The sequence below is a fragment of the Toxotes jaculatrix genome, chromosome 18, assembly GCF_017976425.1.
Source record: "Toxotes jaculatrix isolate fToxJac2 chromosome 18, fToxJac2.pri, whole genome shotgun sequence".
Taxonomy (NCBI): domain Eukaryota; kingdom Metazoa; phylum Chordata; class Actinopteri; family Toxotidae; genus Toxotes; species Toxotes jaculatrix.
Genome location: NC_054411.1, coordinates 5,848,199 through 5,988,025, shown reverse-complemented (window position 1 = coordinate 5,988,025; position 139,827 = coordinate 5,848,199). Strand labels below are relative to the sequence as shown.

The 139,827-nt window shown below is 41.8% G+C and overlaps 10 protein-coding genes and 4 non-coding genes across 31 annotated transcripts; 5 read left to right on the top strand and 9 right to left on the bottom strand.

Moving 5' to 3' along the window:
* Positions 1-1,620: 1,620 nt before the first annotated feature.
* On the bottom strand, positions 1,621-5,578 carry mrm2 (mitochondrial rRNA methyltransferase 2). The gene is made up of 2 exons (XM_041062923.1): positions 5,288-5,578; positions 1,621-4,380 (listed from the first exon to the last, which is right to left on the bottom strand). The coding sequence occupies exons 1-2, from the start codon at positions 5,574-5,576 to the stop codon at positions 3,950-3,952; spliced, it is 720 nt and encodes a 239-aa protein (XP_040918857.1). The 5' UTR covers positions 5,577-5,578; the 3' UTR covers positions 1,621-3,949.
* A 1,656-nt stretch (positions 5,579-7,234) lies between these two features.
* On the top strand, positions 7,235-11,030 carry nudt1 (nudix (nucleoside diphosphate linked moiety X)-type motif 1). The gene is made up of 4 exons (XM_041063267.1): positions 7,235-7,383; positions 7,502-7,662; positions 8,509-8,654; positions 10,561-11,030. Exons 2-4 carry the CDS (start codon positions 7,511-7,513, stop codon positions 10,731-10,733), a joined length of 471 nt encoding a protein of 156 aa, XP_040919201.1. The 5' UTR covers positions 7,235-7,383; positions 7,502-7,510; the 3' UTR covers positions 10,734-11,030.
* Positions 11,031-11,571: 541 nt separating this feature from the next.
* On the bottom strand, positions 11,572-20,099 carry snx8a (sorting nexin 8a). 3 transcript variants are annotated; one of them, XM_041063263.1, is made up of 13 exons: positions 19,756-20,099; positions 18,867-18,994; positions 17,985-18,114; positions 17,009-17,199; positions 16,502-16,622; positions 15,700-15,836; positions 15,464-15,544; positions 15,213-15,373; positions 14,890-15,019; positions 14,726-14,794; positions 14,060-14,209; positions 13,006-13,155; positions 11,572-12,507 (listed from the first exon to the last, which is right to left on the bottom strand). In XM_041063263.1, the coding sequence occupies exons 1-13, from the start codon at positions 19,790-19,792 to the stop codon at positions 12,427-12,429; spliced, it is 1,566 nt and encodes a 521-aa protein (XP_040919197.1). In that variant the 5' UTR covers positions 19,793-20,099; the 3' UTR covers positions 11,572-12,426. The 3 variants fall into 3 exon arrangements, with proteins under 3 accessions (XP_040919197.1, XP_040919198.1, XP_040919199.1); XM_041063264.1 differs by lacking the exon at positions 18,867-18,994 and having other exon boundaries at positions 19,756-20,098; XM_041063265.1 differs by lacking the exon at positions 18,867-18,994 and having other exon boundaries at positions 17,985-18,139; positions 19,756-20,095.
* A 1,041-nt stretch (positions 20,100-21,140) lies between these two features.
* Positions 21,141-46,628, top strand: ttyh3a (tweety family member 3a). Of its 5 annotated transcripts, none has more exons than XM_041062205.1 (18): positions 21,141-21,476; positions 21,913-22,132; positions 25,117-25,286; positions 27,389-27,500; positions 27,666-27,886; positions 28,768-28,863; positions 29,317-29,389; positions 30,192-30,267; positions 33,226-33,281; positions 33,977-34,069; positions 34,890-34,982; positions 35,672-35,808; positions 37,165-37,338; positions 37,800-37,875; positions 40,895-43,368; positions 44,035-44,133; positions 45,588-45,609; positions 45,743-46,628. In XM_041062205.1, the coding sequence occupies exons 2-15, from the start codon at positions 22,007-22,009 to the stop codon at positions 40,964-40,966; spliced, it is 1,575 nt and encodes a 524-aa protein (XP_040918139.1). In that variant the 5' UTR covers positions 21,141-21,476; positions 21,913-22,006; the 3' UTR covers positions 40,967-43,368; positions 44,035-44,133; positions 45,588-45,609; positions 45,743-46,628. The 5 variants fall into 5 exon arrangements, with proteins under 5 accessions (XP_040918139.1, XP_040918138.1, XP_040918137.1 ...); XM_041062204.1 differs by having other exon boundaries at positions 45,692-46,628; XM_041062203.1 differs by having other exon boundaries at positions 45,593-46,628.
* A 2,911-nt stretch (positions 46,629-49,539) lies between these two features.
* Positions 49,540-57,321, bottom strand: lfng (LFNG O-fucosylpeptide 3-beta-N-acetylglucosaminyltransferase). Its single transcript, XM_041063288.1, has 8 exons — positions 56,786-57,321; positions 52,553-52,601; positions 52,237-52,339; positions 51,997-52,150; positions 51,810-51,895; positions 51,442-51,607; positions 51,259-51,344; positions 49,540-51,156 (listed from the first exon to the last, which is right to left on the bottom strand). Exons 1-8 carry the CDS (start codon positions 57,200-57,202, stop codon positions 51,090-51,092), a joined length of 1,128 nt encoding a protein of 375 aa, XP_040919222.1. The 5' UTR covers positions 57,203-57,321; the 3' UTR covers positions 49,540-51,089.
* A 4,496-nt stretch (positions 57,322-61,817) lies between these two features.
* trnac-gca lies at positions 61,818-61,889 on the top strand. The gene has a single exon. It is a non-coding gene; the product is annotated as a tRNA-Cys (tRNA).
* A 19,414-nt stretch (positions 61,890-81,303) lies between these two features.
* On the bottom strand, positions 81,304-83,471 carry rps11 (ribosomal protein S11). Its single transcript, XM_041063530.1, has 5 exons — positions 83,327-83,471; positions 82,696-82,836; positions 82,382-82,457; positions 81,848-81,977; positions 81,304-81,503 (listed from the first exon to the last, which is right to left on the bottom strand). The coding sequence occupies exons 1-5, from the start codon at positions 83,339-83,341 to the stop codon at positions 81,380-81,382; spliced, it is 486 nt and encodes a 161-aa protein (XP_040919464.1). The 5' UTR covers positions 83,342-83,471; the 3' UTR covers positions 81,304-81,379.
* On the bottom strand, positions 81,606-81,690 carry LOC121199152. The gene has a single exon (XR_005896408.1). It is a non-coding gene; the product is annotated as a small nucleolar RNA SNORD35 (small nucleolar RNA).
* On the bottom strand, positions 82,107-82,191 carry LOC121199166. The gene has a single exon (XR_005896421.1). It is a non-coding gene; the product is annotated as a small nucleolar RNA SNORD35 (small nucleolar RNA).
* Positions 82,544-82,628, bottom strand: LOC121199167. Its single transcript, XR_005896422.1, has one exon. It is a non-coding gene; the product is annotated as a small nucleolar RNA SNORD35 (small nucleolar RNA).
* A 237-nt stretch (positions 83,472-83,708) lies between the features above and the next one.
* On the top strand, positions 83,709-86,926 carry LOC121199027 (apoptosis regulator BAX-like). Its single transcript, XM_041063468.1, has 6 exons — positions 83,709-83,873; positions 84,567-84,615; positions 84,710-84,868; positions 85,036-85,171; positions 85,289-85,393; positions 85,511-86,926. Exons 1-6 carry the CDS (start codon positions 83,843-83,845, stop codon positions 85,607-85,609), a joined length of 579 nt encoding a protein of 192 aa, XP_040919402.1. The 5' UTR covers positions 83,709-83,842; the 3' UTR covers positions 85,610-86,926.
* Positions 86,927-87,562: 636 nt separating this feature from the next.
* map3k14a (mitogen-activated protein kinase kinase kinase 14a) lies at positions 87,563-99,650 on the bottom strand. Of its 5 annotated transcripts, none has more exons than XM_041063184.1 (16): positions 99,616-99,650; positions 94,218-94,472; positions 94,048-94,129; positions 93,697-93,919; positions 93,046-93,432; positions 92,819-92,953; positions 92,593-92,722; positions 92,028-92,156; positions 90,546-90,650; positions 90,289-90,446; positions 90,019-90,169; positions 88,937-89,251; positions 88,742-88,851; positions 88,326-88,464; positions 88,135-88,235; positions 87,563-88,020 (listed from the first exon to the last, which is right to left on the bottom strand). In XM_041063184.1, the coding sequence occupies exons 2-16, from the start codon at positions 94,456-94,458 to the stop codon at positions 87,859-87,861; spliced, it is 2,568 nt and encodes an 855-aa protein (XP_040919118.1). In that variant the 5' UTR covers positions 94,459-94,472; positions 99,616-99,650; the 3' UTR covers positions 87,563-87,858. The 5 variants fall into 5 exon arrangements, with proteins under 5 accessions (XP_040919118.1, XP_040919115.1, XP_040919117.1 ...); XM_041063181.1 differs by lacking the exon at positions 99,616-99,650 and adding an exon at positions 95,678-95,816 and having other exon boundaries at positions 94,218-94,494; XM_041063183.1 differs by lacking the exon at positions 99,616-99,650 and adding an exon at positions 95,678-95,816.
* Positions 99,651-102,071: 2,421 nt separating this feature from the next.
* On the top strand, positions 102,072-130,035 carry gpatch8 (G patch domain containing 8). 8 transcript variants are annotated; one of them, XM_041062038.1, is made up of 9 exons: positions 107,599-107,676; positions 112,322-112,340; positions 115,489-115,561; positions 120,124-120,165; positions 122,618-122,685; positions 123,807-123,893; positions 124,070-124,213; positions 124,343-124,473; positions 124,933-130,035. In XM_041062038.1, the coding sequence occupies exons 5-9, from the start codon at positions 122,659-122,661 to the stop codon at positions 128,774-128,776; spliced, it is 4,233 nt and encodes a 1,410-aa protein (XP_040917972.1). In that variant the 5' UTR covers positions 107,599-107,676; positions 112,322-112,340; positions 115,489-115,561; positions 120,124-120,165; positions 122,618-122,658; the 3' UTR covers positions 128,777-130,035. The 8 variants fall into 8 exon arrangements, with proteins under 8 accessions (XP_040917965.1, XP_040917972.1, XP_040917968.1 ...); XM_041062034.1 differs by lacking the exon at positions 120,124-120,165 and adding an exon at positions 108,587-108,622; XM_041062031.1 differs by lacking the exons at positions 112,322-112,340; positions 120,124-120,165 and adding an exon at positions 102,072-102,201.
* Positions 130,036-130,389: 354 nt separating this feature from the next.
* On the bottom strand, positions 130,390-135,241 carry gosr2 (golgi SNAP receptor complex member 2). Its single transcript, XM_041062039.1, has 6 exons — positions 135,078-135,241; positions 134,770-134,834; positions 133,489-133,597; positions 132,492-132,624; positions 132,149-132,289; positions 130,390-131,642 (listed from the first exon to the last, which is right to left on the bottom strand). The coding sequence occupies exons 1-6, from the start codon at positions 135,104-135,106 to the stop codon at positions 131,481-131,483; spliced, it is 639 nt and encodes a 212-aa protein (XP_040917973.1). The 5' UTR covers positions 135,107-135,241; the 3' UTR covers positions 130,390-131,480.
* Positions 135,242-139,827: the final 4,586 nt, after the last annotated feature.

Sequence of the window (139,827 nt, the reverse complement as noted above, 5' to 3'; positions counted from 1 at the left end):
AATCTTGTAAAGTGCAAGTCTGACAAATGCAGACTTTACCTGGCAGAAATCCACATGAGCAATTACAATGTTAGCATTAAGTTATGAGCTCTCAGTTTCCATAGGCAGCCATTTTCCATTCCTCCCAGTAAATGTCAGTAGATATGGGGATGCAAAATGCTTTGTTTGTTCTCAGTAGCCCGTGTTTTGTTTTTGCCTTGTCTCTTTAACCCTCCTCCCACAACCATCCTTCACCCTGTTTGCAATAATGTTCCTGACATTTTTCTGCAGGACTGCCGCAACCTCGAAAAAGCAAAGATCAAGAGGAGATTGCTTGATTATTCACTGACATGTGTCTTTTTGTATCATAACGCCAGAGAGGCAGAAACAAAAATACCTGAAAGTTTTTAGCAGACTTGAATATGTCATAGTGTGAGGTGCATTAGAACACTGTGGCTGTAATATCATGTTTGAACAGGCATGAATATTTTAATTGCATGCTTCATTTTAGACTCCTGCATTTTCGGAGAAACTCAGTTGTTTACAGGGAAATGTCCCAGTGTCATTATGTTAAATTGCTTGCCAAAACATCGACATCATAAACTGAAAGTGGCACCAATAAAAAAAAGAGTTGCAGTCGTCATACTGCCCTGAGATTTCAGATTCATTTATCTGTGAAGATGGTATGAAATTATCATCATAATAGCAGTCATTACTTTGTGTCAGTGAATGCCTGCTTGGCTCAGTCTGCTAACATTCAGGGACAGGCTCGGGGAATGATGAATGTTGTCAGACGAGCAATTCATTTTGGCAACTCAGGTCAGCCAAAGGAATGAATGGCACGATGGTTAGAAATGATATTACCATTTCTTTAATTTCCTGTCAATTTAAGACTTCCACTGTGTTAATATTAGAGGGATTGTTTGTTTTCATTATGGAGATGGAGCAAAATCTAAAAAGGAAACACTCCTTTTCCAAAATGCTCCAAAAGTTTTAGAGTTTTGTTGCATCTCATAAACCTGCTAGTTTGTATCTGAATATAATGACATTTTTTAAATCACTCCCAGGTCCAGCGGACATGCAGCCATTTTTATGAAAGCATGTGGTGGTTAAAAAAATAAAAAAATCAGATTGAAGGGCTTTTCTAATTTTAAGTTTTCTGCTGGTCTTTTGACACCAGAGTGAATAACGTCAGAGCACGCAGGAGGAGGCAGATGTGTATCTATTAAGGACTCTCTCTAGTTAACACAAAATTATTCATGATTTTAAAAAAAAGAAATCCCTTCCTCCCAAAGACCATGTGTTTATGCGCAGAAATTTCCAGGTAACACTTTATTAAGGTGAAACGAAGTGGCAGCTGATTATATTCATCTTCATCCTCTTAAGTTGATCACACACTACATCTTGTACATAATCTGACAGAAAACCGAGAAGGAACCTACTGATATCTGAACTTCACCATCTAATCTTGAGTTATGTTGAAATAAGTGATATATATATATACTGTTAATCAGAAGTATATAAACTGTTATATGAGGGATATTAGCAGGTGTCACCTTTGAAATCCTGAATAGCAATGCACTATTGAAGCGCACACAAATATTCTCAACAAAAAACAAACCAAAGCAGTTCAATGAGGTTTTTGTGAGGCAGATTTGTTTTCGAAATCCAAGTGATAATAGAAGCGATTATAGGACTAAGCATCAGATCTGAATATAAAATTTGTGGCTCTCCCACTGTTTTTCTCTCTTAATTTACTAATATTTACATCTGAACCTGCAGCTGGCCAAAGAAGAATGAATTAACCTGTGAATGAATCATCACTCATCCTGAGCCCGAGTGCTCGGCTCCAATGGAATTTACATAAATCCCACAGTAATTTTGGAATAATTTAAATCTAAATAGCAAAGGGCTGAATAATCAACAAGTAATGAGAAGTAAAATTGGTCATCTGTTCACATATTTCACTATCAGCTTCATCAACAGGCATGGCTGCACCCATTCATTCCAAACAATCATCTTTAGAGGTCAGTCCCCCTCCTCTGCAGTTAATTTTACCGAGAGGAATGAATGTTTCAGTTCATACTGTATTACTCATCACTCTTGAGACAGAAAGGCCAAATAGCAACCTTATTAATTTATTCATGTGAGCCATCTCTTCCTTTGCGGCCATAAATGCAAATTTAGGCTTGATTGGGCTTCTAATTGTCATTCTGTGGAATGATAAGACTTTAAAAATCAATTTAGAAATAATCTGATTTTAATAACGCTCGTAATTTATCAGTAATTTGAAGGAGTTTATTTTCATGAGAAATTAATTTCGCTTTAAGGGAACGTGTCTGCGGCTGGAAAAGGTTTAAAAAATAAATAAATAAATAACAAAAAAACAAGCATCTGAAATATTTTTGCTACATTGGCGGCCCTGAAATTGAAATATTAAAATTTAAATTTTATCTAATCAGGTCTAATCTAATCAGGTTATTAATCTATGAATAGCAGGGGAATCATAGTGTGGGGGAATAGTAGAACTAACTGGGAGCTAAACACGCGGCGGTCCCTCAAGAAGCCTGAAATTAAATTGTTTTTTCTTGCAATTTTCTAATTATTACCCTCATTAAATCATGACTCCAGTGAAATCGCATTTTCTTGTCTTTGACTATTATCATTTCACAGTGTAGAGGCCAGAAAAAAAATAGCTTTTTTAAAAACGTTTTCTTGTGCCTACAGTATCAAGAACCAAGGTCAATATGTCCAGGTGAGCCTCTGTTCAACTCACTTCTGAATGAAATGAAGTGTGTTCCTAAGGTTTACTGTCTGCATTCTCACACACATTAGCATCACCTACAGCAGATGTTGTCAGAAATCAAAATGTCTATATCTATTAAACTCATCAAAGCTCTCTTTTAAAGTCTCTTTCTCAACTTTTAGGCTGTAATCTTTGCTGATGATAAAAGAGAAAGAGATACATAAGAGCTGATGTATTAAGAGGAAAAGGGGGCCCACTCAGACTGTTAAGGCACAGGGCCCAAATTTTGGGTTCTACACCCCTGGTGACTGGAGTCACTGAGCTGCATGTCAAAGAAGAACAATTATGTACATGAGGCTGCAGACATATCAGCAAGCTCTATTTTGTGACTCCCTATACAGCTTTCTGTAAGATCAAATATATGACTTGTGTCTCTTAAATATATAGCTCTGAGAGAAACATCCTTTTATTTCATTACCAATGGTTCCTAACTGAGAACAGAACAGAATCAGTGAAACAAAACAATCCTTTCCCAAGTGTTCAGCACAGTGATTTAAAGAAGGATCTCAAAAGAAAACCTGTCTACTGGCCTGAAAATACTTTCCCAGGAAATGGCCATCCCTCCACTGTCAGAGAGCAGAGCAGAGCCCAACAACACTTGCAGCGTGCCAAGCTTCAGTATCATCCCACTTCCCATTAGTCATGCTGTATGTGACTCTTATGTATTAGGTTTTCCCTTCATAAACTCTCAACGAGAGAATGATTACATATTTCTACATGGCTGGCAGTGCAAATTATTAGCATAAGCAGCACTGGTAAATGACTTTCTGTAACAAAGCAAATACCAAACTGAGTGTGTAGAACAAACACTGTGGGGCAAACAATAAGTTCAGAGAAATGCGGCATTGGGCTCTTGAGGAATATCACACTGGTGATTCTTGAATAGGTTTACATATTACTGATTCACTGATGCTACGGTGTTAAGTTTGCTGGGATAAAAATCAGCACCAACAGCATGTGACGTGTCTGTGCCTGCAGCTGTGAGCCTCACTGATGCCTCAACAGTGCCACCTTTTGATCAAGGTTATTAAATGAGACTCTTCTTCATGTTCAGGCTGATCACAAACAACACAGTGGGCACTTCTGTGAATCTCGACAAAACATATTCATTGACCATATATTTCATTTTAGTTTACACATTAGAAAAATAAAAGGCAACTACCATCATTTCACTGGCTTTCTGTATATTCTAGCGAGGAAATATCTCTCAGCCGAATCTTTTCTGCTGGCGTTTGGCTTTAAAGTCCGCACGCTACCGAACACACTCGAGAGCTTCTCCTGGAGTTTCTGAACGAGAATCCCGTCCCAGTATTTGCAAACCAGAGAGCCCCCCGGCTGTAAAATCTTCTCAGCCAAGTCTATCAAAGACAAACACATCATGATGAGTTTCTCGTGGTCCATCTCTCGGAAACCGCTGGCATTTGGCGCCATGTCGCTCAGGATGACGTGAGCCTGGCCGCTGGGGAGCAGCGTCAGCAGCTGGGCATGTGTAGCAGGGTCGGTGACATCATGACTGGACAGGAAGTGGGCCCCGTCCAGAGGAGGTATGTTCAGCAGATCAATACCAACGACTGTACCACGTGGTAACTCTGGATCTAGGATGAAAGAAAAGACTTCCACTGTAATTTACAGGCAGATTTTTCTTTGTTATTTGAAAATGTTTATGTTTTACTTCCAGACGAGCAAAGGCCTGGAAAAGTCTGAATGTTACTGTATAACACCAAACTGTCAGCTGACTGTGAAAGACAGTCCATTCACATCATGTACCTCAATGTGCACCACCCTAGTCTATTCACACACACACACACACACACACACACACACATTTAAAGCATCAAAAAACATCCATTATGCTGTGGTCTGCTGGGGAGCGGACAGCACAGACCGGGACAGGAAGAGACTGAACAAGCTGGTCAGGAGGGCCAGCTCTGTCCTGGGCTGCCCACTGGACACTGTGGAGGAGGTGGGCGAGAGGAGGACGTTAGCTAAGCTGACGTCCATTATGGATAACACCTCTCACCCTCTGCACCAGACTGTGGAGGCACTGAGCAGCTCCTTCAGCGGCAGACTTCTACATCCACAGTGTAGGAAGCAGCGCTACCACAGGTCCTTCATTCCTACTGCTGTCAGACTGTACAACTCGACTGTTTAGTTGTACTCTGGTCTGGTTTAATTTTTCATCTGTTTATGCTGGGACTGTGCAATATTTTTCTCACAGTATCTTACTCATCACACCTCCATTAGCCTATTGTGTAAATATGTATTAAGGTAGTTTTTACTATTTTGTATTTTAACTTTTTTTGGGCAGACAGTGATGGAAATAAACAAAAGACGTATGAAGGGAAGAAAGAAGAAGGCAGCCAATATCCACAGTGTTTTTTCCCTTAATTAATAAATAAACGCACTGCAAAATGTGACCTCAAAGGTTGCCAGAGTTGAATCATAGCCTTTCTGACTCGGTCTCATTTAATTAACCGTCTGGTGTCCCGTCTCTCCTCTCACCTGTCCCGGCTGAGTTGACCCTCTGGACGGCCACCTGGCTCCAGGCTCCAGGTGCAGCTCCGCAGTCCACCACGCTGTCTCCAGGCTTTAACACCCTGAACTTGTCATCTATCTCCAGCAGCTTGAAGGCGCTTCTGCACCGGAAGTTTTGGGCGTGAGATGCTTTGACATACGGGTCTCTGAGCTGCCGAGCCAACCAGCGCTGCTCCGCTGGAGTTTTACCTTTCAGCTTCTTCATTAAACATAAAGACGAGTGTAAACATCTCCTCTGCAACGACACACACCACATTGTTTTTACAGTGCAGGGTCATGTGTACCGTATTATCAACCGCGCCTGCGTGGAATCACAACTTGTCATTGGTCAAAGACACACTCTGTGTGTAATGCCTATTCATTTCACCGTACTGCAACACACTGATAGCAATAGTTCCTACCTGGGATGAACGTGTCTTTAAGCTCAGTCTCAGAATACGCTGCATGTCCTTTACTATTAAAGCCCCTACACTTTGGGAAATCATACCAGAGGAAATCGGCTCCTTTTAAAGCTTTTGGAAAATGCATTTTTCATGTAATTTGTACGCCTTTTTAGAATTTTGATTTTAATCTTATCCAAGAACGTTTTTGTTTTGTTTATGTAGTACATGTAATAATAAATAACATATAATACAATCGTTGTTTATATGTTTCCTACTTCTTTAAGCAGCTTATTGTACCACTTGTGAATTTCATGTCCAGTAGCGGAAAGAAAGAGTACACCCTGACTCAAGGTGGTGGTTAGGTTGGAAGAGTGTGGGAGTCGTCCCTAGTGATGATTCTCTAACACTCGAGGCTCCGACACATGCGCGGTAGCTCATGAGGCAGTAGTATTACGCCACTGTACCGAGGTGTGGCTTGATCACTGAATTTTGAAAGGTTTGAAGATTATGTAGGGTGCCAAATTACAAACATGGTCTGAATTAGACATTTGGAATGAGATCACATTTGCCATCTGGGGAGTGAACACCCAGTATTCAGCATCTTTTAAGCTATGGACTGTTTAGACTTGTTTTAGGATAGCTTACGATTCATAACACAAAATATCAGGCCAAGTATATCGCTGTTTCCTACAACAACCAGACGTGTCAAATAATATAGCCTATGCATTTAATATATATATATTTAATATATGTATTTTATTGTGTCAGCTTGAAACCATACAAACATGTAGTGTAGTCGAACAAGAATGTGCATAGCAGATCAAATCCCAAACAATCCATGAACCAATAAATGACACACCTTCATTGCACTTCATTTTATTGACCACTAGATGTCCTACTCGAGCACTGTGTCATTGAAGCCTCGGGTAATGAACCATTTTTTTGAATCAGGTGTCGAAGCTTCAACAAAGCCTCGATCAGCCAAAACTAGATATATTGCTGTATTGTTTTCACAAAGCATTCACAGAACCTTTTAACTCTCTGAAACCAACTGGTAAATGCACTTTGTTACTGGCCCCCACAAACAACCAAATATGACTATAAATTAAGCCTTGTTAAGAGTTAAGACACAACGAGCTCGATCTTATTGATGACCTGCTCAGTCCAAAAAAAAATAGGCGCTCCCACACTCCCCCAACCGCGCCACCCTTCTGAGTCAGGGTGCTTACTTTTATACATGCATGCTTGTGGTGCATGCTGGGAGATATGGGCAGCTCCCACACGGTGCTGTATGCAACTGCTTAGCGGCGCAGATGATTTTCTTTTTTTTTTCACGTGGCTGCCCGGTTCACCCTTGCCAGAAACCGCCACTGTTTGAAGAGAGTCACAAAGCGGTACATTAAACCTCTGCAGTTTCTAGTCGAACACATTTTAGAGTAACACATTTCGCTGATCTTCAAAACAAGTGATAACACTTGTGATTCAAGTCTGACGTTGATCAGACCAATCCACGCTCTTACGTATCGGCGCATCATGTACCGACGTCAGAAGAGCTGCACGCGGGAGTCATTCAGCGTGAACTGTGTTTATACAGTAACCAACTATTTGCCCTAATTCGCTGTTCTTTATTTATTGTTTGTGATTCGCTTTTCGTCAGTTTGCAGGGTAGAAATCATTAAGGTAAGCACTGTAACGCAGAGGCGACTGTTAAATAGCTGTGGAGCTGGGAGCTAATGTTGGTTAAGGTAGTATTTACATTGTGTTTATGTGACGTTTTATTTCCCAACGTCCCCCTCAGACAGGTGAGATGTTGAGCTCCAAGCTGCTGACCCTGGTGCTGGTGGTCCAGCCCGGCAGGGTGCTGCTGGGCATGAAGAAGAGAGGATTTGGGGTTGGGAAGTGGAACGGGTTTGGGGGCAAAGTTCAGCCTGGAGAAACCATTGAAAATGCTGCAAGGAGGTAAAAAGCAGTTTTATTCATGTTAAGGAATTGACTTGCTGGTTAAGACCATTCCTGCAATTTTAAAGAACAGAGCAGGTTCAAGTGGTTCTGTGAGTCAATAAGGATGATTGTCTTGCAAAGTACTGAGGTATTTCCGTTTGATCCAGATTAATTAGGCTGGAGGTAAAAAGCAGAAGAGGTGTGAAGATTAGAGCTGAAGCGATCAGTCGATTAATCGAGTAACTATTCTCAAAATAGATTAATGATTTCGGTCATTTTTCAAGCATAGAGAATTAGAGAATTTTTTTTATGTTTTGCAGACTGAATGATTAATATTAATAAAAACAAAGTATAGAGCTATGTCTTTGCATTTGAAATCAAATGGCAGAGGCTATGATAGCATTGTGTTAAGTCAAAATGCTGTTTTTTGAGTTCATGTTGTTTGTAAGCTTGATAAATTAAATGAATGTTGAGCCTGGACAATGTGTGATCAGTCATCAGCAGGAAGTTTGTTTCTAAGCTAAAGGAAGGAAGCCCTGGAGGCAATCAGGCCCACTCCTACACAACAAGGCAAAATAATCTTGATCCACTCCAGTAGAGTTTCTGGAGCTGCCAACCACATCTCACTGTCTTTATCCGTGAATGTAGTTAGAAAAAGATTTTGTGTCTTTTTGGATTTAGACACCCTGTCTGGGAAACACTGATATCATCATTTTACCCTCTCTGTTTGCTTGAATTGTGTGTGTGTGTGTGTGTGTGTGTGTGTGTGTGTGTGTGTGTGTGTGTGTGTGTGTATGAACTGTGCTGTGAGCTCATTTCTGAAACACACAAGATCAAAAAATGATTTGATGTTTTCATTTTTAGAGAACTGCAGGAAGAAAGCGGTCTCACGGTGGATACTCTTGAGAAGGTCGGAAATATCAAATTTGAGTTTGTCGGAGAAACACAGCTACTTGATGTCCACATTTTCAGAGCTGATGCTTTTAATGGAGACCCAACAGAGTCAGATGGTAGGATTTCCACTGCACCACACTGAATTGTGGGTAGTGAATTCCTGTATTTTATGTCCAAATTTAACCAATAAACCACAGTAGAATAACCAGACGACATCCGGAGAGCCAAGCTGAAGCAGGAGAGGGGCTCTTGCTCTCCAAAAAACTAAATTATATTCAGCTATTTTATGTTGTTTTAAATAGAGTTTATAACACAACTATACCTCAAATATAAACAGAAAAGGCTAGGCTTTATACAACTGGAATTAGAAAACGGCGGTCATCTTTTAATGAGAATAATTGTATTTAAAAAGTTACTTTAAAAACAGATGAGCCACTTGTTGACACGATAAAAAAAAAAATCTTGCCTTAGGAGGTAAAGAGGAACTCCTCTTTTTTGTTGTACATACTTCCAAATAACTGACGTATTTTAAAAAATACCCTGTAATCCTCCAAAAATTTTCTGTATTTACTTTTGGTTCCTCTTAATCTTGACTTCCTGTTATGATGTTCACAGCAAATGAAGTTCATCAACATCCTTAAAGGTTAGATGATGAGGCCTTTTGAGAATCAAAACAGATTTTGGTTCACGGTGTGTCTAGCTTATGTTTGTCAATATCATAACAAACGTCTGTGGATCTAAGTGGATCTAAAAGTTCTGTGGCAGGAATATGAAACACTCAAATAATGTACAAATACTTCTTAAGTATAGTACTTGCTGCGAGCGAGGAGAATATATGAAGGCGAAGAATATATCTCAGTAGTAAAGAAAAAATACAGTCAATACATAAAGAAAAGGGCCTTAGCAGAAGGAAGGCTGCAGAGACCCTGCACTGATCTGCGCTCCCTGAGAATTTAGTCAAGGTCATCTGGGTGACGTTTATAGACAAACAGAAATCCTCAGCTCGTGGAGGGGTCAGAAATCAGCAGTGAACCAAAGAGTCCGGAGGGAAAGAGAAGTCAAATAGCCAGTGGGTGAAGAGATAAGAGGAGGAAAAAGCTTGTTAGGAGTTTAATGAAGTGTAAAGTTTGTAGATTCAGAGGCAGTCTGGGCAAGTGACTTGTTGGCATTCTCACTAAAAGGGCGGATTCACAATTCACAAGAACTGTGTTTTAGAACAATTCTCATGGGGTCATACATACTGTGTGTGCATCAAATAATAGCAACAATAATGATTTGTCCTTGCCACACTGGCAGTGAAGAACTCCCCTCTTGGCATAGCTCCCATATAAAACAGATCATGGACAAAAATTCACGCCCTCGTTCTGCGCAACACTTTATTGTAAATTTAAGTTCAAATGAATCGAGTGGTGATCTTCTGTTTTTTTGCTCAGCTTAGCAGCAGAATGCACAGAGGAGTTTTTGTATTGACTAACTTCATAAGATACCCACTTGGATTTGTCTCACTCAGACTGCTGAGGCCTCGCATTAGCCTCAGATGAAAGCCACTCTTTGCACAGATTGGCAATGGTGGATTTTGTCCCCCACCTCTTGCATTGGTGCTAAAAAAAGGATGCACATAAGGATATGAGCATTGTTGAAGACAGACTTCAAAAAACACCAACTGTTTTTTTTCATTTTCAGTTTAAAAACACCTTCTTTTCCTGCATGGAGAACAGATAAGATGAAGCAGGAAAGGAGTCTGAAATTGCTTTTATGTGAACTGTCACTCTCTCAGCTACTAAGTACTTACTAATTTTTAAGTTCTAAGTCTTAATGCAACTTCATCAGATTCAATAATAATTTCCACTGTGTACTGGACACTGATAGAGTGGGGTCAGAAGTGGCACAGAAATAACTCAGCCAAGTGAACTCAGTGAATGTTGATTGTCCTGTAACATCACAAGGCAGATGATAAAAATTAGTTTCACTCTTGTGAGGTTGACTAATTATTTTCTCATTGCTTTTTTTTTTTTTTTTTAGAAATGAGGCCTCAGTGGTTTGGATGCGACCAGATTCCTTTCAGTGAAATGTGGGCTGATGATATTCTGTGGTTTCCTTTGATGCTCCAGAGGAAGAAATTTGTTGGATACTTTAAGTTCCAGGGTCACGACGTGATCCTCAGCCACAAACTGGAAGAGGTGGACGAGCTCTGAGTGTTGCTGATGCAGTTTATGAACAGGACCAAAAAATATCCGCCTTAGAAATTTTGACGTTACATACCGAAGATATTCCCACTGTAAAATGTTCCAGTTTCATTTCCGAGGACTTTAAAGAAGCATGTTAACTGTACGTGCAGGGTGTTTACATGTAAAATAACATCAGGATAAAACTTTTCCTTTGTATTCATTATAAATATTGCTAGCTAATAATATTTTGCATTCACCTTACATAATACATAATAATAAAAAAAAATTGAAGCAGCACTATACTGTAAAAATATTCAGTTCAGTCATTTTATTTTTCAGGGTAACTGATTTAACACCATTCAGCAAGGATTTTTTTCTTTTTTAATAAAATATTTACAATATCTACAGTAATACGTTCATTGGATTTCATATTTTGTGCAATCTAGCCTGATTCCCAATATGCTTTTGTTGGCAAAACCAATGAGTTTCATACTCCATTACAGTTTCTTCAATAAAATACCTACTTATAACTATGTGCACATTTTCTGATTTGCATATTGGCACCATTCGTTTCCACAGTCAATTAAGTGCATTTGAGATGAAATCAGCTGGTCACAATCTGTGAGGTAACTCCTGAAATATAAGCCCAGATGTTTGTCAACTTATCCCTTTGATTTTTTTAAAAAATATATAAAATGTTATGATAAATTATATGTGTACAGACACATGTGCATCATTGTTTTCTTGCCAAATATTTGAAAAACAAAGTTTGATTATTACAGTAATTTAAACTGATACCTGCAACTGCAAAGAACAGACCTTATGTATGAAGTGATATGGTTCTGCTGAAATTAAAAATAAAGGTGTTAATTATGGAAGTTTTAAATTATACCAGAACGGCTGTGTATTTATAATTATCTTTGGTAGTAAATCAGTAGCTTATAGTGTTATTACTGATATATTAAGCCACTAGTGTGAGAGGTCATTATTTTTTCAGTAAATCTCAAATATCTGCCCTTTGCAGAATCCTGGAATTTGAGCTCCAGCTTTTCAAAAAAAAAAAATAGCTTATAAAATAAAAGGGAGTCTTGCAAACATTTAAAGCAAAGATGTTGCTCTACATAAGAGTAAACAGTAAGAAATAGCACACTTCTCCATAAAAAAATACAAAATATGCTGCTACACAACTAAAATCTGTATCAAAAATACATTGGTCTAAAGTTATTCAGTAAGTAAAACCAAAGACTTCATGACTAGGGATTAAAAAAAAAAACATCCTAACTCTGTGTCCCTGTCAATGTTTCTCAGCTATCTTAGTGTCTAAAACTGTTAATAGCAGGTGCTTTATCAGATGAGTTGGAATGCATGAATATACTGTCATCCTCCTCGTATCCCTTGCAAAACAACACCTCAGATTATTTTGCTTCCTTGTTGGCAGTTATAAAAGTTGATTTGGAAATGAACATTATATCCAGATCAGGGAGAGCATAAAATAACTCATAAGCAACACTGGCCAGGTAAAGGTGATATGGTTGACACTCAAACCAAAACATTAAATCATCTTACTGAATGGAATGTATATTATGTCATAGAAGATGTAGGAGAAGAAAAAAAAATAGTTGTGCCTTAAAGTTTTTAGCTTTAGCTCACAGAGCAAGTTATTTTCCAGTTTGTAGTCCTCATCAGGGGCAGTGTTTCTCCTTTGCAGCTCACTTAGGTTTTAGATGGAGGTTTTCAATCCGTTATTACCACCAAAGAGACATCCAAGCTTTGGCTGGAGTTCATTCCACACCTCTCCCATCTGGAAAAAAAAGCAAAAAAAGTCAATTTTCTTCATCTAAATTTCCATAAACTCTGGAGTAGCTCTTAACACAAATATAATACACTGCATTTAAATATTACTTTTGTTTGTGGGTTTAAAACATTTTGAAAAGAGAAACAGCATAGCAAAATTATCTTCAAGAGCTCTGAGATTAACAGAAACCATTTTTTTAACAGAAAGTTTAAAAAAAAACTAATTTCAGGTCCAGGTATCTAACCAAAAGAAATATACCCTGTGTGCTTTATTTGATTTTATAATAGACAAAGGTACATGGGAGATTCACTTGTTCATGTGAAATGTAAGCCAACTCAAATCCTAGATGAGAAGATTATCCGTTCAGTGATACCATCCATCATTATTAGTTCTTTTGTTGGACTTTAAAAGCCAATTTAAAACTGATTTGACCCTCCTGGAGCGGTACTGTGATGACATAGAGGAGGGCCTGAAGAAAAATTATTTCCAGACGTGCAGTCTCACCTCTCTGTGTCCTTGGACCTGGGAGTTAACAAAAGCCCCGAGAATGTGGGATGTGATTGGAAGGTAGGTGAAGATAAGCTGTGTCTCTTGATGAAGGCAGAACAGGGAGAAGTAGTTACGCAGCTCCATGGTCTGAATGGCATTTTCTTGCTATTAGCAGAATGGAAAAATACAATGTGAAGTCATAACCACTTTTTAAATGATGATAGTAATCAGGAAAAAACAAAACATTTTCGTTGGGGAAAACCTTCCTAAAAATTGTTGGTTTGTCCAGAGTGAAATCTCAACAACTGCTGGAAGGACTGCCATGGAAATTTGACATTTATTGTCCCCAGATGAGGAAACCATAATGACTTTGGTAATCCCCTGATTTTTACTCCAGTGCCAGTATGAGGTTTACATTTGTGTTTTTTACACACAGACAAACCACACAGACTAAGAGGAACTACAGTCACAAGATGAAAACCAACAACAATACAACTGTAGGTGGTAAATTCTGCTACCTGTCAGAAAACTTCATGTGACTCAGCTTTGTACTAGTGTTTGAAATGCTGGTTTGGTTCAATTCAAAGTGAAGCTCTTAATCCTGACTTTATTTATGTCTTCTCCCCCTACACTTAATATTTCAGTATTTCAATACAACTAGATTGTTAGAAAAAAATTAGAAAGGTTTAATCCCATCAGATATTGATGGTAGGAAACACTGCAACAGGAAATATACTGCAAGTAAACACTGGCAGTATTTATCCTCCAAAATGTGACACGGTTTAATAGAATTTAAAGAGAAAAATATCTTGTTGATTTCACACCTCAAAACTGGAAAGCAGGAAATGGTGTAAGAATTTCTCACCTCTCAAGATATCTCACATCATTTTTATTTATTTTATTTCTTTTTACCCAATAGGAGTGGATTAGTCACAGATACACTCAAGCCAATGCAAATTGCATTTTATTTATCAAGTGCTAAATGAGTTAAAACTGAATGCAATCAGTAAGGAAGCAACCTGAGAGCCCCAAAAAATGTGGAAGTGAGTCACTGAAAGAGACTGATCACCTGAACAATTCGCGATTCAAGCTGCTCCACAGATGCCTGCTCTTTTGGCTGAACAGCGGCGCTCATCATCTGCCTCTTCATCACACTGTACTTGTGCAGAGCTCTCTGGTGCTCGTGGAGCACACCCTTCTCATGGCGCTCACAGAGATCCTAGAGAAAAACACAGTAACAGTCACATAACAGCACTTCTTATTTGCCTCAAAATGGCAATATACAGCGCAACAGTAATATATAACGGCCAAAAATGGTAGGAGAACTGTTTGTACAAATTATGAAATTACCATATAGATTACAGTTAATAGATTTAGTTGAAGAGCTATGAAAAATGCCACTTTATCTGCCCACCAGTTAAATTTAAAAAATCCACCCACTACTAAAAATTACACTCCCAAGTGAGATGGACTTGTTGTGTTAAAATTGACCATTACATAATATCCTGGATTTGGTTACTAACTGAACTTGGATTTATTGTCAATCATTACTCCTCTCCATCAGAAAACAGGAGATTGATATTATTGCCTTAATGGATAAAAACTGTTTTGCAGTGCTTCATACAGTAAATGTCACTGGTGATATCAAAATCACCTGTCATGAAAGGTTGTAGACCCCTGGAGATAAACTCAAATTAAATGAGCATAGCAAAAACTAAAAGCAAAACTAACTCACTCTGTACGACTGCAACAAATCCAGGAAAAGATTCAGTTTTTCCACAACATCATCCTCTTCCCGTCTGCCCTGAGGACATTAGCAAAACAACATTTATTACCCAGCGCCAGTTTTGGACAAGTACAGCAGAGCAGGTGGTGGGCATGAAGGACCGAGGGCTGTACCTGCTGAGCCGCTTTGTCAGAGAGCACAGCGAACTCCACAGACAGACTCTTCAGTGACTGACGCAGGGTCCCCCAGGTGCTTTGTGAAGAGGCCAAGGAGGGAAGAGACGAAGCATCTGAGCCCAATGTACTGGAGAAAACAGCATTATTACAGGGACAGAATGTAATATTGCAGTGTCTAAGCTGCCAAATGCGTTTCAAACTAACAACCATGAAGAGACACAACAATATGGAGGATTTTGAATCATATTATCATTTGTTTTTTCAGTCCAAAACCTCTGGATACTAGAGACTTTAACTTTATAACCATAATAATGAAATACCTGAGCTCTCTGCCAAACATGAGGAGATCAGTTGCGTTCTCCTTAGAGCGCTCTGCCATTTTCTCAGCTCTGTCCCGCAGTTTGTGGAAGCTGTTGTGGATATTTCTAATCAGCTCTCTGCTTGTTGAGAACTGAGCCTGAATGTCAGCAGGGAGATATTCCTGAAGAACAGATCCAACAAAATATTAGATGCAGGTTATTCTTTGGGGGAAACTGTGTAAAGATTTTTCCAACGTACATATGTGACAAACCTTTGCCTGGGTTGCAGTTCTGTTAGTCATGAACTCATCGCCCATTTTCTTGTAAGCATCACGCAGCTTAGTCTGAACATCCTGTTTGGGAAGAGGGGTGATGAGTGGGTGAGGGGGAAAAAGACACAGAGTAGCTGGAACAGGATGCATTGCAATGTCAGTCAGCAAGACAATCGTTCTTATTGTGCACCAGTCAGTACCACAGAACCAGGCAGCAAGTTAAAGAAAAGACATACAGAGCCACTGAAGGTGAGGAAGGTCTTAACCAGCTCGTCCTCTGAGAAGAAGGGATGTCGTGCCACCAAGTTAATGAATCTGCCAAGAGCACGTCTCCTCCCCTCGATGAACTCCCGCTCAGAGACGGAGGTCAGCACTGTGGACAGATACAAGAGGAAACAAAAACTTACAGAATTATTTAGGAAGGGAACAGAGCACGTTAAGCAGTTTGACCAGGAGTGTTCACGCTGATAAAAGTGGAGTGACGCTGAGATCAAACAGTGACTGATGGTATGCTCATTTTACACATCAGAGTGTATTTTTAAATATCGACAGTGTTACTGGAGTTCATTGCTAAATCGGTGGAGCACTCCGATTTCAAGCAAGTAAATTAACTGACAAACCAAGAGTCTCAAAATTCCTTTGCACTGATTTCTGAAAAAAAGACTTAATCATGTGTAATATATAAGCGCTGAAGTAGATCTTGAGCTACACGCATCAATCAGTAGGATAAGAGAAAAAGAGCACATCTGGCACTATGACATATTTACATGTGTGAACTGAAACAAGCTCATTTTATGCATCGCTGGTTTCCTTGTTTCTTTCAGGCAATAAGTTTGATGGATGGCATTGTCTGTGTTTGAAACAACACAATCTGCAGGAATAGAAGTGTGCATTGAAATTGACAGTGATGAACATTTATTCCTTATCCAAAAAAACTGTTCAGCTACCAGAACCCCCTGGATATTTACATGTTTGCAAATGACCTTTCATTAGATCAGTAACTGTCTAGATGTGGAAGCATTCAACAGAGTAACATACCTCCCTTTAACATCCTTTTTGGTGGCAGTGCTGGCACCACCCTGTAGGCAAATCTCTGAAGCAAAACCTCATGGAAGACGTCAAAATCACTATAGCGTCTGTAAACTGATATTTTATAACGCTGAAAAACAAGAAGCAAAGAAAGAAAATTATCAGAAAATGGAAAAGAGAATATAACATTACTGTAAGTGTTCTGTAAAATAGGTTACAGAGGAGCTAATGGAGGGGTCAGATCAATGATTTTCATCATGTAGATATTAACTTGACAACAACCACTTTTGTAACTGGAGCCCCAGAGTAAATGATGCAATGCCTTTCTACATGTATATTTACCATGTTGTTTCCTAAACTCAATTAAATTGAAATAAGAAGTAAAATAAGAAAATAACTGGTGAAAAAAAATCATTATCAGTGTCACTGATGTAAGAGTAAGACAAACATTTTCTTTCTTTAGACGTTATTCTAACACAATCATTTATGTGTAGTAGCTTTTATGGGATGCCTTACCTGGCTGGTAACCTGGTACTCAACATGTTTTAGGAACAGGCCCTTCTTCTCAGGTATGAGCTCCACCTGGACTGTGTCTCTGACCAGCAGCTTGTCCAGCGTCTGGGACATGATCAGTTCGTCGTCCTGAGCTGGCTGCATCCTCAAGGCGTTCAGATCCTTCGGCTCCCCGAGCTGAGGTTTCGGTAACTCTGTCAAGCACACAACCAGAACCAACATCTAATATTTGTTTTTCATGAGTAAATCAATACATTTAGGATGAAATGAATTTCCCAATTGGGAGGAATGCTGGTGTTAAAACCACTTTTCTCTGTTCAACAGATTACTACGTGTCTGACTCTATTTGTCTCTTGCTAGTACAGTATTGTGCTTGCGTTCTGTTATTTATCCCTTCCGGTACATTCCAAGGGGGCCATGAATTGAATGTAATGTACTGCGACAAAAGCGGAAAACTTGTTCTTGCACAGATGAGGAAGTGGCATGCAGCAAGCTGCCATACTGGCCACACCTGAAATAACAGAGGAGGCCTTAAATAATCACAGAAGGTTGGGAAGGGATCTTAGTCCAGCCAGCATAATGGCCACCTCTATGAAAACCATAAAAAAAATTCCCCCTATCATCTTCCCACTCTGGGACCAGTGAAAGAATGCAACACTTAAACATAGCTATGGGTTTTCTACCAAAATAAAATAAAACAAATGAAGGTGAATTAAATCAAAATTCTAGCTTTTCCTCTGTTGTGAAAGAGGCTAAAACTATGGGGTTGAAAACTGAATCTAAATTTTATGTAAATACTGCCAAAGGTCCTTCTGTTGCTTGTTAACTATCACCGTATTATGCAGTATATCTTATTAAACTCCATAGGCGGGTATGTCCCAACTGTCACAGAGCCAATAAAAGAGTGGCATTTGCCTTGTGCAGAAGGAATATCTTGACCATAGAGGGATAGCAGAGGTTCCCTAAGACTGTCACCTACCTTGTATGCAGTTCTCCAAGAGTTTGGGGCTTGGCTGCTTTCCTTGCTGAGCAAGAGCAATCAAGGCGAGTGCTTTATAGAGGGACAACTTGCTCAGGAATCCATCTGTGGCGTCAACATGCTCAGCAATCTGAGAAGGACAAAGACAATATGACCTGAAGGTCACCGTTTTTCAGTCTGAGATCTAAATTCAACTGTGGTTTGCATTCCTCTACGCAAAAACTGCTCACTAGACACAAAAGCCTATGATATGCTGAAAGGTCAGGAAAAGGGAAATTCTACTGAACCATGAGCTGTCTCTGGATGAGCATTGTCATGACATTAATGTATTCTAACATTAACCTACATCTCAGCATTAAAGAAAAAAAAACTTGGCAGATTTACAAATTATCTAAGCCTGTCTAATGTCTTTAACAGTTTGTCAGTCTACACAAAGCTTTTGCCAGCTTCCTACTGATAAGACATTACACCTGTATCTACTAGAGCTATATTGCCTAATAGTAACTCCCAAAGCACGCCTTATCAGAATCAAGCAAATATTTGAGCGGGGATGCCTTATACTCAAGTGTTTAATTTATCTATTTGATTAGAAAAACACAGACCTCAGCCTTTATACACACAAATGTCAGTAATTGTTTCATATTCATTCATGAATGATGGATGGATGGATGGATGGATGGATGGGATACACCTCCATTATGTAAATTCAAGGTATATTCTGTTATATAAATTGTAACAGGCAAATGCAAGGTAAAAAACACGAAGTGGAAAGTTGTTCATGCTGTGGGCTGTCTCTAAATCCATGCAGTTGTTTTTATCACAGTATTTTTATGAACTGTTGCTTGCTGCTGCATCTTAATGATTCAAGTGTGGACTCCTCACCTGGCCTAAAAAAGCCTTGGAGAGGTCAGCCCTTTGGAGTAACCGCTGAAAAACTTCAACCTGCACTCTCTCATCTGTTCTGCAGCAGATGGCTTCATATACTTCCCTGTAATAGGCAGGAACTGAGCCTAAAAGAGGAACAACACCTACATAGCATCACAACCACTCAAAATACAGTCACTTAAATGAAGCAACTTAGTTTACATCTATGGTACCCAGAGCTGAGATTATGATGATCATATCACCTTTTATAGATAGACTCGTTTTATTTTCTATCATATGACTCTATATTATCCCAGATGCAGTTTTGATCTGATTCCCAAATACTGAACATATTCAGAGACATAGAAAGCCTTCAGTGAAAGATTCAGTATATAAAAAGCCCTATCAGAGCTTTACAGTAGTGTGTGGTAGATAAGATAAAGATAGTAAATCTCAGGTCATTTCCCTACAGGCCTGGTTATGTGCTGCTGAAGTACCCTCAAGTGACCAGCTGACAGCTTTCACGTGGCAGTAAAAAAAAAAAAAAAGCATCAAAACTTTAGTAAACCTTTTGCACATCTGACATTATCTTTAACAGTAATATGCTCGGCAACAGTTGTTCATCGGTTGTGAAGAAAACATTAATAGGTGATTTGAAATACGATTAACCACTCATGAATGCTTTTAAGATGGAGCGACTTCATTCCGATCATCATGTACCCAAAAGTTCTCATTGGTTAGTTCACAACGCGACTTCAGCAAGCAGAAATATCCACATTTTTTACCCGTCTAATTAAATATTCCCAACTGTCCTGACACTGCAACGCCAGACAAAAGAGCGAAGTAACTAGGAAATGATAAAGCAAAAACTGCGTTAAGAAGACTGTAAGAAGTTTTCGTACTGTACCTTCATTGATCTCTCCTGCCATGGTTCGGAGTGTCATGTGAGCGCAAGAGCACCTCCATGTGATTTCCTGGAGAAAAGAAAAAACAAGTAACTTATTTCTTAAAGTTGTAGTTAGCGCTGGTTAAAGTCCAAGTCTGGAGAACAGCTATATAAACCTAAAGTTAGGTGCACTGTCGAATAATGACAGTGTCATAATAAATGCTGCAGAGAAAAAAAGAAGAACTGCTCATAACATCTTGACATCTAATAATCCAGTCTGTGGTTCACTTGATAAACTGGGGAATATTGTCTTATTTAGACCAGGTTATTTCCTGGTTTCACTCATGCAAGTTAATTTGGTTTAATTTTCTGTTCCTCATTCTTCCGTTTCAAAAGTATATATAATGCTGCCTTCAAGTACGCCTCGTAAGTTTTAGCTTTTCAGTTTCTGAATTTGCTTGCCCTAAATTTAAATACCAGGATCAGCGTAATTACAGAGCTGAAATCAAGAGACACAGCTACAGAATAGGCAAAAGCTTTTTAATTTACCCGTTTATGTTATAAACACATCGCTTTTGGCGTTTTTGTTGAGACAGCTTCTTGTTTTTAACCCGTATCAAATCTCAGAAATCCCCTGTTCACTGAGATTCACGAAAGAGGCTAGATTACCAACCGGGGAATGCCTGTAACTCCCCAGGGGGCACCCAGGTTTATCATTTGGATTCACATATTTGGATTAATAAAAAATTGTTTATATATATATTATCATCTATTTCAAGTCAACCAGGCCCTCGAGGGGCTCTATTAGTTTTAAGACCTTCTCTGTTTTAGTTTTTCTGGACCTTTTTTTCTGTCTGTCAAGTACAGACAGGAAACCTCAGGCAAGGTATAACGTACCAGAAAATTGTGAAAAAATTCCATCAGTAATCCCTGAAGCTCAAGTTAAAATATTCTAATTCTGTTGAGAGAAAAAAAAACTGGGAAAACAAGCAAATGTTCACATTTGAGAAGTGCCAGTGACTTGTTGGCATTTTTTGCTTTTGTGTTTGATCTAAAAAATTAATCCATCGTCTTATCAGAATCGTTGATAATTAATTTTCTGTCAATCAATTAATCACCTAACCACTTCAGCTCTGGGCTGCCTGTCGGTTTATTGGTGCCTGGAGAAATAATGAACTGCCATATATAGTGGGGGTCAACAAGGGCCCAGGGACATTTCTTTTTTTTTTGCCCCAGGGCCCCTTAGGAGGTTAATCCAGCCATGTTCACCCCCTGTGGTTCAACAATACAGGCGACAAGAAGTTCTAATATTTTAGACATCAGTTGAACCTCTCAGTGGCTCGACACTGGGGCGCCTCCGGGCGGCGCTGCTGGGTTGTTTTTGCCGGTGAGGTGGGCTGTGTACGGGCCGGGCCGGGCTGGCTGCCAGCTGGGCTAATGTCGTGAACAGTCGCCGTGTTGGCTCCCGTCTCCCCGCACTCCAACTGTAACTGTGGACGGAGGTTTTACACGGAGGGTCTTGTTTGAGGTGCTGCGGTGGAATAAGACTGCAAGACACGAACGGAGGAATTACCAGCCAAACAAACAAAACAAAAAAACAGGATGTAATGTTAACAAACCGCAAAGGAGAATGTCAAGAGGAACAAAAGAGACTTCTTGTTGTTGTTCGAGTCTCAGCGGACTGAACTAACCAGCGGCTAAACCGGCTAACGTTAGCTGAGTTAACGCTAGCTACATTACAGGTACACTTAACGATCTTTTTAAAAATGGATTATTTTACAGCAAAATGTAAACGGGCCACGACACTCGGAGGGGTTCACTGCTAACATTACAGCAGGATCCCCGTTAGCGACACAACTCTGCTTTAAGTTGACAGGTTAACAAGCTAACTAGCTCTGCTAAGCTTCAGGTCGCTGGTGTTAAAGCTAACTACTAGTTTTGGTCAGTGAGCAGTTGTGCTTCTAACAGCCAGTACTAAATCATATAATACAGTATGTGCAGCTTTTGAATTGTGAATCGATCGTCATTTAGTTGAATAATGAAATATTTTTAATTGGCACAATCTAAATGACACTTTCAACTTTATCAAGTATGTGTAATGCAAGCTAGCTTCTCATGCCTGATGAGCAATAATACATTTGTTTATTTTGTTTTTTATTGCTTTCATCCCGGATACAGACAGACTTTATGAAGTGGATTCCCCTGCCTATTTACAGTTTCAAGCAGTTTGCTTGTTTGTCTGCTGAGCGGATCTCACTGACATTTACTCGCCATGGCAGCAGTGGTTAGCTACTCTCCACCATGGTGGGTGAACCTGCTACACAGACTCCCCCATTTCAACCTCAAGTTCGAGCAAACCAGCAGTGATTTCCGACCGGAGGACTGGACATATCAACAGGTAAAATCCCCTCACTGACTCCTTTGCTTTGTCCCAGGTGACCTTAGATATCCATGCAGCCTACACACACCCACAGGAATGTTTATGACTAATGTTTGTTTCATTATCAGTTTGATTTGTGTTCACGTTCAGAAGCAGGATAATGAGGAGGGTATGGTGAGGTGGATAAAGTTGATCAGCTTTCTCAGTGACAGATGACCTGTTTCCACCTGTTCTCTCTCTTCACCTTTTCATCCATGTCACCATCTGTGTGTAGCTGTTATATCCATGTCTTGACCTTTTCCAGACACCAGCCAGCTGGCATTGTGTAGTGTGAGCCAAGCCATCTAAGTTGACCAAAGCAACCTCAAATATCGTTTTCCTTAAGATCAGCTCATAACCAGTGTTTGTTATACCACACGAGGAGCATTTTGACTCTGAAGTGCCTTTGGAGTAAAAACCTTTATGTTCTCAGATTAAAGAGGTTAAACTGGTAGCAAGGGTCCATAAGGATACTGCACAGCCTGGTGAGCAGCTAAGACTGGGGGAGGGGAGATCAGCACAACATTTGTTCACATGGTTAATATTAAAGAGAATCTCTGAATTTAGGTCAAGTGATACTTGGTTTTTTGTACTGAAGTGGTAGTTTTGCCAGGTTTGTTGCACTTACTCATTTATCCTGGTGCAGTTTGTCTCTGTGAACTGTGTGGCTGGTGAGCAGGTCATGCCTCTCCTTTCAGAGGCTGTGTGCGCATTCTGTTTAAAAATCAGAGAACCTGAATAGTCTTCTGTCTCAGATGGCTCAATATTAACTTCAGATGACATTGCCTTCTTTTTGGTTTTATGTTCCAACAAAGAAATCCTGTGGAAACAGCTGATTCATCTGTTCAGTTAACTTAATCCCTTGTCTGGTAGGATGGGAGGTTTTTTTTGTTTGTCATTGGCATAATAAAGAGCTAAATGTACCAATGTTATTTGATCCTAAAATGATAATGATCTCTTTAGTTTGTTTATTAATTGACTTTGTTTATGCTGTCTCTTTTTGAAAATGTGGTTTTTAAAAGGCACTGAGAGACTATTGAGGGAAGGGTGAATCACAATAGATAAGGGATAGCTTTTAACAGAAGTGAAAGCAGAAGTGAACCATGGTTCCTGAGAACAGGGAAGACATGTTCCAGACATGCATCGTAATCAGCTGCGTTCATCGTTGGTCATACACGAAAGCTTGTCCAGACATTCTTGTTTGAAAATGAAAGTATCTCAAGAGGAAAATATATGTACATCCTTTTTTCGCTTTGACTAACTGTGTGTAGGTAACTTGTTGTTTATCTGAGGTGCCACTGGAGTCCATCTGATGAGAAAAAGAAAAAAATCACTGTACCACCTCACTGTTGTCACTCTGTAGTTCTCTGAGGTATGATCAGGAGGCTTTTCCTGCTAGACTAGAGGAAGGGTTCATTGACTGGATAATGGTTGCAGCTGTGCGTGTGTGACGCCCAGCATGAACAGCGAGTAGTTGAACACAACATCACTGTTAAAATGAGGGTATTCAGAGGAAACTTAATAGGTTGGATTAAACTATAATGTACGTTTTATTGAAATGCATGGCTAATTCAGCACATTGTCTCACTTCCTTCGCCCATTTATCACGACAAGAACATCATGAAAGGGGTCATCATTAGGCTAGCTTGCTAAACCATGATTATTAACCTACTGTGATGACAGGCTGTTAATTATTGTCAATGACGTGCTCTCGCTCAGGCTTCAGGGGAAGTCTTGACGTGTCCAGATGGCTGAGCTGTCAGTGGTGCTCACTGTTGGACTGTGATTATATGGAAGTGATGCACCAAACCTTACATGCAGTAGGAGTGTAGTTTCTTACTCGTGGATTGGTGTTGCACTCGGTGAACCCCGTTTGGCTGAACTATGCAGAGCAACATGCAGGAGCTGAGTCATTCAGTTTCATTTGTGTCTGATTTGTGGCCAGTTTTCTTGTTTGTATCACAGTCAACACTAAATGGGATTGGTACACAAGAAGAGTCTCACCAAATTTTGCGTTGCCCAGACTTGAGCCTACAATTGTTCACTGACAAGATTGAGTTCACTCACTGGCAGGGACAGGTCAGCAACCCCTGCATTGGGGAGTTTCTGTCACTGTGGTGCTTCGTTGAGAAAACTGAACAAATAGAACAACACTGGATTTTTTTTTTTTTTTTGAAAACAAAAGTGGCTGAAAAGAGGATGAAAATCTGTGCTGTGCCATCAATCCTCAGGAGTATACATTGAACACGGTGGCCCTCTGTGACCTACGCAGGAAGTGCTGCTGTTGGCTGAGAGGTGTAAATATCACTGTATGTTGCTCTGCTATTAGCTTTGAAATTCTGCCAGCATAGAGTGATGATGACAATGGTAATGTGTAATAGATATTCACAGTCTTCTGGAGTTGTTCAGGGAGTGTTTATTTTTTTTTCACTCTGCATTTTGTAATTATCTCTCTCACTGAAAAGAACCTTTTCATTGTGGCTTTTTCAGTTGTCTCTAGGAGATCAAGTCCACAATTAGCTCTGTAATTTTTGTGGTTAAATGAACAGGCTGTTCTGTACTTCATCACAATTGAAAGCCGCTTTTTTTTTTTTAATCACAGGGAAAGATAAGATCTTGTTTTCTAGATGTTTTCTCCTGATTATAGTTGGTCTTCCAGTGCACTTGCACACTAAACTTACCTTCAGTTTCATTTTGGGCAGAGGGTAAGACAACTGTAAGCTCCTTCTGTTTCGCACTGATTTTTATCATTAAAGCCTGTGATGCTCACAAATCAACAAAAGTTCAATTAGAGGGGAAGATAAGTGTAAAGCATGTAAGGCAATGTATTTGGTGCTCAGTTCTTTAAGCACACAGTGTGATGTCTCTGTGGGAAACTTCCGGAGGCCATTATTCCCACTGTTATTGACATGAAAGTGGTATCAGCAGTGAGTTTTCCATAACCCACTTCTTCTGTCCATCAGTCCATCCTGTTATTGGGAGGTGTGGCGCTCGCCTGTCTGGCCCTGGACCTCCTGTTTCTGCTCTTCTACTCCATTTGGCTGTGCTGCCGGCGAAACAAAAATGTGGAGCAGCCCAACGCTGATTGCTGCTGCACGGCCTGGTGTGTCATCATAGCAACACTTGTCTGCAGGTGAGTACAAACGCAGGATCACAGTGGCGAGGACTCAGTGTATGTTCTTGGATCCCCAAGCACACTTACTTAAGCTGTTCATCTGACATAAAGTCGTGATTCCTTTTATCCTAAAACTGAAAAGTTATTTCAGTATTTCATCAGACAAAATTTGGTGCAGCTTTCAGAGAGTGTGTATTTGAAGTTGTCCTAATATGTTGAGTGTTTGACAACCTGCATCCAAATACAGGAGTGGCAGGGGAGGAGAGCTATACATAAGGATCTTGCTGTAGGTCACTTGCCATGTCCCTCTGCATATGTTATATAAATGTCAACATCAACAAAGTGAAGAGGGAAACCAGATCTCAGGAGTACTTCATCTTTAAGATGCATACTGTCTGCATTTTCTGCAAATGGCATTCACCAGTTGTATTGTTCACGCTAGCTACTTCACACTCACCACACCCAAAGACAAAGATACAGGAAGAAGCGTGACATCAGACAGCAACTAGCTGACTGTTTAAATTATGTGGTTTGCACTAAATGCAAGAACAGCCTGAAACCACCTGCCTCTCTGTATCCTAAGGACACAGAGAGAAAAAACAATATGTTTGAATGTTTCTGCATTTTTATTCAGTCTCCCCATTTCACATGAAATTGCCAAATAGGAAGAATATGAATCACATTTAATTGGAAGAATATGAATCACACTTCAGTGAAACAGCTTCTTATCAGAAACCCAGGGGACTTAATCATTATTTTAAACCGAGGATCTAAGACAGAACTAGCATCCAGACTGACAGCCCTACAATTTTATTGCAAAGATCAGCAAGAAAGTTTAAACTATCTCATAAACATATATATTGGCTTCAGTGTTGTGGTTTGTTATTTTTGTTTTTGAAGTAGTGTGAGAACTGTACCATCTGGACATACTTTCTATCCTAGAGCACAGCATTTGTTTCCTGTTTTCCTCCTCCTGTTGATGGGCCACTAGAGAGCCATCACGGTTGATTCAGGGTAGCACAAAGAGCTTGGGGACCTGATGAGTACAAGAACTGCATTACAATCACTGTATTAGTGTGTGTTTGTACCCACGCGCAAATGTGTTTCAGTGACAGCAAGTAAAACCAAGTTGGCGATATCAGACATTTCTGTGCCTTGTTTTGCTTTTGTCCTTTGACAATGACTCCGCGCTTCAGTGCACAAAGCACTTGACCCCTTTTAAGGATATTAGGATCTTCTTCTTTCTTTGCGTACTTGTTTTCTACAATATAGAACGAGCAGTGCAGAGTTTCCACAGGTGCACATCACAGCGGGGAGGTTGCTTTTATTTTTGCTGTGACACTGCTCCTGTTCACCTTTTTCACACTGCAGAGTGTGAGAGGAAGAGATTAGCAGCCCTTCAGGAAGAGGAAGACCCACTGATGCCTGGCTGAACACTGTTAGACTTAGCTTGGAGTGATTCGCTTATCATCTTCCCACTTGATAAAATCCACTCCGGCATCAGATGGAAGTTAGTAAAAAAGACCAACAGCTGCAAAACAGGAAGAGATATCAGCTCTGAGCCCTCCCTCTTCAAATTGCTTCTCAGAGCACAGAAAAGAAGTGTATTCTGTGTTGCTGAAATGTGGAGAACACACAAAGCTGTATTACTGTTACTCTACTACATTTCAATATAAAACATTTCCAATTGAAGGCAAATAGATTGTCTGAATATTTTATAATATTGTGAAAATACTTTTCCTGTTGATGCACCTATAGGAACTGTTGCCTGTGCAGCTGCCATAACTGTTTTTCAGCAACCTGAGGCCTGTCTGTGCAAATGAGAGCTGATCTCCTGCCTCAGTGCAGCCTTTGTCACCCGTAATGTGGGGTTTGGGGCATAGCTGGTCCATTCCTCTGTGTTTCCATGGCTCTGTATGGAGGCTTTCTGCAGGAGCTGAAAGGAGTCTGTTGACTGGGGTCGGAGCCGACAGGGTTAATGTAGAGTTCACACGCCTCTCTCACTGCCTCGCTGTCCCCCTCGCTCGCACTCTTCTCTGTCTCCTCTCTGTGTCTTTTTTAGCTAATCCCTCCTCCTCACCACCCTGTCTCTCCCCTGCCTTCCTTTTGTCTCCCCTCAGCGCTGGCATTGCTGTCGGTTTCTATGGGAACGGCGAGACTTGTGATGGAGTGAATCGGCTGACGTATTCCCTGCGCCATGCTAACCGCACTATCACTGGGGTGCAGAAGCTGGTAAGACTGAGAGCACAAATTATACCAACATGTTTAATAATTCATTGCCCTTCTGCCATGAGCAGTGCTGGTTTCCTCTGCCTCTACCATCTACAGTTGTGTAGTGAATTCCCTTTTCTTCTCTGAGCTTGATCATGACCTTGTTTGTCCCTGTGATGATTCCAGGTATATGACAGTACATCCTCATTGAACCAGACAGTAGATGACAATCTGCAACAGCTTGAGACCCAGTATGAGCAGCATGCGGACTACCTGTCCATCATCCAGAAGCTTCAAGGCCAGCTGGACGAGCTGGTCAGACAGATGGCGGAGATTCCCTTCTGGGACAACACCAACATCTCCCTGGAGGAGCTCGCCGTCAATATTGAGCTTTATGACTGGTACAGGTAAGTCTGAAATATTGGAGTCCAAGCATCATTGAAATAAAGAGTGCCATACAGAATAATACAACAAAAATAAAGCTTATATTCAGCTCCTGTCTGATGCAGTGTTGATTAACATCTGAGCACTGCATACAATAGACCATGATTCATGTACTGCATCTCTTTATTAAACTTTCTGTGCAAACTCACACACTCCTTCAGTAATTTACACCTCTGTAAAGACTCGGCTGTCGCTTATCTCTGACGTCATATATTGTTGTAAGGTTGAAAGTTAGCCGGCCTTTTCCCTAGAGAGACAGTCTTGTCTCACACTGTTCTGTGGGATATGAGTCTGCATTAAAATGTCTGGGTGAATCCAAAGTAGAAAGAAGAGATGAGCACAGACAGCTGACTTACCTAGAATCGCAAACAAGCATTGAGTTTCCCAGTTTGTTAGAAAATATTGAAGACAGTGTCGTGGCAGTCCCTCTGGGCTGTATTGAGTTTGCCTACATGTATGCCTAAAACTATTATATGCAAGTGGCTCACTATGTTTTTATTTGTGTCACAGACTGTCATTAATTCAAAGCAGGAATGACGTGAGATACACTTTATGAATGCAAATTGAGGTTGCTTATGTTGTCTGTGCATTTCCTCTTGTAAAGAAGTCTTAAATTAATGTTAATTGTTTAATCCACAACAGAAACCGTTTTTTGGCATCCTCTTGGACTTTGTTTTCAACAGTGTTAAAAGAAATTCTTGAAATGGTCTCTGTAGTGATTTATATGATGCAAAAGTTAACTTGTCTGAGTTAAGATCATTGTGATCTCTTTTTAGATGGAGCTCTAGTTGGAGATGGTGTGCTCTGTTGCTCCATTTGTTGTTAATGACATTTGTCTTCACAGGTGGCTGGGCTACATAGGCCTGCTACTGTTCGACGTCCTCATCTGCCTTCTGGTGCTGTTTGGCCTCATTCGCAACTCCAAGGGAACACTCGTAGGGTGAGTCTCATCACGAGATCATGGCGACAAGAGCACTTAAGGGAAAATGACTCTGCCCTGGGAAATTATTTTAGCTCTTGTCACAGAGTGAATGGCAATTTCTGTACACGAAGCCCCCGGCTCATCAGAGCCACCTTGTCATTACAGTTTAGCCAGGACGAATTCATGCTCTAAAAAATATCAGCCCAGTCACAATTCATTTAGCGCCAGCACAAGCATGATGTCTTCACTATTTTGATGATTACTAATAATACAGAAATGACATGTAACTCATCTTGTAACTTATTCTTGTGCATGGTCTAAAATGAAACATCACAAGGCTTGACACATGCTTAAAGACCAGCTTAATTAGCTTAAACATGTCTCCCACATTGTATTTGAGTGCAGATGAACATACGAGTGGCACTACAGGTTAAAGATACTTAAACTTCACACCTCCTCTTGTCTCCCCAGGGTGTGCTTGTTTGGTGTAGTGGCTTTGGTTATCAGCTGGGTCTCCCTGGGGCTGGAGCTAGCCGTCTCTGCGGTAAGTGTTTCCATCAGAGCATGAGGCTGTTTTCCAGGTAGAGCTGCACAGTTCATTGCATATAATTGGATAATGCGATTTTTGTGTGCACAGCCAATGACTACAGAATTTGGCCTCGGAGGGGAATTTGTTTCACTCAATCAGTTGAAGAATTTTAATATTTATAAAATGTGTACTGAAATACACAGTTTCACAGATTGTTGTATTGGGGAAGTTTATCTTTCTGGTCACTCAGCATTTTCCAAAAATCCTCAAGTCTAATGATGGTGATTAAGATCTGTGATCACAAGCAAAATAACTGGGATTAGCTGTAGCCATAATATTGCAGCTCTTGTTCTCAGAGGAAGGAAAGGAACTAATTTGGCTGCCACACAGAAGACAAAAACTCCTTAAATCCAGACTACAGAAGCATAAATCTAACGTGTTTACACATTGTTTATTTATGACTTAATTCAGTCATTTTTAAGTTAATTTTCCAGGAGGATGAAAACATATTGATGAATGTAAATCTTAATTTATGCAAATTAAATATTCATGTGGAGGATTTCCTCCCCTGCAGATGAATCAGACTTCACGCCTAAATGTGCTTAATTTAGTTTGTGTGATTGCTCTCAGCTGAGACACAGTCAGCCTGTCACATTGTTAAAGCGTCTTTAAAGCTGCGATCAGTTACTCGCATGTTACATCAAAGATGACGCTGCATTTTTTTCAATGGCTGTGACGCTGCTTCACTTCATTGTTGTTAACATGATGTGAAGAGTCCCTGTAACTGTGTCTTCTTCATTTTTCTTCGTCTTTCTAGACCTCCAGTGACTTCTGTGTCGCTCCTGACACGTATGTCACCAAAGTGGCAAACCAGTATGGAGTCATCAATCAAGGTATGAATCACACATACTAAGCATCATTCATGCATGTTGTGAAGAGATGGTTTTATATTCTCTGCCAGCTCTTTAAATCCATGAATATTAGTCATCTGCAGTGGTAGAGGACATGTTATTGTGGAGCAGTGAGACGACATCGTTCTGAAGAGCGGGGCTTGGTCTTGTTAATGGCCCATGAAAAGCCTGTAAATTTACTGCCACATCTGTGGTAGGGTCAAGAGGGCAATGGGGTGCCTTTTTAAACAGTACAGAAGCTTCTCTGACACATCTCATTTTAGTAATTGCCCAATCTGTCCCATGATGGGATGCGTGTAAGAGGGGAAAAAATTGTGCCTCGCCCTTGTGCGAGTGTGTGTGAAGCAGAGTGCATGAGGGAGATAAGAGCGGTGGAGGAGAGGATAAGAGACAATACATTTCCTGCATCCCTCTTCAGTTCTTGGAAAAAACCAAATGAGAAAATGGAGCTTAGAAATAAAAACACAGGAACTCTTTGCCTACACGGAGACCTTTTCCAGCAAGAGCTTCACAATTTGTCTTTTATTCCTCTGTTCTGCTATGTTGTGCTGTATGGTTCATCCGATCCGTGAGCATCAGCATATTCTATGCACTGGACTGTATTATTCTGCAGATATGAAGCCGTAGTTTGCCCTGGGGCTGATTCATGCAGTATGGGGGGTTTTCAGTTCTATTTTTTTCCCCATGAAACACATGTTAACTATTCAGCAGTTCAAAGAAATCTTTATTTATTTCAATGAATGAATTAAGTGTCTAATAATCCCTGGATATTATGTGCCATTAGATTTTGACTACTTTTACCCACAAATGTCGCCCTTGGAAAAATAACTTCTTACTGAGTTCTTGTATATTTTCCTTTTTTCAGCTCTTGCCTGTCTGAAATTGCACCAGACAAATCTCTTGATAGTACAAAGTGTGTTATTCCTACACTGGATTTATTGCTTTCCTCCCCCTGGATGCCTGTTATATTTTCTTGAACATGCATCATTTCAACAACCCCCATTGTTATTTTTCATTCCTCTGCTTTCTTCACATTGTGTAATTATATGAGACACATGGTCTTAATCCAAACGGAAAATGAGTTTCTTATTTCTTTGCTTCTACTGGTTTTGTTTGTGAAATACTTCACACATGCAGCAGCAGTGACAAACATGAGCTGCATCTCAAATCAAAATATACAAGCATTTATTCAGTCTCTCTGTAGAACATTTGCTTGTCCGGTTTGGTTGACCTCTGATAGCCAGCAGTTTCTCATGCCTGGAAAACCTATGATAACAAAATACTCAGAGAGCTTTTTCTCTGAAGCTCCAGGGACCGGAACCAGATTTGTTTTGACTCCCTAACCCTGCCAAAATTTTTAACCTGCTGGGATAATATGCTGCCAAATCTCTGTCCAATAAGCAAGCTTCCCATGTGACCGTAGCCGTGGCTCACTGATAATCAGTCTGATTGTAAAACAGAACAATACCCCGTCTTCTTCACTGCATCGCAGCTAAAGTTTTATTCTGAGGTTTCATCACTTAGTCATGAGCAGGTCAAATTCTTCATTTTCTGCTACATGGAAAAGTGGCGAAAGAAGTAATAGAAGTGACACCAAGCGGCACAAAAGCTAACCCCCGCCCTGTGATGATGCATCAGTATTTCCATCCATTACCAAAAGTCAGACTCCAGGAAATCTGCTCTTCCTGATATTAACATATGTGGGTGTATGTGTGAGAGCTGGATAGACAGAAGCTTGCTCGATATGCACTTTTCGGCGCCGGAAATTCTCCTCTCATGCTCAGCTGTGTGGGAAAGAGGCTCCTGACGCAGCAGTGTGTGGGGACGTCACTTGCGCCATGTGTTAGGTCGGTGGTGGTGTTCTCACAGCTTGTATTTGTGGCCACTGCTGCCGCTTTTTAGTCACAGAGAAAGGATTCCTCATCGACTCCCACTCACTGGCGCAGTTTTGAAGAAATAACAGAAGTGGGTAGTAATAGCATGTGAAAGTCCAAAACCCTTGCTTTGGTTTATGGTGTACTGTGAGCATTGTACAAGTTTGGTCTTGTCATGATTTAACAATACCTCCAGAGATGATGTAACCGTTTTTTGGCTCTGTGCGGTAAGAAGGGTTATACCTAAGCCTCTCACCGGCTGTGTGTTTTGTTGTTGCTGTGGGGCTTCTGCGTCAAGGGAAAAACACATTAATTCATTCATGCTATTACAGCACATGTGAACTTTATTCTCTTGGAACATTTCACCTCAGGGCTCGGGATTAGCTCAGCAGGTGCGCAGTTATGGCAGCAGTCGAGCTCTAACAGAGCAGCAGGGAACATGACAAGACAGAAGCAGAAAATAAAATAAAATTTCTCTTGGCCTCTTTCCTTGAACAAAACTGTAGTAGCTGAAGGAGTACAGTGCAGTGTGAAATAAGAGATACCAGAATGAATAGACATAACTGTGTTTTCTTAAAGCAGCTGTAATCGATCTACAGGGAGTTATCACCTGAATCTGTAGCTCCCTTCAGATTTACATAGCTTTATAGTGAGTTTCAGCTTGTTGTTTAGCTGTCGGGCCACAGGTTTACTGTTTTGGTGCACTCTCACTGCTCTCATGGTGTTGATTTCGACCCCAGCAGGCAGCTGTTTTCATAGCAAAAAAGTCTTAAAACCAACTGTACACTACCTGCCCAGCCCCAAACAGCAGACAGGCAATGTTAACAGCTAGCTGGTGAACATAGTGGTGCATTTAGCAGCCAAACAGCCAGATATTTCACAGGAATAGGGCTGAAATGATTGGGCTGTGATGATTGATTGATTGTGAAGGCATAAAAACAATGGAAAAAATACTGAGCAGATTATACGATAATGAAAATAATTGTTAGTTATAGCCCTGCATGTGAGTTTATGTGGCTTTGCTAACACATTGTGTCCTGTTTGTACTGTCCTTTTTTATTCACAGAAATCCTGCAGTACTACCTTAGCTGCAGTGTGGAACAAACCAACCCCTTCCAGCAGGTTTGTTGCTCATTTTGCCAAAATTGTTTTCGTCATTTTAAATCAAACCAATTTTCCATTTAACGCTATGAAGTTCTGTCTAACTTATAGCTTGAACATCATTGTGATACTACTTAAATGTCCCTAGACACGATATTATAGACATATTTACTTGATGATGTTTGACCTTGTAACTAGTAAGAATTCAAGTGGGCACAGTGAGTCACTCCCATTGCCTGAGAGCAGGACTCTTTTCCCATGTAGTAGTACAATACTTCCCATTCTGCCAGTGGGAAAACTGATGCAGAGCAGCTTTTCCTGTGCGTCTGTGCTGATAGCACACGCCTGCTTCAAAGCACGAGTTCGACGTTAGTGATTTTATATTGAAGTACAATGTCACTTTTACTGTGAATCCATACTTGTATCCATGCTTTAATGGACTACCTACATTTCATTTTTCGAGCCACATGAATAAATCAAAACGTCTGAGTGCTGCTGAGGTCCAGGCATCTATTGTTAGTACAACTGTATGGAAAAGCATATGTACAGCAAGTCTTTCAGTCTTTGAGCTCACATCTTTAAACTGTTAGCATGCTTTCACTGGACCTCTACATGGCTGCAAAGGGAGACAGCAACTGAGGGTTCTTGGTAATGATTAAAAATGAAAGTACTGTTGAGATGCGCTGTGCTGATACAGTATTTATACGTTATTTCAGAAGCTTTCCGGGAGCCACAAAGCATTAGTAGAGATGCAGGATGATGTGTCCGAGCTGCTGCGCTCTGCCACCAGAGAGTATAAACAAACTAAGGTATGTTTCCAGCCCCATCAATACACTCTTTACTAGAAATGGCACATTACAGGGTGTCTGTTACCCACCAGCACCTAGCCCACCCCATCCCCAGGCCACAAGCTGTCCTGTACTATTGTACCATTTGTGATGACAGAATATCCCAGTGAATGGGACCAAACGACTGACCTGCAGAGAAGTGAAGTGCACCTGTCCACATAAAGATCTGCTGACAGCCCACCTGGGACGTGCATTATGTCCATTTAGCTGCATTAGGCTTTCACTGGCCCTTGTCAATACAACACTGTGGTATTGTCCAACACTAGTCCTTACACTGTGTTGACAGAGGCACAAATGAGAGCTGACACTGGGCATAGAGAGAGGCATATTTCACTTCACATACCCACACAGAGAAATGTGCTGAGGTTGTGGAAATGTTTCTATCAGGTAATCAGACAAATTTTCTGCTGAAACGGTGATGAGAACAGGAGGAAGAAGAGAGACAGTCCGTTAAAATGTATCAGACACGAAAATCTGCTTTCTCAGCTGGAGCTGCTGTGCCCTGTTGTATACTGATGAAAGACGCATCCCTGATAAATGTGCGTAGAATGGATAATCAGTGAATGAATCGCTGTTAAAAATAATTTTCACCTGCTTCCATTTTGCAATTGTTCATGTTATTGTTGATTTTTGTAACGTGGACAGAGAGTTGTACACATTTATTTTGTTTTCCAGTGTCTTTGTTACGGTAAGTCGTGGCATACGGAGGAGCCAGAGTTGGATTTCAAGTTAAGCCTTTTTCAACAATGCAAATTTTGTTTTGTTCTTCATTCATTTCCAGGGAAGTTTGGAGGAGATCCAGGGGATTCTGAACACCACGGAGATCAGCCTACATCAGCTTACTGCACTGGTGGACTGTCGCAGCCTGCACATGGTGAGCAGGGAGGAGAAAACTTACAAGAAAAGACTGTAGGGTCGCTCCATGTCTGATGAAAAAGGTCCTGGCGATTGATCTGTTGTGACATCTTTGTAGAGTAGCTTAGTTGCATAAAGCAGCCCCTCTTTTGTGCTTGTGCAGCTGACTACACCTGTCACCATAAATAACATTTGCTTTCCTGTATGCGAGTTCTTGTCCAATTGATACTGGCAATGTACCCATTATGAAGCTGGCTGAATGATAAGTACTTGGCTATTGCTATTCTTTGGAGGATTTTCCCTCAGTGGTTTCCAAATTCCAAGTGCACACGTGCAAGTGGAGCTCTTTTCTTGTTGCTCTCTCCTCTGCCCCTTTATCGTGCCAAAGCTTATTATTTCATGAAAATTAGAATATCTTCAGCAGAATACGAAATGTGTTTCTGCTGTGCAGTGCATACAGAATGGAGATTCTCAGTCATGATAATGTGGAGCGTAGTGCTTCTTTCCAATACCTAGGTAAAACTTCCTTGTAGTTCACCAACTGTGAGCTCATTGGTTTGACCTAGTTTAAATGAGAAATCACAGCGGGTGCATTTTAAAGACCCTCGAATCCACATGCTGAAATTTAAAAAAACAGCAGCTCTGGCTTTTTGCTACTTGTTTGAATGTAGACACTGTTTATACAAGCCACAATAAAATCTGTTGCAGGACTACGTCCAGGCCATGACGGGTCTGTGTTATGATGGACTGGAAGGCCTCATCTACCTCGTGCTCTTCTCCTTCGTCACTGCTCTCATGTTCACCTCGATAGTTTGCAGTGTGCCTCACACCTGGCGGGGCAAGAGGTAAGACATCCACTGCAGCCCCTGTATACCCGCTTCAAGTCATAACCGCATAAAAGCTTTTAAGCTGACTGTGTGCGCAGGGCTGAGTGTACACTGAGAAATAATTTAAGAGCAGAAGCCTATCAATTAATTTTGGTTTGAGAGCAACTCTTCTGCTTTTACGCAGCCTGGGAATGAAGCAGCCAAAGTAATTCGGTGAAAACTCCACGCAGATAGGGAAACATGAATAATTTTGCGTAAGAGTTGTTTGTGTTTGTTTGCTGTTCAAAGACCGGCTGTGTTTACCGCCGGGACAAGTCCAGAAGGCTCCAGCTGCTTCCTCAAATAGATTACTTCCCGTTATCCCCCCTAATTGTGCCGAGTTGGCCTAAATCTATCATAACCAGCTTGTGTCGTTTTCAGCAGCAGAGGGGTGAAATCAGAATGATTCTTTGTCCTATCAGCACCAGATAAGGTTTTGCAGGATGGCTATGAGGAAAGCGGTTTCCCAGGCACAGCCGTCAGCTCAGCTGCACCACATAATTAACTGATCCCTTCTTGCCATTGGGGGGCATGTTGATCAGTTTGATCTCAGCTGGAGCTTCCAGTTATAAAGCAAAGGCTTACACGCTACCGGTCTGTTTTTCTCAGTGGTTGCAGCTAAGCTTGTTCTGCTGTTTCTGTTATAATGATGCATTCAAGCCAATTCCCTTTACCCCGTCTGGAATTACAGCTTCAAATGCCAAGTTATCATGAACATATATGTTTTATATTGAACATTAGCATTTCCAGGACTTTGTTAATATTATTAATTAATCAATCAGTTTGTCACTTTTTCTCTGATATGCATGTTTAATTGAAAATGTGTTGTAATCTGCACTAAATGTAATCCTATGATCTCATGGATTAGATTAGATTAGAGCCTGGCATACCATGAACACTAGAGGGAGACAGGCTCCACGATGGCATTGTTATTGTTATCTGACATAAACTACTGAGCCTCATTGTTCGAAAAGAAACAAGTGGAATCACATTATTTCTGCAGAAGTAGGCTACTGTCTTTGTTTAAGAGTAAGCAAATGCATTTATTGTGCTGATGCAAAATTAGGGCTTTTAATTCTCCTGTAGAAACTGAACCAATTACATGAGTCTATTTTTACAGTCTTTATTCAGTCCCATTAAGGTCAGTGGAAAACTGTCTCTTCTTTGCTTCAAACAGCAGAGAATTCATCTTGTTTCCTCTCCCCTCAGGCAGTGACGAAATTGAATCAAAATGTGACCACGTGGCATTTTTTTTATTCTCCTTTGTCAACCGTCAGTTAGGACAGGGGGTCCCCCTGGTGGTGGTGGTGTTACAGTGTTGTGTTGTGATTGCAGGAGCGAGGAGGACAGCGAGGACGAGTCTCTGAGCCATGGAGGGAGGCAAAACCATGATAACCTGTACCGGGTCCACATGCCCAGCCTGTACAGCTGTGGCAGCAGCTACGGCAGCGAGACTTCCATCCCTGCTGCTGCCCACACCGTCAGCAATGCACCGGTTACAGAGTACATGTAAGTCACCACCCCTTCAAACTACAGTGTATTTGAGTAGAAAGCAGCACTAAATGAAAGGCAGAAGTGGACGATTTATTTTCACAACACAGGCTGTGTTCTGCTCAGTGAGGCTGATACAAGATACTTGATGTACTCAGGAGTGAGCTTATACGTCCCCAGAGAGAGGCTCAGTTCTCCTATAGAAAGTCCTGCAGTGGTCAGCAGATGCAGCTGTTGCTCCCCAGTTGTGATGCCTTGTGAAACCCAAAGCTCTCTGCCTCATGAGAGCAGCCCAGTGTTAGGGAAAGCGAGGGAAGGGGATCCCCCAGTTTCTGGCTCTGTGCTGGTATGCTGAAAACTAACATGGAAAGTTTCACGTATGCAGTATACTGTTTCACATCTGGAAAGCAGCATGTAGGGATTTACGCTGTACATGTGTGCTTGTTGTGTTTGATCCCACTGCATGTTTAATTCAACAGGGCTCAGAACGCCAACTTCCAGAACTCTCGCTGTGAAAACACGCCCCTGATCGGACGAGAGTCTCCTCCCCCCTCGGTAAGCTTCGCATTCCCTGTAAAAACATGACACCTATAGGAGCACCTCTGGGTCATTTGGCAGCCTTTTGTGAGGGACTGTCTGTCTGCCCTTTTTGATTAACAAAATATTACAGGAATTGTGGAACCAGAAGTATTAAACTCAGGAACTGAACTTCAAGCTTTGCTTTTCCACCCAATCTGAAGAACGAAAGATTTGGCAAATTACCTGACAGTGGCGTCATCACTTGTTTTACACCTGGATTTCGTCTTGGGTTCCTCCAGTCTAAACCCAGGTTCAGTTCCTAAGTTGACAAACTTTTCCCAGGGAAAGTTCCAGCATTGGAAACGCCCATTTTAACAACATGGAACCCTTAAGAAAAGCATGCATATTAACTTACCAGCCACAGACGCATGCAAGTGGAAACATGGATAAACACGCTTTAAGCAGTATTTACCACTGTGATAGTAAGACAGAACACTAGTTTTATAATCAGGCATTTGGGTAATCAGGATATAGAGAGAAGCATATAGAGACCCTTTTTATGGAAGAGGGAGGTGAAACAAAAATTTATCTCCTTACATGGATCAGTAAAGTGTCACATGAAGTAATACATGTCTTGTATGGCAGTGTTTTCTGTCCCTTCAGTGACACAGTTGTAGATTTTTTTGGTCGTCAGACCTTCATCAGGCAAAGTTTGTATCGAGAAACAGCACCATTCATACATGTACAGGCAGCGAGCTTTCACCCAAGCAGAATTTCATATCAAGTTTGTTTTGATATTTGAAGTGTGTTTCTGACATCCTCTGAGTGGTAGCTTTTTCCCGGTTGCTGTTTGTCTGCATAAACTATGTCTGATATTCTTTGTTTTTCTTTCCGTGTTCAGAGTTTTTGATCCTGTGCAGCTGTCACTAAGATTTTATGGTGTGAAAGAACTTCTTTTTAACTAGTTGACACAGTTTGCAGATGTTGAAACAATTTTAGAGTAAGTATTACGAGCCAGCCTCAGTTACTCCCTCCTGTCCACCCCTTTGGCCTGAACCTCTACCAGACATCCTGCCCTCCCTGGTGTCTGTGTGTCTGCTTGGAGCTAGACGCTGCTTTGTGTATCTTCTCTATACTCTTCTTCTTCTTCTTGTCGTTTTTTTTTTTTTTTCCTGCGAATCCATACAGTTGTATTTGACTGCCGCGGACAGTAACAGCGGTCACTGCTGGCAGTTAAAGCCCTCGGACAGTTCAAGATCGTTTTGGTAACCTCATCTGCCATGCTAACAGGTACAAAACATGCCCGCCTCCTCCACCTGCTGGCCTGTTCCTCCTCTGTACCACCTCCCAAACTCCCAGCTCTACTCACCCTCTATTCAGGTCCCACCAGGGCTGCTGGACCACCCCCCCCTCCCTCCTTCCACTCCCACTCTCCCCCTGTCCTGACTCTTGTCCCACCTGGTGTCTCACCTGATGTTTGTTTCCTGTGGCCCTGGGCTGCATGTTCCCCTACACCCCCTACACCACAGATGGATTTGGAGGAACATGTGAAGCTATGCCCTGAGGCTCACTGTGATCTATGAGTCAATCACAAGTTAACGTCAAATTATGAAGCCGTTAAACTGTTTCACTGATCAGGTGGAACTGCTTTATCTTGGTTCTTGAATAAAATATTACACACTTTGACGCATTTTGAAAGAGTTCAGTTACTGGATGTCTGACTGTTCACAGGGTTTATTGTTCATTATCGTCATGTAGACAATTTATTTCCTAATTGTTTCACTGTATTTGGTGGGACAGCTACAAAAATATATTTATTAGTGGAATTGTTACACAGTAATAATATTGTGCCTTTATGTAAACAAATATAGGCAAAAATCGGGGCTCAGGTTGTGGCCCACAGCTAGCAAACTGACTGATTCCAGTGGCAACGTGATACTTTTTGTTTTCATTCCCCAAAGCACTGTGAGAACTGTACTTCCAAACTTGGATAATGATTATCCCCATAGCAGAAAGTAAGACAATAATAGTACGTGATAAAAAAAATCTCTTCTCGATCCATTCAGACACAGAGGTTTGCTCTGTGTTGAAAACCTGTGGACATACAGACAAAACACTCAACTGAAAATTTCGGTGTTGGGGCCTCGGTTGTCTGGGTTTTGTCTGAGGGGAGGCTCGCAGTGTCAAGACTTTGAAAACCCCTGTTCTTTATACAAATATAAACTGTTGAGAATTAGCTTATTGTTCATAAAATCTTTTTCTTTAACATCTAAGGTAAGTCGTGCTGTTTAATTTAGTCCGTATTCTCAGCATTCAACATCCTCAACAGGCTGTCCAAATGGCTCCGAAGGTGATCACAACACAAGACAAGACAATATATTCCAGTTGAAAAGTCAGCGTAGTGTTTCCACACGAGTTTGAATTGCAGCCTTTTTGTGCTTGTGTCTCCTGTATTTAAAAAAAAAATGCATGTGTGCATCCTAAATGTATATGAATGATCGGCCCTACCAATGTGCACGAAGGTCAACAGCAAAAATAAGGGAAAGAATTTCTGCTAGAATTGGTGTATATCTATTAAAAACTCCTCGTACTCTGAAGTCCTTGTCCTCTTTAGCTGTTGCTGTGATGTTCTTTCTGTGTTTGAATCGTTTCAGGTCCCTTTAGTTTTCAGTACAGTGGTACAGTGGTAATCTGTGTAGGATTTCCTCTGAGCTGTTGACTGAATTGCGTTCTGTGGTGCTTTGATATACAAGGTCCAATCCGTATATTTTCATGTTCTTTCACTGCTGCTTTTGATCATTTATTTACCAAAAGGATTTTCCTCTTACTCGAAACGCCCTGAGCCTTTGAATCTGTTTCCAGCAGACACAACTCTTAAAAGCTTTAAAACCTGTATCTTTCAGTTTCAGTTCAAATCCTACATGGAATTTGTTTTGTATGTTGTAAAAGACAGGAGTGGTTTTCATGTTTTATGTAACTCACATTTTGAACTACAAAGAGTGAAATCATAATTCACATTTTCTTCCATGTGTCATTTTCTGCTTCTCATCCGCAGTACACCTCCAGCATGCGGGCAAAGTACCTGGCCAACAGCCGACCAGACCCTAACAACCCTCCAGCGCACTAGACAACACTGGACTCGTCCCGTCTTCAGCACTGACGTCTCTAAAGTTACATTCAGTCTCCCATCCCAGTCAGTCACTCAGTCTTTTTCCTCATAGATGATTTTCCAGTCAGTCGCTCCACCTCCTGCTTCCCTCCACCGTTAACTGTCTTAATCGACTTGTAATGGAAAACCAAAACTTGCTCTCGCTGGTTGGTTGAAGCAAAACGTGAGGACATCCATCAAATCTCATCTCATGAGTCTCATGCAGAAGGTTTTTATCCAGTTTCCACAGTCATCAGTGGTGCTGGGAATTTATCTGATGTGACGGAGCTTGGCCTGACTTCTGCACTCCAGTTTTAATTTTTTTATTTTTACCTGAACGCACCAAGATATGTACAGTTACACACATAAACACATAACAAGGCATTGCAGTGTTGAGGACTCTGGAAGTGCTCACAGACCAACACTGATTACTACTGGTTGTTGTTGTTTTGTTTTGTTTTGTAAAGTACTGTACTGCGGCCTCGCTCATTCCTGTGCGAGAGTGAGAGAAATGCCTTGCGTATAAATACGGGAGGAATCATTTCTTCAGACCTGAGCAGCAGATATCGTTTCTCATTACACACTCACCATAGATCAAACCGTCGGAGTTTAGATTAATTTCACAGTGCAGCATCTCAGTTGCTCAGGTTTTCTTTCTGCTTGTGGGACTTAAAATGCAAACATGATATTTGCATTTTTCTCCTGACATACCGTAAATCACTTATGCACATTGGCTTGTTTTTGCATCTTGTCTTAAATCTGATGTCTGGGACCAGTTTTCCTGCAGAGTTGCACGTCGTACAGGTCTGATACAGATCTTTTAGTTTCCTTAGGACACGGTTATTTCCTGTGGCATTTTTTTTTTAAATACATTTTTTATGAGCCACTTTTCCACAGCAGTGACTGTAACTTGTGAAGCTGTGAACTTGATGCTCTCAGAGGATTTGATATAGGCTGCGTGACGGAAATGCAGCTGGGATGATGATGTTCATCCAAAAAAAAAAAAGGATTGAACCATAATGAGTTTGACAAAGGCGAGAAGATTTTATACTACTGGAAACAGAAGCTTGTTTTTCTTCTTGTTTTTTTTTTTCAGCCCTTTGAAGACGACGGTGAAGCACTGGAATACAGAGGAGTGTGTGTTGTCTACTATTATTACTCCAGACTTTTCTAAGATAATTTGCAGTGCCCTCTCTTCACCAGACTGCTTGTAATTCTCTCCATGTCTCTGCTAAGTTGTGAAGCTTCGCCTCCCTTCAACAGAACTGGGAATTGTACACTTACACACACACACACACACACACACACACATCCTTGAGTCTTTCCGGCAACGATCTCCTCCACCAAGTGCAGCAGTTTAGAAATGTTAGAGTTAGAAATGCCACTCACTGATTCTCCCAACAGGAGTTTTAATGCACGTCTGTGTGAAAGTATGCATAGCACAGTTTCTCAGAGACTTTCCAAGAGAAACCTTATGCATTGGCAGTGCAGTGTCTCACAAATGTGTTTTAGCATTTATAAGGACAGTAGGTAAGGGTGAGTGGATGCTGTGAAGGGATTGAACTCTTCCTTCTATATAATCCGGAAATTGTTCCTGTTGAAGCATGTCGAGCCTTCCAATGTGGAGTGAGACGTTTGTGCTTCTGCAGCTTCAACTTTCTTCTCTTACAGTAGATGTGCTTTGTGACCAGTACAAGAGGTGATTTCTGAGACTGTGCCAACAAGTTAAGCACAACTCTTTTACTATCTGAATATCTTTTTAAATGTCTTTACTTTAGGGCTGTTGGTGAAGTTCACAGCTCCTGGTTGCCTCCGCAATCGAACAAGAAAATGAGCCTGATTTTTCCGAACATTTACGCTCTGTTAGACATTATTACACTGACGCGAGCTTTCTGTTCTTCGTAGTGGTCATATTCTCTTTGTTGTTTTTTCTGCAGAGCTGTTGTACAGATTGTAAACATTTACAAAATGAAAAAAAAAAGGCAAAAAAAAAAATACTGAAATTGACATTTCATTTTTTATTTCTTAAAAATCTTTTTTCGCATTTTTTAATTTTTTTTTTATTTGATTTGCTCGTAGATTTTTTTTAAATTTTATAATCTGTAGTGAAATGTGTTGCTTCATTAACGTGAAAATGGTAGATTGTAATTTTTCTTTTTTTTTTAATCAGGAAAAAAAATCACAGTAGATGTATTAAAAAAACTGATGACATCATTTTTGCAATCTCTAAAATGTGTACATGTAAAACCTGTGGTTCTATTGAGCTTGAATGCTGTTTTAAAATTAAACAAACCTTAACTGTAGTGCACCAGCTCACTGGATTTCTTTGTGTTATAGAGAGGCTGATGCGTCCCAACATCCTGACCAGGAACAGACACTAGGTAGCAGCAAACCTTCACTGTTGTTCATTTACCACTGAGGGGTTTTTTTTCTTTTCTCTTTTCTAACACTGCTTGTAAAACACAGCAGAAAATGCATCCTGTGATGTGAAAAAGCTTTTCAGTTCAACTTGGTGAACCCCGCAGAAACACTGGGCATAACATAGCTATCACATAGTTACACAAGAACACACAAATTTAATTTCTAATAATTGCATTTAGTGCAACAAAATTGGACCTGAGAGATTTATATGCCTCATGAAACATTTTCTGAATGTCTGATATGAAGGCAGCGTTTCCAGAGGAAGTTTATCTGATGAATTATTTCAAGTTCAGGGTGAACAGTGTGAGAATGCGGTTTTACCAAGTTCTGAACTGACTCTGGGGACACTGAAGATTATCTGTGTAGATGATTTGGTCTGATAGCTGTTAGAAACTGGAGGACGCATTTTACTAATCTTCCCAGGAAGTTTATCAAGACTGGTTTTAAATTGGCTATAATCAGTATTTCAGAGAATTGTCACCTGAATCTGCAGCTCCTCTCAGCTTCACATCAGCAGACTGATGTCGTCTACCTTTTGTACAGACTGTGCACAATTTCTGGAGAAAGTAGAAGTGCTATTTCTGTTAAAGATTACATGTGTGTGTTGGTATTTATTTCTGTTGCAGTGCAGTGACAGACCGCAGGCTTGCATGCAGATCACTCTGAGCGTGGCAGAAAGGCAGTTTTTGTGTTCCTGACCTCTCTGGGCTGACAGCAGGCAAGAGGTCAGTGTCAGCACCGGGCCACCAGTCTGGTTTTGTCAGCTTCCTTCATACCGCCGGCCAGCTGCTGTCGCCCCGAACACTGACTTCTCATGTGGGAGCCTGGGGGCTGGAATGGGATATGAAAAGACACAGAGGGAGCGGATCTTCTGTTTTTAATCTTCTTATCTTCACATATTTGGACCAGGCTTTACTATGTTTTATCATTTGACCTATAACTGAACTTGTCATTATTTACTCAGACTATGTTTTTTTAGTGTAAACTACAAACTTAGACTACTAAAATATTAAATCACACCAATTTTGGGCACTATGTTCACAAAGTTTTACCTAATCTTCTGAGGTATTTTCTGTCTCTAAAGATGAGTATAGAGATTACATCATCTCCTGGGCTCCCTGCTGTTTATTGTGGGGGGCTGATCTAAACAAAGCAGTAAACAAACAAAGCATGACGGAGGCTGAGAGGTTTTTACAACCCGTCTTACACACAGACCCAGAGATGCAAATGAAATTTCACACGGTCTCACTGTCGAGGAAATTGAATTACCGTGCTTGTTGCTGGACTGGAGGAATGCATTACTAATGCTTTGAGGTGAGGAGCTGAATGATGAGGGAGGAGGGAGAGGGGAGACCGTGGGGAGGGAGTGCCTCCACCCTTTGACTCCCCCCTCCACCCCCAAGGACGCTTCCTGAGTCTGGCTGGGCTCTCTGCCAGACGGTCAGACCACAGCTCTCTTTCTAACTCTGTCTTCTCACTGCCAGGCAGCTGTACGACGGCCAGGAGACACACGAGAGAACTGAAACTGCAAAGGACAGGAATTCCATTTAGAAATGCACTCGTTTTATCAGCCTGAATAACAGAGCAGGCAGCATCTCAGACCCTGCTATAGATATTGTGTAGGTTCATACTCTGTGTTCAAATGCAGTTCTGGTATCAAACACTCGAGGTGAATAATGTAGCAGAACATAAACCAGTGGTTTTGCATGTTTCAGCAACTACAAATAATGGCTGCCATTTTCCAAAACATACCGTAAATATTTAGATTGTTTCCCTGCCTTCCTGACTGCATGTAGTTTCCATTCGGTCCGGTACAGTATGAAAAGCACACTATAGACTCTCACAGTGGACATCACATTGACTTTATCTTTAAGTTACTTAGCAGGGAGTATCTTGGAAATCCTCCTCATTGGTGCATTCAAGGAACCCCCCAATAATCTGAATTATGTAGAAAAATAAAATTTAAAAATAAAAGTTTGACATGTTATGTTCACTGTGATGGATCACTTGTCTCAAGGGTGTTGATTTTCAAAAAAAAAAAGTATAAATATAAAAAACAAAATGTGTGAAACAGAGACTCAAGGGAATCACTTTTTTTTTTTTTTTTTTTTAACAGTGTGTTCCTCATAATGTCCACTTTTGCCTCTCATTTCTCAACATGTACGCCTTGTCATTGCAGGACAGATGAGACGTCCTACGTGGTGAGTGCAAACGCAGGATGTGAGCACCTTTGTGTTCTGCCTCTGGAGGGAATCCTACCTCTTTGTTGCTTGCGATTTAAAGGGAGTCAAGGAAACAGGGTGCCTGGTTTGTCTCTTTTGTGGCCGGGCTCAGGGGGAGGCAGCTGTGTCCTGGGAGTCAGCGCTCACGTTATTCACACCTCACCTCCTCCTTTGTGCACATCACCCGGACCAGTCAGTGGGAGCACGTACCCAGCGAAGGATTTACGGAGCTGTCTGGTTATCCCTCTCCTCACCTTTTTACTCCACACACAGAGAGGCTCCTGCTCACTGAGTTGCTTCATGACTTTCTCAAAGCACTTCCCTTTCCTTCCTGTTCTTTTAAAGTTATCTTAAGTCTTCTGTGTGAAGACTTTTTTCATGATCCAGTGGATCACCGCCTCCTATAAAACGAACCAGTATTCAGACTCTTAGGTGATTTGGGTTAAAATAATATAAAACTTTAATTTGTGTTTTCAGCCCATGATTCCTGTACACCACCTGTCCTGCACCTGAAATGTGTTGCAGTGATTAATCTTCTTACCCTAAGGTTACTGAGAAACTGTCACTTTCTGACGTTGTGCGTCATCGTTTCCATCCTGTTTTGCATTTGTGCAAAGCACCATGAGTCACTTATTTTGCTTTAATGCAAATTACCTGCATACAGTATACCGCAATATGATAAACTGTATGCTGCTGTACAGAGGACAATAAAGACTGACAGTTATCTGGCAGTTTAAATCACCAGTGCTAATAATTATAAGCAACTCAGAAAATTAGATGTGAAAATTTAGATGAAATTAAAAAAAATCTGGCTTTATTCCCAAAATTCTGACATTCTGTTAAAAAATATTGAAGTGACCAGAATTTTTGATTCTTGCAGGATGATTTGACTTTGCCTTACAAAAACAGCACTTAATGTGAAAATTACTCATTTCCTGCAGTACATCTTCCAGCTGAGAAAAAAAAAAAAAAAGCTCCTGGTCAACTCGAGACAGAAATGCTGGTCCTCCTCCAAATTCCTCAAGTCCTCCACTCAAGTGCTGCTTATTACAAAGTTCAAGTCCTTCTATAGCAGGGATATGTGATACCTGGATTATACTAAACTCCCACTTGGTGTGCCTTTAGAGCACACGTTGAGCAGGATTAAGGACTGTGCCAGTTGCTGTGAGATCTCTCTCTGGGCCAGTGGGACTTGTCCCGCCGCTCCTAATCCCACAGACAATGCAGGCTGTTAATTGGAGACCGACTGATATAGCGAAGGAAAGTCATGAAGACAATGTGCGAGTGGCCAGCGCCTCTGTAATCCCCTGCACTCTGAGGAATGTCCCTCTGTGGCAGCCATCCATACTTCACCACATCTACTCAAAACTCCTCGCCTCCCTCTCTGGGGTTTTCCGTTTTACTGGCAGTTAGACGCGCTGTTTTGTTTTTGAGTCAAACAAACACAAAGAGTGTGATTTTACTGTGTTGTGAAATTTCACATAATCCACTCAGAGCACTGATGGGAGGCGTGAGAAAGCACACCCAGGTGTTTGGGTTTTAATCAGCAGGGTACAAACTGTCAACAGACTTACTAGAGTGTTTCTTGTCATTCCACCTTAAGACAGGGCTTAAGACGAGTGAAGCCCTCAGTAGTGTAGTCCACCGTGGTCATTTTGTGTCTCTATTATCATTTTGTATCACCTTATGGTTGTTTAGCATGTCTTTGTGGTCATTTTGTGTCTCTTTGTGATTGTTGTCTTTCTTCTTAGTCATTTTGTGACACTTTGTGGTGGCTTTGTGTGTCTTTGTGGTCTTTTTCATTGTTTTGTCTCTTGTTTTGCACCTTTGCTGTCATTTTGTCACTGTGTGTCTCTTGTGTGGTCATTTAGCGCCTCTTTGGATCATTTTGTGCATCTTTTATCTGTCTGTAGTCTACTCTCGGCTTATTGTTTGACTGTTCGACAGTGAACAGTCACTGTTCAGTAATCCCCTCCCCTGCTCTGCCACTGTTTTTTCTTTTTTGGTACTGACACAAACAAATTTAGATGTAATGACAACATGATATACAGAACATCCTGTTGTGGGATTAAAAATTAAAAGTTTGACTCTTTCTCATTCAGAGATGGATGAAGCAGTCTCATCAATCATAAAGCTCTTAACTGCCTTCGGCTCAGACTGTGGGGTCATTACATGGGTGAACAGACAAGACACTCCATGTTTATGTGTTTGGTTTTTCCCTGTGGGGGGAAAAAAAAAACAGAGAAGCTGCATTTCTTCTCAAGTATGACTCAAACTGAGACAGACCCAAGTCATGCGGGCTATTTAAGATGTGTAAACAGGACATGATGACATTTTGGATACTGGGTCCTTTATCAGTGGCAGATAATCAGCCACAGCAACAGCCTCCAGTCATATATCAGCATTGCACACTGACAGGCAGGTGGTCCACCAGTCAGGATGTCTGCAGTTGGATGTTTGTGTCCTTGTGATCTCTCACCTGCTGCCGCATCATACGTACATGCAAAACAGCTACCGGGACTGAGATCACTCACTCTGCTCAGAGTTGAGTTTAGGAGATGTGAAGTGTGCTGGACAATTTTTATTTTAGAGTCTCCGGTGTTTGCTGCTACATTTAGAGTCCAAACTGTTTCTTCCTCTCTGAGGAATCAGTCCAAATTGTCTGTGTGTGTGCGAGGCTGAGAAATTTGGCGTCGGCTCAGGGTGCAAATTGAAATGCTAATCGCGTACACTTAAAACACAATGTATTTATTATGCTGCAGCTGCTGGGATGGGAACAGACATAACTGCAACAGCAAATGCTAAGGAAGGATAAACAGTGGGAAACCACTCACATGTAACGACTGCCATTCATTCAGTGTTGCTCACAGATGTGACAGATTGGTATGTTTGAAGGGTTACTGATTCAGAAGGATTACAAATGAGCTGGAGGAAATGGTTTTAGCCAAATTTAACTCCCATACTTTATTTCCTCTCATTGCACTGCAGCACACGCAGACTTCTTACTGAATTAAAGTTACCTTTTAGAGAACAAAAACACTGTGTAGCACCGGTAATGTACATTTCTCATCGGTAATGACTTTGAAAATATCACATACAGAACTGAGAATCTGAGATTTGAGAGATCAGGGACAGATTGGACCAACACTCGTGATTTGTTCTTTATGTAAAACCCATTCTGTGTTGTAGGAAAAGATCAGACTGCTGCTGATCCAATTACTGTTTGCACATTCACAGCTTGCCAGTTCAATAATACAAGAGTTTTACACTTAAGCCACATGCCCTCTTTTCCCATGGGTGCAGTGCCAGAGGAGGGATCTGTCTCTTCCTCTTGTTAGCAAGCTGAGAGAAGCTGATCAACCGTCTGCCACTGTATAAATGACTGAAGCCGCCAATCAAACTGCTTTGATTGTTCTGTTTCATACAAAGTGTGATTTGAAACTTCTGCACAGATTTGGGGGAAACATTTTATGAGTCACCAGAGAGAAGAAAGCAGGCGCAGATGACTGATGTCTGTTTGAACATGAGATTTAGACACATAAAAGACTGAAGTTTTTCCCACTATACATCTCTGGAAGGCAAAGCTATGATTATGGTTTGTGGTGGGGATGTTTGCTCCGAGTAATTTGTCTCCCATGTGAGGATTTGGGGCTGGATCTTCTGCTACGGGCCTGCCAGAGTTCAGCCAGCGTGCGCTTCTGGAGGCTGATTACTCTTTATTTAATGCTGATAATTAGGAATAAACTCTAAGTATTCTGTCTTTCTGTCAGAATTGATTTTTTTACAGAATGGAGTAAGTAAAAGTAGCAACATCCTAATCTAAAAACAGCCCAAACGGGGCTTCTGACAGTGTTACGGCATTATCTTGAACTCAAATAAAAACATGACCAAATATGTAAAGTTTCTCAGTGGTTATGCACTTTTATTCGGTTTTTAGGTCCCACCGTGGGTCCCATGGTAGTTGATACCATGATCAGCTCATAATCCCTGAGAAGCCAGTATTGGGAATGAACTGTTCGAACGCTCCAGATACTGGAGAATAAACACCACAGTCATTTAGTCACACAGTTCAAAGCAGTACAAAAAAATCATGTCCAGGTCATTAAAAGCGTATGTAAACCACAAAATGGGGGGAAATTACATTCTAAACATACAGTATGCAATAACTACGCATTTAAACAAAAAGGCACAGTACACGATACTGCAATCAAGATGTACAGCGAAACCCAATATGGGTGAGAGACAACACAGAGGGAACAAACTCCTCCATGTGGAAATGCTGATGTTGCTCTTGTTAAGTCCTCACCTCACAGGCCTCAACAGTAACCAGCCAATATTATGTGTAAATATAGAACATTCGTGTTAAGAATAATAGTAATAATAACAGAGAGGCTCATCAGTCTTTTGTGCAAACTATTATAGACTGTGGCTCAGATTACACATGTGGTTATTATTTCGATTCCATAGCTCAAACTGCTCTTTCTTTGCTATTTTGGGTTCTTTGTTCCAAGATTAAAGTTAGTAATATCACCCTGCTGAACCTTTGGAGGTGAGCATCTTCTCAGGAGCAAACATCAGCTCATTTGAAACTCAGCTGTGCAAATTTCAAACAAAATTAAAAATATTAAAAAAAAAAAAAAAAAAAAATCTTTTCAAAGCAATTCAAAAGCTGATTGGAACCCCAACTCAAAATCTCTTCCACTCATTATTTTTCCCTGATTGTAGCAAATGCAAGGAGCGTTATTAAATACATAAGAATGAATAGATATTGAGATTTTGAGGGGTTAATATTCTTTTTTTTTGTTAGTTTGGACACAAATCTGAGGCATATCATTAGAGGATGTAAATTAGGTCGGTTCACCAAAGAAATATCAAAAAGTGCTTTGTCCTGATATACCTCAGATTAGGTCACCAAAGGATGCTTTTGGAAATCTGCCTACTGCCAGCTCAGGTTTGTGGGAGAAATAACACTGTTAACCGAAAAAGCAGAACAACACCTTCATATTAGAGCGTTTGTCCGGAGTCATCTGAATTAAAAGATCTAAACAAAAAGGCCAATTACATGTCTGAAAGCTAAAACAAGAAGAAAGGTGTTAATGTAAAGCTGGCAAAAAGGCTTGAATATATGACAATACATTCTATGAGAATTGCAGATACATTTACAAGCAACATATACATCACAAAGCTCAACTGATTGCCTGCAAAGCTTAACGCTGAAAGCCACTTCCTGCCGAGAGCTGGGGTCCTCCGCCCGAGCATTATGGGGGGAGGTCCTTACTCCGAACAGGAAGAAATAGTCCCATGGCGGGCCGCACAGCAGCCCAGTAAAACTACTAAAGACCGTGCACCACTGCAGCAACAATACAGCAGCCGCACGGTCTAATACCGAACACTGGTCCCCTTGAGCCTTTCAGATACCGAGGCACGACGGGGACGAGGATGAGAAAGGAGCGGTCGCCCTAATAGGCAACCTGAGGAGGACACCACGGGGTGTCTGGGTACAGGAGACAGTGCACAGACTTGAACCTGGAAGAAAGAGAAGAGACGGTTAGGAGTTTGATTAGTGGAAAAGTCTTGAAACTGAGATTAAATCTGTGTCATGTCATTAAATACAGACAGATCTCTCACCTGGATGGATCCTCCTCCACAGGAAAAGCCCCTTTCAAGTTGATGATATTGCTCTTGTTTTCAAACATCCCATAACTGAGAGTGATCTGGAAGATAAAACAAAAACGTAAGCAACACAGCAAAAACACCACACTCACACTGGTTCTAGAGCACCAAAGGCTGTGAAAAAGATAAGTTTCTCACCTGCTTGTGAATCTCAGATCTCGACACCTGTTGCAGGTTCTCCAGGTGGGAGTGGAACAGGTTGCTGCGGGTCAGCGGAACCCCAAGAACCGACTCGATGATGTAGCCAATGGTGCAGTCGTCGGGCAGACGGATTTTCTCTGCTGTGTTCATGAAGTGGCCGCCACTGGAAAGACAAGAAAACAAACAGACGCCTGGTCAGCGCTGGTGTGACAGCTACATCGCTTTTCAGGTATGTCTTATTTTCCAAAATGTGCTATTTGTTTGACTACTGAGGCATTTTTTTGCTATTTTCATAGTTACAAATGTGAAGTCTCTGTGCTAAAGTATTTTTACAGAGTGTGTGTAAGTGTGTAAGTGGATCTTACCTGGCCCACGGGCTCATCTTCAGTGCCAGACCCCGGCTCACGCAGAAGCCTGCTCCCCCAGTAGCAAACCAGAAGTTGACTGGTTTCTATAAGAGGAGACAGAGAAGTGTGTTGATACGGGTTTTGTCTGACAAATAAGAATGACCTTGAAATATTACAGTCATAAAAATAAGAATCTTCCACACACCATTTTATTGTCCCCCAGCCGCTCTGTGGCCTCTATGGGCCGGTCCAGGCTGGGTTTACCAATGTACATGTCCTGGGTGTGGGGGTACTGGGACAAGTGCTTCACCAGAGTCCGAACATTCACGTAGTTGTCATCATCAACATGACAGAACCACCTGAGAAGCAGAATCAGAAGAATAATTAGATCCTGAGATATTCAGACTAATGCAAAAATTACTATCAATCAGAAAGTCATACTTACTTTTTCCCAGACTCAATGAACTTGTCATATTCCACCGCCATCTTGCAAGACAGAGCTTGTCGGCTATGAGCTGCAGAGCAGTTGGTGTTGATTGCATGACTCCCTGTGGCAACAGTGAAAAGCAACAGAGATGGCATCATCAATGGAGGCTCTATGTGTTTAAATACCATCGTTCACAGAAGCAAAACCCTCAAAGCAGAATTTTTATGACCTTCAAAATATAATTTGGTCTCTCATAAATTCAGAGTTGGCCCCTTTTCCAATAAAACAAAGTGCATCTCTGTTCCCAAGATGAAATTCCCCTCATAAAACTTACCAATTTTCTTTTTTAGCTCCTCATCTTCTCCATCTGTGAAGATATAAGTCTGTAAACAAACAAAGGAAATCACACATAAGTGGACGTGCCGCTTTAAACCCAGTAAATCAAAACCACTTTGGTCAAGCTGATCATGTGAAGCGGTCACACGATCAAATTCAACAGTGCGTCCCCTCTTCCTCCTATGAAACCTGGTGTGATTAGCATCAATCAACATGTCTTTTATGCAGTGGAAAACGCACTGAGTTAAACAACCCCCTGCTCTAATAAAGGCCTTTTGTCCTGCGTTTCACTCTCTCCATGGCAACTATGCAGCCGCCCCGAAGCATCCCAGACATAGAACAAAGGAGGAGGCAGACTGTCCGCCCCCACGCACACCCCATTCATGTATCCCATCCCCCGGCTGAGCCCGTGCACTCTGCTGGACCTGCCGCCGAGCCTCAACGTGTTGAATACAGCTAAAACGGTAGCACAAAAATGTTACAGTCAACGCAGATCTGATAAACCGCCAACACGGTTCACTTTGTCCTCGCTGCTGTATGACTGACAGATTCAACAGGTCAGAAGAATCAAACCATGGGACGGCAGGCGCTTGTTAAATGTAGCAGTTAGTCATAAAAGGAGTTAACAACAAAGGGCACCTTACAGGAACACACTTTAAAGACGCAGGGGAAGATTAGACTCCTCTTTGTGATAGCTAACACTGAGCAGGTGCAAGCTGGTGAATAGTGATGATGAAAAGGCTGCCGGCCCCAGGCTTTGTAACCGCCAGTGGTCTGTTTACTCTTCACCTCAGGTGAGGCAGCACCTGCCGAACACCACGCTGCCTTATGCACGCCACGTGTCTCTACATGCCAGGTCGTGGTGCCTTAACCCTCACCGACAACTGCTATAGCCCACGTACCTGCAAGTTTCCTACCCTGCGGCCGAGCAACTGAGATGATCATGATCTGCATCTATAAAAAGGCCGCTGACGTTACTAGAATGAAACGACACATCTTTCAACTCCAGTTTTCTTCTGCACGGAAAAAGCTGCTTGAACTGTTTGTGGAACAAACTCTGAGCAGATGTTGCCCGATGTTCAAGCCACGATCCTGTATTTGTTTAAGGAAGGGTGGTGGTTTCACTGGTGAAGGGATCAGAGGCTGGCGCTGTTTGCTTTAAAGCCCGTTGAATAGACAGCCTAATCACTGAGGCAGCTGCCAGAGCTGCCAGGGCACTGACAGAAAGAGAGGGAGGTGGTGGAGAGGGGAGGGGGGGTGGAGGAGCGGGGTGGAATCTCACTACTGATTAGTAAATCGAAAACCGTGTGTGGCCATTCACCCCCTCTTCACCCCCCCTCCTGCCCCCTCCTCCTCCTCCTCCCCCCTCTGGGCCACATACACGGCCGGAGCCTCTTGAATAGAACAATGCTGTGAGTTTTCATGCTGGGTAAAGTCTCCACTGGGTAAATTCTAAATATGTTTGCCAGCATTTGCATACAGCTGCAGGAGTTAACTAAAGAGAAACCTCCCGGGGAAGGTTTTTTTTTTCTGTCTTTGTTTCTTAACTGAAACTTAAAAGAACAGTTACTTTCAGGGAATACTAATTCATACTGGAAAAAAAAGAGAGAAAATGGCTGTGTGAAGCAGAGATAAGAGGCGAGAGGGCATTGGGTGAGGAGAAGAAGGAGATGAGAGCAAAGAGAGGGGGGAGGCTCCAGTCTCGACCACAGGAAGGCCTGGCACGGCCCTGTCTGAGCTGAACGTGGTGCCTGGCTGGCTGTCTCCAGCTCCACCGGAAGGAAGGGCATCATGCTCCCCTCCTTCCATCAACCACCTCCACCCTGACTGCTTCCCCCCTCTGCCCCAGACATTCAAGGCATTTTCAGCACTTTTTTATCAGGACAAATGACTTGGAAAACGGCTCACATGGGGACAAAGTAGTAAAAGATTAGGTAAACGGCATGTAAAGTGCACAAAATGTTATCTCCTAGAACAACAGACACAGGTTTGTCCTCTTGAATGACGCCCGCTCTCTTTCTGACCACTTGTACTTTACTACTTCAATGTGCAGCCATTTAATTCTCTCAGATACAGCGCCAAGTGTTTTTTTTTTTTTCTAAATGCTAAAAGCGCTCTTTGTTTGAGTGCTGGCTAATTATCATACTCTTAAGACAGGAATGCATGGCACACCACCACAAAGATGTTAATGCCAGCTGTCCAGATACTCGCAAAAATGAATTTAGGCTTTGATAAAGGGGGCTACTACGTGCCACTTTTACAAAAGGAGAAGAAGAAGGAGGGGTCTACAGCCTCTGGACTTGTAAGATTTAAACTTTAAACTGGCGGTTCTGATTGTGTGGAGAAGGAAACACTGTGATCCATTTTATTCCTTTGTTTTAAGCCCCCTCTCCCAGTATGATGCTATATTGTTCCAGTGTGAAGAATGGGCAAATAATAGAAAACAGGAAAGGGTACTTATTTTAAAAAAGCCGAAAAGGAGACTTTCTGTTTAAAAAGCACCGGTCCATGGTTACCTATTGGGTTTGGCATTTATTAGCCACAAAGGGTATCCATTTACCTAGATGCTAACTGGTTGGATTTACAAAAAATCCTATTTATCCTGTGAACTGGATCAAAGATTAAGAAGGCCACTGGCCCTATTGTGTCAACACAGATATCACAGAGATAATCTTCCCTCCCTGTTCTACAAGTAAACAGCAACTCCATCTGCATAAAGAGGAAGGGAATCTCACTTTGAGCAGAGAAGTAACAGCAAAGAAATAAAAAAAAGTCTTCTAATATCTTCTTGCTTTCATCCCTTGTGTCTACAGCTATAAAACTGATCCAAGCTCCGCAGATGTTCATCAGCTGAGCGTGAGAATCAAACCTGAACACGGAGGATGGCCATATGTACACGGTGGGAACTCAGAGCATCATATGGCTGGCATTAAGGCCGTCCTTTGTTCTGTCTCTCCCCACCACCTGGCACCCTGTCTCCAGGAACTCCCTCCTGCATTGTGGTGCTCAGTCTGTCCTTTTTGTCCGCACACTCACAGACCAGCTGCCTGCCTATAAGCCCTGCTGTTAACTCTGCCGGATGGGTTAACTAACATCATCCAGCACAGTAATTACAACCAATTAGCACGATCAGTTCGCATACAAGCAGATGATAGAGCCTGGTTCGGACATTAACTTGAGCTATGTGGATGATCTCTGTTTAAGGGGCTGTGACAGCCTATTAGTATTATTATCATTATCATTATTATCACAATCCTCCTGACATCAAACACATCTCAAGAGAGGAAACCTCTCCCCAGACTTTCCTGGTGCTTCAGATTAAAGAGAGAGACATGGTTTGAAAAAGTGTGTGTGACAATGCCCGAGGCAAATTAAAAAGACTTTTGGAAAAGCACATGTGACACCTCTAGGCTCAGGATAAAATCACTTTGACTAGCCAAAGTTTACAGTCTACACACCATAACCTTGTGTGCACCCCTAAAGAAGCTTGGTTCTCAAGACCACATATTCATACTCAGCGTGCTACTTCCCAGCACAAACTTGCCTATAGATGCACCCCTTTGTCCCAGGCATCCCCTTAACGAAGCCCCCGTTTTCCCATCCCTCCAGTAAGCTTGACCCAGACTCAGTTCCCATGTTCCCATGGAGAGAGGGGAGACAAGGGGCTGGGAAAGCTTTTCTTCCCCCTTCAGAAAGACGCTTTGTTAGTCCTGGAAGGGGGACAGCGCTGGACTCGGTGCTGTGAAGCATCCATTGCACCAGGGGCATTCACAGGGACACCCAAAAAGAGGAGGGATAATAGAGAGTGGGGAGAGAGGGGGGCTGAAAGAGGGAGAAGAGGGAGTCCTGATACTGCTCCCTCCGTTCTCAGGGACATCAGTCAGAGGAGAATAAAAAGTGACAGAGCCGAGGAAATTCAGCATGGTTAACAGGGGCCATGTGGCTGTTTCACAGTGGCATCTGGTGACAAGGGGAACAATACAGCACTGTAAGCAGCCATCAAACAGGCATCACCTGCATGTGTACTCTGGCTTATTGTTCAGCTGTGTACAGGCTCAGTAACAATGATATCAGCCCACAAACAAGCAGATCGTCCCCCTTTAAGTCTCATTTTCCAGCTTGTGCATACACAGCAGCCTATTTGATAAAGAGCTGATAAAGAACGAATGAATGAATGAGAATGAATAATACATGAACAATTTCAAGAATTAATTTTGCACTTTTCCTTTACCTGTTGCATGTTCCTTGAGATCCACGTGTCCAGAAGTAGATTCAGTCTGGACCGGTGGAACTTCTTGGTGGTCTTCACAGCGATGAAGATGTCATCGGCGCTGATGTCCTCAGCTGGTGGCGGCTCAGCGGCAGACGCCGAGGAGCGTGCGGGCTTCTCCACCTCCCTCCGTCCGCGGGTAAGTTTGGTGAAGTAAGCCGAGAATCCTTTCTTAACCTGCGCGCCCCCGGGTGGTGCGTCCTGCTCGTCTTCCTGCGCAGCATCTTGGAGAAGAGCGCGCGTCTCGGCGTCCTCTCCGCCCGTCTCCTCATCCACCTGGACCCGGTGATGCTGCACAGCGACCAGGAGCAGCAGCAGGCAGAGACATGCAGTGCTGGCTACAGTGATAGCTGTCTTCTTTCCGTTATTCTTCAACATGATTAAGCCTAAAAACGACTAAAAACTAGGAAGCGGCGCGAATCTCCAAGGCAAAGTCCATATGGTATTTTTTTTTTATCAATAAAACACAAAAGGATAAATGAATGGTCCTTCAGAAATCATAGCTGAACAGCAAGTGTGTGAATTGTTACGAGGGATGATATATAAGCTTGCATGCTGGCCACGCCTCGTGGGAGGTCCTTGAATGCAGCATGGTTATCAGTGATGTAGCAACGGGGCGTGGTTAAAGCTCAGTGCGCGCGCGTGTGCATGTGTCCCCTGCAGAGTTCAATTTGGCTTTTACAGATAATACAAGTTAAAGTTTGACCCAAAGAAAACAAAGCTGCAGGTGGTCACGAGGAAAGGTGTGTTTCAGTCTGCACCTGGAGACAAACTGCATCATTCACGCAAAACCCTGACTCATTTTGTAAAACGTTTATTCTCCTGCTCAGACTCATTCCTCTCCATTTCTTTTCTTTTTTTTTTTTTTCAAGGTGAAGTTATTTAAACTCAGCCGAGTGTGAGCCGGGTGTTCACCAGAGAAACAGGCTCTATTGTTCTTCACTGACCTTGTGAGGACTCTAAACAGTTGGCCATTCCTGAACACTTGTTATTCAAATTCTGGCTCTCACAACTGAGTGCCGTCTGGTGCTGGGACGCAGACCAAAAGACATGAGTTCCATTTAGACCAACACGCAGCTGCTGGCGCCTCAGAAACACCCAACTCCCAGCAACCACCGTGTTTAGACACTTTGGTATCACACAGATGTCCAGTTTTACTTTGGTGCAAAACTGGAGCCAAAATCATCTCAGTCTTTTGTTACACAGAATGTTATTGTAAGAATATTAACAATTTCCAAAGTTAGAAGATAAACAGGTAAGTCAGGCACAATTATCAGAGATAGTCACATTGATAACTTTGGTTCCAATCCAGATACTGGGCAAGTTCAGCTTTAGGACAAACTCCCAAATTGTCAGAGTTGTCCTTTAAGGTGTATGAGGGAACGGCTAAGTCACACTCTTCGTGGCTGTGATACATTTTCAACACATCCCTCTTCTCTGTGGTTAACTCCTCTGTCTTTACGCGCAGGAACTAGAAATGCATCTTTCCAAATCATTTGCACGAGAAAAAAACTTCTTTTTCACTGCAGGTGTTGTATTCGTTTTAATTCCAGGACACACTGGACATAAGTCACGTCTCTGCTTTGTTGCTTCTGACAGGACCCTTTGTTCACCTTTTAAAAGTGTGCATAGAAAGGCGTTTAAAAGCAAGTATAAGAAACCAGGCACAGGGGGTTGTCTCTGTGGCCTTCATTCTTCTTCGATTAACCGCCTCTTTCTGCCATTTAGTAAAGAGTAAAGTTTGTGTTAGCTCTAGCCTCCTTCTCTGTTCAAACTTTATTTCGGCTTTGTGCTCCCTTTAGAAAAAACACTTTCTTGTCTCTTTTTAAATCAACCATCATCTTTGGACCCCCTCCTCCACCAAGCATTACCACCGAATACCAGAGATTAAATCCAGTTTCTTAAGACAAGCCCACTTCCTCACCACACTGCCCACAAACCCTCTATTAAACACCACAGTGTGTTTGATTTTTCCCCCTGATCGTATCAGCATGTTGGGGGATCTGAGCGGCCGGAGAAGCCTCAGTTCAATGGTAAAATGTAAGACCTGCTATTTGTGGTTCCTGCTTTTAGAGCGATGATTACACGTGATACAGCAGGTAAAGAATCCCAGTACACGCTCAGTGCAGTGGTATTACATGAATACCAAAGTCCAGCATCCCACAACTGTCCAAAAAGTATCATTGCAGCACTGAGTATCTCTTTTTGTTGGCTGATACACAACCACAAAAACTGAAAACACATGTGCACACCCAGCTCTGGAAGACGTCAGCTACAACTTGATACTCTGCATTGTATGTGTAGATCTAGAACCCCAACACAACGTGGAAGACATTAGCCCAAAGCCACATCAGTCTTTTTAAGTCATAATGTTTCCATTTATTTTGTACTTCAGTTTGTTTAATGTTGCTCGGGATGGTTCCCTGGATGTTTCTGTCCCCTGGAGCTTTTTGTTTATTAGTGACGGATTTAAATGTGTGTCTACTGAATTCCAGCTTTTCACGTTATAATCTCAGATGCTCCTGTGCAAGGTTTTAGATCTCCTTCACACTAAATTCAGAATCTTGGATTAAAAACATCTTTCCCCTTTACCGCGGGCTGTCTTTAATACATGTTAAGACAAATCATGGTTGTTGTTTTTCATAATAATGTAAACAAAGCCAACCACAATGAAGATTAGTATTGACTGCCACTGTTTAAATGTGAACAAGAGCTTTAAAAAAGTACACATGGAATAAAACTGCACTGACTGTGCGGATCAGTCGATGAGAGCCGGGGCTGGTGGGATCGGTCTTTAGTTGTGTTTATTTTCCCATCGTGGACACACTAGCTCTGATGGGAATACAGGTCACACCAGAAGTGAGAGCCAGGGGACTGAGCGTCCTCCTCAGAACTCAGCTTCAGTTTCCCTGCTCACGCAACATTAGAGGAAACTCTCTGAGGACCAGGGCTGAGAATGCTTCAGCTGCTGGAGAAACAAATAAATACGACCCATTTTTATTGATCTGCAGAGAGAGTTCCCATAGGTCTGAATGGATCTGCTTCAGGTAAACACAATGAACTGAGAAAGTAGGGTGTGAGACCAGTATTAGTCTCATTTACTAATGAGACAAATACTGATAATGCAAAATATATTTGTAAGCAGCATTTTAATGATGCAGGAAGCCATCGTAGAAATAGTTTTAACTGTTTTGTGTACTGTTGGCTGATTGAATTTAATTAATTTTTTGTTGTTTACTGTTTATTTTCTTTATTTTTGCCAGAGCAACAACCAGGAGCTAACATGTCAAGTTACACGCTGGCAAGCCTGGACATGTTGAACCTAATCTGCTCAATAAACCATCTTTTATTTGTGATCATTTGCGAGCCACTGAGAAACATCAGTCTTGTTAAGTCAGATCAGCTTTTGTCACATGCCAGTCTCCTTCCTTTCACAGCAGCTTGGACTTCTCTACACTGTACAAACCTACTCACTGTTACTGGAAACTAGATATACACTGGAGACCTTTCAGGTTTATATTTCCACTAATAGCTCAATAAACTCATGGGACAAATACTTAACTCAAAGGACTTCTAAAGGCTGTTGACAAGTTTGAGTTATTTCCATATCATAATGTAAATGTTAAGAGGGAGGAAGGTGGTGGTTGTGGAACCAAAAAAGAAGAAATAAAAAACCAGTGAAAAGGTCCCTTGTGTTGAGGTAAAAGGCCATTTTCCCAACCAGTCTCTTTTTGTATGTGGCCTGTAGCTACCTTGCTGGGATGTCTAATGGGAGGTCCAGCAGACAAAGAAAAGAGTCATTGAGGTACTTCTAATTGTTGTGTCCTCTCATCAGGCTCTTTCTCATTTAAATACGTCAAATGCGTGAGCCATTGCAGAAATGGTGTGCATAATCTGATTTGTTCTTCTCTGTAATCACAGGACATCATGCATGAGGAGTTAGTTGACTTCTTTTTTTTTTTAGGGGACGTATCAGTAGCAATGAAGTTTATTCTCAGTTTCTTGGCTAAATAAACAAACTACTCTGTGCTCTGAGTGAAGCGAGGGAGATTTTTGCTGCAGAGGAGAAAGACACGACACAGCAGATCCAACCAAAACAGGAAACTCACGGCTGGTGGTTGATGTCCTATTTTAAAGTGCCCCCCCCCCCCCCATCATAATTGTTCCCTTTCACTGTCCTCTCCATAACCAGGCGAACACAAGCTATTTGCATAACTGTTCAGACCTGCTCGTCACCCCCTGCTCCTGGCCTACATCCACTCTGTCAGCCTAATGCTTCCCAGCACTCTCTCATTGTGTCTCCTCTTGCTGTTGTGGGAACATCAAATGACTGACACATTAAATTGGGAGGACTCTAATCTAGTCTAGTCTTCACAGCCTCACAACTGTGGCTCCAAACAGAAAAAAAAATGGATTGGACAGCCTAAATTATGAATGATGAGGGAGAGTGGCATGGTTTCCTATTTGTTGTCTGCTTTCTCACCAGTGTTACAGGGAGGGCTTCTCTGTTGTGGGACATGAAGAGGTGCAGAGATATGATCTGTGTGTGTATTATGGTGGAAGAATAGGGCTGTGGGATCTGATACTGTGAAAATGACAGATCAGCCTGATGTGTCAGACTCTCACGGGACGGCAGGCAGAGTGGAACTCCAGATAGAGAGGCTCTGGTGGGAAAACTGCTGAGGTTACACTCCGGGGAGCGGGAGTGTTATGTGGGTGTTGCACACATTGTGTAATTTCTGCTTTTTTTCCCCCTAGAAAGAGAGCTATGGAAGACTGTTACTGAGAAAAAAAAATGTATTCGTGTTTTGTCAGAATTCTAAAATATAAAATCAAAATCTTGACATTTCAACTCATGAGTCTGACTCCTCTCATAACTTTGTCTTTTTAATACAAAACATTTACTTAATAAGTAATTTTTACTCAATAACACAAAAGTTTAACACTCCCATGTGATTTCTGTGAATGAACTGTTCTTCGTTGTTCATAGGAAGGGGGTATAGCTCAGTGGTAGAGCATTTGACTGCAGATCAAGAGGTCTCCGGTTCAAATCCGGATGCCCCCTTACTTTATGCAGTGTTCAGATGTTTAGAGAAAGGATGGGTGTTAAAGACAAGGACCACTGAGCTGTGTTCTGGTGAAAATGTTCAGTAAAAGTGCAAATGAAGTAAAGATAAACTGTGTTCATGCTGGCAAAGTGACAAAGTATGTAACAACCATTTAGCTGTGACATTTATGCCGATAACACTGTGTGATTGTTGGTTGAATGGCAGTTTTTGGACTTACTGTGTTATTTTCATACCTTTACTAATCTTTACTATGATGTTTTCTTCACTAACCTAAAAGTCAGTGTGTTTTCTCAAGGTGTCTCATTCACTAGTTGAACTTCTTCTGTGGGCCTCTGAGTGGATAATATGTAAATGTGATTCTTCCCCATATGCAGATTGAACGGACTTTATGAGTCCTTCATTTATACTACTAGTGGTCATGTGACCACACTTAACGAGGTGAGGGGACATGTTACTTGATCTGTTTAGAAAAGTACCAAACCCTCGTGTAATCTCCCAACGGGCTGAAAGGAAACTACCGCAAATATTCCCCATCAGGAAAGAACCGAATATTTCTGAGATGCTTGTTGCTCCCTGAGCTTTATCACAGTATTCTCCTCTGATAAAGTAATATAGGTCAACCATCCCTACAGCATCACATCTGTTGGTATTTCGGATTTTAATGAATGTTTGCTCTGCATCCAGAGGTCTATTAGCAACTAGAAAGATTGATTACCCCACCTCAGTTTCACAGTCTATGAGATTTCAGCCTTTTACTTGTTGTTTTTATGACTCCTGAGGATTTAAGTTCATGTTTTTGTAATGCAGGGTGGCAAAGTTCAGTCATGGCTTATTGTTTACCAAGAGTGAGCTTTGCAGGAAGAGGGGTGATATACAGCAACATGAGAGGCCAGACAAATTAAGGAGCCATGACAATGAAAAGCAGATGTGACTGTGGCAGATGTGGCAGCTAAATTACTTTACTCCCTTGTGAAAACAGTGAGAGACAATATAGTAAATCCTGGCTAATTGTCGAAGGCACTCTGGTAATTAGTCAAACATACAATGCTGAATATAATGCAAATAGAACTGAGTTACTTATTCACTTTCTCACCAAGGTACAGCCACTCTCACGTCTGTATGATGAATATGAAGCTATCATCAGCAACCGGTTAGCTTAGCCAAGCATGAGGAGAGCAAACAGCCTGGATCCATCCAAAATCCACCTACCACCTACAGCTAATTAATTAATAGGCTGGGTACTGTATGTACAATTCTTGCCTTGTAATTTTAACTTCATTTGCTTTTTGTATTTTCTTGTTTATTACTCACTTTCCCTATATTTATCTGTACTTACTTCAGCTTACAGCTGTTATTTATTTTCATGATCCATTAATTGCTATTAAAATCAAAGGAAACTGGTGTTAAATGATAGCAGGAGGACTCCGTATTAAAGGATGAAGGCTGAGCAGGGGTGGCCACATGGCGTATATTCAGCATACCACCTGTCAGGAAATCCCTCATCACTACAGCCTCCACAAACACAAGCAGAAACGCACACACCATCTTCCCAGACTGTCCAACCTGGTCAGCTAAGGGAATCCATTCTGTTTGTTACCGGGATTAATTTCTGGCACCGGCCTTGGGCCAGCTCCAGCCAGGGAATAAGAGCAGCTTCCATCCCACAGAGCAGCGGTTTATCCCTTGTGGTGGATCCAACTGGGCTGATCCTCTCATATTAAATGGATTAGCAGAGTCCTTGTTCTACTGTCAGGAGCTTATGAAAAGAATAAGGATTTAGCATATTGGCATTTTTTTCTGACTAAATTTCAAACTGTAAACGTAAAGTCCTAATCTGTTCACACTGGGACTTCTAAAATGATGATGAATATTCTTCTCTAAACTATTTCTGCAGACTGGTGCCAGAAACACAGTTCTTAGCTGACCTCTCCAAGCATCAGCCCCCTTTTAGCTCTTGTAGTATCCATGGGAAACTGTTGCATTAGCACTGCTTACAAGCCTTTTGATTTCTCATGGGAGACATCCATGACAGGAGCAGGTTAGGTTGGGATCCAAATGCTGCATGGCATGACTGGGATAGAAAAGATCATGTTACAGATATCAGGAAAAATCACACAAAGAGTGTAAGGTTCACTCTGAACGCTGACTTTGAGCCAGACACCATTTATTCTCAGACACATCAAACTGGAACTTCACTCTTCCCGTTTGCTGTATTTCGTGATCATGAACCTAAAATTTATCAAGCAATTTTATGTCATTTCCACTTATGGAGGACTGCACTTCAAACACAGTTAGCGTTAGATCTCATGCTCTGCCAGCCTTTGAGTAGACGGATGGCAGGTGCTCCTCCCTGCCTGTGCTCTTGTATTAATCTCCTTCAGAAGGCAGACAACCCCTCATCCTCACAGGCTTCCATACGGGCGCCACACTAATCACACTGTTTAATAGGGGGGTCGTCTGTGGCCGAGCCCTCAAACTGCACACAGATGTGCTGAGATCAGGCTGGGCACAAACAGCCCTGACCCTGGATCAGCCCCTTGTCCCTGCTCCAGGACGAGGCCTTGCACTGTTACGCTCATGTTAGTCAGTTTCTGGCCACCGGCCACATCATGGATCTTCATGTTGATGATGTTGATGCAATCAGGAATACTTACTCTGGTGACTGTAGCCACAAAGCCTTTGCAATTTATGATTAACATGTTGTTCATGGATCTGGCCTTGGGCTTTTAGTTAGGTCACATGTCTGTTTGAAATCACACGCACACAGTGTTATAGTTTAGTTATAGTTTATCTGTCACATTTTTGACTTTCATGGTCATGTGATCTAAAGTGAGCCTTCGCCACCCCCTCAGCTCAGCTGGACTCAGCTGCCCAGTATCATTAAGGTCTGTGTAGTCCATTCACTGAGGCAAGAACGGCCCCAGATTGAGGCCACACCTACTCACTGGCCCTTTCCCACAACCTCCAGGCACCTTGGAGGAAGTCATCCATGCATAACTGTGCTCCTTAATCAAAGCCTGAATGTAGAGGTTGTCCCGGAGGCTGGCTGCTGCAAGTGCGGCATTAGCAAAGCACATGCTCTCCTTTCACAGTGAGACAATGCTGTCCATTGTGTCCGTCCACAAGTGTCTATTTTGATGTAAAAGAGAACTCACAAGCAGATAGACAATGAAGAGGGAATACCAGGAATAACACACAGGATATGTTGAGGACTGCACACCACCAGAAAATTATAGAGCCCTGCAGCACGCCAGCGTCATCCCTGAGCTAAAGAGACACTGTGTGCTTTACTGCGACATTAAAAAACACAACCACACTGAACCACAGCTGACATCAAAGATCATCAGCTGCCCGGGCTGCAGAGTGATTCCCTCTGTAACTGCTCTGACAGGTTGATTTTATCTCTGTTTTTAATTGATGTAACTGGCTCCACTGGGCCTCTCAGAGATGTCAAAATAAGAGCTTAGTATGACAAATGGACAAGACCACCGGATCCGTGGGTTTTCTCTGATAACAACTTTAGACAAGTCATTAGTAAGAGAAAGCCTGACACACAAAGCAGCCATGCAGGTCTGATACCTGTCAAGAAGTCACCTTAAAATAGTGTCAAATGTCCAAGAATAAATTGGACATATCCTGAACAGACAGCGTGAAATGTTGTCTTCATTCTCCGTCCCACTTCCTCTGGCCTCTTCACTGATTTATAAATAGCAGTGACCCATCTTTAAATAGGACATTGTTTTGTCTATTGTCTTTCCATCCCTGTGCTGTTCTGATCACTGATGCTGAAACGCTGCAGTAAACATCCTCTGACCCTCCACTCCCGAGGATGAAACTCTGACCTCTATTTTTCTTAAACCTCTGTTACACTATCCAGGCCTTTGTGTCATAAACATGTAGCTGCTTTAAACACAAACTTTAGGTAATAGAAGTCTGAGGTGGAGTATATAAAATTTGTGTTATGTTAAAATACCAAAGAATAAGAACATAAAGTTGAAACTTCCCAATAAAAACCACTACAGAAAAAAAGTTTGCACGTTTGGCTGTGGTGGAAAAGTTGCTTTGTCAGTAACAGACAGTAAAAAACAAACAACAAACTTCTGATGTGCACAGCATTCATCAAATTAACACGAGACAAGCATTTCTATGTCGTTTTTGTTTGTTTGAGGTTTGGCTAGTGTTCAACTCCAAATATTTTCCTTTGCCGATTCTTGACAAATTTTGTTAAAACTGAAATGAAAACGTTTCTTTTTTTCTCCATCGTCACTTTGATTAAAATTTGGTCATTTTTCGACCCAGTTTTCTTTCATAGAACTTTTTCTTTTTGAATTGTTGAGATGCTAATAGAAAAAGCACCCACTGTAGAGGCAGGAATTAAAATTTGCTTAGACATGGTTTCTCGTTTCAACATGATTAGGCTCAGCATCAGACTGTTTAAGAGGAGCCCTTTAAAAGGATGTTTAGGAGCTTGGAGCAGGGGGTGTGCTGGAGTGGTGGCTCCCCATTCTTCCCATTATCCGGCTTTCCACTTTCATTGGAATGAAGACCATCTATCAGGAGCCCCTATAGGTCCTTTCACAGCCGAATAAAAGGATCACTGTGAACAGACCTGTCTGTGGGTTGCTCAGACATGGGAGACAACAGATGTGTTAAACATAGCCAGCTCCCTCACAAAAAGCCCGGAGAGCTGGGGCTGCATGCTCTCTGATGGAGAGGCAGCTTTATGTTAATTGCTGAATGGAGTCAGTCCTGTGAGCTTTTGGTGACACATTCAAGGAATCCCACATCATAAAGAAGGCTTCACTTCCCTCCACTTTCAGGAAAGGAAGAGAGCTGCAAAAAAAGGGTGCCATAAAATTGTTACAAGACCTTTAACCAAACTGCACCTTTAGATCCTACAAAGACCCTCTGTGTAACTTAATCTGGGTGTAAAACTTCAACTGAACTTTGTTTCCGAAAGGTTTGTATTGTCATGACTTCAAATTAGTACTCCTTGTTCTGAGTATATACTATAGCAACAGTAGGATCAATACCAAAAAAATCTGTCCTCTATAGACCACTTTCTTGTTTTCCTGTGGGAATCAAGATAATCCAGAGAGATCACAGCTTTTTGTCACATCACATATATTTTGTTTTATTTATCCACTGTATTTTTACGTTGAGTTAAACCTCCTGCAACATGCAATTCTGCTTATATCAAAACATACATGAAATATCACACACTTTTGTTTATTTCACCAGGTTCAGAGTGCCTGAATTCAACTTCTGCACCCCAGTATCCTCTTGTGACACTGGAGGAGGAGGAGCAAAGGTCCCAGCATCAAACCCCGGAGCCTAAACAATGGGCGCTTGGCGTGGACAGCCCAAGGCAAAGCCATCTGCCGCTGAGAGAGTGGAGTCCCTTTGTCAGCTATTGTGGAATGTGGAGGCAGATTGATGAGGGCCGGCTGATTCCTTTAGGGCCTGGCGAGGCAGCAGGCAGCACGGCAAGCCCAAATAGACACCAGAGGGAACTCCCTCTTCTTCTGTCTTCACATTCAGCAGACACATGACGCAGCAGCCAGACGCTACAACCTGGGAAAAAAGTTTTTTTTTTTTTTTTTTAATCTGATGTATGTGTCCTCAGCGACATTCAAATAAAAGTCTTTGATCTTTTTCACTGATAGCTTGAAGCAGGATGAGGAAGGAATTTTCTTTCCTCCTCCTCCTCTTCTGTTTTCTCTTTTACTATGTTGTACAGGAGGCTGACGCAGGCCGGAGCCCTGTCGGATCAAGGCAGTGTGCTTCTGCTTGGCTGATGACCTTTAACCCTCTCAGCAGGTGTGTGTGGATGGCCTTTACTGAGACAAGCCAGTCCAGAAGCTCTCTGGCTTTTAGAGTGGGTGGGTCAGAAAGGGGGGGGGTCAGGGCAGATGTTGTATGTGAAATCCCCGGGGGAAAGTGTGCCGCCACAGAGGGAAGGGGTCAGGGCAAAAGGGCGGATCTCTGACACAACGCACACAACAGACAACTCTGGTTTCCATGGCAGCTTGCTGCATCACTAAGCCGTCTGTTCTCTGGGACATAAAATAGGACTTTGGGCTCTGGGATCACTGACAAAATGTGGCTTTATTCAGCTTCTGATTGCAAACGAACTGCAGAATCTGGTTTAGAATCAGAGCCAGGTTGCAGATTTACTTTTGAGTACATTTGAAATTTGACTTTGTAAGATGTGAGCAGTTCAAGCTAAACAAGTTTCATGAATTCACTTCAATTTAAAATTAGATAATAAAATCAACTGAAAGTGCACCAGCGGTGTAAAGTAAGTACAGCACAGTAAGTACTGTTCTAAGTACAGTTTTGATGTATTTTACTTGAGCATTTCCATTATATGCTATCTTCTACTTCACTACATTAAACTGCTTTGAGTTCCTTCAGATGTATGTTGTTAGTTTTAGATGTTTGTTTTTTCTTTTTTTTTCTCCCCCACCACTGACAGTGTCATCAAGGCACAGTAATTTTTTAAGAACAACGTATGTGATTCGTATCATTCTTATCATTCCTTCTGTGCTGTGTTTTTCTTCCACAGACAAGACAAAAACAATTCTAAATACACAGAGACTATAATAAGATACTTTAATGTTACTGGGATGGCTTCAGCTGCAGAGCCTCAAAGCCACAGGGTGCAGCAGAAATAAGACAGAGATAAAAAGCACAGCTTGTTGTCCTGACTGTTTACTGTAGCTGGACTGTGACTCACTTCCTTTGAGGTGGCCGCTGCGGAGGAATGCAACTGGCTTCACCAGGTTATCTCAGCGTGCACTAAAGAGACAATAAACACTCACTTCAACTGGCTGGAAAAAGCTTACTGTAGAAGGCTGGTCACATCGCAATAAAATTTAAGGAGGGCGTGAAGGGAAATTTTCAGAGCTTAACTCAATCACAACACTTCATCATCTGACCTTGAACATCAAAGTACGAGTAGCCATAAACAGTATAAATCTTTAAAAACTCTTGTAATGTTATAATCAATAAACCGCACTGCACTGCGACACAAAGACCTTTGCTCCTCTTAAGTATTGCTCAAAGGAAGAGCCAACTCGAGTAATAAATAGCTTTAGGGAACCAACAGAGATTACAAAACATTCTGCAGAAGAACTTTTAGGAAGAGTTCTCTTAGGCAGAAACATGGCCTCACAGTCTTTGTGCTTTTTTTTTTTTTTTTTGCCTGACCTTGTCCATTGTTCTTTTGGCCAGGGGTCTCTGTCCATCCACAAACAGCCCTCTGACAATGTTCGCAAGCCAAATGGTTGCTTCTTATACGGGAGCTGTCAGTCCTGTGACGCATGACATTTGTATAACATTACCGGGGTCACAGCCCACGGTCAAGATGATCGGGGTGAATGAAAGAAAGCGGGTCAGGGGCTATGGACAAATCTTGAACTTCAGCCGGTACGAAGATAGCACAGGTCAAATCATACTTAGATACGCATCTTCAGCCAGTGCTCGGCCATAATGTTTGAAAAGAACTCCCCAAAGATCCCGGTCACCACTCTATAGAGCTATTGTTGAAGAAACTGAGGGAAAAGCTCAAGAGGACAAAAAGAGTTTCATATCAGTGCAGGCTTTCCATCAAAGGATTCAAAAGACAATGAGCACGTTCTCATAAACAGACTGAATTCATTCAAAGCTACTTTTCAGGAAACTGATTCTGCATGTACAGCGTCTTTAATGCCAGTTCATCCTATAGTTGTTGGAAACATTTCAGTCTGGATCAAAGTGATGAATCTCTAGATAAGCTAGTGTGGCTAAAACAGAAAACACAAGAGAGGAGATGAGTTAATGACATGGAAATAGTTCGATTTGGGGTTGGATTGCTTGTATAAGTGGAGTTTACAAGAACTTTGTTGATATTATACAAGAGTGTGGGCAAAACAATGTGAAAGGAAACTAAATGATTACATTACTCTTTAAACCTTGACAACTATTTGAGCACCATTCCTAAACAAGTCAAACATCACCTGCAGAAAGGAAGTTTACCCAAAAATTTAGGGGACGATAAACAAACTTGACTGGTGAAGCTTTCGCGTTTGTCATTTCCATTCAAAGACAGAAGATAAGTCTGTGTGTCGCTGTCTTCTGCCAGAAAGGATACAGGTAGCTTCATATCGCCAAGAGCCAACACAAACATGGAAAGCTCATCACTGCCAGAGCAGAGGTGGTGGGAGGAGTCCTTTCCTCTCCGCAAATGTCCCTCTGATTAGCAGGAAAGGGTCATCGTCCTCTGACATCTCTTTGTCTCTGTAGTATTGACGGAAAAGATCCTGATTTCCCAGGTCATCGCTGCTGCTGCTTCGCTGGTCTTTGCCAAAGTTTGCCTGACCTGCTCACCATGACCTCGGTGGAGACAACGTGAATGTAGTCACATCTCCAGGAAGAGTCCTCATTGTAATTTTGCCTTTGTAGTCTGCATGTCGTGAATACCATCCTGGATATTTTTTCCTGCAAAATAAGCAAAATACTTTAGAGGCACAATGTCACGTTAGGGTAGCATCGGTGTTTTATGAAATAGCTATATTATTTAGTTGATGTCAACAGTCAATATGATAAAGACCTGACCAGTGTTAGTATGTAAAATGTTCCTTAAAAATATTGTCCTGTCCCAAGGAGTTGCTGTTAAAGATATCTGCACAGATATCTTTAACATCTGAGAATGCTCTTTCCCTGTTTGAGCCATAAAAAAACATTACATCAGCCAGTTTTAGCCTCTGCAAGCTATATCCAGCCGCAGCCTGAAAATAACATAATAAAAGCCCCGTAAATAAATCACAGAGGGATATCATATATGGAAATGATGAACATCAGTTGGAGGGTCTTCAAAGCCTTCGAGGACATTACACTTGCCAATTCAAGCTGTAATGTTGCATCTGGCATCCTTTGTACATGACAAATGGCAGAAAAAAAGTTCTAATTATACTGCTTTATGAGACCTTAATGAGATTTCATGGCAGGTTTACCCCAATGACCACATTTTTAAATTCTTCTTAAAATCCTGTGGTTTAGTATGTGTCATTTCATGCTTTAATGTTCATGAGTCAGTTGTGCTGACTGTAAAAATCTCCTGTGGAGCTGAGATGATTCCCTGAACATTATCCCTCATCAGGATCCCGTCCGTGTGTTGGCGGAGATTGGAATAACAGGACAAATAGTGAGTAGGATGTGAGCCACCCAACTCTGACCTCCATCTGCACAGCTTCCTCTCCAGTCTCTCTGGGTGGGACTCCCCCGGGCTGCTAAAATTCACACATATCTACTGTTCCACAACCATGTCTCAAATTATGCAGTGCTATGGCTCTTAATACTGGCTATATAGTGTTTCTCCGGGTGCTGAGGTTAGGGACCCCCGTAGTGAAGGGTTTGTTGCAGTTGGGCTGCTGCCACCAAAGATATTAATCTGCAGTCATGGAGCAGGAAATCAAAAATAAGCTGTAGAACACACTGAATTAGTGGAAACAGCCAGTTAATCCACTTTCTTCAGAACAACAAAGTAACAGACAAGTTTCTCAGAAAACATCCCTGTGCTAAGCTCATCTATAAGAGAGGAAAATCATCTTAGTGATTCATCTTACAAGACATTGTGGGAAACTGAGCCATGGCTGTGTTTTATTGTCTGCTGGATTTCAAGATGAAACTGAAAATTTCCCATGACAGTAATGTTTGAATTTTTTTAGCCATGCTACGCAAGCACAGTGGTGTGTTGACCTGACATGCAGCAAGAATAATGATAGCATGTTGATATTTAGCAGTATAACGTGTAAGTATGATGTTTACCATGGGAAAGTTCATCTCTGTAGTTGTTGAGGTATTTCTGTCTGGACCAAAGTGGTGGATCAACTAACCAACATACCATGTTAGCTATGCTAATATAGCTTAAAAGGCAAAACATGTGGGAGTAAATAACATGGAAACAGATTGCATTTGAATGAACTATGAATGTTTATTCATAATTTTGTGCAAATCCTTCAAATATTTCACCGAATAAGAGAACATTTGTCAGAGGATCATCAGTCATTGGAATTTATCCTTTAAGAACCTTGAGTGTTTGCCTCAAATTTCACAGTAGTCCATGAAATAGCTGTTGAGATCATTTCAGTCTGGACCAAAGTGGTGGACCGACCCGCAGACCTACACTGCTGGATCGGCAGCAAAATCTTTTTATTGTTCAGAGAAAAATGAAGCTGGAATTTCTGAACACTCTCGCTCAGCATTAATTTCAGGAGGCTCACACAGATAAAAAAAAACATCTACTCTGGTTTTTACCTACAGTAACATGAGAACAAGGAGACAAGCGAGAGCAGCATGTGGCTTGAATTTGCTTGGTTGGCCCAGTCGCCTGTCGGGTGAAACACTTCCAGCCTTTATGGAGAACGGGGTCCAGTCTGATGCATCGCTCAATCCCCTCAGGAAGTGTGTGCACCAGTGCAAGCAGAGGAAGTTTACTCTGCTGCTCAACAGATCACTGTTTATGTTGGGGCCACTTTGCGAGGATGCAGAGCAGTTTGGGGTTTTCTTTTTCTTTTCTTTTTTTTCGTGTGTGTCCTTAAATCAGTCACTTTTTTCCACATGATAAGTGAAAGACAAACAAACTGATTCTGTTGTTATTGATGTAGTACAGGATGTGGCTCTTGGATAAACCACTGAGAAAGGTTTAAGTGTAATCCTCCTCTGTTACTTCAGTGTTGTCACAAACCGGTGTTGAGGCAATTTGTTGTCATTACTGAGGGGATACGCTGATACTGAGATGAGTCTGGACAGTTGGTCAGCTCATGTAACAAGAGGACTGCCACTGAAATATCCAGGGTGCATGCTAAAACATTAGCATGTAGCAGCAGTCTGAGAGAGAACAGAACAGCTTGAACAAGCTTTTGTCACAGCCTATTCAGTTAGTCGTTCATCCTCTGCCTGTTTTGCCATGATTCACTAACTGTCTTGTCATTTCAGGTCCTGCCCTACAGTGACCCCACCCCTGATTACCCCAACCCTGATTACCCCACGCTCACCTGTGCCCTATTCCCTCATTAGCTATACCTCATTAACTTTGGTGTATATACCCTTTTAAAATACAGTCTAAGATAAACCAGTCCACTTACACTCAAACAATAATTTTAATGGTAGGTTTTTGGTTTGTCTCTTGAGAACGTGCCCACGACCTTAATCTCAATGTGCTCTCTTGCATTGTGTGTGGCAAATAAAAAGGAGAGAAGTATGTCACACTGGGAAGATAAATCAGCTGAGCACTTAGACGTCTATTTTTGCTCTCAGATTTTAAAATCAGCAAAATAATCTTTGGTGATTATGGGTACAAACAAGCTGTTCTGTTTAAATTAGCCTGCATCTGACTGATAAACTGATTCATTATGCAGTTAATAGGCCGTTGAGCAATAAATGGCATGCGTTTAGACTGTATTAAGTCTGTAAACACATACCCACATCAGTCTTTTCCCAAAGTATATTTTCATATAAGTTACAAAATGCTATTTTGTCCCCAAAGGCATAACATTACAAAACACCAGAGTTTCCTCTCTTTGAATTGCGGTGGTCTTACAGATGCAATCTATCTCTAGATAAGGAGATTTGCTGTTTGTGTTAGTGGAAGAAAAATGTAGGATTTGTTTTTTTCTTTTGGGGAATGTTTGGGATTTGCTGTTATCTCCATCATGTTTTACACACTGCAGTGCAACAGAGATGCTCTGGCAGCCAGGCACACAATGGCACAGGGTTATCAGTGGTGTCACTTCTGTCTCCCATGCAGTGAAACCCTGCTCTGTTTGTTTTGCCTGCAGAAAAGGCATGTCAGCCAGGGCCATAACGTCCAATGAGGATATGGAGGTCGTGATCTCTGGATGTTTTTGAATGTTTTTTTCACACAAAGACACCATTAAAATAAGTCCCCTCATGTTCTTGGATTCACAGTTGTAATCTGCAACTTCAAGTCACCCTTTAATGCATAACGTCTCCCTCAGTAAGAAAATTTGTACATAAATGTACCAACCGACATCAACTTTATCTATGTCTATAGATTAGAGCACTGAATTAAAAACTAGGAAGTCATTAAGAAGAAACTTTCCACTGACAGTGAATTGGTGAGTTTTCTTACGGGGCTAATTGTCATGAAGCAGAAAAACTCCAGCTTTGCATCTGTGATGTCTCAATGTCAGTTCCCCTTTTTTTCAATCGGAGGAAAAGTTGCAGGATTCATTTGATGCCAAGACAGTGTCTGCTTTTGGAATTTAGTTAAACCGACATTTGATCAGAAATGAAAAATCTTCATAAGAAGATAAAAGAATTTTTACATTGCACAAAATATGCGTACATGCTTGAAAGCCACGAAATATGTTCCAGATTTTCTAAACCATGAATCAAAAAGTTCATACATTGAAACAGAAAGTCTGCCGTGATGTTAAACTGTATTAGATTTGAGAAGCTTTCATATTCTCTTTAAAGCTTAATGAAGTGGAAAAGTTGACTGTAAAGTGACCTTTACTGAGGCCAAGATCTGAGAAGATCTCATGTGAAAACCATACACTGTGCTTCTCTATGCATTGTCTGAGACCTAAAGATCTCCATTTCCGTTCTCTTGGTTACATATTGATTGTGTGACTACAAAGGCAAAAGTGTTTAAGCTGCTCAGACAGTAATTGGGTGTGCTCTTTCCATTTGATCTCTTTTGTTCTCTCTTCAGATGCAGTTTACTGAAGCAAGAAGATACTCTTTTTTTTCTGCTCTTATAGAAACTGGTAGTGAAACAGTTTATTGTGAAACTCCCTTCACTTCCTTCCCTTTATGTTTGGAGAACACAATACAACAGGAGTTGAAATACATTATCATAAAACTAGAAGTAAAGATTTTAACTGCTGTTGGGTCTCTTTTGAATAACTATTATTATTATTATTTGGTTGTGTAATGTAATGAAATCTGCAATCTGCGGTCTATTATCCTGAGGAGGTACACATTCAAGATGAAGCAGTGAAAGTCTAATTAATGATCCAGTGGGGTTCAGTGAGAACTGGGCCACTGTGACAATATCTGAAAGAGATGGTGGGAACCGAGGTCACGCAGGAACCGGATGGTGTTTTCTCTGAGAAAATGACTGAGTGAAAATTAAAACGGTGGAGCACAAGAAAAAAAACACAACAACAAGATTCTCCACAACACTGTGGTTTGGTAAAGTAGGTTGCGAGATTTGAGATTTCAAAATGCAACCAACTGCGGTTACCCATAGCAGTAAATTTATGATCTGGCAGTTTATGAACTCATGGTGGAAGGGTGAAAATGTTCTCCCATTGTAAAACTACAAAGTAGAATGGCAAGACAAAACATGAACAAACAAATTAAATGTCATTGTTGATGGTAGATATGTGTGATGGATTTTACATTACACTGCTTTGTTCAAATAAGATATTCCCCCTTAAGTGCAGCAGCTACCACACAAAAGTCCTCTCTTTTTAAAGTTAATTCCTCTTTACATTCACAATAATGTTTAAGGGCAAATAGAGTCACCAACCTAATCTCATATATAAAATTTACTATCAACTCAAGCATCTATAAGAAGAGTTCCCCTGAAAATCAAAGCACTCTGTGGTTTAAACACAAACAACACAGTAGCTGTCTGCAGGTCATGATAAGAAATAAGATCCACCAGAGGAGGCGAGATCGAGAGATCGATTACTCTGAGGTTTCCCATGATCCTACCCTCTCTCCAGGGAGAACGAGCCTCTGCTCCGGGTCTGCGTGGGTCTCTCAACTGTCATTATCGCCGATGGGAGCCACAATGGGTCAGGGAGATGAGATAACATTGTGAGTGGCGGAGCAGCAGGTGAGAGGCTCAACAGGGCATGATTAGATATCCGGGTCCCAGGGTGTAGCATAGCCTGAGGCCTCAGGGGCCTCGGCCACGCCATCTGCCAGGGTGAATTCCTCCTGCTGGAGAGGAACCACTCAATAGCAGCACAAACTGTTGCTGTGGGGCGTTGCTTTGAGTTTCTCCTGTTACCTTTTACAGAGAAAAGTGTCACACTTTACAGTTCTTTTGTCACAGTCTCACACACAAGCTCAAAGAATGCAAGAAACCCCTGCAAACAAAGGACTGAAACCTCTGGTATTTGTGCAGCTATTCTTTGTTGTTGATTTTTTTTTTACCTTCGTTAATAATTGTCTGGTTTATCTGTTGTGCTTTTTAAGTTCTGCTTTTTGCAGCCTGAACAGAGTGTGTCTGTGTATATAAATATATTCCATCTGCAGACCAAGACACCTGGTAGCATACATGAGGCCCTAATAATAGTATGTGTCAGATGTGCAGTCCAGATCCTGCTTGTTTTCTGGACTGCAGGTTTCGGGGCTCCAGTGTGAGGCCATCACTCAGCGAGAGCACACCCCAGGGATGCTCCGATGACAGCCATGCTGGATGGTTCACACATGACCCAAGAGCGCCGGTGCACGCAACACCCTGTCCTGTGACCTACCAGCACCAGCCCCCACTTTGATCTGACAACTTGCTGTAAAATTGGAGATGCCTACCATCCTCACACATGCCAGACACGCAGTCTGTCTGAGAGGCAGGCATGGACACGGCCACAACATGAGAATATTGAATTAGGAGCTGTCGTACAAATCTAGGATGTGTTTGCAAGGCTCTCAGCTTACCAGACAGACCAGGTGAGCGACGATCAATCAGGGTTTTGTAATTGACACTCTTTGATATGGAGCTCTGGAGGAGTCAACCAGCAGGACTGAAACTTTAACCATGAGATCATTTTCACTACCATGTAAATAAGAATCAGCAGTGTAAATGACCCATGTTTTCATAGCACTGACAGACACATTCTCAGAGACACAACTCTGCAGTCTCGATGAGACAGAAGAAGAGTGCGAGTGAAGAGCCACATCTGTTAAACCACTTAAAATCAGTTAAGAAGCTCACGGTGCTGTTGTAGATATTAGACACTGATAACTGTGACCAGAACCTCTAACCTGAGAGTAGTAGATCTTGACATGCTCATTATCCACCACATCTATTTTCACTGACACTAAACCCTGACAGTAGACCATCCCAGCCCAGATTTAACATGTTTAAATACAATCTGGGGCCTATACACACAACTGTTTTGGTTTTTTTTTTTGTTTTTTTCCTCAATTTAATGATGCATATTTTTATCTACAGGATGTTGTTGGACTCGAGTCTGTCTTTGGTCCAAGCACACTGGCTGCTCCTTGTGCAGATCTGGAGGGCTGATGACATGTCCAGATGTGTAGGGTGACCCCGTGCTGACCCTGGGCAGACCCACCGTGCTCCTGTTGTGCACCCCAGCCGAGAGCTGCTGGACACTGATGGGTTTAATGGTTGCACATTACATTGCATTTTTAAAAGAAACTAGCAAGAGAAAAGTGCATGGTGACAACACAATAAAAGTACAAAATCTACAATAGATTCATGAATGAATACTTTCATGACAGCTAAGATATCCAATCACCGTCTGTTAGAAATTATTAGTTAAGGAATATGTGACATACAGCAGCTGTGAAAAGTAACAATAAGAGTAAATGAACTTGGATATGTAATTTAACATAAAATTTTGAGGTACCTGTACTTGAAGAATTCCCATCCCACTCTATTTCAGATCATTAGTCAATATGTGCTCAGAGAAAATACTTAAAAATAAAGCAAAGCCTAGTTCTGTATCTAGCACAGCATAAGATGAGGCCTGTTGTTCAATGTTGACAGAACAGAGGAAGGGCTTTATCTGTTACAGCCTCGGCTCCATCACATAACATGGTCTCCATCTGTTCAACCCATCAGGTCTGGTCTACTGCTGCTGTTTCTGCTGGAAAGCAGTTTGGGTGCTGCTGACAGCCTCCAAACAACCCAGAACAAGAGACCCCCACCTCCTGCCCAAACCTCCCCGCTGAGCCACCAGAAGGCCTCTGTTTTCATAGTGGCCATTAACCTCATTGGACTGACCCTCTGAGCTAACATCCCTACCATTAGATACACAAGTAAGCACGACTGCAAGTATGCTCCATGACACTGGGTAAACATGTTGGCAAACTGGAGGAATGTGAAGTGAGGCAGTTCAAAACAGTGTGTGTGTGTGTGTGTGTGTGTGTGTGTGTGTGTGTGTGTGTGTGTGTGTGTGTGTGTGTGTGTGTCTGCTGCCACACACAGAAGTGAGATCTATAGAGTACCTATAGGTAGAGACTGTTGTTGAACAGAACATTATGTCTTAAATGTAAGGATGAAAAGTCTTGCTGTGCTGTTGCATGTTGTTTCTGTGTCTGGATTGATTCTTTCTTTATGGAGTAAATTTGGTCTGTGGACTCACAGAGGGTTATCTACCCTGACCTCGCTGGCCTGGATGGGTTCGCCAGGCCTTGACAGATGTAACACTAAATCTCAATCTACACAGTTCACCTTCACCTTTTGGTGATGGCTCCAAATGGAAAATTGAGAGTTGTTTAGCAGAAGCATGTGATGGGACAAGACTGGCTTCTCCGTCACTGAAACTCACAACGCCACCTGGAGAATTACACACGTTTCTCCCTCAAGATGTGAGGATGAAAATCTACTGTTTGAACAGAATCCAGCAAAAGAAAAATGTGGCATAAAAAGCAAAAAATTGTATTCCTTCCTTCTGTATATCAGATACTTAATAGAATATATGTCATTTTCATGACACGTTGGGCCCAGTCTACATAATCTATAATAACTTGCAGTTAAACAAAGAATCTTTCCAGTAGGTGATTTGTTTTGAGACAGGAAAAAAAAATCAAAGGGTTAAAAATAGAATTAAGTAATGTGGCTTGCAAGACAGTGGAAAACAACGCCAATGTGTCTCAACAGTTAAGATTTACTAGAGCCAAACGTTTGTTTTATTGCTTGGTAACACTAGTGTTTCTGTCAGTAAACTTTAAAAACACTGAAAATTAAAGTCTCACATCACTTTTGCAAGATTCTGTCCCATGTTTAATTTCATCAAGAAAAAAAAAGCACAGATTTCTTCTGCTTTAACGGTTCAGTGCTGTTATCGTTACTTTCTGATTAACAAATATTTTAAAACATGCACAGATCAGCAGATAACCAGCAGCTATACTAAACAGGCTTCTCTAATAGCACACATCCATCACAGTTTAACATTGTCAACTTGGGTTTATTATGGTTGCTGAGACTTTTTGAGAGATCAGACCTCTGCCCTCAAACAAACACTCTGTGGGAGCATGTATGTACTCATGTGGGCTGGGTGGCCTGCTGAGCCTTCATGCTCCCTGGGGTGTCTGCTCATGAGAGGGCCTGTTATTCAGAGAAAAATCTTGAGGCCCTCCCACCCTCCTGTAGTGTCTGTGCCTGTGGAGAAAAGGAGCTGGGAAAGCCCCAGTACAAGAGAGGACAATTTATGGATTTGAAGCGGAGACGCTGCTGTTTAGGTAAATATCATGACATGGATAGAGAGCTGGGATTTTTGTTAGTACAAGAAAAACAAAAGTGAAAACAGTCATTGAGTCAATAGTTGTTTGTTTCCTAAATCAAGGGTTGCTTACTCTGCTAATCATTAAATGATGAGACTATTTACACGGCTGAGCTCACATTAAGCACTTTCTCCTCTTCACGTCATCACCATATGGTCCACATTCACTGGTGCATTGGGAAAGAAACATGTACGGCATCATTATGTTAATGTAAATAAGTGCTTCTGCCAAGGCACTCATGGCAACAGAAGGCCAAGCAGAGTGTGTGTGTGTGTGTGTGGGGGGGGGGGGGGTCTCACTAATTCCCATACAGAAAAGCTGTCATCTTCCCAGGCAGAAATAAGGACACATGCAAATGACTCAGCTGATGCAGACAGGCCATGAATACACCCAGATCCATGCTTGATGTATTTGCATGTGTTTATCTGGATCTCAGACACTACTGAGCATTACCATGGCTGTTACTGTACAAAGGAAGGAGGTCATATTGTAGCTACAGCATCATTTAGTGATGCTGAAGCGATCGGTTAACAGTGCCTGACCAAACATTTGCAAATCAGACAACCACAAGCATAGCATCTTGTTTCTGTGATAATTATCCCTCCTCCAAGCCTTAATCAAGGGTGGAGGTCATTTAAGTCACTTCAAAGTTGCTGTTGCTGGCATTGTACACCTGAATAATGAGTTTGCCGAAATCCTGATTGTGTATCTTTATTTCACTTATGCTGAGATTAAATTAATTCGATCACATTCTTGACCAAAACTTGAATTAAGTAGGTGTTTAGATGCTTATCTCTTTTTTTGGGAAATCATGTAATTTCCAAGTTTTTTATTCTTTAATGTTGTAAATGAGAAACTCACAAAGCCAGCATTGTCAATACATACACTAAACCACAGAGTGAGATAATGTGCATGCCTTTCTATTGAAAAGTTTAACCAGAGGAGCTTCTATCTCTGGTTTAAATGCAAGAACTTTAACAAATGCACACAGTAGCTCCTCAAGTATGGGCTGCATGTCAAGTTAAGACAGTCATCTGTTTCCCTCTTGTGGTCACATTTATTTTATGTGAAAAACATGTTGGAATCTTCTCAACCATTGGGAGGCGCTGCAGTGCGCACACACGTTTATAGCTTCAAAAATCCTTATTAAATGTCAAAGTATACCACAACGAAATGCATTCAGTAAGACTAATTTAATCCAGACGAAAGCATTTAACTATGGACCTTGTTTTTGTAGGGCCATGGTGCAGGCCCTAGCAATGTATGCAAACATATGTCCAGTTTCCTACAGAGAAGAACTATCACTATATCCTGTATGTATGATCTTGGTAGCGTAGTTCAATCAGTGTGTTATTGTTCACACTGAGGTGAATGGGCCCTGTGATGAATGACATATATTTAAACTTATATTCTCAGTACTGTACGTGTATTAATGCTTTATATGTCATAAATCTTTTCTTAATTTGTTGTTTTTCCCCCAGTCTGGCAAAACATAATTACAGTGGGATAGTGTTTATCAGATGAGCAAGCTGTTGTCTTTCATTTTGCCCTAATCAAATCAGAAAAAAGAAAGGAAGGATTGTCCAATTTCCCTAAAGTGGTAGTGATCATTTAGTGAGTGCCCCATATGATATGCATGACTTACCAGATTTTAGATGTTACTTATCAGCAAGTCTTAGTATGATGTTCAAATTATCCCTAGATTTGATTGAAAAGATTCCCGCTTTCACAGATGAGGCAATCTGTAATCCTTCCAACACATCAAATGGTGACATGCAGCGTAACGCCACATTTATTTATTATTACGCAAAAGACTGAATAGACAAAAGACAATAAATGGTGGATCCACTTATGTGCATGTATTATTTAGGTGAACACTTCTGACAAAGAAAGAAACCGTTAAAAAAAGGCTATTTAAACAAGGTTTTCTTTATTTGACAATGAGACAAGTTAGCCAACAGTAGCTTTCCTGTTCATGGTCTCACGCCTAAAACTTCTGGAACTGCTTCTTGGCTCCAGCAGCCTTTGTCACTTTGAGGACGTTAAACCTCACAGTTTTGCTGAGTGGTCGGCACTCTCCGACGGTCACGATGTCTCCAACTGTGACGTCTCTGCAGAAAAACACATCGCAGACAGATATTAACAGGCTGTTGTGGTATTTCTGTCCAATGTCCAGCTGATGGAGATTTAGCTCTGAGCTGGAGGAGTCAAGCAGAGCTGCATCAGTGTTTGCCAAAGGCAGTGTCGTCAGAGCTTCCTGAGCTTGGAAGACCATCGTGAGAAAAAACATCATTTGCAGCAAACTATAATATACTTTTTGGTGAGATTATAGCACCCCATGAACTGGCATTTAGACAACCAACAAGTGCTGATTTAGTCACATTAACTTTTCTGGGAGCTGTAACAGAGCAATAACACTTCTCTTTGGAAAAAATAAAAGTGAGAGGTGTAGTACCTGAAGCAAGGTGACAGATGGACAGAGAGGTTCTTGTGCCTCTTCTCAAAGCGGTTGTACTTGCGGATGTAATGCAGGTAGTCGCGTCTGATAACGATGGTCCTCTGCATCTTCATTTTGGTCACCACACCTTTAGAAGAGAAGCAGAAGTAAATTTATGTGAACAGCTTCCTATTGACATTAAAGAGACCATTCAAAGCAGAGGTCAAAACACTGGGAGGATCTGCTCCTCCCAGTTTTATTTAAAACAATTTGTCACTAGACTACATCAGTGTTGCCATTAGGCACTGTCGTCAGAGCCCAGAGGGCTTGGAAGACCATCGTGAGAAAAAACATCATTTGCAGGACAGTGACAAAAAAAAAGCTATGCCAGTATGCAGTTTATGTTGTTAGCCTGTTGGTTTTGGCTTGGATTGCTTCGCTTGCATCTAAAAGTTGTTCGCCTTGTGCTCAGTTGACGTCAGTTTGCATAGTGCAGTATGTAATACTGCACCAAACTGTTAAATAATTGCAAATTCGTTGCATTGAACTGACCAGAGAGGATACGGCCACGGATGGAGACATTTCCAGTGAAGGGGCATTTCTTGTCAATGTAAGTGCCATCAATAGCCTGGAGAAAGCAAAGACAGGGTCGTTAGTGTTATTACTCTAAACCCTTTCCCTAACAATGAAATCTGGCCATGGTTTTAACTCTTTGTGACTGCATCAGTTTTGCCAAAAGGCACTGTCGTCAGAACCCTGCAGGCTTGGAAGACCATCGTGAGAAAAAGCATCACTTGCAGTTTAAAATCAAGAACAACTTCAGTTGATCTATAATAGTCTGAAGAAGTTTCTGAAGTACAAGTTACCTCTCTTGGGGTTTTGAAGCCCAGCCCGACACTCTTGTGGTAGCGGGGGAGCTTTTCCTTGCCCTCCTTGCCACCATCAGCGACCAGAACACGTTTCTTGTTCTGGAAGATTGTGGGCTGCTTCTGATAAGCCCTCTCGGTCTGTGGAGCAACAAAAAGATCAGAAATATTAAGGCCGTGCAATACCGACACCACCTTAGCCTTGCCCTCGGCACTCTTACACACAGGAACAACCCGTTTCAATCATCGCTGACCGGCCTCGCTAAGACTGACTTCCTCTTACAAAGAACGCAGATCGACGTTCACTAAAACGACTCGTTGTAAGGTAATTACTCCGCCAGGAGCCACTACCACTGGCTGTATAAATAAATCAAAGCACTGTTAACCGGGAGAGTTAATAGTGGCAGTCTAGGCTAACAACGTTAGCAGCCCGGCTAGTTCAACGTTACACGAGGGTATGCCGATCGACAACAACATATCTCAACTACTAAAGCCTGTGTGTTGTTTGAAATGGCTCAGTGTCGTGTATAAGTGGAATATAATGGTACATACGTAATAAAACCTAAGTAATAGGTTTATTGGAATGTATATATATCGATTTAAATTCACCACGCCGTTTTCCCGAACGTACTTGTGCATCCGCCATCTTTGCCAGCCGAGTCGTAAAGAGGCCTAAGCATGCGCGCGACGGACGGAAGACTGCGAGGTACGGGAAGTGACGTTTAGTAAAAGACGAGCCTCAGAAATTTAACACACATTAAAAATTGTTTACAAAAGTGACCCTTTGTAAGTTTTGTAAGTTTTTGTGTGTGTAGTTCCAAGACGAATCACAATCCCTGGGAGTATGGTAAGAATGGGAGGAAAACAACTGTACGCATTTGAAACAGGCACATTACGTATTTTTAATACAGTCAATGGGTGTGACAAGTGTGACTCTGCGGTTGGTAGATCTACAAATCTACAGGCGAACTTGATCGACCTCACCGATCCCGGTGCAACTCTATAACGTCACGTCAGTCACATCATTCTCCGTGAAGAATTATAAATCTGATGACCCGCCGCCTCAGTCTCGCAAACAAATAAAACGTTGTCACATCATGTGACATGGTTTCGTACGGAAGTAGAGGCGATCTAAACAGACAACAAGATGGCATCTCACCCGGGAGGAGACGATAAAGGTACTAGCTAGCATCAGCAATATTATAATATTAAACTGGGCGTGACAGCGTCGCAAACTGTTTGGCAGACAAACACAGCATGACACTTTAACAATTAACCCTTGTCTTATGGTTGTAGCGTGCTTGCTAGCTAGCGCTAACATTAATTGAACTGAGGTTAGCTTTACGTTCGCTAGCACACCGCGTTAGCTTGATTAGCTATAACAGTGAGTTAGCAAATATGTTGGGGCAAAACCGAAACGTAGATATGACTAGGCTACCTCCTTTCATCTCGAAGATGTCAAAGTCCCTCGATCTCCCTCGGCAGAAATAAAATGTTATATAGCCGCCCCAATGTCTAAACGGAAAATTAACTTAAGCTAATTGATTTAGCCAACAACTAGGACTGTTGATGTTGTATTCTGCCTTTGAATACAATGCCTTCTTTTACGTACGAACACAATGGATATCAAGAGAAAAGCACGGCGGTAAATGTGAAAATAATCAACACCAATACAAGGCTTTCTTACGTTACTGTAACGGTAGCTCGTTTAAACAAATTGTAAAGTGTGATCTAAGACTCAGATCGAACTACAAGCGAAGACGCTGTTACACGGGCACAAATTCTTCAGTTATTCCCTAATTTATTTCAGGTATGAGGTGAATGTGCTTTATCGGCATTTGGATGATTTAAGACGATCCTTTGTCTTTCAGGAAATGCCAAAGATCAGATATTGGAAGTTGGAGCTATTTTGTTAAAGGAGTAAGTATGTACTTATACACCTTGCCTCCTTTTATCGATCTCTTGACTCTATGACCAGTCATACATACTACTGTGTATGTGCCCCCTTGTCTAGTTTCATCTATGAGCGGGTCCAGCGGCATGGAGACAGCAATACCGTAGTGACCAGGGCACAGCTGGGCGGAGGAGAGCTGTGTGACCCAAACCACAAGAAGCTCGCCCAGTGCCTGCAGCAGATTGGAGATGAGTTGGATGGAAATGTAGAGCTCCAGAGGTAGGCTACCTGTCTGTATACCTACCTGCATAATACTTTAATTATATACTTGAATATAATTCAAGTATTATGAGTTATTAGGTTTATGACTTATAAGGTTGAAAGGTTTTACCAATAATAACTGAATAATTAGCCTGTCACTAATCGCTCAGTGTTGGTTTCCCCAGGATGATAAATGACTCTTCACTCAGTCCCACAAAAGACATGTTTATCAGAGTTGCCGTTGAGATCTTTTCAGATGGAAAATTCAACTGGGGCAGGGTGGTTGCACTGTTCTACTTTGCCTGTCGACTCGTCATCAAAGTAAGTGAAGTAGCTGCATTGTACATTACTTTATTATGAAAACAAAGAGGACATGTCTGTGTTATGGAATTATTGTTGAACAAAAATCTAAAGCGTCTTCCCTTCACACCTTCTCAGGCTCTTCTCACCCAAGTTCCTGATATCATCAGAACCATTATCAACTGGACCATGGACTATCTCCAAGAAAATGTGATCAACTGGATCAGGGAGCAAGGTGGCTGGGTAAGGAACTAACTCATTAAATGCAGTTCAGTCACAGCACAGATTGGTAATTGAGCTTCTGCTCCTGATTGCTTGTAAGACACATGTTAATGGTTGTGTCTGTTTTTTGATTTTTAGGAGGGTATTCGCTCCTACTTCGGCACGCCTACATGGCAAACGGTGGGGGTTTTCTTGGCTGGTGTTCTCACCACTGTACTAGTCATTCGCAAGATGTGAGGGTCATAAGAACCGCAGACAGGAGAAAGGCAGGAAAAACTACGACAGAAAGAAATGGGGGCAGGCACAAATGTATAAAAGGACAACAGAAAGAAGTTATGGGCGACTGAACAAGTTGAATAGGATGAACTTGTATTTGGAAAAGGAGAACCACTTCTGCCTTCCATTAATTTCTAAGGACTGGGAGTTCGACTGAGCGCGCTGTCATACCCATTACCTGTATGCCACTGATGAACTAAGCTTTGCATGATCACATGCACTCAATGCAGTGGGTGGAGAGGTTGTCAGACTTGAACAGGGAATGCATTTTAAATAATTTATTTTTTACTTGGTACAGATTTAAAAAGTCACTGCATTCTGTTTTCTGCCCTAAAATATATATGGACTAATTTTTTTTTTTCAAGAGTTTCCTCTCTGTGTTATTTTCATTGTAGTTTTATTTTTTTCCACTCAGCTTGCTTTTCTGATCTTCCCATTCTCTCCATCCATCTCACCATGATGTCTGTATGCAAGTTATTTCATCTTCATATGTATTGTGCTTACTATTGTATATCTGTAATCTCCTAGCAATGAACATGTTGGAGGGTGGTCACGTCCCATAAAGCTAAAAAGATATTTTTGAAAACATAGAACAGATTTAGCAAGAACATGGTATAAATAAAGAGAAGTTACTCATCTGATAATAATTGGGTTCAGACAACCCCAAGTAATTTCTCCCCTTTCTTCCCGTGAATGCACAACTCAGCCTTATTTCAGTGGATAACAAAAGTGCCACAGCAGGGACTTGTGTAAAAAGTCATATAATTGCAGCAAAATGACAGACAACTGATTCTAAATCCTGGCCGTGTCTACCATTCGATGATATGCTGTCTTTGGACATTTTGACCAGCATTGTGACCGTAATGTGGCTCCCAGTAAGATAAATCTTACCAATTATTTTTGTCTGTTGTGAATGGAGCCACAAGTCATGAAATTGATGCCTCCTGTAGTCTGTGGAAGAAGTTCCACTGCAGACACAGAAAGCACTGGATTGCTCACAGATGCTTACCTCACTTTATACACATTCAAAGTACTGTATTTTTACCTGAGTTATTCAAATTACAATCTTATCTACACAGTAAAAGGCTTTTTATACATTTTTCTTGTTTGTCAGTGCCTTGGTGTTTTTTTTACTCTGAAATCACTTTGATATTCTCAAATTTTCACTGTTTTTTTATCATATTTGTAAAGCTGAAATTAGTTTGAAGTCTCCTTGAAAATCTTTTTGCAGTGACCTTGTATGTTATAATATGAAAAAATAAAATCTTTTAACTGTTACTCTGGAGTTGGACATGAATTAATTACTGGAGGAATGAGGATTATATTCAAGAGGCTTACAGCAGCATCGCCGCCCCAGTACATTCATAATGTTGGGGCAAAAATTATAAATTTAGTCTTGAGGGAGGTTTTTGGAGGGATAGGTTAGTGCATTTTCTGAGACAATTTGTAAACTAGCCTGGCCTGTTGGCAGCACATGAGTAAAGTTTTGTTTGTACGTCCAAAATGGACAGGGTTCATGCTATGCCAAGCCTGAATGTTTTCACGCAATTTCATGGTAATCTTGATTTAGATCTTGTGTGCAGGTAGAAAATTTAGCCTGATAATGGTGGTAGAAAGGTCAATGTGGCCAACCACAACCGCTGATATTCAACCTGTGAGGTTGTGAATATCACTTGCAAATGTCATGAAAATCCAGGCATTACAGTAGTTCTCTGGCAGCTTTGAGTAAGACTTTTCAGTCTTTTAAGACTTGGTCATGGGCACATGTACATTTTGTACACAGCCTAAAAAGACTTTAACAACATTTAAACCCAGATAAAGTAATTTGAATGCAACCTGAATTTTCATACGCAGTTTGTGGATTGTGAACTAATTGATCGGTGAATGAAGTGAATAAGTGAGATCAATACTGTATCAAATTGCATAGTTCAGTCTACTGTTTATTGATTCCATACAAGCAACATGTAAACATCACAGTATTCTCAGCACTTTGATTTATGGCTGCTTAAAAGACAAAAGGCTGTGTAACAACTGCCATTAGGGCATTTAAAACATGAGGCATTTCAGCTAGATCTTTTTACCCCTCATGAATACACGGTCCTCAAACTGCAAGACAAATGAAAGGCATACGTTTAAAACAATTCAACACAAGACAATAGGATCAACAGTCACAATAACACTGGCCAATGGAAGGAGAGAGTTGTTGGCTTTTATCTCGTCTCCATCACTCCATCTCTGACCCTCCACCTCCAGGCGAGGCTGGAGTCTGGAGCAGGAACACAGCAGAGCTCCAGACCGGACTCCTGTATCTCCTCATCATGAGCGATCTGCTGACCCTGATGAGTCTCCAGAGTGAAAACTCTCTCAGAGATCTGAAAAGAAGAAGCACACATTAAGCATTTAAACAAGTGTAACTTTGCAACACTGAAATGGACCAACACGAATTGCTCGTCTCGGCACGAGTGTGTAATGCTGCTCGCCCTCACCTGATCACTGATTCCAGTGGCGATGTGGCCCACCTTCACCCGGCGTGTCTCTCTGATCCGAATGCTTCTCCTGCTGAAGTCTCTGATGCAGACATCCACCCCTGAGCGATTCACATAGCAGAGAGGCACGTGATGTCAGGGAAAGAGTGTCACACGTTACAGTTAAAAGAAGAGCTATGTTTTCATCCCACCTTCAAAACAACAGGGCGGTGGCAGCTGTGTGTGACCCAGAAAATCCATACTGAAGACCTGAACATCTGGCTGACTGTTGTAGGAGAAGACACCAGAGCTGAAGTCGTCTCCCGGGCTCAGGGACCAACGGCCAGAGTCCTGGGATACATTTTTAGAAGAGGAGCACAAGCCAAACATTGAGTCTGTTAATACTTCTGCCAAAATGGATGACCACCAAACATACTCTTTGTTTACAGGGGCCCCAATTTCTGGAGTACTTTTATTTTGAATTATGTTGAATTTTGGATCTATGTGTAGCAAGACAATGATATCTCAGACCCTGATTATCTGGAAAAATCAATCTTACTTCAACCATTTGTCTTCTGCATGCTGTGAAGCAAATAAGAAACATACTTGATTGTGTATTTTAAGTTACCTTTTTGTCCCACGGTTCCCAATTTGAATAAGCTTCACTGCTGAGACAAGACAAGAGCTGCACCTGCATCTCGGCAGACTGAGGCTGGGACAGACTGCTGAGGTAGAAATCTGCAAAGAAAAGAGAGAAGGATGAGCAGAGCTCAAACATACACTAGACTGGACACAAGAAGCAGATGATCGAAAGAAACCTCACCTCGCTCCAGTTTCCGCAGCTCAAGTTCAGACACAGTGGTTATCTTGTTGCTCCTCTTGTGGTTTGGCTCATAGATCAGCGTTTGTGGACAGAACGGCGAGCCTCGCTTTGAATCATTAGAATCAGCTTCCTCCTCATCATCTAGCTCCTTCGTCCTCCTCCCTACTATGATCTCCTTCTCCACAAACTCTTGATGTTCCTCTTCATCGCCACAGTCAACACTGCTATTGATGAGCTGAAGGGAGTCAGGAGGTTTGTTGGCAATGTACAGGGGCTCGGTGTACGTTCCCTTCACTGGGCTGGTGAGTCCTCCAACTGCAGTCACACAAACACATTTCATTAACTCTTAACAAACTTCTGATGATGATGCATTCAATTGAGCTTGGTCACTCAGGTTGATTTTGATCTCACGTTGATTTTCTTACTGCAGTTCCTTTCAACATTGTTCTCTGGCTGTCCAGTCACCACATTATTCATTAAATTGCACTACTGCCAACTACGCTGCTACCATACTGCACACTCTGTAATGTACATAGGTTTTTCTTTTCTTTTCTTCAATTTTATTTATACCGGGATATAGGGTTAGTATATAGGTTTTATAGGTACATAGGTTTTACTATTCTATCTTTTTTTTGTTTTTTTTTACTTAATGGCACCTCTCACTTGGTGAAGGAGAAACAGTATTTCGATTTGCCTGTATGTCCTGCACATATAGCAAATTGACAATGAAGAATCTTTGAATCTTTGAAAAAAAAAAAAAACATTCCAGCACAGACAAGATCTGAGTTGATAAAAATGTTGATACGCTCATCTGAGTCAACTGCAGTTATGACTGTCAGCTCAAAGCAATAAGCTAAAGAGCAGGAGTGGAAAGAAATGTGGTGAGTGGTTGGCAGAGTGCTGTTATTGCCTTGGGTTTTGGAAAGCACAAAAATAATGTAATTTTAATCTCAATTGTTTTAACTGTATTTTTCTTTTACTTCATTATGCCCTCTCTATTTCTGAAACCAAACCTTCACCATGGGATGCATCCCTTGCATTGGCAAGAACACTACAAACAAATGCAGTGCAAGTTTAGTTACCTTCTTTCAGGGCTCTGTTAGTTTTTTCTTTGAGGTCAGATGCTGACGCTCGCTTAACTGGATCTTTCTGGAGCCCTGCTTTGAGCACTTCAGCTGTGAGAGGGCTACAGTCAGGTGGGATCTCTCTCAGAGGTGGAGGCTCATTGGCAATCTGTAACCGTCACAAAAAGGGGATTGGGTCAAAGTCTGAAATAAATCCTGTGAAGAGCAGACTGAACATCTGTGATGAAACAGCAGTATGTGGTGTCTGTGTGTTACTGTGAAGGATACCTTCAGGTAAAGTCTACAGGTGTAGTATCGTGTCCAAGGTTGACACCCGTTGAGCATGTGCAGCAATGCACAGCAGCTGCTCCACACATCTGCTTTGGCTCCGCGGGGTTCCCCTTTAACGATCTCAGGGGCCATATGGGTCTCTGTGCCCTTTAGTTCTGTATCGGATTACATTGGGAAAACAATGGATTAAGACTATGGAAGTGGATAAGTTACACATCTTCTTCACAGAATCACTGAGGTTACACAGTATTTACCATTGGATCCATTCAGGCTCTGTCCCTGATTGTCAAGCCTCTCTGCATGTCCGAAGTCACACAGGAAGGTGTCTCTACCGTCCTCCGACAGCAACACATTATCAGCTGTGGGAAACAAGCAGAGACAAATGATCCACTGTATTAATCGCTTAGGTCAACATTTGTTGTTTTTAAACGTGCTCCATAAATAAGCTGACTTGGCATGAATAATCTTGGCACTGCTCAGTGCTCTCAGTGGCACTTGTTTGATTTCCATAACTTGTACAGATGGTACACTTGGTAACAGAGCAGCTGCACAAACATGAAACACTCTACAGACAAAGGAGCTAAATGAAGTGAAATATGGAGTCACGGGAGAAACAGCTGCTGTAGAAAACACTTTGATGTGGAATAAATGTGGAGAGCAGTAAACAGGCAGCAGATAAGGGCATTTGGCGTTATTGCCTCGTTTTCCCAGAGACATTACAGACACCAGGTGGCGCCTGAGCTGCAACACCACAATCATGTTTTTTGCCTGCCCTGCAGCTTTTGTCTGTTTTTGTTCTTCCTCTATGTAGTTCCCTTTCTGTGTTTTTCCTTTCCGTCATTTTTTTATACTTTTCACGACTTCATTTTCATCCTCTGCCTTTTCTCTGTCCTTGTACTTTTTCTCCTGTCGTTCTCACTCACGCTACTTCCTGCCCCCCCCCCCCCCCTCCCCCCACTGTTTCGATCTCTCCCTTTTTTTTCTTGCTCTCCTGATTCTGTGCACATGCGTGTTTCTAAAGAGCAGCGGTGAGTCACACTGTGGGAAATTCCCAGCTCGTCGTTTTCTCTGTGGTAGTCTGGTTTCAGGTGGTGAAGATCAAATCTAGGCTGTGTGACACTTGTGTTCCACGCAACAGCTGCACATAGGCACAAAATCCTCTCTCTGATGAGAACTAATTAAAAATCTGACTTACTCTCTCTGTATGTTTTTATCTTTCACTAGATACCACAAGTAAAAGCCAAGCTGACACTTTGTTTTACTTAGTTTAGCTTCTTGGAGCTGTGAAGTTAAGCTTTAAAGTGTTTATGGGCTGAATCCAACCTCCAGTGTTCTGGTGTAATCATTGTTGTTACTTTTTTTTTTTTTTTTTACCAAATTTTAGATAATTCATTACTAAAATTTAGATTTAGATTTAGAGTTTTCACGTTTTGGGAAAAAAGATAACAGAATCTGCCTCTTGCTTCGTTTTGTCTTAATTTGGTTTATTTGAGATTAATTTGAGGTTAGAAGTACAATGTTTTCTTATGTGTGTAGATCTTTATAAAACTATTTTTAGATATAATTGCATTTCAGTCAGTAACTACATTACTTAAGGATACACCTTCAAGATATCAAATCAGTTTTCATTATGGCGTCATCATTAGGGTTTTGACTTTTTAGAATAACTCAGATGAGACTTGAACGTTTCGTTTAACTGTCGTGTATTTGTGAAAAAGAAATTTAGTGTAACATACCTTTAATATCTAGGTGCACCACTTTTTTCTTCACCAAGTACTCCAGCGCTGTTAAGACTTGTGAGTGGTAGTGAAGACTTAAATCCTCTGGCAGCCGGCCACGCTCGGCTATCAGCTGGCCCAGGGAGCCTGGAATAACAGATAAGGTCAGAGCAGGACAAAGACTACGTCTTGCTAATGTTTGTCAACACACAGTATGTGATTCAAATCTTCCTTCAGCTATTATGGCCTGTGAAGAAGAGTTTTAAGCAGAAGCGCAGTTTGATGACAAAGGAAAAAAGCGTGAGGTGTGTCACAGTGTTTATCAAGCAGGCATCTCCCATTTCAGATGTTTGGCATAATCTGGCTGCCAGAAAGCTCAACAGTCATTTCTGGCATCCCAGAACCACCCACTTCCACGGTGTCGCATTTTTGTACACTTGAACTTTGTTATCCTCACAGTGTACACGTTTTTGCGCTTCATTCATCAAATCCCACCAAACTATTTTCAACTTCATTCACCATCTGAACAGCAGCAGTGAGTGTTGTCAGAATGTGCTGTGTGTATAAGGGAAGAAGCGTTTACCGGATTTGTGGTCCATGAAAAGGATAACATTCGGCCCCTCTCTGATAACTCCAAAGAGTTCCACCACACGAGGAGATCTGAGGGCACTCCACGCACCCACCTCCTCACTGCTGAACCTCTTCAGGGCGATCTGTGAAGAAAGGATGGAACAAATGATTCACAGAGAACACTTTTAAACTAGGCAATGGAAAAGAAAAAACAAAGAGGAAGATGTGTTCTGTGTTACCTTTTTGACAGCAAATCTGAAGCCTGTGTTGACATCTTGAGCAGTGTGCACTTCGCCGTAGGAGCCTTCCTTGACAAAGTGTGTGAGGACAAACTCCCTCCCTTCCTTGTACTCAGAGTCTATGGGCTGAATTTTCTGTCGGGAAAAGAAAGAAACAAGTTTCAAGTTTGGATGAAACACATTTTGAACAGAAGACAGGACACAGACTGAAGTAAAGCAGAACATACATCATTGTAAAAGATGATTCCCTCGTTGCAGACAGACTCAGCTGCTGAGAGCTCATCTTCCTCCTCTCTTGCTTCCCGCTCCACATCTTTGAAAAAGGGCCCTGCGTAGCATGGGTCCCCCTGACTGACGCTGCCCCGGAGGCCAGCAAGGGCCAGTGAGCAGTCTCCCACACTGCTGAGGGAGTCTGAGTCGCTGACCTGCCCAAAGGAACAGAGACTGGAGAGGGGACCACAGACCGGGTCCCTCCAGTTCAGAGGGGAGCAGCTGGAACCTGTGCTGTAAATCTGTCCACTGTAGAGAGGAGGTCCTCTGTCCTGCTCATCTGAGCTTGCAATGCTGCGACAGCAAGAAGAACTAAGTCTGCTTCTCCCTCCAAGAGAGAACTCCTACAAGAGACAAACAAAAAGCACGGTGGGTCAAACTACATGGTGTTTACATTCTCATATGAGCTAATGTTTGTATGGAAAAGGCTAGAGATCAAGCAGGATCTTCAGGAACTGCCAAAGAATGTTTCAATTTATCCTCGCAGATGATTCACAACAAAAACCCCACAAGCGTTCTCAGTTCCTTTAATAATACAAAAGCGTACTGTGTACCAACCTACTTCCTACTGGCAAGTTCGATTGTTTTTTCACATGTACATCTCTCACCTGGATCTGGGCCAGAGAACTTCCACTCTCCTGTTCAGGGACACCAGAGGGCATTCGATTTCTGTGTCGCTGCTTCTCCCTCTTCTTCTCCAGCCTTTTCTTCCCCTTACGCTTCTGTCTCTTCCTGTTCTTTTTCCTGGGACTGAGCTGTGCCGATGAGCTGCTTGGCTCCTGGACAGAGGCGGTTGTTGGGCACGCCACGTTGTTGTGCTCTGAGGTAAGGCTGATGCCAAAAAAAAAAACAATGGCAACAACATGAATCCCAGACATGGCTTTAAACAATTCAGTATAACTGATGTAAATAAATATGAAGTGTGAAATGCCAGAAATGTTGTCAAAGTAATGTCATACCTGATGGAGAAGCAGTTGGGGGATGGAACAAAGGATCGTTCAGAACCAGATGGGCTAAACTCTTGGGAGTCCTGGGTTTCACCTGAGGAGAGCACAGGGTTAAATTCTGTCCAGGCACAGTTATTTGATGTGTCATATTATTTTTAAAAAAATCAAAAAGATATATTTACATTCAGCCTGAGCAATGAAGGTTGAGGTCCTCACAGGCATTTTGCCCACTTGCTCAGCAGTTCCATGTGTCAAGAGCTTATTTAGTAAAGGGTAGAAATCTGAGTAGCCCATCTTGCTCTCCTTCCCCTTCTCAGGCTCCTGGTCAGTGGGTGAGCGAGAGGAGCATGACCCCTTCAGATCAGCCTGAGGTGTCCCGGAGAATGGTGCTGTTGAGTTGAGAATCCTCTGCCTCACCGCCATTTCATCTGCTGGCTCTGGAAAGAGATCCACAAGCACCTGATAAGTCACACAACAATACACCGTGTTTATACCGTAAATCCCACGGTCCCCTGCCTATCCACATTAGTGAGTGATATTTACAAATGCTGTCAAGTTTGTGAAAACTGTTTCCCCATAATGCAAAGGACGTTGCAAAGTGTTGTTTTTGTCTTTGTTGTTTTTTTCATTTAATACCAAAAGGTTCAAGGCTTTGCTCTTGTCAGCAGAGATATGCACACTCTTCAATGGAACAATGCCAGGTTTTGTAGAGTGGTTAAGTACATATTAATCTGCTTCTTCTTTGCTTGTTTAAAGTTTAACAAGCCCTGTCAGTTCAGGAGCATGATGATCACTTGAACGTCAAAACGAACTGAAACTTTGAAAGTTTGCGGTCGGCAGATAGGACAGGAAATTCAACCCTGGCCTTGTTGTGACAGTTGCAACTGTATCAAAAGCAAGTACTCTTTTTTTCAGCCAGAGGAGGTAAACTATGGCACATTAGGCAGGGCTGGGCTGAATTTCCAATAAAGATATGCATTACTGCCTGCCTGTGGTTTGGAGGTTATAATCAGGAGAGCATGTACCACTGTAAAATCAACACACTCGGACACACTGCTTTTATTTCAATGCTGGTTAAATGCAGTTTGAAAGGCACAAACTGAGAACAGGGACTACAGTTGCAGCGTATTACGTCAGCGCTTCAACTACACTCGATCGCAGCATCTCACTGACACTAAACTTTTAACTCTTTCTGCACATTTACAGACAGATGTTCTTGACATAGGTCATACAAGGAATCAAATTAATCCTGAGATCTTGACTTAAAGGAATCACCTAGCTGCCAAAAAAAAAAAAATTACCCCAGTAATTTCTGCATATTCTTGCTCTTGACAATACTGACAGTAATGTTAAAGAAAAACTGACATCAAACTGTTGTCAGCTTTTAATTAAAGCTGTTTAAGTTTAGTAATGTCATTACCTTGTGTGCCGACTTCATGCACTGCAAGATTATCTAGAGCGAATCAAATCAACTGCCACTTCCTTCTTAAGACGCTGCATCTATGCTTTGAAAGAAAGGCGCAACACCACACCCCAATGAATTTACGTGGAAAGGAAATAGAGAAAAACCCACTGCAATAAACACAACCAAAGCCAAAACCAAGCCTGTGTATGTGTGAGGCCGAGAGGCGTGAAGACATACCAACGGATGCCAGTCTGAGCTGTTATCGCTCTCCCCCTCTGAAAAACCGTTCATCTATTTCAGAAAAACTAGGTGCTCTGTTTGTCTGCCTCGTCCTTCATGGTCTGATTCTCAGCAACGTCTCGGCTCTGTCCTTGTTACTCTGCTCTCAGCTCTGCCTGATGCTGGCCGTGAGCCAACCGGGGGAGGAGCTGGCTGACAATGACTTATGGGAAATGCATCTCCACTTCCCCATATTCCCCCCTCCCTCTGTCCTCTCCAAACAGGGCTGGCTTACTTGATCTTCCCTCTGACTAGATTAAAAGGATAACATGTTTGGTTATGCTTTTGATGATCAATGCAAACTACATTCATTGACAAAACCAGAATGTTGGCTCTCTGTGGCTCACGCCTATCAAGATATTTTATGCTAAGAGGAAATGATGGATATGATCATAATAGCACGCAAAGTCATGTAAAAAAGCAGAATATAAAAATAAGATGTTAAGTTAAAACACAACAGAACCACATTACTCTGTGCATGTTGTTAAAAGAGACATTGCCATCTTAATGAGAATGCGCTCTGTAGCCAACTAATATATGAGTCTGTCACATTATGTCATACCTCCACACACTCTCCACCTTACGTCATGCCATTAAAACTAATAACAACACTTCAGGAGTTTTCTTTTCAGGAGTTTTCTTTTCTTCAAACTTCCCACTCTCACATTCAAAAAAATGTGAATATCTGATATTACATGGTTCTTCATATGGAAAATATTTACCACAAGGAGAATTTAGAGCAAGCATGGGAACTGTCACTTGAAATGCTAGGTGTTTTCTGTATCTATCAGAAATAATCTCACTTGCTTTTCTTTTCAGCAGCAAAACAACTTACGCAAGTGAAAACCGCTACAGAACACAGGAAATTCAGAATACCACTTGAGAGGCTTTGCTACAAGCCATAAACGAAGAGCTAAAGGCAAGTTGCGCACTGCTTCCTTCATGATAAGAAAACTGCTTGTTGTCATGGCAATGATCTGTGTACACTGTCATAGCCAGTTAGGATTTGTTTGCATCGCATTTCCAGCAGCAGTGATTCACCTTGAATCAACAGAACAATGCAAAAGTTGCAGGTATTAGCAGCAACAGACACCATGGATCAACACAATATAGCAGCATACAGTGAAATAATGCAGTTAGGGATGCAACTAACACTTATTTTTTATCATCAATTAATCTTCCAATTATCTTCTTAATAAATCCTTTCATCTATAATTGAAACAATTTGTCATTAATCAATGAATTAATCTGCAATGAAAATCCCAAAATTCTCAAATGTGAATCTTTTCTGGTTTTCTTCTACAAAAGTAGAGTTGTAATGAGAAAAGTAAAGTTGTAATGGGTATTTGCTGACATTCTGTACCTCAGTTGATTACAATTGATTGATTACAACACACTCAGGGAAAGGTAGTAAATTGAGCAAAAAAAAAAAAAAAAATCCTAAGGTTGATTGATTATCAAAACAGTACTTTTCTGTTAGTCAAATACAATCCAATACAACACAACCACTAACTACTGCCTTCAAATCTGCAATCAAGCTGAATCAACACACCTCTGACACTGTCAACAAAAACAGGAACACTATATGCCTCACAGAGATAAGCGATAAGACTGGTTGCAGGGCTGTTGCATTGGTTCACATTAGAATGCACAAGTGTACCTAATTAACTTGCAGCCCTGAGTATATGCACAATAACCTTAAGCCTTGAATTCAAATGGGTGCAATCAATTATAATCTTGTTTTGCAGAGAAATCCTGAGCTTACCACCATGTACAGTCAGTGACCATACCGAGCAAACTTCTGCTGTACACCCACACAGATTAATGAAATTCCAAAGCTTTTACTAAGGACATTGAAAAGGGACTCAACCTGAAGTTGGCCAGAGAATACACACAGCCGAGCATTCCTTAAGGGAAACGCCGGCTGCTTCTCAGGAAAAGGTTGTGCACCATACATGTCCAGAACATTTAAGAAAATGTGCATGCTTTGATTGCATGTAGAGGTTAAAGTGCTACTCACACTATTCAGTCACACCTGTCTGTCTCTTATCAACTTCCCTTTTCCTCCTCATTATTTTCTACAATGAAGGGATAGGATATTTATGCAGTTAAGAACAAAAAGCCTGACTAACAGTCACTGTGCATGCATATGTTTCATTATGGGGTCAAGTTATCTTGCACTATGAACACGTAAATGAATTGTGGGCTCTGGATTAGATCAAAAAACGTAGGAGACAATTAGATCTCTGCTTGTTATTATTGCTGTTTGTCTGAATACCTCTGGGTTTTGAATTGTGGGTCAAACAAAACAAGAACTCTAAAGACCTTAAACTTTGGGAGAAGTTTCTAGGTTGACTAATGTAGAAAATAATGATATTTAAATATGTTCGGCCCTGCTGTACATACTATGCCAAATGGCTCGTTTAATAGAGAAAAGCTGTGATTGACTCACTATCGAGTTGGGTAAGACCTTAACACTGCGATACCACTCCCAAGTCACAACTGCACAGACTCTGACTCTGACATCACCCGTGTATGATGGCAGCACAAGTATCTGGGTCAATTTGGTTTCATTTTTGTACAGAGGTGTCCTCCATCTTCATATACAGTCATTGGGCTGCAATAAATGACTGTTTTCATTATCAATTAATCTTTCATTTTCTCCATTAATCGCAACAAAATGTCAGAAAATAGTGAAAAATGCCCTTTATAATTTCCCACAGCCCAAGATGATGTCTTCAAACAGCATGTTTTGTCAGGCCAAGAGCCCAAAACCCAAAGATATTCAGTTTACTGTCATTTAAAAAGCATCAAATCTTCACATTTGAGCAGCTGTGACCAGCAAATGTGTGGCATTTTGGACTGGAAAGCAGCCACACTATCATCACGATTTAAATCTAGTATGTATAGATGTACACTACTTTGTAGTAGAATGATTATGTAGTGAACCGATTTTACACAAAGTATTTTCTGCACTTTCTCTCTATTTTGCAGATGAAAACAGAACAGAACATTGGCGCCAACAGGACACCACTGGCTCCTCTTTCAGGAGTGGACCCTGGCCAGCGCTGCTTAGCTGTAAATGAGAGCCAGGAGTTTGACTCTGGGCCAAAACAGGTGTGGTATGTTTATGTGCAAGGCGAAGAAGCAGCAATCCTTGCTCTGAACATACATCACAATACCTGTGCGGGCTGATTGGTGTAGACAAGTCTATCTGGTACATATGAGCTAATAATGGCTTAATTACGCAGATAGGACCTGACAATAGCAGATCAGTACTGTACAACATGAAATGAACACAGCAACCGCCCTCATGGGAACGGGCATGCTTCTTAGATGTTTATTTTCAGATTATGATAAGCCTATCTCTTTTTCATAAAGACAAAATAAAGATTAGGAGGTCCTGTCACAAAGCTTCCTTTACAAACAAACGCATCCAGCAACAGCGGATACAAGCAGGACTGCAACAGTTTTAATCAGAGACATCTGGCTTCAATAGGCGTATGTGGTTTTAAAAAAAAAGTTTGGTGACTTGTACTAGCAAACTTCCAGTAACAGCAGCCTAACTAACCTATACCTTTTGTGGCGCCTATCTTTCTTGTATTTAACTCATGTAAAAACCATAGAAATATAGTCCATATCTCCCATTATGTGAATACTTCTTCAAGACTGTACAGATTCTCTATAAGAGCAAAACTATTAAGTTCCTTCTCGCCACATTCACCGCCATTCCGCATAACACTTGGCTCGAAATGGTTCTGCTATTCGTTCAGAAGTAAAGAGATCTGAAATAAGAAACCGTTTTCTCGAGATAAAGCAGGATAGACGGAGGTCACAAAATTGTCTGACATGGTTAATTAAATTAATTTTATGGTAACGATCGACTCTTCACTTACCGAGCTCCCAGTTAGGCGTCGGCTGATGGCGATCATCAGTCTATAGACTGGCTAGAATAATAGCTGGCTTCCGGTTAAATTTAAAAGTATGTTCCCTTAGCTGCAAGAGTAGAGTTAAAATGCATGGTGTGATGATCATCATTATTATTGTTGTTGTTGTTCACGGACTGTACTGACACATTTTGTTGTTACTACGTCTAAGTAACAACTATGTCGAGTCTAAGCAAAATCTTTACTCGTTTTTTAATTTTTTTTTTTTGAGTGACCGTTCTTTTAATTTGAAGCAATCGCCTCGGCACTTCCTGCATGCGCCTGTTTTGAAAATTACAGTTTCTGAAGATGGAGAGAAGGAAGTGGCTGTGAGGTGTGAAATCTGAAGTACAAACAATATCCACAGGTGGATTAATCTCCAGAGGGGCTCCGGGGCCAAAAAAAAAACTTGATGATGATGTTATTATGCGTTAACGCACACATTTTTCTTTCCTTTGATATTTTTCTTGTTAATGTGTTAATGTGTTGTTTTCTATCCAGTACTATTTCCCTGTTTACCTCAAACTTCGCAGGTGTTGTTTGTTCTCTTTTCTGATAATTATAAGGATTCTTTGCTATTAATGAACTCACCGGATAACACTGTATTTTATCTGCACATGGAGTACTCCTATTCTGAATAGGGTTACCTGTATTGACACAAATGTACCACAAGATGGAGTCATAAACTATGGACCAAAGGAATTCAGTACACTTTGCTTAACATAACATTATAGTCTGTCTGATGGGCAGACTGTGGTACTTATGTGTTATTACATGTAACTGTAGTAAATAATAAGTTAAAGAGTACTGGTGCCTTCACCAGTACTCATCAATCAGTTGGTGTCACCAGTCTAAAATAAATCTCTGTTTCTTATATCAACATGTCATGGCATATTGTCCAAGTTGTTTGAGCAGTTTAATCCAGAAATGTGCTGGAAGTTCTTTGTCTGCATCATGTGCCAAAGAGGATATTGATGATCTGGTAATTTCCCCTTTCTCAAAACCGAGTAAAGTTCCTGGATATCTTCTTGTTTAGTGTCTTGTATGAACAAAAGCCAAGAGATTTCGAAGGCAAACCATGGAAGTATTTGGTTAAACAAAGCAAGCAGAAGAGCAGATTTGTGTCTCTCACTCCTGGAAATCATTTGTTTAGAGCATAAATTATGAAAGCAAGAAATGTGAGCAATTTGATATGTGCAAATTTGATGAACCCTTACATAAAGCCATCAGAGGACAAAATTATGCAATATGTTAAAAAGATAGGAAAAACTACAGGTGCTCTTCTAGCTTTTTACTCTAAAACAATAAGCTACACCTTTGTCAAGTCAGGTACCCAAAAAGGTAACAGTTAGTCCTGTCTCATGCTATACATAGATTTTCTATGTTTTAAAATTTGATGGATAGTTTAATCTGTAAGATAGCCATGTTCTGAAGGAAGACAACACATAGTCTACTTGTATATCTATCTTTGATTCCGAGGGGATTCACTGTTGTTGTGACCTGGCTGAAGCGGCCACAACAAAAAGGAGACATACCTCAGGAAGCAGTTAATTACATTAACAAAGATAGCATAAGAAAACCCAGGATGTGGGGTGTCTGTGGAGGGGAGCAGACAGTGGTTGGTGTGAAGCCAAGATTTTTGTAACCTGGAAAACAGTGGGAGCCACAGGTGTTCGACAGCTGTTAGACCAATCAGTTACCTGCTGTCCTAGGAATAATACTACCTGCATAGAGGGTTTGTTTTTTTTTTTTTTTGCCAAAAGATTTGCCATTACATGTAGAACACATGAGCACAACTAAAACAAAAAACTAGAATATGTTAACTTGGGCTTCAGGGAACACTGATGGGGATTTTTCAGTGTACCAATTACTTGACAGAGAAAATATTAAAGCAGCTTGATAAAAAACAATTTCACAACAAATGAGCATAATACAAACTAAATACATGAAGGTATTAAAATGTTAAATAATAATGGTTTTATTCTATATTCTATATTAGTAGATTAGTAGTATTAGTAGATTTTTTAAAAATTGCCCCTTTCTAAAACAGGACTACAAAATTACCTAATAACGCAGAGGTAATGCATTTGTTTATACTGTACTTTACTGGTGCAAATTTCCAAATAAATGTGCAAATTCTTAAATTAACATAACTAGCTGAAATAGGTAGGCTGGTTTTGGGGCCCCTGACGGTCTGGGGCCACTAGGTAGTTTCCTCCCCTTGCCCACTGTGCCATTCATTCTAGTCCGCATCCATTATTTTACAGTAAATATGTTAGCTTCGTCAGTGGACCAAAACTGTAAACATACAAATAAACTACAGATATTTCATTATTAATATGGCTTAACGAAATTCCCATAGCTGACACTGTAACATGTTGATGGAAATGATTGGTGAAATGCCAGTTCAGACAGAGCGAATCCGTTGCGGAGTGCGCATCACCACCACAGCGCGCTTCTGTCGGACACGGACGGGGCGAGCACAGAAGCCGCTGCTGCTGTGTTCAGAAAATGGCCGACAGATTTTCTAGGTTTAACGAAGAGCGTGATTTCCAGGTAATGCACGGTGAACGATTTAGCATTTGCACGGCATATAACACGTCTAAATGTTTCCTTACACGTGGACGGATTTAAATGCGAAGGACAGCAGAGCCAAATTACAAACAGCATCGTGCATTTCGGTGTACATGTCGGTGGCTAGCACTGCAAGCTAGCTAAGCTAACGCTAGTGCGCTGCAGCTCTTTTGAATTTAACTTCCCCCATGTCTCAGTGTTTGACTGTGTGCTATATTTGACTCCTGTCCTGGGTTGTGAACTGTAACATTAGTCCACGTTCACCCGTTTAACCCTGCAGCAGCAAAATAGACACTGAAGTCCAATCAGCTTGTTAGTGACCTTGGGTAGACTGGTTATTTATCGACATATGCTAACGATGTATAGCTAGCTAGCAGATAGCTAACTTGTACGCACATTGGGTGATTGTAGCACTAGCCAGAAACGGCTGTATCATTTTGACAACTGGAATACAACAACCACAGGTAGTCTAAATTAACCTTGTCAGCTATCGGTTGGTCCAGTTATTTGCTGCCAATATATAAAGTTAACTCTAGTATTTAGGTTAACGACTAAAAAGTGCATATATGAGACGACAGATTTGAGATAAACAACATGTCCGTTGTGGCTATTCATTTTCAGTATTTCTTTTTATCAGTCAGTATATGACCTGTGGTTTTCTTTTGCTGTCTTTGTTGTTTCCCGTCTGATTCACTACATCTTGATTTTCTTTCTTTGTCAAACATGATTTTAAAGATTTGGAATTTTTTTGTTGTTTTGTTTTTTTGAAAATTCAGCTTGGGATCTAGGAAAGTCTAACTGACACTTTTTCAGCATCTTCTCTCATTGAGTAGGCAAAATGAATAATCATTAATTGAGAAAATGATTACGGGATGAATTGATAATGCAAATAATTGGCATTTGCAGCCCTTCTCTAAACATCTCTGCTGTTTATGCTTGCTCCACTAATCCTCCAGCACTTCCAGTGCAAGAGGTACTTTTGTACAAAAGTGTATTCCAGACTCAATGTAAAGCTACTATGAGGCTGAACTTAATAATTTCATCATACTAAGAGGATATCTTGAGAAGTAACAGTATTTTTCTCTTCCAGCTTTGATTCCCTGGATAATGTTTCAATATTGAGCTGTGGTGAAATGACACTAACACAAAGAGGGAATTTTATTAAAAAAAGATTAACTTCTAAAGACATCCTCTTGATTTTTCTAACTCAGAGTACTAAAACTTTAGAGTTGTTCACATAAACTGTAGAATACATTTTTGTAGATTTTGTTCTCCATAATTTTCAGTTAAAGCATATTAGGTAAGGATAGCCTCTATGAACAGGAGGGATAATTCAAGTAGGAATTGTTGAATTCTGGCTGACTCTCACAACCCATCTATGAGCTTTTTTCCTTGCGCTATCTGTGATCTATGACCACACCCAGTAAAAGCCAAACAGAGCATACTGGTTTGACTACAGAATAAACTTAATCCGTGTTTGCAGTTTGTTGCTTGGCAGGTTTTTTCTCACCATAAACATCCTGCTGTTCGTCACAGGTAATATCTTTGAATCCTTCAGATGATACTATAATCTCCTTGCTTTACTCTACATCAGTCATACCTTGTATCCATCCATTTTCTAAGCCATCTAACAGGTTTTTAATTCTTGGGAACTTCCCACTATTTGACATGGTCATTGTTGGCTAATCTACCAACTGGCGCTACAAGTGGAAAATCTTAAGTAACTATTTTACCATGCATGTTTGTGATTGGGATTTAGTGTCTGGCTCAGGGACACTCCCGCAGAGTGGATGAATTCCAGTATGGAAATTGTATCCTCAGGTGTAAGCCTGCAACACATGTCTGGCATGAGTTCATGTGTTAAAATTATTTAGTTCTTAGTTACAGTACAGTGTTTTGCAGTAATTTGGAGTGGGTTTATCAAATAAAACTAGCTTCATACAAAGAGTTTTGGGATTACATGGGGACTGTCACTATCAAACAGTTTCAAAACATTTATTCCAGGATCCATCTGGAATAAATGTATATAGTACTGTATAAATGTAGACAGTAATATAAATGTGAACAAAATTACCAGATAAGGAAATGTATCTGGGATCCAACTTAAGAACATTGGCGCTTTTTCTCCTCTGTGCGACTGTGTGTGTGCTTATTCCCAGTGATTTGTACAGGAAGTGGAGTGTTGCTGTATCAACAGTGATGTTCAGTCTGGGTCAGATTAGGGGCTTAGATGAGTAATTTAAATGAAAAACCCAGAGGGAAGTGCCTGTCTACCTCAGTTCTTTTAGGCCCGTCTTTCTTTTGTTCTGTAGTTTACACACCCATTTAAAATGCAGGAAGTGTTTCTGAACAAAGACAGTGAAGCCAGTGATGATGTGGTTTGAGGGCTTTTTGATTTATCAAATATGGGGTCTTTTGGAGTCATAGAGGAGTTGTATAAAAGAAGTTTTGCTAGAAATGTGTGAGGATACTCACCTTTTTTTTCTGAAAACAATTGCACTAGCTGTCTGTTGTAGAAGCAGTTAACTATTTGATTTTCTACCAAAATGCTATGGTGAAATAGTCATCTTATCAGACATGCAGTACAACCCATGACAAGTTTAAACATGCGTTTAAGAGAGCAGTTTGTGAAATTGTTTTTTCCTCTACACCCACTGTGTTGGTGTCTAGTGGGAACTCAGTATTCTGCTATTTTGTCAGTGAGAGGTGAATTGCTGTGTGGTCTGAATGAGTCTGTTGAGGGCAGATCCAGCTCAGCACAGTGGAGCTCTTGTGTGTGAGATCTGCTGTGAAGGCATTCATATGCTCAGTATTCAGAAAGTTTCCCTCTGACTCCATGGACTAAAGCTTGCTGCCAAGTAACACAGCGGAGGAAACACCCACAGATGGTCTACCTAATATCTACGGAACAACCAGTCCAACAGCTCTGCTGATTTACATCGTTGTTGAAGCTTTAGCATGTGGCTAATCTTGAGCTGCAGAAACAAACCAGGCAATTTATGAGCATTCAGACAGTTGGGCCAGCATTAGCTCTCTCATTGCCTAATGTGGGGTGGAATCGAGCATCCACTTCACTGTTGTAGCACAGATGAAAATTTACTGTTTTAATGCACATCAGAGGTCACAGAAAAGATAATTTCTGTGCAGCATTGATGTGGTGTCTGCGTACCATAGTCAGGGCGATGAGGAAGCAAGCAGCAGTGAAAATAAGAAGTCATTGTGGTGACGGCTGTGCTGATAGCACATTAAGTGGTCTGAACAGAAAGCCAGGAGGAGGAGACATGGGGGGGGGGCATTGATTTGTTCATAAATAAATCCTTTGCTCTTCCCCAGCATCTCCCTTTCTCATAATCCCTGGCTTCACTCATGCTGATGCAGGGTCCCGTTTCATCTGAATTAATGACTGCCAGTGTGGCATCAAATCACCTCATTATTGTGGGCTGATTTGAGCAGTTGCTTATCTCTGCAAAACCAGATTCCCTAGAGAATGTAGCAGGCAAAGCCTCTTGCATGGCCGAACCCATGTTCACATTGTCTTTAAAGGAATGTTCGCTTCACAATTCCACAGAGTAATCAGAAAATGCTGTGAACGGTAGAAAGCAAATATGCTACTATACATGTTCTCTTAAGTAGATTCAAATAAGTATTAATATGTCATATAGCTTGTTATGGGGAGGGCAGTATAAACGGTATCGAAATTTGCCCTATGGTTTTGATTTTGACTATACTGGATCAACTCAGTTTAAGCCTGAAACTTTGAAGTTGCACAATAAGGAAAACAAAACCTGCAGGGACTGAAGCATCAACTGAAACACTGAGCCCCTCCCTGTGTGTTTTTAGCAACAGAGGAGAATGAAATGATCATCAAGTTCAGCACTGCCCATAACATAGCTAAAGAGGAACTTTCATTCACAAAAACAAAAAAGGTTGCTACCAAATCATATGCTGGTGGGATCAACTTTCTCATTTGGTTGCACCAGTTCTACCAGTGGAAAGGTTAATCTGTAGCCCTGCAGGCTTCATCATCATCAGCCTGCACCAGTGAATCGTGGAAACGAAGAAATAAATTTTAGGCCATATCACCCAGCCACAGTTTGTTACATTAGATTTAGTTGTCTACACGTGTCCTATTTCTAGTAGCTGCAAGAAGTTAGTTAATAATTAAACAGCGCAAACTATTTTTGGAATCTTTCAGTTTTGTGCTTGTGTGAAGGTCAGGAGAAAGCAGACTCACAAACATGACCTTCGTCTCTCCTCTGCAGCAAAAGAGAGGAAACCATCTGTCTCAGAGCAGAAACGGCTCTATAAACACGCTTCTTTTGGTCGGGGTAGCAAACCCATTACTCATTCTCTGTCCCACCCAGGGCATGGACTTAACCATAAATGTTCAGCTAGTATAAGTAAAGTTGTGCTTCAGATTCAGACTACAAATAGCCTTTGGAAGTCTTCCTTCTCTGCTGTCACTGCTGGAATAAATTTACCAAGAAATAAAGGGACAGAAAGCAACCATGTAAATTAAATTTTCAATCGTGGCTTTGAATTAACTAGAGCATTCCCTAACTGAAATGTGATTTATAATAGAAACCTTAAATTGAAGGCCCTCTTAAAATTAAAATAATGGGAAAACTGGATGCGTTATGAGAGAATAATGTGCAATGAAGGGACATCCTCTTTTAAACAGAGATCCCTCCATATTACCTTTAAAAAGACCCCTCATTATGCCAGCTTTGTTTACAGTGAACTAAAGTCAGCAAATTGCTGATGCAGTGTGTGATTTTAGATTACGTGCCGGCGTGACATGAAACACAACAGCCTCTGCAGCTTTCAGTACATTGTTCATGTAATTTGTTTTGTACACAGTGAGATAATTTTGGACAATATATGGCTTGATCAACACACATATCTGTCGTGACCAGCAAAATATTATGTTTGTCATCACATGTAGACAGCTTGGGTCAGTCAACCGAGCACCAGTTGCAGTTGAGATGCTGGCCTGAGTTGGGCTCTTGATTAACATATCTTGTAGTGTGTATAATAAAATTACTACAAAGTTTTTTTTCAGTCCTGCTGTTCAGATTGTATGATTGACTGTTATTATGTGTGAATGAGTATCATTCAGTGCAAATGACAGGCAGAAGGCACGCCTCCTTGCACAGTGCTGTCACATTGTTTTGAAAACATGAAAATGAAAAACTCAGTCACTGTCTTGTTTTAAAATAAGGGTAAAAGCAAATGTTCAGTCCCGAATCCCTCCTCAGATTCTCTTCCTTCTTATTCCCTTATTCATCTGTTAGTCGGCAAGTTGTACTGCCAGTCAAGCAAGACTGTTCCCTGATATGTTTTTAAAATACGTTTTTCTTTGTGATGTGTGTCACTCAGGGTGGGAATCACTTTGACCAGTATGAAGAGGGCCAGTTGGAGCTGGAGCAGGCGTCCTTGGACAAGCCCATCGAATCGGTAAGGCTACATCCATCATCCCGAACCATTGGACCAGCTGTGAGAGTGGATATGATTGGTCCAGGGAGGAATAAAAACCACACCTTTTTACGCCATTCATTCTGTCCATGTAGATGCATCCAGTGTTTTCTTGAACACACTTGCCACGTAACCTGTAGAATCACTTGTCTCATGTCTATTAATACCCTTAAAGCCCTTCCCACTTCCCATGTCCTCTGCCTATTCCATTTCCTGTGTGACAGTTAAAGTGATTATGCATATGCTAGATCTTCCTGTTTTTTTATGTAGAGCTTACAGATAAAAGTTTGATTTTTGTATCAGTCTCCCATTAGCCATTGTTAGTCATCTTAGCACTGAGATGAGATGACTCTGAAAGCATGAAGTGGATAAAGCACTGTCATTAATGACTGTCATTTAAATACTTGAGCTGTTCATGCATTTCAAACTAATTTAAAAGAAAAACCCATGTTTGTTAATGGTCAGAATTTATTCTGGATTCTGGATAGATTTGCTTTGAGTGAGGCTTGCTCTGTAGTTTTGTCATCTTTCTGCAGTATGGTCCATTAGTGATCAGTCTATTCAACAAAATACCCAGTCTCTCTTACTTACTCTTACATAAGAACAAACAGAATAAACATATTTGAATTTGGAATAAAAAAAAAACCCAGCCTGATTAGATGGAGTTTACAATTGAAAATCTGATCTCAAATATAAAAAGTAAACAGTGCTTATTCCACTCCATTTAGCAAATGAGAGCACACATTAGATGGTGTGAATGGCTACATTTGTGTTTGAGTGAGAGTGTGTCTATGTAGCTTTAGAATTCATGTCTTAGTGTATAGTGTTTGTGTCTATAGGACAGTTATCTTATTGTACACAACTTGGGGTGTTCGACATTTCTCTCCTGCAGCGAATTGGCCCCTATTAGCTAAGCAGCAATGACCCGGTTTGTATTTGCACGCTCTGCTTTCTTACTCCTATCTTTAGGGTCCTTGTAACGCTTCTCTGACTATCTTTCTCTCTCTCTCTCTTTCTCTGTTTCACTACTGTCACACTATACATCTTTTCTCTGTCTCAACCTCTATTTCTCTCTCGCTCCCTCCCTACTACACAGTGATTCGGTGTACAGTACCCTCTGTCATTCTGTGCTGGCATGGTGCTTGTGCAACTGGGACTGCATTTTTCGCTGAAGAGGCACATCAATAATAGCGCAGGCAGCTCTTTTCTTTCTGTCTTTCCCACTCTCTCCATCCCCTCTTCTGTCTCTGAGGCACTGTGGTGAGCAGGCCCAAACTCCTCTTACCTCCACAGTGTGGGGTCACCTCTCCTCAACATTATGGATGTGCTTTGTTAGCCAATCAGATACCATCAGCAACCAGGCATATCTCTCAAAATAATGACCTCTAGTAGGTGTTGTTTTCTTAGTCTGAAACAGATGTTTTGAACATAAATGTATAACTAACACGCTTGCAAATGTTTGCCAATAATTGGATCAATAATTGATCAATGATTAAAAGTCTATAACATACAGAAGGGATATTTTTTCTCAGTGAGAGAGATATTTAACCGACTGACCGCAAGTAAATTAGATATTTGACTCATAAATAAACACAAGTAAAGTCTCAGTGTCGTGAATGAAATGGTGTAACAACTGAGATAATAACTGGTTAAGAAAAATACAAAATATTAAACATGTCTATTTCAGTTTTCAGGATTTTCAAGAAGAGATGAGACTAAGCTTGCAGGGCATTTTGAAAAACAGAATACCACATTTTTATTTCAATGAAAAGAGCTTTAGGCTACAAATGAATGTTACCATCCTTGTATCCTGTTTAGTTTTGAGGCTTCCAGAGGAAATTCAGCTACCCTTGCTGACCAAGGTAATGTCTCTTACAGAAAATGGAAAACACAATTTACATGTGCTTTTCTTATTTAATGCACAGTACGATCATATCTGTATCCTGAACATGTGTTTTTCATGGCTAGAATCCAGAGAACATTGAAGTGAAGTTTTAGGTATGACGTACTTTCTCGCATGCACACAAACATCCCACTGTGTGTGGGTGTTGGAGAGGGAGAAGAGAAAGGGAGAGAGGTGGCCTGCTCACCTGGCTTGAGTGGCTCTTTTGCTCCTGCGCTATTATTTGTGGAGGGGCACTGAGGAGGCCACGCTGCAGCATCACACAGTTCTTCACACATCCGTGGAAAAACGGCCACATCAGAGGCGCCATCAGCTATCACTTAGACACCAGTAGTACTGCTTGCACACCTGACACTTTGGAAAGTGCATGTCTAAAAAAGAAGGTGGCAGACTTTTTATCCACAGGCAGCTAAACATGAAAATGTGTCACCAATTAAAACAGTTAATCCTGAAGATCATTTTAGTGGATTTAATTTTTCTAACACTTTTTATGACATCAGGTACATTTTCATAATAAAAATTATTAAGAGTTCCTGTTTAAAAGGAAAAATTTTAAAACAAATACAGGTCAAATGCCTCACTGCATTTGCCAGAATAGCATTAGAAGAAGAGACGCCTTAAATTATGCACAGTAGACTTTCAGGCATGATTTACAGTGTACTTGAATGGATACTCAGTATGTTACTTCAAATGATAAAACACATAGACTAACACATGATGTTATGAATATAATCATGTCATTAGAAACACAGGACCGTTCCTGCCTCCTTAGTGCCACCACTAAGGTGGTAGGATTTGTGGCAGTTGTCCACAAGTGTCACATCTTGGAACTGTTGGTGAATGCTTCGGCTTAGCTTCTCAGAGCCCCTCCCCTGCCACTTATTGTGTGTGATCTATAGGCAGCTAGAGGTCTGTGGTACTTTATTGGGATCTTTTTTTCTCTTTCTCTCTTTCCCCTTTGGTCTTTGCTCTTTCTCTCTAACATTGTTTTTGCATTGCATGTGTTAACTTGGTAGCATTCAGTACTATTTCCTCTCAACACTCTGTCCTAATCACTACTACAGTTTTCCCTCCCAGACTCATTCCTCCCACTTCTCCTGCCCTTTCCAGTCCCTCACACCCACCCTCCTCCTCCTTACCTGACCCTGTCCCCCGAGCGATATGCAGCGGGCAGCCTCAGAGCCACAGGAAGCACACATACACCGGAAATCAAAGAAACACGAGTATGCAGGCCTCAGGAAGATTCATTTCTTGGTGAAAAAGTTTATTGTGTCATTTTAGAAAGAAAAGGGATATTTTAGGTGTCAGCATATCAGCTGTTACTGAAGTGTGTAGCCTTTTGCTTTATAGCCAGACCATATTTGACACAGCTGTTTGTCCCTGTTAACTGTTAGACTTCTGTCACCAAATGTTTAAGAAGAAGAACACAAGGAAAAGGTCAAGCCCAATCCTTTTCAAGTCTTGACCCTTATTGTTATTTATTTATTTATTTTTTAAACACCTCTCGAGTCAGCCCAGTGAGCAGCAGGGCTGATGGTTTCAAGGTCTTTGCATGTTAAGAATAAAACAAAAAAAATAGCAATAAGTCTGTAAACCAGTCTGACCACCTTCCTTAAGACTGAATGTGTATGCAAGTCTTATAGTCTGTTTAAAGAACTCAGAGTCCCGTCAAATGTGGGCCTTCAGTGTCTTTACTTAACTTTGATAAGGTGAATTTGGTCTTCAGAATTATGAGGTAAGTATGTATTTTTAAATAATTATTTTCAACATTTATACTAATTGGACTTTAATGCTTTTCTGTGATTTTCCCCACCACTTAGTTAATGAAGTCTTTAATCCCTTCACATTACATCTGGCACAGTTTACTGGGAGGTAGGAGGCTGCTGTTCTAGTCATCTCTTATTGCACAGAGACAGTTGTTTCCATTTAGCTACACCTACAGTAGCTGAGACAGAGCAGGAATGTACAGCACCAAACACGGGGGAGCTACATGAGTTTACGAGGAGCAACAGACAGCAGAGCCTGTCCACTACCAGCTCTTGCCAGAAGACATTCCTCAGGGACACAAGAAAGGATGATGAGTAACTGCAGCAACCTACTTCTTGCAAGACAGATCCCTTAAGGGTCTGTCTCAGTCTTCTTTTTAGAATGTGAAAGATCTCAGATCTGTTTAAGAGCAGTCAACCAAGAAAATGTACAGAAAATGCGTGGTAGTTCAGGTTTAGTAATGTAGATGGGTTAGTATGCCTGCCTCATGTTATATCCTCTTTAGTAATCTGAACCAGAGCCGTTTCTTTGACCCACACAGGCACACACAAACACACCCATGCTGTACACATATAAATGCTTAGACTGATGTAATAAAACTCCTAAATACTCTGAGGTCTCTAGGTGGGGTCCCCTGCATATCACTTCCCTTCCCATATCTTTTGTCATGCACTGTGCCAATGACAGCACAATGCACACTTAAAAAAAAAAAATACACTCCCTCTTGTAGATCTCTTTTGTTTGGATAACATTTTCTATTTTTTCTTTCTCCTGTATTAACAGTCAGTTGGTGGATTTATTGACATGCCTACCTTTTCTGTTTGTATACAGTATTATGTTTGTTTAAAAGCAGAGAGAGATTTGCATTTTTAAGATCTAGAGAATCTAGCAGAATTGCAGTTGAAAGCGTTTGGCCGGTTTCTTACGTTGTGTCACGTGTGACTGTTTTTTTGACAGCCCAGTATTTTAAAGCCAGGTTCGTATGGAAATGCCTTCACTCCACTTGCACTGCTGTTGGACTCGCCGTCGTTGCTTTCATCCGTCTGTCTGTCTATTCTTTTGGTGCACTCATCTGTTGTTCAACATGCAGTCTGCGCCTCATCTCCGCCCTCTGACCTTTCCTGAGCCCATTTTGAACTAATCTCTTTATTAGTGTTAGCACTTGCGACTGGTGCCTCATCCAACCTGCCCTTCCTGTTTTTACTTTGTCTTTAAATCTCACTGAGATCAAATAAAAAATATGAGAGATTTAGAAGAGGAAACATGTTTAATTTAAGATAGGGCTTATGTTCTCTGAGCTTGCAGAGGTTTACGTTTCACTGTGTATCCCTTGGTCAGACTTCTCTGACTTTGGTTAAGAGAAATAAACAGGTCAGCTAACTGGGATTGTGTAGAGGCTGAGCAGGGGTATTTCTCAGATGAATTTTATTTCCTTTCTTGCTCCAAAGCCTCACATATCAGCCAAACCCCCAAATTAATATAAATGTCCGTGTGCAGAGAGTGGTTGCACCATAAGACTGCAGTAAGGGACAGAAGCATTCTCAATGTCGGTGGGAGGGGAGGCATTCACTGCAGCAATTTCTGCAGTGTTTCCTCACACAGTGAAGTCAGGGGACATGTTGTCCACCAGGCAGGAGGAAACCGGCTTTACCAGCCATACAACCTCTGTTTCTGTGCATCTTATGACTTGTCCAGAAACTGCCAGACGGAGACAACTCATAGATTGTGATAACATGACAGTGTACCTTCAGTGTCCTACTTATGAGTTAATACATGCAGGCTGTCTCTAGTTCACTTCCCACCATGTGATACACAGCACAGATTCCTCTCTTATCTCGCCCCACAGCGGAGGGGATCTGACAGTCACACAGCTCAAACATCCATGAAATGGAAGGAAAAACTACCAAATCCTAACAGAAACAGGAAGTGAGGCAATTTAGGCTCTCTCTTGGGTAACTGAGACAAACATCAGACAGATGTTTTGGACGTGTTTATTCTAGTCATCATGGTGAAGTGCCATTTCGTTGTTCTTACAACCAACATAGTGTTTTTCTTCTACAAATATTAAATAGGGCAAAGGAAGGCAACAGTTAGCTTTGAAAAACAGACAGTGGTTGGAAAAAAAAGCATTAAGCCAAATCTCAATTCTGACCTTGCGGGCGGAGATGCAGTGTGTGCTGTGTGTGTGACTACCACTCCCCTTCACATGCACTAACCAATATAAGCCCAGCTCACCTCCACCACCCTAGAAACTCACCTCCACCATGGCTCAGCCTGCTCTGTTCTGCCCCCTGTCCTGACCTCCTCTTTTGCCAAAGAGAACTAATCGAGCCCTGTTGAGCCATCACCTTCCTCTCTGTGCCTGATCCACCTGAGACTAACACAGCTGGAGTTTTGTTAAACCACCCTCCACCCCCAGCCCGCCCCATCCCTCTGTATGTGTACCATTCACAGTGCGCTACTAACACCGACGATCCTTTTTGTTAAAGCTCTTTAACAAAAAGCTGCATGCTGTTTTTTTTTTCTGTTTTGTTCCAACCCCTTCACTTTCTGTTTGTGAAAGTTGATGTCAAACTCTTTGTGATTATAAATATCCTTTTTGTTTGGTTTGTATGTTTTTTGGTAGAATGCAGCACTCTGGTGAATGTTAGACAAGCTTGGAATAGTTATAATCACAACAGAAAAAACACTTCTTATTAAGAAATCTCATTGTTTCCTGTTTATTTGTGCTTGAGGATGTACTGTAGTGTGTAGTGGTGGGACGGTCTTGCATTTCACTTAATGTTTTTATTTTGTTGCTGACCCACACTAGTGATATAACTGTCTCAGACATGCACATTGGGCCCCACAGTGTGCTAGGAATTCCTGTTGTGTATGTTCCTGCACTCCTCTCTAGTCTCTTTGATTCATTAGCAATTGCCTGGTCTTGTCCACATTGTCGGTTGTGTAGCCTTTATCATATCAAGCACTAGTAAAACAATTACTTTAAAGTAGACTGCCTTGTTGACATTGCACACTTTTGGAAGTCCACTGTGAAAATGTGTCTCTGGTGAGCTTGTGGTAAAGCTACTGTGAGTATGTTTATGCTAGGTAGAAACGACCCTGCGGTTTGTAAAAGCCATCTAGAATGTTTTCTAGCGTCTGAGTAATAACGATATGTGTGATAATGGTCAAATTAGATGCACGCTAACAGCACAAATTCTTGGTTTAAAGTCGAACGTGAACGTGGTTGGGACCAGACCTTTGATAACAGACCAGAGATGCTGGAGATGTCCAAGAACATGCACAACAGCTATTTCTAGTATGTCTAACGGGGCTACATGCCCACAATGTCTCCCTCTCTTCACCTGCACACCCACATATCCCCCCACACGTGCATACTCTGTCCACCCTGGGCCTTGTAATGGTAATCCAAGGCCCACTAGCTCCACTTCTGTCTCTTCCTCTTGCTATATTTTTTGTGACAGCTGCATATGTTTCATGGTGCTCCCCTTGTCATGGTTTACGGAATCACAGCAAGCTTGGAGTTTCTGGTCTTCGTTTTGTTAATGCAAGATTTCCATACCTGTTCTGTGTCACTTTTCTTTGTGTACTAAGATCTTGCTCTGTAGTGGTTCATATATGTATGCGTGTGATACATATATTTCCCTCTCCTTCCTCCTCCTCTTAACTTCTCAGTTAGTGGATGTGACTTGATGTGTTATCTTTTATCATCCCCCCCAAAATAGAAATGTTCATGCCCAATCTCTTTGCCTTATAAAGGTTTTTAAACTGCACTCCCACTGTAGGAGGGTATCCTGTAGTTTACAGGCTACACATAGCCTCATCTATTCATCATAGTGGAAAACTTACCCTCCCTCTCAGCCTCCCTCCCTCTATCTCCCCCCACCCACCCCTAACTACCACTCCTTGTGCTGGAAAGACACTGATGTTACACGCTGTAGGTGATGTGGATGACGAAAATGATGATGGTGATGGTGGTGGTGGTTGTGCTGATGATGATAGCGTGATCTGAGTGTTTTATTTTATTTTGTGTGTTTGTTTTTTGACCCGTGCCCACGGGGAAAAGCTCCTCTTATTATTGGAATATTTTTGGTTTTTTTCTCCTCTGTTCTCTCTGCTAGGATAACATCGGGCACCGGCTGCTTCAGAAACATGGCTGGAAGTTGGGGCAAGGCCTTGGCAAAACCATGCAGGGTAAGGACTCACTCTTCTGCACACCAGTGTTCAATGTATGCTGGTGGCACTGGGCCGCTACCTTATGCCATTTTCTTTCCCCTCATATTTCCTTTTTTTTTTTTCTTTTTTTTTTGTCCTAGCGACTTTTCTCTTCACATCCTTTCTCTGACCTCTTCCTCTTTGTGTCTCTTACTGGGTAAAATTGATTATTATTTAAACAAACGTCATTCCAGTTGTTCCTGTTGCTCTCATGCTGCCGTTCCTTCGAACTTAAAGTGCAAGGAGTATGACCTGGAGGCCTTGTAAAGGAATAAGCCTGAGAGCAGGGACTCTGGGGGTTGGGAGATGGAAGCAAAGTGTTTGTCTTCCCATGATGCATTTAGTTTATAGTGGGTCAGATAAAAGTGGGCTTTTTCCTTTCCAAATTAACGCCATATTTCTTCTGTTTACCTTGTGATCATCCAATGAAAGATAAAATAGTTGTTGCTGGGATAACCTTCCACAGCTGTGAAAAATCCTGTCTGTGATTAGTACAACCGGTTGTGCAGCATTTTGGTATCTGTTAAGCCTTTAAATGCTTGGATTGTATTTCATTGTGTCACTTGTACCTTAAACAACACGCAGCCCATTCTGCTGTTTTAACGCAGAGTTGTTTTCAGTCAGGATCCCTGCTGAATCTCATCGGCTCATCAGTTTTCACTTCAAGATTATCTGTAGTCTGAGTGACATCCCCTCTCTGGAAAGTCTGTAAACATCATGTTTGCACTGTTAGGTTTCTCTTTTAGTGAAAGATTGAGGATTGTTGTCCCCTTTGAGTGTAGTGAAAGATGCACAATTAAAAACGCTCATTGAATGATTTCTGTACAGTGCAGAAAGCTTTCAGCGAAGAAGGTGCTTTAAAGTGGTTTACTTTCTGTAATTGAATGGCCTAGTCCATATTGACTTGCTGTAAGAGGGAGCAGACTTTACAGAACTGAGTGTGTGGGTCGGTCTCGGCTAACGTCAGCACCTCATTAGCTCAACACTGCTGTGCTCACAGGCTCATTGGCTCAGCGGCAGTGGTGCAGGGGCCTGGCATGTTTCCACCGAGCCTCTTCCCGTCTCCTCACCAGCTTTGCTCTCCTCTTCAATATCTTCATTCTCTTTGTCTTTCTTACTTTCTTAATTCTCCTTTCATAGCCTCACCCTTGCCTGTACTCTATCCAAAGAGGATGATGTATAACATTGTCAATGAGTGATGTCACCACTGGCAATCTAACGAGTCCTTGCTGTCTGCTAAGAGTTTGTTTTTCCACATTTCCAACTTCTGGCATTTTGGTCTCGTCCACCCCTTCCACCATGTCCTTTTCTGTCCTCTTGGTCCATCCCATTTTAACCTCAGATCTACCTGTTTCATTTATATCTCTCTTATTCACTCATTTCTGACCTCTTCATCTCTCTTTGTTGCTTAATTACAACTCTTGCTCAAGTGCATCGCTCTCCCTGTAAACTCAGCAGAAACATCTGTGCTCAATATCAGCATTTTAATGAGAAACACAACTCATAGTGAGTTTGTAGCACACACCCAAACTTTTTGCAAGTTTTAGCCTTGCACTTTAGCATATAAGCGCCCATGCAGAATGAGCAATGTTAGTGTGAGTCATGACATTCACAACGTAAATTAAAAGACACAGCAATATCTGTGTTCAGACTTGTGCTGCTAAACTAGATTTGTTGGCCGCATAGTTAGATTACGAAAATTAGCTCCATTAAGTCATTGCCCTCCATGCCTTTATGGTTCTGGGAATGAGATTTCAAATTATCGCAGTGAACGCTATGTCCATAGTAGAGCTCCTGAATTGTGTGCTTGGCTATTATTGAAGCATCCAGTCGTGTACATGATCTTTCAGTATAGGTGGTATAACTGTTATTTCTTTGCATTCTGTTGATAATCTGCATTACTCTTTGAATGTCTTAGACCAAAGTACTTGCCAGATGATGACTCCAATGATAAATATTGTTTGCAGATAAAAGGAGGACTACAAAGAAGACACGTAGCCCCTTTCTGCAATGTGTTAATGTTTTAGTTTGGTTGTAAAGATGCTGTCTTTTTTTTGCTCGCAACAGTGTGGAAATGGTCTTACAGGCAGGTACTGCTCTAAACCACTTTACTCATATCTGCACGCCACATTTAGACATTAAAATGGTGATTGTGTGAGTTGATAAGCTTCCAGTGACATACAGATCTGATGACGGGCTGTTAAGTTGTGTCGTTGCTGCCGTAGTACCTCTAGTTCATGTACATATATGGCCTTGCTTCCCCGTGTCGTGTCATAGGTATTCTCTGCCAGACCTTGGCCAGGGGACCACTGTAGACCAGGGAGCTGCTTCGTTTTGCGCAGGCTGACAAGTGTATGGAGGCTAACAACACAGCAGAAATTTCTGAGCTTAGCATTCAGTATCCATTGTTGTTTATTTTCATCTGGCCTTGAACAGCTGAATAGCAATTTATTTGATGCGATAAGGATGTGTGCTTTGTGTGGCGGAGAGAACAAGTTGCAGGAGCTGACTGTGCTCTTGTTTTTGCCGCTGGCACCACTGATGTGTGGTTATGTAAGCATCCTGCTTTGTGGGCAGATGAGACTGCGGCAAAGTGTGTCCAGTTGTTGTGCAGGAATTAATGGCCCAGTGTTGGAGCCCACAATCTCTCTTCAAATTTGCTAATGCACTCAGGAGTAGGCACAAAACTCAATTGCACCCTTGCATCTCATTGGCTCATTGAAGTCTGCTGGATAATCATTATAATCTTACTCTCCTTTCCTATCCTCCTTGCCAGAAGAGAAGGTTTTTGAATTTTGAAGTGAAAGCATTGTGTCCCCTTTTTAAGTTTTTCACTGTATTGACTTTGTTCTTATTCTTCTTTTGTCCTTTTTGCCCCTTTTTAGGTAAGGTTTGTTGGATCCCCTCTGTATGTCAGTATGTGTGTGTGTGGGTGTGTTTTCTTTCTCCCACTCTGCAGTTGACCTCAATGTAACACCCCTTTTACAGTGTACCGTAGGCTAATGGCCTCTGTCAGCTTCCTCCTCTTTGCTTCATAATCACTAAACCTTTATTTCAATCTGCTCAAGAGTAAAGTACTTCGATTTGAACAAAACTGCAAAAATCCATTTGAAATCGAGGTAGATTTAGGAAGCCATGATTCCATCACATCCCTTAGAATCATCATCTCCACATATTTTAGATTTTTATTTTTCCTCTTTGAGTTTCCGTGGCTGCTGTCGGGTATCTGATTGGCTGTAACCACGGCTCAGACTTTGAATGGCTTGCAGAGTAGACAAGTTTTCCCCCCTCTGCTTGTTTGCCTGTTTCTACCTCCAAACCTGTGAAACTTGTGTGTATGTGTGTGGTCATTATGTGGGAATGAGACGCGTGTGTGTGTGTGACTGTTACTGACTGGGCCATAGAGTCAACTTACAGGGAAAACCTCACCACCCTTCTACACCCCGAATGTCTCTGTCCCCATGGTTACACGCTCCCATCCTCCCCCTGTTTCTTTGCCCCTCCTGCACAGCATGTTTGTCCCAGAGGTGCACTCCTGCCTGCCTCAAACTGTCACACTCACCTGGGGCTTTAAGCAGTGTTGGAGGTAACACACTGAACTACTACTTTCACATGATAGAGTGAAATGTAATGCTCCAGATGGGTGCACAGTTCACATTTTCAAGTGTACTTTAGAAGAAAAAAAATTGCTGTTGCATAGCAATGCAGAACCTGCTCTAAGCACTGCTTAAAGCCTTGCTGGCTCTTTCCTCAGGTACATTTTATGTGTGTCATGTGTTCACTTGTTCCGGGGGGTTAAGCACATCCCAAAACAAGCTTTCTGGCTGTAGGCTAGCGAGGAAATGAAAGAATCTCAGGGAGATTTGCTAACTGGGCTGACAAGCGTTTGCGAGGCAAAAAGCTCAAAGGGGGAAAATGGTGGTCGTCCCTAGAGGCATCTATCATCTCAGACTATGTATTTGACCACAAGTTAAAAAAAAAAAGACATAAACGTTTCCCTGTAGCACACACTGCAAAAGTAGATATTACTTTTGAATCACAATTTTATTAGATGATACATTTCCTTTCTTGCTTTACCTGTCGGAGTTGATATGCCATCAGACTATTTTTTTAATCAGTCCCTCAACCAGTACAGCTCCTCCAAAAGTACTTATCTGATGGGGCTTCTAATTTTTTTTCTGCTTGGCAAAGGTAAAAAGTGAAGTACTGTTATGTTTTTAAAAAGGGATATAGGACTTTTGGCATTCTTCGTAAGGGGTGGTAGTTTGGGACCCTTGGGGCATACAGTGGTTGAGAGAGCAAGATGATGCCAGGTTAGGGGCCTGGGGACTGGGACCAGTGGGCGGGAGAGAGTGGTGAGAGGAAATCCCTGTAAGCACCTAGCCCTGAGTGAAGGGATGAGGGGGGTGGGGGGGTGACACACTGAGGCCCCTCTGGTAATGAACCCCCCCTTAACCCCACAACCACACTCCCAACCCCACCCTCCCTTCTCTATGTGCCTCAATCTTCCTGCTTAACCAATTGGTGTTTCTTTTTTACAGCGATTTGATCCTGCCCATGTTGTGCTGATGGTAAACTTAGTGGTAAATGTTATTTTATCCCCCAATTGAATTGTTTTTTTTTTTTGTTTTGTTTTAATTTCTCCCATTTTTTGTTTTCCTCTCATCAGAGCACCAATGCTACATAGGCTTTCAATTCTTTCTGTATTAGTCCTCATTCTGCTGCTTGTATATTATCGTGCATATGTATTACTCTTAGAACATTGTCATTTTGTTTGTTTTCAGTTTTTTTTAAACCTTGTGATTCACACCCTGTGATTTAGATGCACATTGTTTTTGTCTGGTCCCTTTCTTTTCCACTGGAATGGGTAATGTGGAAGTATTGTCACTGTGTTTAAAGATTGGTGATAGTTTGGGATGACTGTAATTGTTCATTAATCTTTAACCGAGGGCCTGGCTTGTGACTCTGCTGAGACAGACCACTGCAGTGGCTGCCTAACAGACCAAACCTTGTTTTTGGTTTCACTTCTCTACTGCTGTTGGGCAAACGGCATGAACATGCGTCAGTAGAAGGTCTTATGATCTAGATAACACACAGTGAGCCCTCTCCTCTCATTTCCATTGTGGAATAAGGCCTCCACAATTGTGCAATCAGAGTTAGGTTTCAGTTACAGGCCCCCCCCTCCTCCTCCCTCAGCTGACAGACACTGCAGTGGGACTGAGAGTCCAGGCAGGCCACTTTATATTACAATGCCCATGCATCTATGATTTCATAATTAATATGTCATTGGGCTGTGATGACAAAATTATTCAAGGAAAGCACAGGAACTACACAGACTTTTATCTCAAATCATATTCTTACCTTTCTCTGTCCAGGAACGTAAGAATGTGCCAGGAAATCGCCCCATTTAAAGTAATAAATTCATAGTTTAAGAACACTAAAAACCTTCAAGGCATTAACATTTAATACATTATGCATGTTGTCTGTGGGCTGTTTTTGGCTCAAAATATTACTTTGACAGGACAATGGCAAATGTATTAGTCTTCAGATTTTTCTTTCTATTTGAGAAAACTCCTAGTTTTTGAACCAAGTTGGTAGAAATTTAGACCAACTGTCTTACTTGCAGCAGGTATCACAACAATTAAACTTTGTATATTTCCAAGCCAAGTGCTTGTAGCTGTTCCATATGCCCAATGGTATACACAGAAAATTGATTCATGGAAAAAAAACCTAACTTGAATATGTGGGAGGAAAAAAACTGAAACCAAACTGAATTGATAATCACTATCAGTATGATGGATTATTGTATCTGGCTGGCAACAGGAGCAGCAGACTAGTCCAAATTCTTTTTATGCCCTTTGTTTTGAGATTCCTCTGTCTGTCTGTCTGTCCTCCCCTTCCTTCTCCTCCTACCCATACCCATGTTTTGCCAGGTAAGTATCCCCATCCCTTGCACTGTCACCATGGCGATACCTGGCCTGTGACGTCACTCTGCTGTAGTTCAGTGCTTGTGTCCTTTTTTAATTTTACTGTCTTTCTCTCTGCTTTGTTTGGCTGATTATGAGTGGATTAAGCAATTCTGTGTCAATCTCCAAAGTAGTTTTGATTTTTATATATTTTATCTTTAATGTTTCATTCTGTTTTTTTTGGTTGTCTTTGGTTTGTTTATTTTTCTACAGTTAATTTCCTTCCGATCTAGCTCTTTTCACAGCTTACATAACATGGCTTAAGTAGACAAAGCAAAATAATCTTTCAGTTCCAGTCTTGATGAGGAAGGGGGGGCCTGGGACAAGGGAACAGATTTGGACCTCAGGACAGTGAAAGAAGGGGCTTGCAAGGGTCAGCCAGCCTGCAGACAGTTCAGAAAGAGATGATGCAATAGGCCTTAGATAATATTAGGAGGCTTTGTTCCCCTCATGGAGGATGTCGCAGTGGCTCTCAGTGAGCAGTGGCAGCAGCTGCGCAGGCCTATTGCAACTCCCTTCACACACACGCACACACACACACACACACACACAAACACACACACCACATGCAGTCCCTCAAGCTGTAATGTCCTTGATAAACTTGGCATTCTGGTTTAACAGGACTGCAGCAATAAACGGGTGGAGGAGGGGTAGTGGGCAGCACAACCACCCTGAAAAGATATGGAAACAGATTGGCTTAAAGCTGACTATTTTGTCTTTGGTGAACAGTATTTTTTTTCTAGTAAGACATACAGCCGAATAACCCCAATGCCTTTGACTTAATTTATTAGGAATACAATAAGTGTTGCTAATTTGACTCAGTGAAAATGCAAATCAGCAGCCAGGCTAAATGTAACAGGAAGGATAAATTGGTCTGTACTTGGTGGCTGCAGTAAGCTGTGAGAATGGCTGGTGTTTGGTTCACTGTAGCTTTCTGGTCTCTTTGCACTTCAAGGCAAAATTCTCTAACCCCAGCACCCTATGCTCTAAAAGCAGGCTGTCTCCGAGCTGGCCCTCCGTCTCAGTCTCAGAAACTCACCTAGTCCTTTCTCTGTCTCTTTTCCCTCAGGACGCACCGACCCTGTGCCCATTATCCTCAAATATGATGTCATGGGGATGGGACGGATGGAGATGGAGGTAAGATGCTGAGATGTGTATGAAATTAAGAACAAAGTCATGACATGTCAGAGTTATTGGTTGTCGGGGAAGTGTGAGTGCTGTTACTGTTAAGCAGCGGTTCAGTGCAGAGTTGTGGGCCATTGGCAACACAAGGTGACATGAGGGGATTACCAAATGGTGAAGCTCATTGCCAGCCAAAAAAAGTACAGCTTTGGTTGCATCACTCACTATTGACTTCTAGACAGCCTATAGAAGAACCCTTGGGAGCCACATATGAGCTTAAGAGCAGCACTCACAGTGCCTAGTGCCAGGTTTGAGCTGGAGTTGTGTGAAGCTCGGCAGCATTGCACTTTGGAGCAGTGAAAACCTTTCTGAAGTTGTCAATCACCCTTAACCAACTGCCATCCGCCCAGACGAGCCTGAGTGTGATGGAAGCCAGGAGAACACCACCTGAATGAAAGATTACTTCGAAATGCACATCATTCGTATTGGTTAAGTTCCTCAGTTCTGCTCAGCAGAAGTCTCAATGCTACAGCACTCAGGGACATTTTAGACTATTCTGTGCTATTTCTTTTGTGGTGACTGCTTCAGCATGACAATGAGCCAGTGTACACAGCACAGTGCATGCAGAAGTGGTTTGTCAACATGTCTGTGAAAGGTCTTGACAGCCATACACAAAGCCTTGAGCCTTTGTTTATCTCAAACCCCATTTGAGAGGAATAGGCCTTGAAAAAGAAAAAGGATTATGATAAAAGATATAAGTAAAGGTGTATATACTTCAAATCTGGTGCCTGCAGAAAGCCTCTGAGGTTTCTGGAATTTCAGCTCTTGCATAAAATCACATTTGACCTTTACATTTTTTGCAAAGGTCACTAGTTGTAAGGAGAATTTGTGCCTCTGTGTCCATGTGTTCCTGCAATCACTCACATCCTTAACCATCAACGATCAGTCACAAGCGTCTAGGAAAAACACAAGCAAGACACTCATATCGCCATAACCCCTGTGGCCTAGATACCACAGCACAATAATTTTTTCACCCAGTGGTTAAATATATGCAGTATAAGATGAACTGGGACTGCTGCCGTTGATTCAAGAGTGTTTTGTCTGCTATGTTGTAATCGCTGTGTTTGTCCTTTTAGCTGGACTATGCAGAGGATGCCACAGAGAAGAGAAGAGTGCTCGAAGTGGAGAAGGAGGATACAGAGGAGCTGCGGCAAAAATACAAGGTGAAGCCTTTCAGCCTTTTGTCATGCTAATAATTAGTGTTGGTTCTGTACTTACTATTTAAGTAGTAATGTGACAAGTACTCCAGTTACTGTAATTGTGTGTTCTCTCTTCTACTTTTTAAACACAATTTAACATTCATTCACTCATTCCCTTCTTTATTTTCCATCCATTACAGGACCAGATGGAAAAGGAGAAAGCCATTGCAAAGGCTCTGGAAGACCTGAGAGCCAATTTCTACTGTGAGCTATGTGACAAACAGTACACCAAACACCAAGAATTTGACAACCACATAAACTCTTATGACCACGCTCACAAGCAGGTACTGTTTACTGTCTATTTGTGTACTCTTAATGGAGACCTGTTTTGCCTTGAAACATAAGAGAAACATTATCCTGACAAGCTTTGTTTCTCCCCGTCATTATCATTGTCTTGTTTTTGTGTAATGCAGAGGCTTAAAGAGCTGAAGCAGAGAGAATTTGCTCGTAATGTGTCATCACGTTCCCGAAAAGATGGAAAGAAGCAAGAAAAGATGCTGCGCCGACTGCACGAGTTGGCTGAGCAGAGGAAACACCAGGACCGGTAAGAATTTATGTCCAGAGTGCCCTCTGCTGGCTGGATTTAACATTTATCTGTTAATGGCACACTTACAAGTCTGTCTGTTGAGCTTTAAATAATCATTGTGTGACCTGTTAGGCCAAACAAAAGAATGTAGGTTTAATGGTATTTCAAGTTTGCTCTCAGCAGGTCAAAATGTAATAGAATTTAATGTGCAGTTGCACTTTTTCCCAATTTGAACAAAGACATGTAAAAAATCCTATTATAACAACCTGTAAATCCCTTTAATGTTCATTTTTTAGTCAATAAAACCAAATTCTGATACTGAAGACTGCTAGAATCCTGTCAGGCCCCTTGTGATGATAAACAAACTCAACAAGCGTTTGATAATCCTCTTAAACTGTCACTGAACTGAAGTCTAATGTCTCTTTAGTTGTAAACATTGATCCCGCATCACAGTGGTGTCATGCTTCTGTGTTTTAGAACTCCAGGAAGTGGGCCCATGTTCAAAACCACCACAGTGGCTGTGGACGGTGAGAAGGCAGAAGATGGCGACAACATGACGCCTGAGAACCCTGCTTTGACAGACGGTGCCCTGGAAGGATCACTGACAGACAAAACTGGGCAAGCCTCCCCGAAGCCTGGCCCAGCCATCAGCTTCTCTCTGGGAAAGAACAACTCCTCCTCCCCAACCCCAAGTGGTGCATCCAAAGTCAGTGTGTCCTTCTCTTTTGCCAAGAAAGCTCCGGTAAAGCTGGAAACAGCAGCTGCAGTGTTTGCTGATCATGGTGAGGAGGCTATGGAGGAAGAGGAGAGCCAGGAGGGGGAAAAGGCTGGAGGACAGGAGGAGACATCTGCCTGTGGCACAGACAGCCCCAAGGGAGTATCAGGAGGAGGTGATGGAGTAGAGGGCAGCAGCGTGGCAGGGACAGAAGAGGTGCAGCAGCCCGATGATGGAGGCTCTCTAGCCTCCACACTCAACAAACTGAAGATGATGATGAAAAAGGAGGAAGGATATGCTGGACAGGAGCCTCAGTACTATCACTATGTACCTCCAGCTCACTGCCGGGTAAAGCCTCACTTCCAGTTTTTACTGTTCATGAAGGCCACCGATCAGTGTCAGAGCAAAGAAGAGGAAGATGAGGAAGAAGGACAGGAGGAAAAAAAGGTTGACGATAGTCCTGAACGGACAGAGCCCGGTATTGCAGAGTGTAAGACTGAAAAAGAACAAGGTAATGCCACTTCAGCCCCTGACCTAGAGCCAACTCCTCTATCACCTAAAGTGAAGACAGAGGATGTCTCTTCATGCGCAGCAGACACAGCTTCCACCGAACCTACTTCACCTGCACAAAAAGCAGAGAGCACACAGGATACTCTGGACTCCAATTCAGGCCCTAAAATCCCCACTGGTCCCTTCTTCCCAGTCCTTAGCAAAGATGAGAGCACTACCCTGCAGTGGCCCTCCGAGCTCCTTGAATTTACAAAAGCTCAGCCTTCCCTGTCTTACAGCTGTAATCCCCTATACTTCGACTTCAAGCTGTCCCGCAACAAAGGAGTGCGTGGTGGGAAAGCAGCAAAGTCCCCTAAGCCTTGTGAAGAATCTGATGACAAGGGACAAGAGGTAGCAGCTTCAACAGCTGAAGTAGACTCAACCACGAAAGCTGGAACGAGCACGGACAAAGATAAGCCAATGATGAAGGGAGAGCCTGGCCAGTCAGAAGGTGATGAGCAAAAGCCTCCAACTGGCAGCAGTAGTGCCAAGAAAAAAAAGAAAAAGAAGAAGCATAAGAAGTCTGCAAAGCACTCAAAACGCAAAGGAAAAGACAAAGGAGCAGCAGAAGATGCAGAGGGAGAGACAGAGGTAACGCAAGAGAAGCCCAAAAAGAAGAAAAAACACAAACGGAAGAAGAGCAAAAACAAAGCTCCAGATCAAGATGATGCAACAGGTGATGAGAAGGAGAAAGCAAAACCAAAGTCCGAAGATAAAGCTGTTTCCTCTACTGTTCAGCCGGCACCTGGGGCGGGAGGAGCTACAGGAAACGCAGGAGTAGAGCTGGGGAAGAGAAAACGTGCTACTAAGGAAGTGCCTTGCAAGTCTGGAGCAGAGGAAGGAGGAACCAGAAAAGGCTCAGAGAAGGCCAACTCCTCAGAGGAGCACAGTGGCACCAAGCGACAAAAGACTGACTCCAGTGCACCTCAAAGTGCCTCCTGCTCCACCTCAGCCCAAAAGAGTCCTGGTCCTGGTAGGCCTCCAAGCAGTGAGAGTGAAGAAGAAGGCGGCTCTAACACTCAACGCTCTCGTCATCACAGGTCAAGTCCTCGGGAACAACGACGCCACCACAGTGAGGAATCGGGGCGGTCCTGCAGTCGTTCATCGAGACGAGGAGAAAGACGGGGAAGCAGCCGTCGTCGGCACCGCGGCCAAGCCTCCCGTAGTCACTCTTACTCCAGCAGCTCTGAGCGCTCCTCAGCAGGCAGCAGTGCCTACAGCCACCGTAGCCGCAGCTACTCTGACAGCTACAGTGACTACAGCACAGAGGGTCGCAGGCGGCGGCGCTCCAAACGTTCGTCAGACTCAGACTATGAGCGGCGGGGTAGCCGAGGACGTAGACGATCCAGGAGACATCAGTACTCCTCTTCCTCCTCAGATGACTCCCGCTCACGTTCACGCAGCTACAGCCGCAGAAAAAGGCGTCGGCGGCACCACAGGAGCAGCTCGAGAAGCTCTAGTAGCTGGAGCCGCAGCACAAGTGCAAGATCCTGGAGGCGCAGCTACAGCCGAAGCCACAGCTCTGCCAGCCGCTCCTCCAGTTCAACCAAAGGCTCCCCTCACCGACGAGGCACCAGAGGTCGAGGGGACAGTGACACACATCGCAGAGACTTCAACCGCTCTCGCATCTACCGCTCCCAATCTCCACGATCGTCTTCATCACGAGGCCTTAATCGCAACACCCATTCATCCAGCTCACAGGCTCTGAGGCCAGGGGGGTCCCGAGATGCAGGGGAACAGAAAAACACCCTTACTGCACGCCAGCTTCTGGAGAAGGTCCAGTCTAAAAAAAGTTCTGATGATTCTGCTACAGGAACAAAATCTGGCATTAAGATTAAAGACCCACCTCAGGGCTACTTTGGTCCCAAACTACCCCCGACCCTGGGAAATAAAGCCATGCTTCCACTTTTTGGCAAGCTGCAGGCAGGGAAGAAACCAGTGATCCCCCTAACCAGACCCGATGAGGGAGAGAAATCAGGAACGGGGAAGGGGTCTGAGGCTGAGGGCGAGGTTATCCTGGTAGAGCCGATAAGGGAGTTTCCTCCTCCACCACCACCTCCAGCTCCACCAGTCCAGAAGGTTGAGGAGGCTCCTCAGAACACAGTGGCACAAGAAGAGACACAGCACCCCACTACAGAAGCCCAAGTGCACCAAGAACCCAGGCCATTGTTTGAACAGGAGCCTTCCATAATGATGCCTCAGTACCAAGGAGATTCAGGACAGGACCCTTCCCAGAACCCCATGATGGAGTCCCTCATGCCAGAAATGCAGCAGCAGCCTCCAATGCATGCCTACCCTGCTTATCCACCACCTAGTCTGGAGGAGGATGGGATGGAGGCAGAGGAGGACGGACTGGCTCCTTTGGAGAGTCAGCCCATTACGTTCACACCAGAGGAGATGGAGAAATACAGTAAGCTACAACAGGCTGCACAGCAGCACATCCAGCAGCAGCTTTTGGCCAAGCAGGTCAAGACATTTCCCTCTGCAGCTGCTGCAGCCGCCGCCGCTGCAGCCGCCGCCAACTTGGCCCCTGCTCCTCCTCCACCAGCTCTGCAGCAGATCCACATTCAGCAGCCAACTGTGTCTGTGGCCTCCGGCACGTCGATAACCACAGTGCAACACGCCATCCTGCAGCACCACGCTGCCACTGCTGCAGCCATGGGCATCCACCCAGGTCATCCCCACCACCCACACCCTGCACACGCCCAGTTGGCCCAGGTACACCACATTCCCCAGCACCATCTTACACCCATCTCCCTGTCTCCTTTGGGTCCCTCCCTTGGTCATTCTCTGGGACACTCACTGGGACATGCTGGGCTGATTCCTGCACACCCGACGGCCTTCCTCTCTGGTCAGCCCATACATATTATCCCAGCTTCTGCACTTCACCACACCCCTTTAGCTCTCCACCATGTCCCACACACAGCCCTATACCCCACACTTTTCACACCTCGGCCCTCACAGGCTGCTGCAGCTGCAGCTCTCCAGCTCCATCCACTCCTACACCCAATCTTTTCAGGGCAGGACCTCCAGCACCCACCTAATCATGGCTCATGAGTTATGACCCAAGTGAGGGAATTAATTCACAGCTCTTGGGGGAAGACTTGACCTGAACTGTATTGGTTCGGGGTTTTAGATGAAGTCTTTGTGACAACATGCAGTCAGTGAGACAGGAAACTTGTCAATAAACCACCATTTTACTGGCCTACACAGTGCAGCAAGTCGGAGCCACAAAGTGGTGTTGCCTGTGTTGGTTTTAAAATTGACACATTTTTTTCTGGCTCGTGAGACTTTTTTTTTTTTTTTTTTTTTTTTTTTCATGATTCGCCCTGAATTTTTAAGACAGGGCGTCAATTTAAAGAGACTTCCTTTATGTTCCATGTAGGGGGAATATTAACAGGACCCATATGTTTTGATGACAAATCAGAGAAACCACTGGAGTTCCCTTTGTTGTTGTTTATTTTCCACATAAAAATATTATTCTCACAGTTTTTGCTCATTGTGGCAGCCAAAGAGAGACGTAACGGCTGAAGCAGAATCATGTCAGGAGAGGTGGAGGAGGAAGAAGTGGTAATATTCTAGAGACATACAGCTTCGACTCTGTAATGTAAACTTCAGAGACGTACTATTTCATAATTACTGATGCTTTCTGTTCTCATATGACTACTTGCTTTCTATTGGATCCCTGGTCTCAAAATAATTTGTAATGCAGTAACTTGTACATATATCAGTGTGTAATGTGAAGAATCCCACCAATGATGACCATATGAAATTACAGCTATGGTATCCCAATCAGTGTGACATTGTCACTTAAGAACCACCCCTCTCTGAGCGAGGGGAAATGTGATGTAGGGGTTTTTGATATTCCTGATGCTCTGAAACAAGGCTCATGTCCCCTGTGCTGCGGGGTACACCTGAATGAATTGCACTGAAATCTGTACATCAAAATGTGGTGCTTTTGCACCATGTAACAATAAGATTGTAGTATACTGCAATAATTGTATTTTTCTGTTTTTAAATTATTTTCCAAAATGCTCTTCAGAGGAAGGGCCGTGTTTTGCTTTTGTGTAATTTTGTAAATAAAACTGCTGTAGATTAACCTATTAACATTCTAGAGGTTTGAGACTGCTGTTGGGGGGACAAAGCAGAATGACAAGTTGGATGGAAGATGGACACTATGTATTTTATCAAGGTTGTTTCTAAATTACCCCGGCTGAGACGGGCTGGGGCGGCAAAGGATAGCGATCTGTCAAACAGTAGCAACTCTGTATTTTTTAAAGACCTACTCTGTTTCAGCAAATAAAATCTTGAGTTCATGTCTCTTTTTCCGTAATATGTAGGCGGGGTCGGCGAGATTCACATGTAGACACCTGATCTAAACAGTTGGAAAACTGATGAGGTTTTGTCACATGTGCATCATCTGGGTCGGACAGGCAAGCAGTCCCTGCAGAAGTCAGTGTTGAATGTGAAACACTAGATGGCGCCCTAGTTGCCTTGAATAGACCTTTGAAAGCAGTAAATCGACACACTGCATTATCACCTGTAGAGTTACCACCACCAGCCGCCAGTAATGCTGCCTGCACTGAAAAGGAATGCTCTTATTAATAAGATTTAGCTTTATCTGAATCTTGTTGCTGTCATGAGAAGATTCATTAGAAAAAGATACCAAGGAAATGAAACATGTTTTATTCTATTAAGAGAATTAAGTCACTCACATAGTGAGACTAGACCCAAGAATAAATCCAAGAGAAAGTGTATTACAATTACTGCTTTTCTCAACAGATCTTTGTTGCCATCTTAGCTACAAATATGCTCAGTTGCCAGTTTATTAGGAACACATAGCTGGCCTAACTGCATGAAATCCTGCTTTCACGAAGGTTATGATGTTCTGTTTTTGCTGTTTTGAGAGGTGTCGAATCAGCTGGACGATCATTTTGTAGGCTGCAGTTTGTGGTGTCTAGAGGTGTCTATTATTTTATTCAGCTCCCTTATATATCAATGAGAATGGGCTAAATAACATGAACATACAAACCTCTCTGTGCAATGTTAAACAGCACCACAAACTACATCCTAATAAATGATGATGAAAGTTGAATCAACACCCCTTAAAAATAATTTCAACAAAAAGTGAACATTATAACCTTCATGAAGGGAGGGTTTATTTCAGGACTGTTAGACTGCAGTAGTGAGTGAGCAACTGAGAACACATAAAAACAAAAGATACTCCAGGGAGCAGTTGAACTGTAAAGAAATAAGCTTTTTCACACAAATATTTCTAATTCTCTATTGAACCATGCTTAACGAGGCAGAATGACACTGACAATGTTAGTGACAGATGAAGGAACAAAACAAAACATAGCTTTTCACTAGACGAGACAAGAGCAAGCAGAGTATAAATATCTGGTTGAAGTATTTTTAAGAAGCTATTTGGGTACAGTCACAAGAGTGATTTCAGAGTGGTTTTGATTTTGAAAAAAAAAAAGAAAAAGATTATGGGTGTGTGGCAGTAATCTGAGGAAAGCAGCAGAAAGTTCAATGCCCTCTTGGAGCTTCAAGTGGAATAACACTGTAATTAAGGTCTTCTCCAAACTTACCATTTGGCCAGTGCCAAAATATTAGAATGTTAGAATTCAAACTATAATGGCACAATTTATAAAAATGACTTTAATCTGATGTTAAAAATTCAGCTTTGCCACTATTCATATCATGAGGGACGATGTGCTGCAGAAATGTCCACAAGTGATCGATGCATCAGTGGTGGTCAGCCCAGGTATCTGATCACCAGGAACATGAAGACGCAGGTCAGCAGCATGCCTCCGATCATGATGAACTTATCTTGGGTGGCTCGCCTCTCTATCAGTCTCATCACTGTATTTGACAGCCCCAACATGTTGGCCACGTCCAGCATCTTCTTATGGGTCCCCTGTGCAGAGCCAAAACAGTAATGATCACGCGTTAGATCAGGATATAACAGCCATAAGAACACACAATGTTTTGGAAAATGGAGGCATTACGTGACGGCATTGTAATTATCTTTGCTAATTCATCTGATTTTGGGAGAAGTTGAGTGCCAACGCCCTCCCTAACGCGCCGCTCCGTCAGAAGTTTCTCATGGCTAGACACCCGGGTCATGAATGCTGATCAACAGACACACCCTGATAAGAGGAGGCCTGAAGCAAAACCAGGAAGAGCATCTCCTCCCTGGAAACAAGGACTCACCCTTGAGCTGAGCATATGCACACTAACAATGAGACTATTGTGATAAATGCGGACATCAGAAACTGGGTCAGGGATTATAAGTGCAAACCTGTATCTGTCAGGGGAACATGGCTTTCTAATCAGTTTCCTTTCTTTAGAAAACAAAAAGTCCTCTGCTCTGCTACAGACTGAGAATCTTTATATAGATTTTGTGAAATAGTTTGTACACACCTTCAGTGTGGATCTCTGATCTCTGAGACCGTTGAGAATGCTGCTGCCGCTGCCCAGGAGATCATCCATGCCTCTGTGTGCGTTGTGCAAATTGGAGTTAAACTGTAGGGTCTCATCTATGGGGATGGAGGTATCTGCGTCCTAAACAAGAACAAACACTTTTTAATTCCAAATTACTCAGACTGAGACTGACATGTTTGTACTGTATGTTACACTGTGATATTGATGTCTGAATGCTGCATCCCATAGTTAGTTCAGCTGTTTCTAACATCAGTGGACATAACCTGAGCTTAGTTGCTATTGTTCGGTTTATTTCCCAGCCTTTTTTGAGGTTTTGACTTACGTTGGTCGTGAAGGTACGGCTCATGAGCTCCTCCCTCTCTCTCTCCTGGGCCTCTCTGGTGTAGCGTCGGTGCTGGAAATTTTGTAGAGCGGTCCGGAGATGCTGAACGTCATATTTAAGCTGGTCCACTCGCCTGAGTGAGAGCAAAGAATACAGTTCAACTCTGTTGACTGTACTTTGTCATGAGGTGGAAAAAAGCTTTCTCTAAAGCTAAGCAAACCATTCTGTTACACTGCAAACCAGGGTATCTGCAGGTTCTGAAATCTTACAAAGCAATGAATTCAGTTTCCTCAAAAAAAAAAACAACAACAGAATCCATCATGGATTTTCTGCTGCTTATCTGGGTCCAGATCAAATATAATTTGTTGATTAATACTAACAATAAACTGGAAAGCACTAACAAAAATGTGATAGAAACATCAATAAATAATTGTAGACCTTATTGTCCCTACTGGTTTTCCATCATTCTTTGACTGGTATGACTTTGTGGTGTTAAAAAGGGCTTAAGTAATTGGTGAACTCTGAAGAAACCATGACAAACACTCACTCACCCACTTGATATATTTTATGACATTGCTCACTGCACCACATCTTAATTCTTACTGTTCATAATTGTTCTGGTTGATGAGAACATTTCTTTTCCCTCAAATCTCATGCAGCTGGAATGAAGAGTCTCTCACAGTCTCCCCCTCTCCTGAGCTTCACTCAGGCCCCACTAGAGCTCTGCTAAGATCAGAGGACTGCTGTGGGATGGGGTGTACAGTGTCCCCTAAGGCCTGTTTACCCAGCTCAGAAATGAATCTTTGCCCAATGCAGCAGGAATGCTGGTGATGACGGGGCTTCTGAGGAAATGTTTTCATAGAGCCACGTCGCCACAGGGCAGGACAGGGCTGCCTGTCTCATCCTCTACACCCTCCCAGTGTCTTTATGAGATATGGCCTGCCCTGCCAGCTCTGGGGCTTTAGGGTCACCATCAATTGACTCACTCCAAACTCACAATTTGGCGTTCTGGCGGCGGTTTGGTGGCTCCTTGCTGGCCAGAATCTCGAGGCGTTCTAAATGGTTGAAGATCTGGTCGATTCTAGCCTGCAGTTCATTCTCTAGCACTTGTATAGTGAGAAAAAGAAAAAGAAAAAAATTGAGGATTAAAAAAAAAAGACAATTCATTTGGTAGAATTATAGGAAGGAACACACTAAATCATATCAGGGCTGCAACTTGTGAGTATTATTACTTATCTAACCAACAGTCCAATAAAAATAATAATTTTAATGATATTTATATATCACCAAAAACATTAAATCCTGATATCTGAGAGACTGTAACCAGCAAATGATTGGCATTTCTGTTTGAAAATGGACTAAAACATGATTAATCTGTTGTCCAAATAGCTGCAGATTAGGACTAATCAATTAACTCACAAGTAGTTGCAGTTCTGCATCAGTTTTTCTTACACTTCTCTGTAACTGTATACGGTTGGCATGATACATCCCCTTTGGTGTACAACAAGTTGATGTCATAATTTGGGAAGGAGAAGGGCGTCAGCGGGGAGGGGGAAGGCAATGTCTACTGCCTGGCTCCCACCATTATCTAGAAGAAGCCCTCCCAGAGTCTGTCACTGCACCCACCCCACTGCTTCCTGTCCTGGCACCAACCACAGAAAACAATCAACCAGGGAGACACCAGCCCCCTACAGTCATTATGTCAGACAGGGTAACAGGCAGCCATAACAAAGACCAAGTACAAGGCAGAAAAAAGACCACTCAAAGGAAAATGGACTGGAAGTGGTGCCATCAACACTAATCTAACAACACTCACATACACAGCAGGGGGAGAGCTAAATGTGACCCTTACACAAATCACGTACAGCTCATCACTCTGCTTTTTATTTTTTTTATTGAACAAATAACAGCAACAACAAACACAGATAGGGGTTGAGGTAGAAACAATACATCTCAATGACATCACAGGGTGATTATTGTACAATAAATGAAAATAAATTGAACTAAAACACTGACGGTCTTCAAGCTAGATTCTGACACATTTTTAGTCCTTCTACAAGACCAGAACTACAACATGGAGGACCAGTCATGGTGAAAACTCTACTTCAGTGGTGCAAGTATCTAACAAATGTGTGTGTTTAATCTAATTCAATAGCTCCAAATAATATGGAGTGAACCTGTGACTGTTGCTGTTTGCAGTCGCCCATGTTATTGGATTTTTTTTTTATAGGAGAATCAGATTTGAGCAGCAGGAGTAAGAGCAGCTCTGACTACTCACAGTGTACCGACTGACGGTCTGTCTTCTCCAGGTTTCCCATCAGAGACTGGACCTCCTGGATTTGCCTGATTCAGAACAAACATAACGGTAAAAATAACAGCAAAGGGAAACCAACACATGAAGCCAAAAATATAACTAATTTTGAACAGTTATGATCAGTGAACAACAGTGGAAACACTTTGATGATCAATAATCCTTCCACGTTGATAACAGTCTACTACAGTTAAATCACTTGTAATTAGCTAGTTCTGTTACACTGGTTAGCTAGCTGCGACAGAGCAGCTCTCCCACAAGACAGACGCACTCACTTGTTTGTCTGGTGATAAAGCGTCTCCATTTTGCCTGATCTACCGAAACGCTTTGCTTCCCTTTTACCTTATATCCTGAATTTAATTGTAACACCTTTATTCTGACAGGTGGCTAAGCTAGCTGGCTAGCTCACGGTAGTGGAGTGTACACGTCATCAGCCGAGCGTTTGTGTACGGAAATAGGAAAGCGGAAGCGCCGCCGCGTCACTCGAGAGAGCGGAAAAAAGTGAAGAGCGCTCACTCCGCCTCGATTTTTGGACGCTGATAATGTAATTGTATTAGTGCACTTTGTCTGCACTTCAGCTTTTGCGTAGCCAGCGGCTATAATCTTCTATTTTTGCAAGGTAAAGAGACTTACGTGGTTTATTAATACCATTGTTAGTTATCAGTTTTGATTAATTATTATTTATTGATGATGTTTTGTCAGTTGATGATCTTTGGCTTATACAAAATGCTTAAGAAACACCACCTAGTGTCAGTACAGCTCAGTAGCCAACAAACAGATAAGATACCTAACGCTAATGTCATTGTTTAATTTTATGAATTGTTATTCTTGTTTTTTTGTTTGTTTGTTTGTTTGTTTGTTTGCTTGCTTGCTTGCTTGCTTGCTTGTTTGTTTCTTTATTTTGCTAAATGCTGTGGGACACCAAAAGTCTGTAGCCTACTGAATGTAATGACACTGAATCCTGCACAACATCCCACAGTCTAGGCTGAATTAACAGACCCACAGGTGCCACAAAACATCCCAGTTTCATTCCATGTCATTTGGTTCAACATAATTTTATTAATCGCAAATTTGTCAGAAATTTGTACCTCTTATGTACAGTATCATCAGTGTCAGGTTCATCATCAATCTTGTGGCCTTGGTCTTGTAAAGGGACCCTGGGTCAAAATTTAGTTTTAAGACCGTCATTGTTTCCATTTATATCGAGCTCATCTGTAACGTACCTCAGGCAAGGTACATCACAGAGCCCTCTAGACGTTAATTTAGAGATTAATCTGACCACTCCCATAATGGACAAGAGAACATTTCCTTCAGCTGACTTAACTGATACTAAACTTCACAAATTTAAATCTAGGCTTTAGGCAACATTTTCCATTATATTTGATATTCACTCAAACGTAATAGCTGACAGGTGTAATGGCAGAGATCCTTTCCCCTACAAAGACAAGCTCTGAGAGCATATAGCATAATCTGTTGACATGTAGACATGTGACAGGAAAGGCTCTGTGAAACATGTCCTGGGGGAAGATTTTGTCAGCTCACCCTGACTCTGTCTAATTAGGCTATCCTCTTTTTCCACAGATAGGTGTCAGAATATTCCTGTCTGTCCATCCAGAGGCTTCCTTCTTGCCTGCGGTAAGAGACACCAAAACTAATGATATCAAAATTTTCATCGTGAGGTGAGATTACAAGTCACCGATCAAGGTGGAGAGGATGTCTGAGGAAGGAGACAGGTTGTTTGTGAAGTTGCCTGTCACAGAGTGACTCTGTCATGAAGTACTGTGTGAAAGTGGCACGATTGGATTTCCCAGAACAAGCTGTGAAAATTTCACAATAGTTCCTTGGTGATTTAATGGGAGGGAAATCATCCCGGGGCGCTGCCTGGCATCTTAACAAAACCACATCTCAATCACCTTTCACCAACCCTCCATCACCGTTCCGTCGACTAATATGGGAGGGGAGAAATCAATGAGAGCAGGAGCGAGCAACGCAAATCCAAGCATCCTTTAACCTTATTGGTGCAGTGAGCTGTTACAAGCTCCCGTTTGGAAGCGATAGCTGTATCTGTTTACCTCATCCAGCATAGCAGTCAGAAGTCAGCCCAGACAGCTTTCCATGGCTGCCTGATGGTACTTGAGTTGATGGTTGTATCTTCAGGCTAGACACTTCTCAACAGAGGTCCTTTTCACCCACCCCCACATGTCAGAAACCTTGAGATCTGTTCATGCCACTTCTTGCTCTCGCTGTTCACCGTTTTTGGTTGTCATAACACATCCCCAGGGCAGTGGTTGGATTTGCACAGCTTTAACCTGTTGCTCAGAAAAGAGAAGAAGTAGAGAACGGGAGAAGTAAGGCCCCCATCAAACCATTTCTGAGCAGTACATGAGGCACTTTTACCCAGCCCCTACCCCGTCCCCCCACCTCCCCAAGGTCGTGGGGTTCTCTCCGTCTGTCTGTCCTTTATCTTTCAGCCCTCGGGAAAGGATGAGATGAGCTTACTGGTTTTCCTCCACACCTGAGCACCACGGGCACAAACTGGAATCCAGACTCCAGGTGTGGAGCACAGTCATGTCACTCGGACTGATCAAGAGATCACATGTGGTTACACCCAGTTTGATGTCACTGTTGCACCTTAATACATGTTTATAGCACATAGTTAGGATTCTGTCCAGTTATTAAGCTGCTGAAGAAAATGTCTCAGGACCCATTTGCTTGTTTTTTGGTCTTGATTTTATCAGTGTATCTCAGAAAGTTTATTATAGATGTCAAAGAAATTTGTTATACATTTCCCCATTCAGAGTATTGTAATTATGATATGTGCCTACATCAAAAAGTGAAGTGTGTTTGTGTGAGTTCTTGTACTATGTGTGTTCTTCTGTGTGTGTGTGTGTGTGTGTGTGTGTGTGTGTGTGTGTGTGTGTGTGTGTGTGTGTGTGTGTGTGTGTGTGTGTGTGTGTGTGTGTGTGTGTGTGTGGCCTCCTCACTGGATCGTCAAAGATTATTTCCTGATGCCAGGCTTTGTTGCTTTGGGTACTCCAGCTGGAACCAAACACAATTTAGCGCTGGATCAGCCTCCCTGTCCTGGTTAGACAACATGGCAGCAGAGTTATTGTTCAGTAGGGGAAGAAAGCACTGAGTGTACTCTGTGATTACGGACCTCAATAACACTGTTTTGTTCATCAAGGGAAAATGATATGTTATCGAATCACCTCTACACAACATACTTAATGATGTTTTCCAGGCAATATAATACATCATAACTCTACAATGATTGCCCAAGACAGACAGAGTGAAGAAGCCAATTATGAGGAGCAAAATTGCCTTGGGTCAACAATTTTTGGATACCAGTCATTTTTTTGAAGGCACACTGATGTTCTCACTCCCCCCTGAGGGAGATGATCCACTCGTCTTTGAAGCTGTGATGAGATGCTGAATGAAAGCAAATGGGGGCCTGTCAGAGATGACAGGAGAAACTCATAAGCTTCCAGTGTCTCTGGGTTCTGGTGGGAAAAGTGAGACCAGAAGGGGTGGCCCCCCGGAATCTTCCAGAGCTGGACTGTTATAGGTAGTTCGCTTGTTAATGTCAGAACCTCTGTATGAGGCGACTGTTGACATTTTTCTGTTGGAACATAATCAGACAACCCTAAACCGACTCAAAGGACCGCAGAATGATGCAAAACAATCACAAAGTGACCATAAAATGGTGGCTGTTTGGTGGCCTAATGGCTAAGCTGCATACCTCAAAACTGCAATGTCCACAGTCAATTCCCTGCTCTTGTTTCCTGTCTCTCTCCAGGCTGTTAAATATAGGCAAAAATTCTTGAAAAATAATCTAAAAAGAAATGATGCACAACAACCACAAGAGACACAAAACAATAATGACCACAACAACATCACAAAATAACACCAAGCAACCACAAAGAGACATAAAACAACTACAACAAGACATAAAACAACCACACTAAAGACATAAAACAAACACAAAGTGATGCAAAATGTCCACAAAGTGTCACAAAAAAAATGATGCAAAGCCACTAAAATGAGATGTGAAATCAATACAAAAAGATGTAAAATGACCACATTCAGTTTGGGTGTCTTGCTCTTGTGTAGAAGAAGTGGGGACCTTTGTACATGTGTGTGTCCATCTGTCTTATGTCTCGTAATCTGTCCATGGCTGTTAGCTGTTTGGGATAACCAATAATAGCTATTTACTCATATTATTTCACATTAGAATATTTAAAGCAGTATTCATTTATTATGCCGTTTAAGATTAATAACAATAATAAGTTTATTATTGCCCCCTCCCACTTGAAAGGGTGCTTTGACCTTATTTGCTTCTCTCTGGGAGGTAGAATCTTTCCCAGTGAGAGAAAGTGATCGGCCTTATTGCTAGACTCTCTTGCTCTTCCTCCCAGCTTTTCTTCTTCTGACCTCAAAGAGCCCATGCAGCTGTCAGACGCTGACACAGACACACGCAGCCCTGTGGCCATACCACCTGTGACACCCAGACCTCTTAGGATGAGAGATGCTGTCCACCCCTGTGGTCGGATGACGGCTTCGCCAGGATGGAAACACAAACAGCAATGGCACGGAGCACTAGACTGGGTTTCCCCTGTCTGACAGCTTCTTACCCACAGTCAGGCACCCACTCTCAACCACACTCTCATGATTAAGTCGTATGTGTCAGTTATCCAGAGCGTGTGGTTCACGGAGCTCAAAAGATAATACATTTTGATGGCACATTGTTGTGTCTTTGAATCCCTTAATGACAGTGATGATTTAATAAGCGTGAGCACTCACGGAAATAAAGCCAACAGAAGGCATAATTGTGTAGCTGTAGAAATGGCAAACAATCGTAGACGACATTCCAGGCTTATTTTCCAAAATGTTGTTGGGTGAGAGAACACATAGCTCTGCTCTTTATCTGTGTTTTTCTCTCTTGGATGTTGTTGACCTGGGAAAGTTTTGTTTCAGATGTAATGGAGGTCAGCGTGTGTGTGTGTGTGTGTGTGTGTGTCGCTCTGT

Excerpts from the sequence above, each read along its gene's own strand:
- rps11 (XM_041063530.1), bottom strand. Across the intron at positions 81,978-82,381 it reads CCGTGGCCGTATCCTCTCTG|GTGTGGTGACCAAAATGAAG; the intron begins GTCAGTTCAATG and ends TCTCTTCTAAAG. Across the intron at positions 81,504-81,847 it reads CATCTGTCACCTTGCTTCAG|AGACGTCACAGTTGGAGACA; the intron begins GTACTACACCTC and ends GTTTTTCTGCAG.
- nudt1 (XM_041063267.1), top strand. The coding sequence starts at position 7,511 with ATGTTGAGCTCCAAGCTGCTGACCCTGGTGCTGGTGGTCCAGCCCGGC. Across the intron at positions 7,663-8,508 it reads ATTGAAAATGCTGCAAGGAG|AGAACTGCAGGAAGAAAGCG; the intron begins GTAAAAAGCAGT and ends TTTCATTTTTAG. Across the intron at positions 8,655-10,560 it reads AGACCCAACAGAGTCAGATG|AAATGAGGCCTCAGTGGTTT; the intron begins GTAGGATTTCCA and ends TTTTTTTTTTAG.
- gpatch8 (XM_041062031.1), top strand. The coding sequence starts at position 102,157 with ATGGCCGACAGATTTTCTAGGTTTAACGAAGAGCGTGATTTCCAG. Across the intron at positions 122,686-123,806 it reads TGGGACGGATGGAGATGGAG|CTGGACTATGCAGAGGATGC; the intron begins GTAAGATGCTGA and ends TTGTCCTTTTAG. Across the intron at positions 124,474-124,932 it reads CAGAGGAAACACCAGGACCG|AACTCCAGGAAGTGGGCCCA; the intron begins GTAAGAATTTAT and ends TCTGTGTTTTAG.
- LOC121199027 (XM_041063468.1), top strand. The coding sequence starts at position 83,843 with ATGGCATCTCACCCGGGAGGAGACGATAAAG. Across the intron at positions 83,874-84,566 it reads CCCGGGAGGAGACGATAAAG|GAAATGCCAAAGATCAGATA; the intron begins GTACTAGCTAGC and ends TTTGTCTTTCAG. Across the intron at positions 85,172-85,288 it reads CCTGTCGACTCGTCATCAAA|GCTCTTCTCACCCAAGTTCC; the intron begins GTAAGTGAAGTA and ends ACACCTTCTCAG.
- ttyh3a (XM_041062203.1), top strand. The coding sequence starts at position 22,007 with ATGGCAGCAGTGGTTAGCTACTCTCCACCATGGTGGGTGAACCTGCTA. Across the intron at positions 33,282-33,976 it reads AAACCAACCCCTTCCAGCAG|AAGCTTTCCGGGAGCCACAA; the intron begins GTTTGTTGCTCA and ends ACGTTATTTCAG. Across the intron at positions 34,983-35,671 it reads ACTGTCGCAGCCTGCACATG|GACTACGTCCAGGCCATGAC; the intron begins GTGAGCAGGGAG and ends AATCTGTTGCAG.
- mrm2 (XM_041062923.1), bottom strand. The coding sequence starts at position 5,576 with ATGTGGTGTGTGTCGTTGCAGAGGAGATGTTTACACTCGTCTTTATGT. Across the intron at positions 4,381-5,287 it reads GGTCAACTCAGCCGGGACAG|ATCCAGAGTTACCACGTGGT; the intron begins GTGAGAGGAGAG and ends CTTTCATCCTAG.
- snx8a (XM_041063263.1), bottom strand. The coding sequence starts at position 19,792 with ATGACACTCCGAACCATGGCAGGAGAGATCAATGAAG. Across the intron at positions 15,374-15,463 it reads GAACTGCAACCCAGGCAAAG|GAATATCTCCCTGCTGACAT; the intron begins GTTTGTCACATA and ends TCTGTTCTTCAG. Across the intron at positions 13,156-14,059 it reads TTGAATCGCGAATTGTTCAG|CAAGAAAATGCCATTCAGAC; the intron begins GTGATCAGTCTC and ends TTCTGCTAATAG.
- lfng (XM_041063288.1), bottom strand. The coding sequence starts at position 57,202 with ATGTTGAAGAATAACGGAAAGAAGACAGCTATCACTGTAGCCAGCACT. Across the intron at positions 52,602-56,785 it reads TCTCAAGGAACATGCAACAG|ACTTATATCTTCACAGATGG; the intron begins GTAAAGGAAAAG and ends GTTTGTTTACAG. Across the intron at positions 52,151-52,236 it reads TTCATTGAGTCTGGGAAAAA|GTGGTTCTGTCATGTTGATG; the intron begins GTAAGTATGACT and ends TCTGCTTCTCAG.
- map3k14a (XM_041063181.1), bottom strand. The coding sequence starts at position 95,731 with ATGAACGGTTTTTCAGAGGGGGAGAGCGATAACAGCTCAGACTGGCAT. Across the intron at positions 90,651-92,027 it reads GGTGCACCTAGATATTAAAG|CTGATAATGTGTTGCTGTCG; the intron begins GTATGTTACACT and ends TGTTTCCCACAG. Across the intron at positions 90,170-90,288 it reads CCTGTAGACTTTACCTGAAG|ATTGCCAATGAGCCTCCACC; the intron begins GTATCCTTCACA and ends TGACGGTTACAG.
- gosr2 (XM_041062039.1), bottom strand. The coding sequence starts at position 135,106 with ATGGAGACGCTTTATCACCAGACAAACAA. Across the intron at positions 132,625-133,488 it reads CGCCGCCAGAACGCCAAATT|GCGAGTGGACCAGCTTAAAT; the intron begins GTGAGTTTGGAG and ends GCTCTCACTCAG. Across the intron at positions 131,643-132,148 it reads ATCAGAGATCCACACTGAAG|GGGACCCATAAGAAGATGCT; the intron begins GTGTGTACAAAC and ends GGCTCTGCACAG.